Source organism: Gymnoscopelus microlampas (genome assembly GCF_963454915.1).
Source record: "Gymnoscopelus microlampas genome assembly, chromosome: 8".
Lineage (NCBI taxonomy): Eukaryota > Metazoa > Chordata > Actinopteri > Myctophiformes > Myctophidae > Gymnoscopelus > Gymnoscopelus microlampas.
In genome coordinates, this window is record NC_139945.1 from 44899633 (window position 1) to 45031945 (window position 132313).

The 132313-nt window shown below is 41.4% G+C and overlaps 3 protein-coding genes and 1 long non-coding RNA gene across 14 annotated transcripts in view; 3 read left to right on the forward strand and 1 right to left on the reverse strand.

Annotated features, from left to right (window-relative positions):
* The first annotated feature begins 14239 nt into the window (after positions 1–14239).
* Positions 14240–85979, forward strand: stard13b (StAR related lipid transfer domain containing 13b). 6 transcript variants are annotated; one of them, XM_084064871.1, is made up of 18 exons: positions 14240–14471; positions 16280–17467; positions 27669–27812; positions 29365–29514; positions 34087–34117; positions 73251–73322; positions 76041–76122; positions 77778–77841; positions 78594–79969; positions 80155–80325; positions 80458–80617; positions 81638–81836; positions 82026–82239; positions 82761–82875; positions 83433–83654; positions 84237–84454; positions 84729–84905; positions 85013–85979. In XM_084064871.1, exons 2-18 carry the CDS (start codon positions 16400–16402, stop codon positions 85128–85130), a joined length of 4581 nt encoding a protein of 1526 aa, XP_083920997.1. In that variant the 5' UTR covers positions 14240–14471; positions 16280–16399; the 3' UTR covers positions 85131–85979. The 6 variants fall into 6 exon arrangements, with proteins under 6 accessions (XP_083920997.1, XP_083920998.1, XP_083921001.1 ...); XM_084064872.1 differs by lacking the exon at positions 14240–14471 and adding an exon at positions 16111–16172; XM_084064875.1 differs by lacking the exons at positions 14240–14471; positions 16280–17467; positions 27669–27812; positions 29365–29514 and adding an exon at positions 30565–30591.
* An 8376-nt stretch (positions 85980–94355) lies between these two features.
* Positions 94356–96816, reverse strand: LOC311050846. The gene is made up of 3 exons (XR_014601325.1): positions 96552–96816; positions 95215–95441; positions 94356–94993 (listed from the first exon to the last, which is right to left on the reverse strand). It is a non-coding gene; the product is annotated as an uncharacterized lncRNA (long non-coding RNA).
* A 5430-nt stretch (positions 96817–102246) lies between these two features.
* Positions 102247–132313, forward strand: part of LOC311049825 (neurobeachin-like) — a 302517-nt gene continuing 272450 nt past the window's right edge. For all 5 annotated transcript variants that reach the window (XM_084063694.1, XM_084063693.1, XM_084063690.1 and 2 more), the window contains exon 1: positions 102247–102525. In XM_084063694.1, coding sequence (XP_083919820.1) covers positions 102271–102525 — 255 coding nt within the window. In that variant the 5' untranslated portion in view covers positions 102247–102270. The remainder of the gene's footprint in view (positions 102526–132313) is intronic.
* Positions 118875–125204, forward strand: LOC311049827 (uncharacterized protein). Of its 2 annotated transcripts, XM_084063696.1 has the most exons (6): positions 118875–119016; positions 119542–119662; positions 120599–120733; positions 121211–121293; positions 123411–123608; positions 124724–125204. In XM_084063696.1, exons 3-5 carry the CDS (start codon positions 120664–120666, stop codon positions 123591–123593), a joined length of 336 nt encoding a protein of 111 aa, XP_083919822.1. In that variant the 5' UTR covers positions 118875–119016; positions 119542–119662; positions 120599–120663; the 3' UTR covers positions 123594–123608; positions 124724–125204. The 2 variants fall into 2 exon arrangements, with proteins under 2 accessions (XP_083919822.1, XP_083919823.1); XM_084063697.1 differs by lacking the exon at positions 119542–119662.

The following is a 132313-nucleotide window of genomic DNA, read 5'->3' on the forward strand; positions in this document are numbered from 1 at the left end:
AATAGCTTGATCGCTTAATCATCTGCCTTGAAACCATAGGGTAGCCGGTTCGAATCCCACCTCAGGTAGACTTAATTATAATTGCATTGCACACAACATGACTATACCAATGAATACATGTGCAATTGTTAAAGATGACGAGAAATGCATACTTGAAAGTAGTTCTTTTCAATGTATGACGTACTTCATTCGCGCTTTTGTTTTGTTTGGTTGGATTCTCCCTTTTCACTGTCTAAGGCTGTGTATTGGATAGCTCCACCAGTATGTGTGAGTCTCATGTGCCAAAGGTCCCTGGTTCGAATCCCACTTATTACAGTTCACATTTAAATTGCATTGTACAAAACATGACCCTGTTAATTCAGACATGTGCAATGTTTAGACAATAACACGAAATGCTTTTGAGAGTAGTTGTTTTTTATGTATGACATACTTTCTTGTGAAAATAGACGATCTACAATCTCACACCTTTTTAGATAGCAACGCGTTGTGAGCTTGTAGATCGACTATTTTCCACTAGTTTCCATTCCGAAATATATTGAGCAGTTTGAAAAACATTTAAACCAAGGATTTCTGAGCAATTTGCGTGAAAGTGTGTCATGTGTGTAAACTCCCTTTTCACTAGTACAGGTCTGTTGGCCCAATGGCTTAATCATCTGCCTTGAAACCACAGGGTTCCTGGTTCGAATCCCACGTCATGTAGAATTCATTATAATTGCATTGCACACAACATGACTGTATCAATGAATACATGTGCAATTGTTAACCAGTAAACTCCGCCCTTAGATTGTCTGCAATTTTGAGCAGTTTGAAAAACATTTAAATCCACTATTTCTGAGCAATTTGCGTGAAAGTGTGTCATGTGTGTGAACTCCCTTTTCATCAGTTCGGGTCTGTTGGCCCAATGGCTTAATCATCTGCCTTGTTACCAGAGGGTCGCCGGTTCAAATCTCACCTCATGCAGACCTCAACTCAATTGCATTGCACACAACATGACTGTATCAATGAATGACCAATGCCGACAGACGTGAGCAAGCAGATTTTCCATAAGTGAAAACGTTAAGCTTTTTATAAGCCAATGAAAATTGCAGTTTTATGACAATTATTCATCTGCCCCTAAAACATACATGCAGACTCGCATTTGTTTGACACTTTGCAATATTGTAGAAGGTCATTCCAAGTATCACTGAAACCAATCTTACTCCAATTGGTCAAAGGGGGGCGCTATAGCAATTTTTTGAAAATGCAAACTTTAAACAGGCAAAAGTCATGCCTCGTTTGGCCGACAGCCGTTAAACCTGCTTACACATGTGCCTTGACTCATGAGGAACACATGTATCACTTTGACCAGTAAGCTCTGCCCTTAGATTGTCTGCAATTTTGAGCAGTTTGAAAAACATTTAAATCCAGGATTTCTGAGCAATTTGCGTGAAAGTGTGTCATGTGTTTGAACTCCCTTTTCACTAGTTCAGGTGTGTAGGTTCAATAGCTTGATAGCTTAATCATCTGCCTTGAAACCACAGGGTTGCTGGTTCGAATCCCACCTCAGGTAGACTTCATTATAATTGCATTGCACACAACATGACTGTATCAATGAGGAACATATCTATCACTTTGACCAGTAAGCTCCGCCCTTAGATTGTCTGCAATTTTGAGCAGTTTGAAAAACATTTAAATCCAGCATTTCTGAGCAATTTGCGTGAAAGTGTGTTATGTGTGTGAACTCCTTTTTCATCAGTTCGGGTCTGTTGGCCCAATGGCTTAATCATCTGCCTTGATACCACAGGGTCGCTGGTTCAAATCTCACCTCATGCAGACCTCAACTCAATTGCATTGCACACAACATGACTGTATCAATGCATGTGCAATTGTTAAAGATAACGAGAAATGCATACTTGAAAGTAGTTATTTTCAATGTATGACGTAATTCATTTGCCCTTTTGTTTTGTGTTGTTGGATTCTCCTTTCTCACTATCTGATGCTGTCGATTCAATAGCTCCACCAGTAGAGTGTGAGAGTGTCAACAGACACCATCAGGGAGGCCATATCTCTAGCTCAATGAGAAGAGAGGCAGCCTGTGAATCCATAGGTCGCTGGTTCGATCCCTGTCCCCAACAATGCGTTGAGGTGATCATCATTTGGAATTCCCCCTATTCCCATGGATTGGATCCACCCCTCTCACTCATCACCAATCACACCTGCCACATGCACAGTACAATTTTTAGGTACTTTTACTTTACTACTCTACTCTACTGCAATTACAGCAGATGACAGCTTTAGTTACTTGTTACTTTGCAGATGTAATTATTAATACAACACCTACAGTAACCACATACAGCCGATCTACAATGTGACGCGTTATGAGCTTGTATGTATATAATAAGCAACCCATGCTGTATGATAACTTACCACATATGAAATCCAATTCTGTCTATCCAATGGCTCAGTCTGTACTGTGGCCATAGCTGAGTGGTTAGTGAGCCCACCTAGGGAGCCAGAGGCCCTGGTTGCCCCAGGTACGATTCCAGGCCAGGCCAGCAAATGTGTCGATGAAATGAAATTTGTCCCTGAGCAAGACTCTTAACCCCTAATTGCTCACAGGCCCTCATTGGAAACAAGACCGCAAGGACTTTCATGAACGGACCTGGAATTATCCTTATCCTTTACACTGTCTACCCACAAGTCTATAGGTCCCTGGTTCAAACCTCAATTTAACCGGTCCAAATATAATTTACTGAACAAAAATCATGACTTTGTTAATTAATGCATGTTCACTTCTTCTCTCTCGCTCTCTCTCTTACTGCCTCTCTTTCTCACTGCCTCTCTCTCTCTCTCCCTCTCTCTCTCTCTCTCTCTCTCTTTCTTTTCTCTCTCTCTCTCTCTCTCTCTCTCTCTCTCTCTCTCTCTCTCTCTCTCTCTCTCTCTCTCTCCCCTTCTCTCTCTCTCTCCCTCTCCCTCTCCCTCTCCCTCTCTCTCTCTCTCTCTCTCTCTGTCACTGTCTGTCTGTCTGCCAGTCTGCCACTCTGTCACTGTCTGTCTGTCTGCCAGTCTGCCACTCTGTCACTGTCTGTCTGTCTGTCTGTCTGCCAGTCTGCCAGTCTGCCACTCTGTCACTCTGTCACAGTCTGTCTGTCTGCCAGTCTGCCACTCTGTCACTGTCTGTCTGTCTGCCAGTCTGCCACTCTGTCACTGTCTGTCTGTCTGCCAGTCTGCCACTCTGTCACTGTCTGTCTGTCTGCCAGTCTGCCAGTCTGCCACAGTCTGTCTGTCTGCCAGTCTGCCACTCTGTCACTGTCTGTCTGTCTGCCAGTCTGCCACTCTGCCAGTCTGTCACAGTCTGTCTGTTTGTCTGTCTGCCACTCTGTCACAGTCTGCCAGTCTGCCAGTCTGTCACAGTCTGCCAGTCTGCCACTCTGTCACTGTCTGTCTGTCTGCCAGTCTGCCAGTCTGCCACAGTCTGTCTGTCTGCCAGTCTGCCAGTCTGCCACAGTCTGTCACAGTCTGCCAGTCTGCCAGTCTGCCACTCTGTCACAGTCTGCCAGTCTGCCACTCTGTCAAAGTCTGCCAGTCTGCCAGTCTGCCACTCTGTCACAGTCTGCCAGTCTGCCATTATTCTCGAAACCGCTCATTGCTGCTTGCAGCTATATTTTTATATTGGATCTGTACACATTCTATTTCTGCACATACTGTTATTTCTGAATGTAGTGCTCAACGTGTTACATGGTAAATGTGAAAATAAACATCACTGAATACAGTTTTGTGAGAAAAACTATTCTGTATGTTTCTGAATAAAGATGCTTATTTGAGGGTTATAAGGTATTTATTTATTTAGCTATATTTAGTTATGTTTAAGTATTGTGTAAATTACCACTGCAATCAGAATACATAAAAACTTCAAAACAGTAGGCTATTACTAACAAAGAATAACAAGTATAATAAAAACCCTCGGTCAAGGTTTTCATCCTTTACTTTCCACAAGTCACAGTCGCCTGATTGTCAACTGTGCACCAGCGACATTTCTCAGACTGATAAATGTTGTGTCACTTTTTAATTTCAATGACACCCCAGTTTAGTATCCATTATGGACCCCCATAACTCTGAGAGAATACAAATGGAAAGGTCCATTTAAATGGGTAGGATACACCCCTCAACTTAACCACGTGAAATTGTTCTGTCCCCGGAAAATCTAACTGTTGGTGTTTTGTGAACTGATCTTCTGACCATTTCATTGTAGTTCAGAAAGGGAATCAATTAGGCCAGTGGTTCTCAACCTTTTCAGGCCGTGACCCCCCCCAAATAATCATATTTGAACTTGGGACCCCCCACCCTGATAAGCACTTGTAGGAGTTGTGGCATTACATTTTGTTTGACTGTGTTCCACAGATAAACGCCTCATGTTGCGAGGCGTTGTGAGCTTGTAGATCTGCTATTTTCAAATGTATTGCCTCTTATATTATCTGACAATTTGGCCAATGTTTGACCAGTTTTTATGGTGTTTGTTTATACTCTCTTGATGCAGTAATGGTCTTACTTTCTCTTTTTTCTGCTAAAAGGTCTTAAATGTCAATTCACTGTCATCTTGGGACCCCCCAAAATCATCACAGGTTGAGAACCACTGAATTGGGCTATGCCATCGAAACATGGAATACGGTTAGGCCTAATATGAGTGAATCAATGTTGTAGCCAATTCAAATGTATCTAATATTCTTTATTTTGCACTTTAAAAGACGTTTTTGACAAATACGCTGGTGTTGTTTTCTCTGAAGAACTCTTCTTCATTGATTAATTCATTTCTTTGATTCCATGATAAACATTCCCACAAAATGAATGTGGCCTACTGTATAGAGTTTTGGAATAGACCTTTTTAAATGCAGCATCTCTCATTAACATAATATCCTATGGTCTAGTTAGTAGGAGCCTACACTGCCTACCCCTTTTCAGTCAATAGGTATGAATAAATTGTGCGTCCTTCACAATTAAAGTGGCGTACATACTAGACGGAGATGGGAATTGACGTACGTCGGGGGGGAGGAACTGGTACGTTCTTTACGTCAGAGCATTCAGTGCATTCATAGTATCATTCATAGTCGGACGTAAGGATACGTAACGAGCGCCGGCGCTCCTTGCGTTGTCGTTTTTTACTCCCCCTCCGTCACTTATGGCTCCCGTTTTTCCGTCCGTTCGGTCGACATTCACCGTCAGCCCGACGTACGGTCACTACGTTTTGCCTGTAGTACCACTGGGCTACAATGCTAGTTTCATAGCATTGTAACCTGTTGCCAGACTTTGTGAGAGAAATAAGTAACCAGGTCTATGAAAACAAGCCCAAAAGAATCGACTTGGCCACATATGATATGAAAATAGCAGATCTACAATATATATTAGAGAATCACTGGTTTAAATAATAATTGGCCCAAATAAGCAACTACACTTTAGAAACAAGCCCAAATAAAACCGCAACCGTTTGTTTACAAGCAACTATACAGAAAAATAAGCCCAAAGTCGCTTATAATAAGCAGACATGGCAACATTGGGTACGTGCAATCTCTCTCTCCTGAGCGACCATGCATGTGTCCGTAAAGAACGGACGGAATCCCTCACCGCCTGACGCACGTTAAAGACCCATCTAGGGACTTTGAACGGGCCTTTACACGTTCTTATGTGTGATTAGGGCCAAGAGGGCTATTCATCTTCCAGAGGGAAGCAGTGAACGTACGTCAGGTACGTCAGGTTGAGCTCAGAGCGCCTTAGGTAGGTGGGTAGGTATTTCCCTTACTAGCCTGGTCAGACTGAGGTCAAACTTATCATTTTTATATCAGTATTTGTTAATTCATCTAATATAAGTGTCTTATCATACTGGTGGTGCCCACAATCACTATTGCTTGATATGTACTTCATGGTACAACGGGGTATTAATTAGGCATAAGATAATGATGCATTTAGCCTTATCCTTGCTGTTCAAGAACAAAGAAGGGATAGTGGGGCCTCATGAGAATGAAATAAAGCTGTCTGTCCTGGAACACTAAATCCTCTTTTATTTATTTTTCTCTCCCCCCTCCAATTCCTTGCCCCATGATTAGCAAATTTCAAATTTAATTTGACCCAGAGAGGCCACCATGTTATATTTTGTAATTTAAGCAACTGCACAGACGGTTGCTGTGCAACGCATGTATAGCAGTAGGAGTGACCTTTCCAATGCGTTAACATTGGATATTGTTTGAAAAACAAATAGACCACTTCCTTATCTCAGTCGTCTTTGGAAGGTTTCCAGTGCCATTTGTCTACTCTCTCACCATCTCCATTTACTCCTCCCCAGTCCTCTCCAGCCGTTCCAGTCAACACCCCGTCTATTAAGCAGACGGGGTTGGTTGCTGATTGAAAGAGGTGGTCCCAGTTCACTGTTGACGGGACAGTGGCAGAGCTTCATTCTGATGTCACACTTAAATCACATCTATCTAAGAGGCTGAAAGATTTACTACCTCCACAGACTTCAATGTTAAACTGACAAGGGATACTATCAAAGGGTAAGGTGTGTGTGTGTGTGTGTGTGTGTGTGTGTGTGTGTGTGTGTGTGTGTGTGTGTGTGTGTGTGTGTGTGTGTGTGTGCAGTTGTGTTCATTTTATTAGTTTTTATTTACATTTTTACTGCCTTCATAACAGACGGGCCGATCTCAAAATGTTTATTTGCATTACAATACCATTAATTGAACCCATGTGGTCATTGTTTACCTACGGTATTTTTCTATTTGTGATACTGCCTTCCCATCTGCCTCCTCTTCTTTGCATTGCTGGCAGGCAGGTCAAGGTCACAGTCTGGTGTGTGGCCTGTGAGGTTCTCGTGTGTGTGTGTGTGTGTGTGTGTGTGTGTGTGTGTGTGTGTACGATGGGGGGGCAGGTTTGGGAGAGGATAAGAAAACGGCCAAAAGCATGGTCGCAGGTGCAGCAGAGCAATTGTTTAATAACAGAGTGGAGATTAGAGAAAGAAAATCAATTACGGAATTCATTGATCCTAATCCGAATTTCACAGTAGGAGGAGGGCCTCCCTTTTCTAAATGGAAAAAGAGCAAAATGTCATTTAAAAAAAAAGTGTATTTATGTATGCCTTTTATAAAAAGAAATTCTGCAGGGAAAATACCTTTCAATTGATTTATTTTTTAAGTATTTTGCTCATATATATATTTTTTTATTTAGCTTAAGAGTACATTACAAACTAGAATGTTTTAAACCTTTAGAACCTTAAACCTTTCAAACCTCTAGAACCTTTCAAACCTTTCGAACCTTAAACCTTTCAAACCTTTCGAACCTTCGAAACCTTTCAAACCTTAAACCTTTCCAACCTTTCCAACCTTTCAAACCTTTAGAACCTTAAACCTTTAAAACCTTTAACACTACTTTAACACCTTTAACACTTATAAAACTATCAATACTCAATACCATCAACATTCTTAGCGATCCCACAATGTTTCTTCAGGAACAGTACTTTCTAGTTATTATTGTTGTTATTATTGCAAGACATTAGTTGTACGATGAATATGAAAATACCTGATCTACAGGCCTCATAATGGGACACGTTTTTAGCTTGTAAATCTGCTATTTTAGCTATTTAAAACATTATTTTACATTTTGCCAATAATGACACAATCCCCAAAATAGGGACGCCAGGGGTAAGTGGTTAATGTCCTTCAAGAATGTCACTATGTTCGTGGAAATATGACATTATTATGATGACAAATCGTATCAAAATAATTTACCAGTAAGTGGCAATACATAGTTATAAGTAATAAAGGTGCTCAGGTGGGCAAAACAGAACTGGGTACTTTATGCTGATGAGTACCGGCCCAATTAATTTTCTCCTCCAGGCCGAAGGCGTGGCAGAGACCATGTATTTGCCCCTGTTCGTCCGTGTGTGTGCGTGAGTTCGTCCGTCCGTCCGTCTGTGGACAGCTAATCTCCAGAACCTTTGGACCGATCGGTGTGAAACTGTTTTCACATCGGCCTGTTTTAGCGCCACCTGCAGGCCGATTTTGTATTTCTTATTTCAAACAAACGTTTGTGACTGAGGACAGAGCTGCTGTCTCATTTTAGGCTAATATGTAAAAAAAAAGGGGGGAGGGGGGGCACCAAGAGCTTCGGTGCCTGTTGGGCCATAGGCCTACATGTGGCACACTTCTGGTTAAATCAATGGAATCAATTTCATGTTAACAGCAAAACACTGTGTTCAGTATTTAACCAAATGAATAGCCTGTCATCTCTGAGTCATCTTGGCGTGTATTGCTCCACATTCCTGGATGTGAACGTGTTTGTTGTCCGACCTGTGAAGAGGAGTGTGGGGTTATGTTTGACATCACATTCAAACTTACCTGTCAATTACACCACAATCACAACACCCAGAAGCACCCAACGACTGACTCCCTCTCACCCTCCACCTCAAAACTAAAGAGCGGAAGGAATTTTCTGTCTTATTCCAAGTGCTGGCAGAGCGTGTCGCAGCAGGTGAGGATAGGGCTTGTTGTTGGGGTGAATTAATTTGCAGTTGCACTGGATGTAATGTCTCATGGCCCACTAGTGAAGGCGTGCTCTCTTTATCCCTTCGAGGCAGTCTCTGGGTTGCATGAAAAGCCCAGCTGCTCAGCCACACGCCTGTTACCATCTCACTGTAATCACAGGTAAGCAGGGGAGAGGGGCCCTGGAATGACAGGCCAGTAGTATAATTTACTATAATTTTAGTCAATGTTTACATCTCTCCTCCTGTGGAATGGACACATTTCCTCTCTTAGGTGTCACACATTTTTGGGAAGCTATGCCTCGGAAGCTATTACCTAATGTGCTGTGACTTCACGTGAGGCTGCTGGTGTGTGACAAATATTAGGTTTTAGCATTTGCTTTTGTTTTCTTTTTGTTGGTCGGTTGGTTAGTTGGTTGGTCGGTTGGTTGGTTGGTTCAAAGAACATTCTCGTGGCGAAAGTGTCACGAGCCACTGATATACACTTGATAAATAGGAATGAGGAAAAACAATACCTCTTTCAAATATTGCTGAACCCTCAAGACATTTTGACATGAGTTACATTTCTATTTTGACAGCCTGCTTGTTTGTTCCTCAATTTTAGGAACAGGGATCCAATAATTTGTAATATGTTGTATTGCTGTACCAATATAAAAAAGAGAACAGGACCAAGTAATTGTGATAATTGGACCAATAACTTAAGAATGCACGTCTCTAATGGCACTGTATTCCAAATCCAATTTTTGTTCAGGTTATTTATGCACAGCCTTCAAATTTGTTGTTTGAGGTCCTACAAATTTACAATGGGAGGCATACGATAATCCGACATCCCATTTCTCCGACTATGTGGCATCCGCGTGCGGTTAGGGTTCGGGTTTGGTATAGGGTTAGTATTGGAAACGTCGGAGGCATGCGCTGTCGGAGGAATGCGCTGTCGGACTAACGTATTGCACCCCAACCACATAGGCCATTTGACCTAAACTGTACTCATTTAAAGTAATTACACAATATCAAATATAAATAATTACTTGGTAGTTGGTACAGTCTCCAAATAATTAATATGCCACTTCTTTCAATATAGTGCAGAATGCCGTTATCTCCATTAACTACTTAAATGTATCTGTTTAAATTAGTACAGTTTAGGTCAAATGGCCTATGTGGTTGTACTATGACCACCCTTATACTATTAGTACAACCTTTTACCTTTTAAGATATTTCATAGTAAGTTCAATGTGATATCATTGTGTTGATAAAATATGCATGTAACTGAACTTGAACCACTAGTATATGGGACTTTATCCCTATACGTGATATTTCTACAGTGAGTGATTCGTCAGGTTACAGGGTACAGACATAAAAAGACCAGACAAGAGATAATGCAGAACATCTGCCCATGGTCTGTGGAATGTTGGGAATCTGCAGGAGAGTTGAAGAGCATTGGGGATATTGAGTCAGACGGAGGTATTGCTGGAATGTTTACTAACGATCTTTAGGATTTGTATTGTACTTATCTGTGTTCGCTGGTTGGGTAAACACTATTTGTGTTACATAAGTGTAATATTTGGACATAACTATCATTTGCAGAATGTTGTTTTCACACTATGGCCATATAATTCAATCGTACATATTATAGAAAGTATATAGCACTATGTCACAGGCACAGATGAGATTTGAGCATTTTCAATACGATAAGTAATCTCTTATCTCTTCACCAGTGCCCAGATAAGGTTTAAAATTGTCAGTCTTGCCTCGCTCAACAGACTCAACGCTGTGTGAAGCAATAACATGTTTTGCTGCTGACAGGCAAGCCCTCAACCATACAGCCACATGTTTCAGCAACACAGCTGGCTTCTTTCTCTTCCCCTCACTTTAATCTCACTGTGCCATAGACCACAGGCACTTAAAACTTCTCTCCTGTCCTGACAGCTATGCAGATACCACTGATAAGACAAGGAAAAGGAGAGAAAGGAGGTGGGGAAATGACAGTGCAGTCTGGGTTTTTTCCTCATGCACTATATTGACACTGTCGGGGAGAAATCTCTGTATTTCATTTTCTTTCTTTTTATGTTTTTTTCGCCCCCATTTTACTTTTTTTTTTCATATTTCATTCTCGTGCAAAAGTAGCATAAATAGCAAATTGGCAAGCTCACAGCGGATGGCAATGCAAAGCGTAGAATTATGAAACATTTTCACCTATAATGACATGCCCAGAATAGGGACACCGCGTTGAAAGTAGTTTAGTCTGTCTATGTAATATGTAACAAATGAATAGTATTTTAAAGAGCTTGTGAAGTAACAGTTTTGGTCATCGAAGGTTCCACCTGATATTGATGTGATGATATTGTTGATGCAGTTCAAATAAAAGTTCAAAACAATTATAGAATTAGAGAGCCGAAACTTGCTCCAACAAAAGGGTTTGCCTTTCCTATCGTTCAGTAAATCAGCCAGAACCAGTAGGTTTATGTTTGCGATTCTGACTGTAACATGATCAACATTAAATAACTCTGTCTGCTGATGTTCTCCATCCAGGAGTTGGTATGCTTGCCATCTCTGGCAGTTTGCGTTGGCATTCGCTCCAAGTACCCCCAGCCCAGTCTTGACATAGCTGTCATAGCAGGCACTGCTTGCGGGAAGTTGCTCCACATTGCTCAGAAATCACCAGCAGTCCCAGTCTAACTCAAAACAGCTCTATCTCGCTGTTACTATTTAAACAGAAGTTCACTGGCAATTATGATAAGACGTGTTGTTGTTTTTGGCCAATTTCATGAAGACAATGACATACGTTTTGATTGCCATAACTTTTGTAGAACATGCCCCGATGGACTTGGACCTTTCTCTCATAACCCTGGTGGTAGTGAGAGTGTCCTTGTTTGTAGCCCATGTGCGTTACCCCCCTCTCCCCCCCCCCCACACACACACACCTCCCTCTCAATTTCCTGCATACTACACTCTCCCAGACAGTGTCATTAGAACCATGGCTTTGTATTTCATCATGTGTCTGTTCTGTCAACAGAAGTGGCCAGTGTTGCATGTTAATAACATTTCCTTAGCCATATTACCTTATGAGTTATCTGGTTGTTTTCAATAATATTTTTATCAAGTAGTCATGCTTGGCTCATTGGGATGTGACATTTGAAAAGTCTGTATGCTTTGTGTAAACCCTCTTACAGACAACAAGGGCAGCACAAACACAGATATCAAGGTCATCAGGAAGGTCATTCATTTTGAACAAAAGGTTGAGTAAACATTAAAACCATGAAACCTAATGTACACATTCACCTTATCTATTTCAAACAGTGGCATTCTTGCTGTTTATTATAGCTACTGTGTCAAGCACAGAATTATTCTCAAGTTTATATGCTGGGCATTGTTGTAAGAATGGCATTTTATTTTCTACATGTTTTCAGAAAACTTTGTTGACATTGATTTATATGCTCTAGCACTGTTATTATACCAATCTGGTTGCTTTTTGGGTGTATGTAACTGTCTAATAAATTGGCCTTATAAAATAGGTCCCACCATAGGACAACAGCTTGCGAAATTTGTATATATATTTCAAATGGAAGGGTGGTGGATGAAGAAATGTTGTAAAAAGAAGTGTCCTTTACCCACTGTTGACAGATAGATGGCCATGGGCAGATTTCAAAGTACTGTGAATTTAGGGTAACCTTTTGTAAGGGACCAGAGTTGGTCGGCAAGAGAGACACCAGGACAAGTGTGTAGTTTCTTTAAAATGTATTTTTTTTTTAATCTTTTCTTTTTCCCATAAAAACAAGACATTCATTCTGGCCCAAACAAATGCAGACCATACACTGAACTTGACATCAAGACTGAACTAACCAAATGAGACATGAGGGGAACATATATAGTGGGTGATCAGACCACTCTTGACACAAAGGGGAAGACAAAGAATAACATTTAAACAGACTACAAATAGCTACAACATAATCCACTACAGCACTAACTCATATTAAATAAAGAAATTACATACAACTGAAATGCCAATACATTTTCATACGTGTAGTAATACATTCAAACTTATAATAAATCCCTGCCCCTCCCCTTATGCACAGGGGACATGGTGCAGTCCAGTTACTAATCTCAGCTCCTTATAAGCAACTGTGAAGCAGCTAGGCCTTTCCATGGCCAGTAATCTAAACTTCAACACTCCTCAGAACTGATAACTCAACAAAACAAAATAAACTTAAATACCAATTAAATTACTCCTGATAAAACAACTTGACCCAAACAAAATAACTTAATGGATGTACCCTCCAATCAGTAACTTTATCATCAAACTTGCAGTAAACAGTATGTCCTTTAACCGGTTGTGTGTAGTCCTTTATGCATGTAGTATGTAGTTTGCTGAAAATAAATATAAACTAAATTAATAAACCAAAAAGACAAGTGTCCACCATGTTTTACCAACTTTGTGTGTCAGCTGGTGTGGCCATCACACCTGTTCATTTCCACCCTTAGGCTAACCTGTTCATTTCCCCCCCTGGCTAAAGGTCAAACAAAGTCCAAGTGTTTGATTTGTAGCAATGGCTTCCATGGCAGTGAGGAGGGGTGTTTAGGCTTTATGAATGGATGGATGAACAAATGAATGAACGTATCCTTCTGTGGTGTGAACTCGAGGACAATTTACAGAGTGTGAACTTAAAGTGTTCCTTGTGCAACAATACTATCGGAGAACCTGCTACCAAACGTAAACAACAAGACCTCAGCCAATGAGCATGCAACAACTCCGACATGCCCCTCTCATGCATGAGTGTGTTTACTGTTCATTCTCAGCATTCACTTTCACTCCCATCTACTGCAATACCCTTAATGACAGGCATTTGACCCTGCACACATTTTATGTCATGCAGAGCAATGAAAGATCTGCTGTCAACCTGGTTTCTTAGTTAAAGGAGTCTGGGTTTCCTTCTGACAACCACATAGAAATAATGCCACAATATTTGGAGGACAAACCAGATTTAATTTATTTACACAAATAAAGTGTGATAAACAATGAGAATATTGCCCATCCTATACTTTCCCCTATATACTGCCACTTAGGGAGCTTATGTAAAATGTATTCGGTTTTTTTGGTCTATTGCCTGGATAACCTTAGTACTTATCTCTTTATTTAGGCTTTCGTCAGATGTTGTTGAAACATCAAAAGTGAGGTTTGTGCTTTGTCATAACAACTGCTTCAGCAATTCAGGAATGTCATGTCATTTCTTGATTTATAGTGTGGCTGCTGCACTGCATATCAGCAGGACACATTTTACACATTGTCTAACCTGGAAATTAGGACTTTCAAGAAATTATAACTTTCAAAAGTATAGGAAAACTACTTCTATTGTCAGTTAAGCATTAGTTACTCTAATATCTCCAAAATATATGCATTCCTCTTCAATCCTTGCACTGCACAGCATTCAGAATTCTACCCATGATGTATTGAGTTCCAGCTTGTCAGTAGTAAATCATGAAACTGCACAATACAATCGGTGAAATCGGGGTTTTCACACCCAGCTCTTATAAGATCTGGAGATATCATATACACTACCACGTTCTTCTCCTGTGCCAACTTTTCTCTGCCACCCGCCCCCCCCCCCCCCCCTCTCCCTCCTTCTTTTAGCTTTTCTCCTATCTATTCTCTCCTCCCCTTTTCCATCTCCCCACAAGTACACATTCTCCTTGCTCTTACGCATAATCTGAATGGTTTAGTCACTGCTAGTTGAAGCCTCTAGACGTCCCTTGGGTTACTGTGGGATAGTCGTGATGACAAGATTGCTTTGCTGTGGTCTGTGGAATAGCTGATTAACATGCCTATGGGGAGATAAGTGTTGCTCTGCCAGGATCTGTCCAACCCTGTGTGTCTCTCCTACAGAAACCAACCAGTCTCCCACCCTCACTACCACTATTTTTTGCCATAATCTCAGTGACACTGTTTGGATAACACGGACTGGTTTCCACAAGGCAGGTGAGTCTTTGTTCTTTTTCTTTTTCAGTATGACTTAAGCATTCTGATAATAACTTCAGTTACATTGGCTGGTTACATGAAGCATCTTGACTTAAGAGTGAGTTAGATTTCTAACTTATATTCAATATAACCGTAAGAACACAGAGGAGCTCTTGTGCAACTGGCGACAGGTAATTAAGCTTTTTTTTTTATTTAGTTGATAGATCTATAGATATTAATGTGTTAGCATGGTATTACCCAATCAGTGTTGAGTGCGATATACTGTAGGTCATCTGCGTGTCCTTAAGATTAACACTGTAGGTCATCTGCATGTCCTTAAGATTAAAACTTAAAGGTTGATTCAACACTTGCATGGGCCTGATTTCCCCTCTGTGACTTCCTGCCTTAATTGAAATCCACTCTGCATTCATTTGAGAATAATGGAACCTTCTTTTCAAAGTGCTTTTTTATAGAGAGGTTTCTTGGAAGGCACCCTACTTTCCTGTACACTCAATTCACCTTCATCAGGGCTCTCTTGGATGGTGATGGTGTATGGGAGGCATGTATCTGATTTAGAAGGGGTGAGGGCTTAGTAGGGGGCCTATGACAGCATTTTATATACTTAAAGACGTAATGCGTAATCCTGTGTAACTGCTAATGCATATTCATGATTTTTCATCAGTGTGAAAGTTTCACATGTAGTCTTTTCAGCTTTAGATTTTGTCCCTCTCTTTGAGGTTGCTTTAACTGGTCATGTCTTAACAGCAAGAATGTGTGTGTGTGTGTGTGTCTGTCTGTCTGTCTGTCTGTCTGTCTGTCTGTCTGTCTGTCTGTCTGTCTGTCTGTCTGTCTGTCTGTGCGTGTGTGTGAATGAGGCCATAATGTTGCAAGGCTGTAGTATGGCCTGCACTAATTAACTTTCTCATTGAAGTTGCATTTTCAAAGTTCCATAAACTGATTTTACTTGTGTGGTTTTGTTCATTTCACAAGCAGCCTAATATACATACACTTTTAATTATATTCTGTGGTAATATTTTTAATAAATGATAAAGATAAATCCAATTCAGCAGGGCCCTTGGCTTGTAAGTGAGTATTGTGTGAATTGTCCCTAACCCAAAATTTAGGGCAGGTGCAGGACAGACTTTTTTTTTAATCAGAAAAAGGATAATTCTGAGCAACGGAAATACGGAATGTAATAAAGACGACTACTTTGTGAGCTCCTCTGTTGTGTGCAGAATTTATTCCCCCCTTTTTATTGAATTGGTTACTCAACTATTTAAAAATAAAATTCTTTGTAGCTGGCCAAAATGACAACCCTGTGTAGCATAGTAACAGTTCTCCTTGTTGTTCTGTGTACATCTGTCTCAGATGCCTGGGACAGTCCTAGGTGTGTTTTAAAATAAGTACTTAATTAAGGGGTGAGAGGGATGTTAACCAGTGTAGGACAGGGACATCTTCTGCTCTGATGAATGGTAGAGTGGATAGTAAATCACCCACTGGGGAAGAGCAGTCAGATTCCTCTCTGTGGTGATGTCACCACAATCGTGCGTGAAACAGATCCAGACTTGAACAGCCCAGCCTGAGCCAGATGTTTCTGTTTCACAGCAAACTCCACGCCAGATAGCACATTCTCAGATATGCTCTGCACTGGCAGAGGAGCGTAGTGGCTTAGATCAAACTGTTCTTATATTGACAGTAAGATAGTCAGATAGTCAGAAGACGGTATGTTGCCTGATTTAATAATCGCCTAAACTATATAGTATGTATAGGTCATCTGGTGTTTTTTCAATGTTTGTATTAACTGTATTTCATGTCTCTCTTTATTTCAGGTAATATACTGCTTGATTCGACCATCAGCAAACAGGGATTACAATGGCTAATCAATACATCAAGCATAAGTGCCTTTGGATCTATGTTCTGAACTATGACAAAGTGTAATACGGAAAGAAATGGAAACTGTTCCAATGGTGAATTTGGAGGAACATCAGTCGCTGACAATGTCAGGATTGTCGGCTGTGGTCTTCTCAACACCAGATTCTTCCTCAGAATGTTCTGCTCTGACAGAGGACCCCTCCGCTACCAGCTCACAAGAGCACAGAGAGAATGAAAGTCTACCTGAACCCCAAATCTCTGAGCCATTGGGATCAAATAAGGGTATTCCCAAGCAAGAGAAGCATTTTTGCGGTGTCACTGAATTTATGGCTCCCAGGTTTCCTAAGGAGCCTGGCCATGAGCCACTTATCCCTGCGCGAGCCCCTTGGGAGCCTGCCCAGAACCATAATCTGCTGGTCTCATCTCACGAGCAGTGCATCGCACCTCCATCACCAAAGCCAGTAGATGACTCTTATGGTGAAATTCCAGATCCTGTCCCTTTCATAGAAGGACACCTAGATGTAGAGTATCAGAAAGATTTTGCTGGTGGCATATCTGTTGAGGTTGTCAAGAATGTTGACTCTTTTAGCCTGGCAGAAGACTTGAACTCTGCTTATAAAGTAAAGGGCCACCTTAAGATGAATGGTCACATCATTACGCCGTTGTCTCTCAAGGAGGAAAATTGCTCTATCCTCCCTCTTACACCTACTGTGGATGATTCACATATACCGTCTCTCCCTGTGACCGCCAGTGAGACCTCTAATTCGGGCCCAAGGTCCTGGGATCTACCGCGCATTGTAAAGCACAAACCTAGCTCTATCACCTTCTCGGATTATACCTGTCCCATCAGCGCGAACCAGGGCATTGTCATCAATGAGAGCTCTGATGGTGAAGAAGAATCTTCACTAGAGGACGATGGCGATGGTGACGGTGGTGACTGCGATGACGATGATGGCGACGACGATGATGACGTGTTCCCAGAGTTGCCTCAAAGCAGGGAATTCCTTGTCAGTCGCAAACGTAGAAACAATGGCAAAGACAAAATGAGGAGAAGTGCCATGAGTTCTCAAGCAGAGTGGATGGACATCTGTCACACCGACAGTAATGGTGGTTATGAAGCAGAACGAGAGGCCAGCAGTAGAGAGGTATGCTGACTTTCATTTTAAAATGATCAACAGTTCATTTTTCTCTTTACTTATCAATGAAACATTTATCTATATATTTATGTAAAGGTATAATTTTACCTCACTTATGCTTATGGTTTGAGTACAAAAATTCAATTTTATAAACAGAATAATCATTGTTTGCCAGATCTCATGTTGATATTATAGATAATCCATAATTATAATAAGCGTTTAGGAGTAATATTGACTCCAAATAGCCTTTATTAGTAAAACAGGGCCAGAAGGAATGCAAACAACTTCTGCTTTCTCTCTCCACTCCTTCAGCTAGCAGCACTGTTTTGACAGCATACGTTTCGGGGCATGGTCGCACAGAATTTATCCCCCCATTACCTACAGTTCCCCTTTGTTTTAACATGTCAAAGTTGATCTGTGTCCTTTTCTCTCAACCTTTACCCTGGCCTTGTTAATATCCATCTCATGACCTCGTCCTCCCTTTTTTATTAGTCTTTTAAAGTTTCAACTTAACATTCATAAACAAGGTCACAAACGTCCAATATATTCTTTTGGGCATTACGGCCAGAGGGAGCATATCAAATAACACATAACTGTCATGCTTCTCTAAACTGCTGATAACGGCTTACAGTAAAATAGGGTAGTGGGCAGGTGGGGACATCCAGTGTTGTTGGCCTGACAGTTAGTATGACACAGTGTTTTAAATGGGTTGTTTGGGAAAAGCTTTGAAGAATGCAGGGAAGTCAGGAAACACATTTTAGGGAGGCATGCTGGTGTGCCGTGAGACAAGATTTTGTGACACACGCAAAATATTGTTGCAAACTATACAAAAAGTTATGAATTATTTAATTTACTATATCAGTACTTTGTGTACACTTATTTTCCAATACAGAGGCACATTCTATACCCCAATTGCATTTATTTATGTATTTATTTATTTATTTATTACCACTTTCAACCCACCGTCCCTATTTCGGGCATGTATACAGTAGGCAAAAATATATATATATATTTATTTTTTTTAAATTGCGAAAATAGCAGATCTACAATCAACGCATCACTGTGCAATGCGTTGTGACCTTGTAGATCAGCAGTTTTCACTATGAATAAAGTTGTGCCTTGAGATTTTGACTTGCCCATTGGTGTTCCTGGGGCACAAAAAGTTTGAATACCATTGGCAAGCAATTCTTAAAATGTGTGCATGGGAAATTGCTACACTCAAATGTACCTGAGCTATTTCATTAATGAGGAATGTTGAAATGTACAAAAATATTCAAATGCTGTACATAAGGATTTAGTGCAAGGTGCTGAAGAAAGGGCTGATTGTGTGCAGGCACAAGAATGCAGTTCTCCAAAATAGCCATATGAGGGCATCATCTGCACAGTGATCTGATCTGTGACTATTCATACTTGAATCATTTGTTTTAGCAATGATATATATAGCCTACTGTATATGCCTTTGCCTTTTCTAACTTCCCTGCTGTTGTGCCTGTGTTCAGCTCATGTTTTGTATCATAGGCTGTCAGCAGTGTAATTTATGCATTGTATTAGCCAGGTAGTCATTGCCCTTTCGCATGACTGACTGCTACATTCTGTTACCTCCATGGTGATCTGTGGCACTTGGTGGGTGGCGTAGCCAAGGCTCAGAGCCCAGAGCTCAGACACTTAACTCCTCATTTCCATGTCAAAGACACTGTGTTGTGGTTCACAATGTGGCCAATTTGCGCTGATAAAGTTATAGTCAGTTCACATTTTATTGTCCACGGAAGATAACATTAATGCATTTATCTAGAGGATTGACTCATACCAGCCCGGTTGCCATGGCATGGGGGGTTCACACAATTGTTGGAACTGGAACAAGGAAAGCAATGAAGAGATGAATCAAGGGTACTGTCTGGTTTTAGTTTCAAGCCTTCTCTGGAATTTGCCTCATTCTGTGCAGAAGTGCCTTCATTCCAAACCAGCACCTTGTGCGGATGGCAAGAGACGGTGTGAATGTGTTCCAGATTTTTATTGAATGTGTGCCAGAATAGGGCATCAGTTCCACGCCTCTGTGTTGGCCTGAATTTAAGGGCTTAACTAGAAAACTGCACCACTCGCCAGGCTGGGTTGCCTATCCTGGTGGGGCACTCTTACTCAGGGCACGCAAAACTTGGAAGTCAGTGATGGCAAATTGAAATGGAATAGATAATGATCTGTGTGAGTTTTGGACAAAATCTTAACCCCTAACTGCTCCCTGGGCGCTGCCCCCCACATTTCACTATATGATGCAAATATACAATGAAAAAAATACCTTACAGGAGTGCAGACCAAATTATTATAATTATAATTAAATATTATTATTAAAAAGTGTGTTTTTGAAGAAAACACAATGGTGGAAAATCTTGTCAGGTAAATCTTTCAGGTAAATCTTTTTTTTTTTTACTGTAGGAGTTATAGACCAAAACGTGGAGCGGCCTGTTATAGTGCCACCATGAGGCCGATTTGAAAAATGTGCTGCAGAGTTCTTCCTTGGCCTACTGGGAGTGTGCATGCAAGGTTTCACGTAGACTAGCTGCTGACAGCCAGACGGACGGACACACACCGGCTGGACAGGAGCGAAAACATAGGTTCTGGCATTCGGCCGTCTAGCCTGGCAGAGACTATAAGGATTGCACCATGTTAATACCTACCTATAGCATGTTAATACCTATGGCCTCCTATTACCATACGCAAGAGACAAGTTGGTTTTGTCCCCTTTCTGTGACCTCACCCTGATGTAGGCTGTACCACTCCATAGAGCGAATAAAAGAGGAACATAGAAAAGGTAATAGTGACAGCAGCATACAGGAGGATTTTCTTCAGTGTATGGGTTAAATACTAGATGATGGTAGTATTGCCATAATGTAAAGTATACTTGTATTGCAAAAGTTCAGGCAAACATATTTTACTATTAAGTGTTGACAGGGTCACTAGGCTGCATTTCAATATGAGATCATAGATTATAATCAGTAGAGAAATTATGTCTATAATACTTGAGAGTGTTGTACATGGTGGGCTAACTATACACAGTGGGTGCTGCTGGCTAGGTTAAAGAACATAGAACATAGTTTAAGGATAGAACCTGCACTATGGTTTAGACTTCTTTATTTAACAATATAAAGAAGTTTAAACCATAGCTCGGTGTGCCGGTTCTATCCTTAAACTAGAGTTGTACATGTTCTCCCTGGCCCTTCTCTTAGGAGGCCATAAGAACAGCTCATGCAAAATGTCATATTGAGTGCTTTTGGTTAAAGTGCCAACTCTCTAAACACATTGATCCTGTGTCTACCATTCTATGCACAAACTGGTCAGGCACACGCCTGGGAGGCACGGCAGCAAAAGGCAGCTCTTCTCTCTCTCTCTCTCTCTCTCTCTCTCTCTCTCTCTCTCTCTCTCTCTCTCTCTCTCTCTCTGTGACCCCAGGCTATGTGACCCCAGGCCACCTCCCAGGCCCTTAGACGCCCTGAGAGGTCAGGAGGAGGGGGTTGCTGCGATTTAAGTCATTCCTTGGAGATTGAGCAGGGAACATCACTTGTCCTCTTGTGCTGGGGTCCATCAGCTGACCCTGGGTGGTCGATGAAGTCAATGGACTGACTGGTGTCTATTCCCTTAATTCCTTGTAACTTTGAGGGGGGAAACGGATCACTTTCAGCTTTAAAATGCATGTTTTATACTGAAAGACTGATGCTTATTTCACACTCTGTCTGTTGGTGTCGCGCACCAAAAATAGCCAATCTATGTGTTCGTAGATTGGCTATTTTTGTCGGGTGACGCTATCCTACGACAAAGTATAAATCAGTCTTTAAGCCTCAGTGAACATTTACTGGCAAATACGGAGAACACATGTACACAGGGGGAGAAGACGACAGCCTCCACGCGGCCTCCCCTGCAAGTAACAAGAAATGGTGCAAGACCAACTTGTGAAACATATGTCGCCAACCAGTCATTGAGCTGGAAGACGCAGGTCCACGCCAGGACGGGCATACATCCCGACCATCTAGCGCCAAGGTCTTTCAGTGTTCTAACTCATTGTCGAGGGCCTTACCAATGCCAAATTGGAGGTCATACGCCATCTCACCGAGTCTTATACAGTAGCTGCTGTCCTTCTTCAGGAGACCCACTGTCCATCTTACTGGGTGCAGCTTCAGTAGACACTATGGTCTGTCAACCTTTTGTGAGGGCTGACCTCAGCTGGACAGACAGATGGTTCCTTGCCTGGCTCCAGTGTCGAGTGACCACGTCGGCTTTCCTGCTGGCACCCGCCATCTATGCCGGGGGATTTCAACTGGGGATCTCAACTGGGGATACAGCCACACATCTGCAGATGGAGAGTCGCTGAGTGAATGAGCCTCCAACACAGATGCTCTTCTCCTGTACGACCCCAAAGAGCACCCAAGCTTCCACTCTGCCCGATGGAACACCCACACCAAACCGGACCTGGCTTTCACCTTGTGCCGCAATGCCGACCCCACACCAGAGAGACGCATCCTTGACAGGTTCCCCGATCCCGTCACCGACCATCCATCATCCAGGTCCCTTCTCTGGTGCAGCCAGTAGCGGGCAAGCCTATCAGGAGGAGATGGGACTTTAGTTAGGCCAACTGGCAGGCATACACAGAAGAGACAGAAAGAACATCAGTCTCTCTCCTAGACCCAGATTCTCCGGATGTGGACGCTGTGTACACTGCCTACTGCGACGTCCTCTTAGGGGCAGCAAAGAAGACCATTCCACGAGGCTACAATGAGAGCTATATCCCGGGTGGGATGAAGAATTCAGCCACCTGCGTGACCACCAGCAGGCTAACGCCAGGGAAGATTTGGATGTAATGGCAACGGCACTTCTCCAAAATCTGGATGCCACCCGTAAGGCCAGATGGACTGAAGTCGTCTAGTCAGTCGACTTCACCCACTCCAGCCGCAAGGCGTAGCAGACCATCAACCGGCTGACTGGCAGAAAAACAACGCCCCCCACTTATCCAGTGACAGCCGATGCCATCGTGTCCTACAGACCCATATCTCTGCTCTGCGTCCCATTTAAGATCTTGGAGAGGATGAGCCACAGCCGCATTGAGCCAGTGGTGGACCCACAATTTCCAAGGGAACAGGCTGGTTTCTGCCTGGGCAGGTCAACAGTGGACCAGGTAACGCTGATCACGCAATATCCTGGATACCGCTACATCAGTGACCCAGGAGATGGCATCATCGAAGAAGATCTACCACACCGGCTATGGACTCTGCTGAACCGCCTGCCTTGCTTCAAGTCAACTATCAAGAAGTGGGGCTTGGCAGACAGCGCATGCGAGTGTGGCGAGTCTGAGCAGACTGCAGAACACATCATCACCATCTGTCCCCTGTACAGACCACATTCAGAGGCCGGCCTCTTCCAAGTGGGACCAGATGATACACGAAAGAAAGAAGAATGAAATGTACACAGCAAATTCCTGAGTGTTATAACACGCTGAAGTTTGCTGTCAATTGTACACCGTACCTTTGTATATTGCTATTATAATTCGAACCAAACTAAGTCAACCATCGCTTAAGAAATCTAAAACAGTCTCCATTATTCAACTTGGTATATCCTTCACATGCAGACGGTGTATTTGATTGTCATCAATCGATTTACAGATTTACACTTTTCTAGAAGCTTACTGGAGCCCTCCAGACAGGAATCACATTTTGGTAACCCACACATTCCCTGCCAGAGTTTATTCATAAGGTACTCACCCACTGCCAGCGTTTTGAGTTTTATAGCCTTTTGAACCGTTCACAAAAAAATTATATCCATTAAAATCCGCGATCGGATGGTGTTTATAAACAGCAACGACGGACGTACGAGCCCTCATAATGTTTACACTTTTTTTCCTTTTTCTTCTTCTGTGTTATCAGCCGGTAAAAGAGGCTGCAAACGTCATATCCGTTTGGCTGTGACGTGGCTGTGACGTATCCCCACCGGCCATCTTAGATTAGCTTAGCCTCCGATCGGCTATCAGATCGTTTTTAAACACAAAGAGGATAACCGTTCGTCGATCAAAGAAAAGAAAATACAACCGGAGCTTACCATTCGTTTTTTAAACCGTGTGAAAACCATGATCTTTAGCCAAAACCAGGGAAAAACGTTTTTTTCAGGATAAAAAACGAACCGGAAACGGTTGTCGGAAATTTTCTCATAGGATGGGTCGGAAGCATCATGGGAAAAAAAAAATCAAGGATGGTACCAATTTTTTTTTTTTCGTTATTAAACCACATAAAAAGACGATCCCGAGATATCTCGGGATACGCAGGTAACGGGTGGATTTAATGTCCCGAGATATCTCGGGATTGGCAGTATATGTGTTAAGAACATTAAGAACATTCATTTTTTTTGCCGAAGACACCCTTCAATAGAATGATTGTGTTTGGGGAGAGTGAACTTAAATGCGAGGTTGTAGAAATGACTTGCTCCAATGGATTCACTCGGCCCCAGACAATATTTTCAGATTTAATTCCAGGAAATGAATGAATAGCTTTGTTGTGTATGTCTTTGAGTCCAGTAGCTGTGCAGCAAAGCTCTGAATGGGAGCTTCAGTATTTAATTTCTAATTGACATATGTGTGCACATAGGCGCACAACGAACGCCCATGCATACATGTATGTATTGTGTGTACACACGCACGCACGCACGCACGCGCACACACACACACACACACACACACACACACACACACACACACACACTTTCTCTGTCTCTCTCATACTCTGTCACAAACTCAATCGACCAGCAAAAACATAAACATATAAACATATATAAGTAATTTCTTTCGAATCAGCCTAATACCATGAATATGGTATTTTTGGCATCTTCAAGGAGTGGTTCCTCCATGCTTTCACACATGGCTCTCTGTAAAGACCATAGTCAAAGATGGCATTTCAGGTGACAGACCATAAGGCGTTACAGCCTTTGACCATACAGTTACATTCGTCACAGTGTGAAAATGCTCGATACAGACAAAATTAAATCTAATTTAACAAATACCTCGATATTGAAATTGTGACAGTAGCATCCCCCCCCACAAAAAAAATAGCAGGTGTACAAGCTCACAATACAATCTATTTTTGCAAATTTTTGATCATTAAAGGACGACTTCACCCATTTTCAACCTATCTTCATATAATTGGTCCTCACTAATACTCATGATAAAATGGTACCCTTTTTTTTCTACTCGGTCTGTGTCTCATAGGAGGGTTGTGGACAGTCCAGAAACCTGTCTACCAGTGACATCATCGTACATTTTTCCAAGAAGATTTCACTTTTTTTATTTGGATTTTTATTAACGCGAGAACGATGGCTTCTATTATTGCATTGCAACTTTCCAGAAATAGAAAGCCAGCAGTTGCTATTAGCTTGGATTACCCATCAATGATGTCACTGGTAGACAGGATTCTGAACTGTCCACAGCCCTCCTCTGAGACACAGACCAATTATATGAAGATAGGTTGAAAATGCATGGAGTCGTCCTTTAAGTGATAAAAAAAACAGGAAAAAACTAAACTTTCAGGGGTTGACATTAAGGTGATTTGTCACTGGCCCTACCAATGTAACCACTGGCCCTTATTAATTGAAAAATAACAGGCAAGAATTGCCCTCGTAAGGAAAATGAACTAATATGGTGCAATAGTAATGTATTCTAAAATGTCATTCTAAGTTTGAAGATATTCTGATACACAGTATTTCTAGAAGCCTGCATCTATCTCACATTGACATGTAGGACTAGGATATAAGACTGCAGTGAACATGAACACATCTCACAGCAGTGAGCAGTGAACTGCTTGCCCTGCAGGGTGCGCTGTGCTGTGGGTGCAGACCAGACAGCAGACGGCTCTGTCTGTCTGTCTGTCTGTCTGTGCTGTGGTGCAGACCGATGAGACGGCTCTGTCTGTCTGTGCTGCAGGTGTAGACAGCAGACAGCTCTGTCTGTGCTGCAGGTGTAGACAGCAGACAGCTCTGTCTGTGCTGCGGGTGTAGACAGCAGACGGCTCTGTCTTTCAACCACGGGTTCACTAAACAGAAAACACCATGTTGTAGTGGTAATTACCCAGATGATTTAATATAAATCACAATACATCTGTTACCACAGACAATAATTATGTGAAATTATTTATTTATTTATTTTGAAGGCATTCGTTTACTGGCGCAAGTGGGCAAGTGGAAGGTTTGTTCTGCTGGTCCGGAGGGTTTAAATATTATTCATATTATATTTATAATGTCAATCCCTGTATGTCATATATAATGATATTGCGATATCCAAAACACCACACAATATGATATGATCACAATATCGGTATAATATCAATATATTGCTCAGCCCTAAGACACAGTGTCACAGCTTGATTTTTACATGAACCATTTTCTGACTCTGGAGTTGGACAGTGAATCCATAGTGGAATTTAGATTCTTGTTCCTTAGTGCTGCAGTGAAATGAAAGTAGATTGTAATTAAATACTTAATGCCCTACCCCCCAACATTAAACACACACACACACACACACACACACACACACACACACACACACACACACACACACACACACACACACACACAAACAAGCACAATGCTCTTCTTTCTCTGCCAGGCCCTGTTCAGATGGCAAACCAACAATGTTAATTTATGCCACAGTGACTGAGGTGCATCCTGCTGATTTATGAGCTTGAACCTCTGGGTCTTCAGACACAGCCCGTGTCTGTTTGTGGATGGTCTATTTATATGTACTGGGTGTCTGGGGAGTAGTGAAACCTATAGGCAAGGAATTCCATCGTACTCCGCTTGGCACACATGCCTGGACTCCTCTTCATTTGCTCTTTCACCCTGGGCATTGGCTGAAGGGATAGCATTTCCATCTGCGGCAGTGGGGCAGGTTGGCTGTTGGCTCATCTGCAATTTACAAGATACTGTTTTGGGTATTGCAAGTCATTTCTGTTTGAATTTAGGCCAGCTGATGTCTTTCTCTAATTTATAAGTTTGTGGGACTTGAGCAGGTTAGCTGAGCCCTATGGGCGCCCTACCAACCTGTAGGAGTCGCTAGTGCAATGATTGACAGATCTTCCTCTGCCAGTTTCCCACCTGCTAACATGGCAAATTGTGTTCTTTGGAGCGCCTGGCCAAGCCGAGGCACCATGGAGGAATTGAACTCCAGTCTCCCCGTTGGTGGGCAGGAACGTTTGTTACCCCTGCACTCTGACGTCCATGAACATGACTTTTGGCTCAGGCCATCGGAGTGTGTAATGATATTATAATATTGAGATTACTGTAGATTATATGAGACAAAGTAGATCAGAAGTCTGTTGAACTGTTTTAAATCTCAGAATTGTTGCAGTGTGCGGTGCCAATCCACCACGGTCGTGTGTCTTTAAAGGAACCAATTGGTCGTATACTGGAGAGCTGCACTTGCAACTCCTACAGGCTGTGGCGGTGCCTGTCAGCAAGTGGTGTTGAATAGTGAAGAGTAGTAGTATAATATTTATGCCTCTTGTCCAGTTAACAATTTTAAAAGAGTCACTAAGGTTAAATACAAAATAAAAGGACTGAGGTGGTACGTTCCTGGTAGGGTACAATAGCAATGGCAACACAGAACCCCCCTTTTAGAGGGGGAGGAGGTGTTGCAGTGGACCAGACAGAATCCTTCTATTCTGCTGTACATTACACAGACCTGTTATTAGCATGACCATTCCAGCAGCTGCACCTTTAAGCCAAATGTATACTTCATCGCACAGCTGTGTTGTTCGCCAAAAATACCAGACTTTCAAGCTAACATTGACGCAACACATTGTAATGAGGATAGGACAGCCAGTAATAGTGAAAAATGCAATGAATTTTTCAGAGCTTTATTATATCTTTTTTTATTTATTTCAGCAGCGTGTTCATTACAATCCAGTGATGGTTGAAAAGTAGGTAAATATGGTATATATAGGTAAACAAAAATAAATAATGTTAGAAGCAAATAATTTTGGGGCAAAAACAAAAGCGGATATATCCCTCTCGCAAATTAAAATGACCCTGATATCAGATATACCTCCTGAAAAGACAAATGGCCCTTCTGTGAGCTGATGCCACTAGCTTTTTCTTTAACAAAAGTGAAACATAATTATTTAATTCTCTGATTTCAGAGGGATCACAGTGTCTTTCGTTATCTCAGTGCTTCCTTGTTTATCCACAGAGATCTCCCCATGTCAAGTCTCCATGGTCTGAGTCTATGAACCAGCTGATGAGGAAACTGGACCAGCTCAACCTGGATATAGAGGAGGCCCTGAGTGCCAGCTCCTCCCCCTGCAATACTCCCAGCACCATACGCAAGAAACAGGTGAGAAGGTATTTTCAAATCATTTATTTTATCATGGCCATCAGGTGCCTCAATTTTGTCTGGATGCTCCAACGAAGACACTCGACAGCGTTTGTGCGTGGGAAGCCGGCAGGAGATTATGTCCTTGTCGCTGCACTAGTACTCCTACTGATCGGCCTGAATGCCAATTCAGCGTGCAAGGGAACTGGAGAAGACAGCATGAACCTTTGTGTGTTGCATTCTCCCAGATGCCATCAAAGAACAACACTGTGCAACACTGTGCCTCCGTCTCAAACACGGAACAGGAAGTAATCAGATCATGGGAGCCCCTGTGGCGTGTTTGATATGAAGTTGCGCTGACTATGGTATCTATAGCAATAAGCGTCATTGGTTCCTCCAGCAAAGTCTGTGACTGTGAACATGGAAGTTAGACACTTAGGACGTATACATATTGTAATACCAAATTCCGCACACATTCTAATGGAACATTTAATGCAAATCTGCTCATGCTTTTTTAGCTTTCCAATATCAATTTACTTTTCAGTGTAGAAAAGTCCCAATGGATTTGTAGGAGCATTCAATGGGATTTAATGTCCCAGTAGGTTGAACGAGAACTGCATATGCATTCAAACAAGTTGTACTAACTTAACCACTTAAGCCCTGTATACTTTGAATAGTGAAAATAGCCGTTCTACAAGATCTTGCTATGTGCTTTTTCACTTTTTTTATGCGACTTTTTGAACACTTTTCATCGATAAATGACATAATCAAAATAGGGCCAGGTTGAAAGTGGTTAAGCCATGGTTTGGGGTTGGATATGTTTGATCTGTCATGAGTTATAAGCTTAACTGTATGACTTAAAGCTGTTGGATAGGGCTATCTGTCTATGACACTATGGGCTTTGTCCGTCTGTCTTTTACTATGTTACTGACTGGCGTCCATTTTATGATGCAAGTCTCTTAGATGTGATGCTAGAGTCTGCAGTGCTCCACCCGAATCTGGTCAGAATGGCATGGCAGAGACAAACAGCCATTGTGCTTTGAGGTTCCAACTGGGACATGTAACGCTGTTCCTAAAAAAGGCTCCTCTCATGGTGGCATGTATCATGAAATATCCCACTAGAGTTAGCATTTGGGAACAAAAGTGCTCTTTTGGAGTCCTTATGTACCACACAGAGAGGCTGTTGTGTTGAAGGAAGATGTTTGTATGATTTAGTCCATTAGGAATGGTTGAGAGAGTGGTACATGCCTCGCAGGCATCTGCATAACCATCCCAGGCATTCACTATTACTCGCTTTAACTAATGGCAAGGACCCGGGCAAGACAAGACATCTTTACTGGGGTATTTGACAAGGTCATAATCTCTGTCCTCTCAAAAGGACAATCCACACATACGGGCTCCTTTGTCTTGTCTCTGTCAAGCTGAAGTGAGAGTGGAGATTTTGCTTCCCCAGCCGCTGACCTCAGCCTCTTGTTTTCTTTTCCCTTGGCCACCAAAGAGCCCATCCTGTCCTGGTCTCTTCTGGCACAGAGAGACGGATCCAGTGTTGATTATTGTCCTGTTGTTGTTGCAGAGCGATGCTGCTTCAAGGACCGCATTAAACCAATCCCTCAACAGCCAAGCCCTCCGAAGATCAGAAAAGGAAGAATGCCAGATCCACAATAGGTCCCCCACTCCTCGTAGCACATCCGTTGGAATAAGAACAAAAAACAAAAAGACAACGGTAAGCTCTGAGGCTCAAAGCCTTTTCTCCAGTCCTTCTAATTGTTTGCTTGACTTTGAACAATATACGATACGTATGTGGTAGAGAACTTTGCTACATATTTGTAGCCAAGTTGAAGAGCTCTTGCTTCTGTCCGTGAGCTCCCGAGTTCCTTGCAGTATACAATACTGAAAACATCCTTTCTGCAAATGGGATCTGATTTGCGATTTTTGGGTGACTGCCATGACCTGCTCAAACCATGTTTCCTGTACTGCAAAAAGTAATTTAAAGATTATACCCCCCTCCCCTAATTAAAAGTTCCTGTCTGTTGGTGGCTGGGAAACTTTTAGTTTGGAACTTTTCACAAATGAACACAAATAACACCAATGAGTCTGTTACATAACAGCAGTCAGTCATCTTCAGTGATCCCAACATGCTGTATTGACATTTCACATTGTATCTGGTTAGCCAATATGACATGTTTTGCCATGGTGAGCTATGTTTCTCAAATGATTGTCCCTGAAAGGATGCTGAGATGGTAGATTCAAGCAGGACAGGTTACAACCATTCACAGGGAATCAATGCGTCTGAGTTGTCAACATTTTATTTTTTAAATGTGAGTATGGCTAAGATTTATTACCCTAGAAAAACACAATTTAACTACTGACTTATATGTCTAAGTTATCCACCTCCATATGGCATGGATGGCAGAGTGATTTACAGAAGGTAAAGACAAACAAATGAATTTGTAAAAATTTGGTTACTCCCTAACCTGTCCACTGGGATAGATGTCTTTATTTTAGTTTTTCATCTACAGTAAGCTTCAGTGACACAATGCTACAGAATGGGTTGAATCAGAGTAACACCTGGAGGAGCTAAAGCCTATGTTATACTTTGTCAGACAACAGTGTCGCTCGTCGTAAATAGCCGATCTACACACTCACAACTCTTCGACAGTGTAAATTAAGGGCTATAAATTTCTTTTTGCTATGTGCACTTCAGCAACAGATTTCATTGTCCACCTGTCCATTTTGTGGAACCCATACAACCTCTCAAGAATGGCAACAGCATAACTGAAAATCAGACCGAGGAAGACAGGTGGGAATGATCACATAAGCCAGAAACAATTATTTTGGCTGTAGTTTAAGCTTAGGTATGGTGCAGTTACATGTGATAAAAATGTCATACGCGTTTAGTCACAGGCTATGTGTAGGTCATGGTTGAGGTGTCTTGGCAGTCATTGATTAGCTGTGCATTGCTAGCGTGTTTTCATCCAGTTTAGTGAGTACCAGGTTCTTTTACATTGACCCAGCAGGCTAATGATAAGCCTGGGTCTAATGCTCTACAATCCTCAGCTACAAGCTCCATTCCCAACCCCTTTTAAATGTGAAAAATCTAATTTCATACCAGTCACACTGATGACATTTGCAACCCAGTGGAGCTCAGATAACATGTTATGAAAGCAGTTTCAACAAAAATCACCAGCCTTCATTTTAAGGTGAGACTGTACAATGTAAAATTCTCAACGTTAATTTAACGCAGAGGATTTTACAGTGTAGTCGGGCTGTCCTTCCTTCTCCCTGCATCTGCCAACTGCAGGGAGAAGTGAAAAGAATTTGCAGCTCTGATGGATGAACATATACTGTAACAGGACCAATGTGGCTCATTAAACTGGGATTCGCTCTGCCTCGGAAAAGGGTGAGCTGAACCGTGTACCATGGTTTAAGCGTGACCTTGTTAAGCTTCAGAATATAGATAGGTGGAGAGGTCAACCACACTGCACACATTCACTGCACATACACTCCCTCTTTTCCTGTCATGGTTCCCTCACAGACCCCTCTGTATCTTACATAATAACTATTGAGTCAGTATGAAACTCTGGGCAACAGGGTGTGAGAATGCAATGCAGATTAAATCACAGTTGCAGACTGTAAGAATAAACTGACCAAATGTGTGAGCTTGCTGGTTGTCCTATGCTTGGATGCGTAGTTATGAGATGTATTTTGTTCATGTGGATGTGGATATATAGCATTAGATAACCCTCCAGCTATCATTCTACTTACATATAGTCACAGGCTGTGGTTAAATAGACCCTTGGCCTCAAGGCCCACAGGAAGTATCTTGGGCTATCCTTCTAGCTGAACCACAGAAGATGAATAAGTATGGTGGTTCACATTCTGAAAGGAAACCCTGGAGTGCTAAGCCAGGCTGTATAATTTCTTTGTATTGTGTATTTTTCTCCTCTCGTCCTCCCCTTTCTAACAAATGTATGCCAGTTGGGCAAACCTGCCAAGTAAAAAATAAATAAATAAATAATAATAATATTTGAATGAATAGCTCATGAACTGTGTTTTGGGAAGTCTAGAGGGGATATGTTGAGGAATTGTGTTTGCTTGGGGCCGAAATAATTGCATAATATAAGCAATATACTGTATGTGCATTATAGAATCATGCCAAAATCACAAGTAATCCAACAAGATTTGCTGAACTTGTTGAACTTGCAGTTAAATTTATAAGTCTCTTTACGACATGTACAGTATGTTCTCATCAGTTTTATTTTTGCTATTCAATGCAGGTTCAGATTGTGATAAAAGCATATGGTGTGTCTCCCCTTTGCTCTGTTACATTGTCATTGAATAGAGACTATTTGAGTTGAGGGTTCCGAATTTTAAGTGGTGTTGACAGAGACTGATGGAACTGAGGATGCAGTTCTCTGTCACCTGGCCTGACCAGTCGTGTGACTGTGCTGTTGACTCTCAGGGAGAGTGTCATTTGTGCTGGGAGAGCAGCTATCATTCACCAACACAGACCTGCCATTCCACATAAACATCCTTGTTGATGTTAGCAAGGGTAACGCTCCCACTGACAACAGTCCTGAAAGGGACTCTGTGCTCTTCCTGCTTGGAGGCTGTCATTTGTCGTGACCCGCAACCTTTGACATGTGTCCACCATCTGACTGGAATTAGTTTGAACTGGGGCGCTGTATGTATAAAGTGGGGCAGGACTAAAGATATGCTTGGATGGAATACTTTTTTGCTCCGCTGTCGAGGGAGAAAGTGATGTTTTCAACCCTTTTGAAACCTTGTAAAATAGGCTCATCTGTGCTGAATCTCAGCATTTTGTTCTTGGGACTTTCTTTTTGAAAGTAGGTCAGATGCTGTCTTGTTGAAAGTAGCTTATAGGTCATATTTACTGAAGCAACAGTTCCTTCTCAAGAAGCCATCACTATGTGGGATGGTGAATTCAAAGAGCCAATCACCTACTGTACCCCATGTTTGTACATTAAACCCTGTCTTTGAGCCTTGTGACTGTAATGAAATTCTACTAGGCTGTGCCAAATCTCACAGTCAATAAACAGGAATACTTTGGTAACAACATCAGTGACTGCACCTCATAGTTTACAGAGGCCCCACACCTCTGCACAATTGGACAACATGGCTTGGCCTGTGTTTGGTCTTATGTATAACATATATTATAGATATAGAGAGGATGTACTGTGCAAACGAACACCACCTGTTCCTTTCATGCAATCTATTGATATTACAGTCAAGTGGCAGCCATAGGTCAGGCATCGACAATAGACCTCTTTCTGAATTGTTGTGGCCGAAAATAGCTGATCTAAAAGCTTGTTGAGTCTATGGCGCGAGTTGTGAGTTTGCAGATCAGCTATATTAAGTGCACAACAGTACAAAATAAGCATTACAGTAGTGTGAACCTTATGCAATGGCAATACTGTGCAACCCCGATGAAAGATACAATGTACAAATCATTTTGTCAAGTTAAAGTTCAAATTTCAGCCAGCATATTGTCGACCATTTGCCAATTTCCATATTTTTTTTGACAGCTGATTTACAGTAGAGGAGGAACCTGCACAGTAAAACCCATAGTGTTAATTTAACTGTGTACTGAGTGTACAAATGTAATGGGTCCATGTGATTACATGTGTAAACTCTCGGAATTAAAGATTTGACTGTGTAGCTCATTAAGGAAGGAAGGCTGGGAGAAGACTCTGGTTGGGATGAAACGGGGGGCAGGGGCCGATAAGAGATAAGATGTTTATTGTCACTGTATGGAACGAGTGTATCCACTTAAAAACAAATGGCTGCATCAACAAAGAAATACAGATAGATCAACATTAAGCCATAAACTGTTAGTCCTTCATAGTCAAGTCATCATAGTCTGTTCCATAATACATACAATAAGTCTTAAAATATTAAAATAAGGGGAGACCACGGGAAACCATCCACTAGATACGATATTGCATATATATATACCCAATAACAAGACATTTTTAAATGTTGATAGCTTTACAGAAGTCATGATGAAATTAAGACCTCTTTACTGATCACTAACTATTGTACTGCTTTCACATTACCCACAGCTGATGGGTGCTGATAGATAATATTACTTTGCTATGCACTCATTAGGTGATGATGATCTCATTTTATATGGATGAAGAGAGTAATTATTCCTTTTGGAATTCACAATAAGTACTTTAGAGCCAAAATGTCTGTACAAATGGTTTTACATTGTAGAGCTGTACATATTTGTATGCATTACTAATAGCCACTCTCTCTTTTTTTTGTCTTGCAGATGTTCAGCAAGATGACCAATGCAGGAGCAGGTAAGACATTTTATGTGTAAATGGATAGGGTCCATGTTACAAAATGTAGTTTTAGACTGAATGGCTGAAGGTCTAGTTTAACTCATTAACTGCCATGGACGTATTAATTCGTCAAATTCTGCTATGGCTCAGCCTGACAACGACAACGACAGTGCTAGAAATGGCTGCTAAGTTGCTATTATACTTACTTTGTGAATATAAGAAACTCCTGTAAAGTAAAACAACACGTCTTTTATGTTTTCAAAGTATAATTCTCTTTTCAGAGACACCTCTGAGGTTTTGGCCTATAATTATATGATCATGAATATTACAAATATACCAGACTGGACTGGGTTCACTCTGGTGTCTGGGGCAGTGTGTTGTAGTTTCCCAAAACTCAACCTCCAAAGCCCCAGAGTGTTCTAGCCAGCAGGGTGGCATTGCTCAAGCCTTAAACAATGTGAACCAGAATGACGGCCACAGGTGTCCATGGCCTCCCTCCCAACCGATGTCTAGAGAATGTCCAACCACACCGTCTCTTATTTTAAAGGCCCTATTATATATTGGTCACTTGGCGGGGCACAGTTAAAATTAGGAAGCATGCCAAATCATTGTTTCTGTTTTGCTGAGGGGAAATATTTGGCCCGCCGTGATGTGGCCCTTGGGGGCAGCTGCAGGATTTGGGTAGATGCCATTTTAGGCTCAGGTTGCACTCTCACATGACCTCTGTTGTACAAGATGGTACCGCACAAGTGTACAATGTGGTCTGGAAAAATTCCACTGCGCTTTCGTGGTTTAGCCGACTAATGCGCGGCCTCTCAACGTGTACGTGATATGGATCGTGATTGATTGCTGGGCATACCTAATAGTAATTTTTGGAAATCCTAAGTGAGGGTGCGTGTGGCCATGGTTGATAACTTCAACAACTTTGTCAACACGTCTTTCACGTCCTTTTTCAAGGCATTAGTCATTCATTACCCTGTATTTTCCTATGGTGTACCGTCCTCTTTTTAATAGCACACTGTATATATAGCCACATGGCTGGTGACATACCATTTCCTTTTTAGTTGGGTATCTTGGCTAAAATAAACAGGACCAAAAGTGACCGTCAATGTCAACTTCATTTAGACTTCTCACAACCACAATATACTTAGCATGATATAAAGAAAATATAACCATTGAGGATAGTATGGTAGTATCATTAAATGGTGAAAGCTCTGAGACATTCAGGCACATGTACACAGAAGCAGTAATTTATCCATTTGTAACTCAGACAGCAAAGCATACATGTACAGTATGTACATTTGTACGCTTTCAGAGTTAAATGAACACTCGGGATTTTGCAATATACAACATTCCCAGCTTGTATTTTACAGCTGAGCTAAGCAGAGCTCCTTTATGACCCCACTATGAGGGGAGCAGATGGTCTGCAGTATGGACCATAACAACAGTGTTCACTTCATTATGATGACATTGTCCAGTGGGTGAAAGCGTACTCCTTGTATCCAGATCCCAAACACCACAGTGTGTGAGTGAATGAAAGCCATGCTTCTCTGTGCTATAAAAGCGTAGACCCTGATCATTACCTTGATATGGACATGATTAATTCACACTACGCCCGATGCATGCACATGTGTGTGTGCGCGCGCGCGCGCGCACACACACACACACACACACACACACACACACACACACACACACACACACACACACACACACACACACACACACACACACACACACACACACATTTATTTTTTATTAACATCTGCTGTAAAAGGCAGAATGGTCAGTCTGTGGTCATCTCTGGGGTCATTTGTCAGACAGGGTTTGTGTGTGTAATAAAATCCATTCAAATTTGTACGCTTGAAAGATAAAGACACAACATGTGTGTCACTGCTTGAGTACAAATGGGCACATTGGTTTTTGAATGTGAGGAAATCTCATGCAATATTTTTTGTATGAAAGTCAATTCCCCACAGTCTCTCTAACAGTGTTGTGGAAAGTAGCAATGCTTTTCTCTGGTAGATAATATAATGAGAGGAGGCTGGAGTTTTCATCTTTATAACCCCTGCAGCTTTAAGTGACATTTATCAATGAGATAGCAGATGGCGATAATTTACCATTCAATTCTCCACATGGATAAGTAGCCAGGTCCCTGTCAGAGTTATTGTACAGATACAATAATGCTCCATTCATCTGTCTGTTAATGCTTAATGCAATAACATTAACAATGCTTTGTTAATACATGGCTGTAGATGTGCTGCTGTAACATTTGTCAGGCCATTGGGTAGCAGGCAAAATGTTGTGTTTTCCAAGCAATATGCCATCATACAGTGTCCTCAAAGACTAACTTTTAACTTGCTGTGTGCAATACTGTAAAATCCACTGTACTCTGCTAGATATTGATTTCTAAACACCTGTATAGTGGAGCATGATATTACTGAGGCTTGCGTCTAATTCATTATTCGTACAGCCGTTTCGCTCGCTGAAAATAACTGATTTTCAATGTGATTCATGGTGATAATTCAGTGGATAATTTGTTATTTTCAGTGAGCGACATGGTCGTATGACGAGGTATGAATTAGGCCTCAACCAGAACCCTGTCCTAGAAGTGTCAGGCTGCCCGCTCTGGCCCTCAGGATTCAGACAGACAGAGGCCATTTAGAGAGTCTCTGTGAATAAATACGCTAATCTACTTTGACTGTGGAAATCTCCTGTCACTGACTATGGGAGAAAACAAAGAGGTAGCTCTCTGAATCCCTGGAGGAGCTTCTTTTCTCTTATTAAGACCCTCTGTCCCTCACACCTCCATGTGAATGACTCTTGGGGATGCACTCCAGAAACTTGGCTTACTTCCCCGACCAGAAATAATGGAACTTTTTTTCTTCTTTGAAATGTTTTGGTTGAGTTGCCAGCCTTTTTCCCATTCCCTTTTAGTAGTGTAAAATAATTCACATTGTGATAGATTCCTAAAGGCAGCTTGCTGGCCCTACTGACTTTGATTTCAGAACATTCTAATCAAGTCTCCAGATTCTAGTAATTTGCACGCACTATAGATTGTAAGATGAAATAGCCAGTGGAATGCAATAAACTTTTACACTGTAATATCCTGAATGTTGCTAAATTGATAAATTAACACTTTTACTGTGAATTAGATTTTAATTTTGGTACTTTTTTGTGCATTTAAATAACTTCTGAGACTTTCAGTGAACACAGGGAAACATATAATTATATTTGGCAAGTATTTTCCCATGACTCCCATAGATTGGTCAATGTGAGCAGTCATCTTTGTGTGAAACGCAAGGCCCCATGTGTGTATACAGTACTATAAAACACCCGTGCAGTTACGGTGGATATTATATAATGTCTGAGGTTTCTAATGTATTTCAACAATGCTGTCGTGTCTTCCTTCAACCGTCGTGTGTTTCTCCAGTGCTGTTCAGCTGTTCTCCCAGGCCCAGGCCCCTGTCTCACCCAGGGTCACTGCGTCCCAGTGGTTATGGCAAGTGACCCTAGACAGCTGCAGTCTATCTCTGCTCTGTCTGCGTCTCTGGAGGCCTGTCTCAGGCCTGCCACAGGGATACACACACCACAGGGCCTCATTGCATTGAATGAGGGAACAGCCTGTCACCTGCACGATCATAATCAGAACACGTACAACAAAGGAAGTGGGTGGGTGGGTGGGGGGGGTTATATTGGTATCAGATGTTGCTGAATGTCTAGAGCTATGAGAAGGGATATTAAGTCTATTCTCTCTTGGATTCTATCCTCGCTGCTGTTTTCTTCCTGAAATAATTTTGCGTTGTTAGTCAAGGTACAAACTCCATGGGGAGTAAAGTAAAACACACAGTGGACTGATTGCACTGAAAGTCAACAGCAGTCAGGCACTGAGTCTTTGGAAACACACAGTGATCCTTTTATTAACACCACACAGGAATAGAAACTAGTTTGATTTTCAAATGTTTTATAAAATGTTTTCATACAATTTTCAAATGAATACAATACAATAATTAATACAATAATACGACATCCATCAAATTAAAAATAAAATAAATAATCAACGTTCATTAACCTCAGGTGTGATGGATAAAGTATCTAAATGTTTGAGCCGAGGCTCTGCCCTTTCAGACAGAACCTCGGCTTAAAGAAAAATGCCTTAGAGATGGCCTGAGAGGACTGAGCAACTGTAAACTTTTCCTTGGCCATGATGACCAAGCATTTTTTTCTACTCAGTGACTATTCAAAGGCCGGACACTGAAATGTCTCTATTTGAAGCTGGTTTTACGTGGTAGGGGGGGGACACTTTTTCATGTGATAATGCTTATTTTCACTCCCACTCACTTCCATTGGTGAACAGGTGCCAAATCAATGACATCATGAGTTACATTTATAAGTCAGTCGTCATTTGTAGATCCAGCGTAGACTATAAAGGGTGCTGCTGGCATGACTAGTGCATGAAAAATTCCACACGTGGAAAAGATGGAAAATGACTTGTGGTTTCCTGAGTGCAGAGGCCAGCTTGGCTGTTTGACAGAAAGAGAAAAAACGGAGGCCTGGTAGTATTTCGAGACTTTCCTCTGAATATACAGTAATTTGTCAAGGTTGTGAAAACATTCGAGAAAATTATTTGTTTAACTTCTGTGCAAAAAAACTTTCATTGTTTTCTGTGTGATTTCAACATTTTCATTGCAATTATTATAGCTATCTGACATAAATGGCTCATAATTCTAGTTAATAATGCCTCACAGGCCCCCACACTGAATTAGATCATCATAATGTTTAACAGCCCCTGTCAGGTTTTGATTTAATTTATGGCCAGGTATAATTCTTCTAGGTTGATTGTGCAATTTAGTGTGTACTATTGATGCAGCAGTTTGTGCAAAAATCAATGTACTTTCTCTCAATAGGGAAACAGATTTATTATCCTGAGTACCAATTACAACCAAGCTGCCTATTAAAAGAGAAGCAGCCAGTAAATTTAAGAAACAACTTCCTTAGGACAAATTGTGTGTGTGTGTGTGTGTGTGTGTGTGTGTGTGTGTGTGTGTGTGTGTGTGTGTGTGTGTGTGTGTGTGTGTGTGTGTGTGTGTGTGTGTGTGTGTGTGTGTGTGTGTGTGTGTGTGTGTGTGTGTGTGTGTGTGTGTGTGTGTGTGTGTGTGCGCGCACGCGGCATACATACATGTCTTTAGGAATTCAGGTCTGGGTTTTGTAAACTAACTGCGAAGGCGCTGTGAGGTAGCCCTGTCACACAGGCGCTGTGTGTGAGCGTGAACCAGCACAAATACTAACTGGTTGGTCCAGCACTCAGCTGCCAGTAAAGAACACAGGCAGAAACACAAGATTTTGCAAGGAATTACCGAGCCAGTGGGTCACAGTACATCAGGCATTTGCACAAAAATGTAACTAAACAGACACACACAGACACACACACACACACACACACACACACACACACACACACACACACACACACACACACACACACACACACACACACACACACACACACACACACACACACACAATCTGAGTTCAAGCCAAGACTATATCTGTCTAGATATAGTAACCACATTGGCTGTCTTACTGGTCTCCCATCGTTCCCACAAAGACCACAGAGATTCCAGATGTTGCGAGGAGGCGAGCAGTCTGCACTTCCAGAGCCTGTTCTCAGTGCCAGGAGGGTACGGCACGCGGGGCATGGCTCGCACATATCACACTGCACTTTTGCAGTGAAGCAAGGTTGTGTCTAACCATGCTGTTCAAGATTTACACAGCTTTCCATTTCCACCTGTATCCAGATAAAGGGCCCCACAAAAAAAAAGCACACCAATGAAAAGAGGCAGTGTTTCAGGCCACAACAGCTTTCTTGTGGGTTTTAGATCTGATTAAACAATTTGACCCAGTAATCACAGAGCAATAAAAGACTGAGAGAGTGCAGACTTCCTGCTGTCTGGTCCTACACCTAGGGGGTTTGTTTGTGTTTTAGTTTGACTGAGCACAATGACTATACTGTACTTCACGCAGATTTTATCGACACTGATAACCATGAATGGTATAATTTAGTCCACATCTGTTGACAATTGTGTATTTATTTAAGTTTTTGTTCAATTGTGGAATCAGTAAGGTGATCTAGAGAGTAGAGGCTGTTCTAAAATTGGAACCTTCTACCTGTCCAAGCTTCCTCAACTCCTACAGTACCTGTCCACTCGGGTTTAAGTTTAGTATAGTTTGGTACATCTGGCGAAGCAGGTGATCATGGGTAGCATGCAGCAAATACAGCATTAGTGGGTCCCATGGAGAGTGTGTGTGTGTGTGTGTGTGTGTGTGTGTGTGTGTGTGTGTGTGTGTGTGTGTGTGTGTGTGTGTGTGTGTGTGTGTGTGTGTGTGTGTGTGTGTGTGTGCGTGTGCGTGCGTGCGTGCGTGCAAGGGCTTTGATGGATTTTAGTTTTAGGTAAAGCTGCTTCTCATCGGTTATTTGTCTGACTTTTGCCAGTTGTTCTCTTAGGTCAGGGCTTTTCTTAAAATAGATCAATACCATTATTTAGTTTGTGTATAATATAACATGAAACAAGACATGAGTTTCCTATTGGCCTTGTGTTATGCAGGCTTACATTGTTCCCTTAAGTATTGCATACAAAGACTTTGTCAGCCTCTGTCATAAAGGCACTTTATGTGTGTGTTTTAAAGAAACTCACACATCCTCAGTGTTAATTTAACTCTGACAATGAAAAATGAATCCATAAAGGGACAATTGTGTCCATATACGTAGCTGTATGCAAAATGCAACATACATACTAATAACCCCCCCCCCCACACCCCGACCAGAAATGTAATTACATTCACACATACCGCACAGTTGTTGTTTTTTCTGTGTGAAATGGTCTTACATCCCCTGAAAAAAATAATAGAAACATAAACCTGTATGACAACAGAAAACCAATCATCATTGTTAGTGTGTATGTGTAAGAGATAGGGAGAGAGAGAAAGAGAAAGGTACTTGTGATGTGATTAAATCCTTACTGTTCTAATGAGGACCAGGTGGTGAATGCTGTAAAGGTTTTCCCAGGGATTTTTTTTGTGGGGGAATGGAGCCTTAAACCTGACAGCATTACATGCTTTGTCATTCCCCTCTTTTCCAACAATTAAACAATAGTCATGTACGCTTGTCGTGCCAGCTTTACATTCTTCAAGCCTCTTTATACAAAATGTCTTTGAGCCCTTGGAGCAGTCACTTCTACAACACATTTATGATTATCTAAACTAACATTTGAGTTATTTTTTGTCTCACTTATTGTCATGCAGGCAGCCAGGTTATGTAACGTATGCCAATACAACAGGCAAAATGTAGATTGGCCTAACCATAATGGTCTATTATCCAGTGGATGGTTCTTTATTCGAAACTCCACTCTCTGTATGGATCATCTGTTGTCTTTTGAAAAACACAAGAGATGACTGGATCTAATTGATTGTCAGTGGGAGATTAACAGTTCCATGGAGGACATCCTCCGCTGGGAAGGTAACCATGACGTTATAGCTGTCCTCTAAGCAAACAGAATTAGTGGCCAGTTTAAAGGATGGGGACCGGACTCTGTGTATGCAGAGCGCGGCTCCTCCTTCCCCAACCCCATAATCTAAACCCAGATATACACCACATGTGGGACTCCTCTGGAAAATGAACTCGGCTTGGGAATATATGGTCAGGAAATTTATAGCACATGCCTGGGACGAGCCTTCAGGGGCCAGGGGAGAGCTCCCCGAGCCTTGTTTCCATTAGGCTGGGAAGTGTAATCTCCCAGACTATTCAAGGGGCCTGGTGTGGGACCTCCTGGCCAACAATATGACCCAATCACAGACTAGAAATCAGTTTCCTCACATCTGGGATTTTCCCACTGCAGCTATCGGGCAGCATTCCACATCAGTCACCGGACACAAGCAGCATGCTCGCACGCGCACACACACACACACACACACACACACACACACGCACACGCACACGCACACACACACACACGCGTGTGTTATGGAATCTGGCAACTCAGTATACAAATAAATGTGTGTGTGGGTTGTGCATTTGCGTTTGTGTGACAGAGAGAGCGAAAAGGAGAAATAGACAAGAAGAGAGAACAATGAAATAGCTCTGAAAATATGGCAGATTTTCAGGGAAGGAAGAAATGTAGTGTTTTCTAACATTGTCTGGCCAAAACAAACAAGTGAGTGAGTCAGTGAAGGCAAACATTCTCAAGCTGATTGACATTTCCTCTTCTTGTATCTGCTATTACTTCCACTATTACAAACTCAGCCACAGGTCAATTCATTGTCTAGGCACAATAATCTTTTACAAGATAACAACAATCGGTTTCTTTTCTTAAAGGATCAACACAACCTCTAGTGGCCGCTGGCGGAGCTTTTAGACTGTTAATCTTGTTTTGGGAAGAACAAAAAAAGATGACAGTGGTACACTAAAATCTTCAGTGTTGATTTAACCACTTACTTGATCCCTATATATACTTAGTTGACCGGGGCCCCCCGGGACTCTATACTAGATACTGTAGTATTTTCCTCAACAGCAAAACTCTTTGCCGAATATAGCACACATCGCAGCGCAACTCTTTCATGTTCTTAAAAATAGATACATTAACACTGAGGATTTTACTGTGTAAGCTTGCTTGCCTCTTTGGTGATTCATGCTGAAAGAGGTCCAAACCGGTCGTCTCGCTCCATACATCACTTTTACTCTCTTTTTGGTTGACAGGTATGGCATTTGTCCAGTCTAACCCTGGATTCCACACCCTGTCAGTCACTTAAGAGCTGGAGATGGACACCTTGTTTACAGCACTGTCATCCAAATACACTCATTCATTATCCTTCTTTCACCCGGACACTTTACATCAGATAATTGATTTGATTTTGTAGATGATGAATGGACAAAAGCTTTAGTGAAACACTTTCTGTCAAAAAGAAACGGAAGGACATGTTTATTTTTCTGTTGTAAGCTCAACTCCTCTAAGAAAGGAGACACTGTGTACTTGTGAACTTATGGAATGACTGAATTCTTATTCAATTGTAATGTCTTCTTCTTTCGTGTATCATCCTCAAATGTCCAACTCAGTAACGAGTAGCCACGCCCTTGTCTCTGGTCCCAGTTGGAAGAGGCCAGCCTCCGAAGGTGGTCGATATAGGGGGCAGGTGTTAATAATGTGTTCGGCAGACTGCTCAGGCTCGCCACACTCGCATGCTGCACTGTCTGTCAAGCCCCACTTCTTCATAGCTGATTTGAAGCAGCCGACTCCAGTGCGTAGGCGGTTCAGTAGGGTCCATTGCCGGCGTGGTAGGTCCGCTCCTTCAACACCACCTCCCGGGTCCCAGATGTAACTGTGGATATGGGAGGGCCCAGCAGACTCCCACTCCTGCCTCCAGGATGCTGCCATCCATGCATTTGTGGACAAGTCCTCCGGGATGGAGCGGAGCATCTCTTGTGCCGCCTTGTTGTAAGGGTGGCGGGACTTGAGTCTGTTTGGAGGCTTTATTTCCACAGTAGTGTTGTGCAGGATGTGCCAGTCATGTATTTGGGCTTTCCTTGCTAGCTTAATGGTTGCAGCCTCTCGTCGGAGGCCGGCCGGAGCAATTCCTGCAAGGACTGGCAGATAGGACACAGGAGTGGGCTTCAGGCAGCCTGTTATGATTCGGAGGGAGGTGTTGATTATGGTGTCTACCTTTTTGACATGTGGACTCCTACACCAGGCTGGGGCACAGTATTCAGCTACCGAGAAGACCAGGGCTTGGGTGGAAATTCTTAGCGTATTGACGGAAGCTCCCCAGGTCGTACCAGCGAGACGTCGGATGAGAGAGACCCTTGATGTTACCTTGGCCCTCACGTCTTCCAGATGTTGATTGAAGGACAGCGTTCTATCCAGACGTACCCCGAGGTATTTTGGGGCTTGTTGGCACTCTAGGCGCTTGTTGTCGACAAACACGTTAATTTCCCTTTTGGCTTCCCTGTTGTTGAGGTGGTATGCCGCCGACACCGTCTTGCCTGTGCTGAGCTGTAGGCGCCATCTGCGGAGGTAGGCAACCAAGATGCCCATGTCCTGGTTGAGACCATCTTCCATCGCCTTCCAGGTTGGTCGTCGTTGCATAATGGCCAGGTCATCTGCATACCCATACTTCGCCGATGTTGTCTCCGGTAGGTCGTAGATGTATATGTTAAACAGCATCGGGGAAAGGACAGAGCCCTGAGGGACGCCATTTCTCAACCTTCTGAGCCTGCTTCGCTGACCATCGCTGGTCCGTAGGATGAAGCTGCGGTTTGACAGCATCTCCATAATGAAGTTCACCATATGGCGATCTGGAATTGTCCTCAGAAGCTTTAGGTGGAGTCCACGGTGCCAGACGGTGTCATACGCGGCTGTCAGGTCCAGTAGCACAACCCCAGCTTTATCGTTGGCCTGGAAGCTGTCTTCAATGTCCTGCGTGAGCAGAGTCACCTGGTCCACTGTCGACCTGCCCCGGCGGAAACCAGCCTGTTCCCTCGGGAGTTGTGGGTCCACCACTGGCTCAATGCGGCTGTGGATCATTCTCTCCAGGATTTTAAATGGGACGCAGAGCAGCGAGATGGGTCTGTAGGCCTTGGGGTCTTCTGCAGGTTTGTTAGGCTTCAGCAGGGCTATGACAGACGCACGACGCCAGGTCTTAGGGAGCTTGGACCTCCGGAAGCAAGACGAGAAGAACGCACAGAGCCAGGCAGATGTAGTTGCACTCTGGTGGATCACAAACTCTGGGTGGATGTTATCGTGTCCTGGTGACTTGCCTTGCTTCAGTTTGCTAATGGCCTCTCTGAGCTCAGCTGTTATGAAGTCTCCTGAAAGGTTCGCATTGGCACTAGCCGCCCTGGAAAGGGAAGAAACCTCTCGTGTTGTCAGGCGGGCAAAGTTCTTGTCTGCTCCAGGGAACTGGCCGTTCTTGAGGAGCTGAGACGCGATGGCATCTGCCGTCACCGGACATGTGGGGGGAGTTGTTTTTCTACCGGTCAGCTGGTTGATGGTCTGCCACGCTTTGCGGCTGGAGTGGGTGAAATCGACTGACTCGACGGTTTCAGTCCATCTAGCCTTACGGGTGGCGTCCAGCTTCTGTAGAAGTGCAGATGCCGTCGCATCCACCTCTTCCCTCGAGCTAGCCTGCTGATGATCGAGCAGGAGGTGGCAGCATTCTTCATCCCATCCTGGGATATAGCTCTCGTTGAAGCCTCGTGGGATGGTTTTCTTTGCTGCCCTCAGTAGGACATTGCAGTAGGCAGTGTACGCACCATCCACATCAGGAGAATCGGGGTCCAGGAGACCGACTGTTCTTTTTTCGGTCTCTGCTGTGAATGACCGCCAGTTGGCCTTCCTAAAATTCCATCTCCTGACCGGTTTTCCCGCTACAGGCTGCACCAGTGAAGGGACCTGGATGATGGATGGTCGGTGGTGGGATCTGGGGAACCGGTCAATAACGCGCCTCTCTGGTGTGGGGTCAGTACTGCGACACATAGCGAAGGCCAAGTCGGGGTTGGTGTGGGTGTTCCATCTGGAAGAATGGAAGCTTGGGTGTTCTTTAGGGTCGTACAGGAGCAGGGCATCTGCGTTGGAGGCCCATTCACTCAGCGCCTCCCCATCTGCAGATGTGTGGCTGTATCCCCAGTCAGTATGCTGGCAGTTGAAGTCCCCGGCGTAGATGGCGGGTGCCAGGACCAGCGGGAGTGCCGACGCGGTCAACGGTGTTGGTGGAGGCTTGTAAACGTTGACCACGGATGTTTCCTGGATTTTGGTAACCAGCCACTCGACACTGGAGTCAGCCGAGGACCGGCCACCATCCGTCCAGCTGATGTCAGCCCTCACAAAGGTTGCCAGACCATGCCGTCTACTGTAGATGGACCCAGCGAGATGGAACCCGGGCAGCCTGAGCTTTTCCTCATCCATGCAGTGGGTCTCCTGAAGAAGGACAGCGGCTATTTTATTGGACTCGGCCAGTTGGTGTACGACCTCCAATTTGGCGGTGGTAAGGCCCTCTATATTGAGTTGGAGCACTGAAAGACCTTGGTGCTCGACAGTCGGGATGGACGCCCGTCCTGGCGTGGACCTGCATCTCCCCGGCTTCTTACGCCTCGGTCTTCCAGTTGGGTGATTGGTTGGCGACATTCGTTTCACAAGCTGGTCTTGCACCATTTCTTGCTACTTGCAGGGGAGGCCGCGTGGAGGCTGTCGTCTTCTCCCCCAATTGTAATGTATTTTGGCTTGTCTAAGGTATACTTGGTGTTGTGTGTGTGTGTGTGTGTGTGTGTGTGTGTGTGTGTGTGTGTGTGTGTGTGTGTGTGTGTGTGTGTGTGTGTGTGTGTGTGTGTGTGTGTGTGTGTGTGTGTGTGTGTGTGTGTGAATGCATCCAAATATGCAGTTTTCTGTCCTGTAAGCATAGACACTAGACAAGTGGGGCTGAAAATAGCATGGCAGTCACCGTCACCGGTGAGAGGTCACACACTCAAAGACAAAAAGCAACACAGGCATGACAGTATGAGATCTGCCTATGTCCTCTTTAACATTTTTTAAGTGACTTTTTGAGTACTTGTAACGCATCTTAAGTGACTTTTTGAGTACTTGTAACACATCCCTAAATAAGCTTCTACGGTATATTGTGTGGCGTAAAAGTTGTTTCACCTGACCAATATATCTTTCTAATGTGCCCAATTGAGGCAGTTTACTGGCTCTTATAATGTGCAGGGTAACTTCTGACACTGCCATCATTTCAATTGAAGCTGTGACATAATTGTTTCCATCCACACACAATGACCATTGGTAGCCGCACATTTTACGACAGTATGTGACCTTGCAATATAAATCAGCCATCCACAACTCTGTGGCTTAGGGGCAATGTTGAAATGAAGTAATGCTCACCAAGCCATATGGAGGTTGGAAAACAAAAGTCAGAGATTAACTTTATATCCACTAATCCAGTGAATTCCCAGCCATTTAATATGGCTGATTTGATATCATACCCTTTCAAATGAAAGGGTTTGCAGTTATCCTAAAATGGTTATGGAATTATTATCCTACTACTTGTTGTTGTTTTTTTCCTCTTCCAAAGATGTGCACATGGACTACAGTAGTTGATATTTTCATTTAGGCTAATGTTTTATCTCTTTTATCAAATCACACAAAAGCAAATGAGGCTTAACATGGAGAAGTCAGATTAGTTAATATTTGGTGTGGGTGTGTGTGTGTGTGTGTGTGTGTGTGTGTGTGTGTGTGTGTGTGTGTGTGTGTGTGTGTGTGTGTGTGTGTGTGTGTGTGTGTGTGTGTGTGTGTGTGTGTGTGTGTGTGTGTGTGTGTGTGTGTGTGTGTGTGTGGAGCATGAGAGTGATAGTGGAGCATGAGAAGATTTGTAATAGTGAAAGTCGAGGGGACAGCGAGTTACAGGGGGGAGGTGGGGGTGACTGAGTGGTCTTTAGCCTTGCCTTGCCTTGCCTACTGTGTGGATGAGCCTGGAGCCACACATACACACATCTGGTCTGAACTGAGAAGATCTAACTTGGTTCAGCTGCTTATATATCACTGCTTTGGAGACAGGACGGATTTCCTAACGGGACATGTACTCGATTATTTTTCAAAATGTTGAGGACCACCACGGCCGGGGTAACTCCGTTTGAGGACCACCAGCCAGAGCCACAGTAGCAGTAGACTAGTCTGTATCAAGAAAGAAAGGTGCGCTTTTCGGGGACATAACGGATTGTGGGAGAAGAGGATTGTGTTATTATGACCGAGTCAAGGACTTTATAATGACATCTAAACGACAGTCATTGAAGCTCAGGCGATCTTTCAGTGAGCAGTTAAGGAACTCAACGTCCAAAGCCTGGGATTTACTATGGAGGAACATCAGGGAGCGGCGGCTCGCAGGTCAGTAGTAGGCTAGGTAGTCTAATTCACTGGTTCACAAACACAAACGTTTTAGTTGGCGACACAAAATAGAAATTTGATGTCTCCGGGGACCCAAGCTAGTGAAAATAGCAGATCTATTCTACAAGCTCACCGCTATGTGTTGTGAGCTTGTAGATTGGCTATTTGTGGAATTTATTGTAATCTGTTTTGTTTAATTTCATGAAATTCTTTTGAAACATTTTAGATTTGTTTTTATGTATGAAACTGAATATGAATATTTTTCAAAAATCGGTCCGTGACCCACAAATGCGTTATTTCTTGTCCAATGTTTTTATCTGACTAAAATTACAAATGCACCAATCTAAACTCAGGTAAAAAAAAAAAAAAAAAAAAAGTTTATTCAATCTAAATAGAATTAAATTAAGCTAGAAACGCCCAAAATAAACATTTTAAATTTAAATAAACATGGTTGGTAGGCAGGCTAGGCTTCCTTTAAGGATTCTGCGGTATTAATAGTCTACCGTACACACTGGAGAATTGTACCTATGAAATGTACCCAAGGCTATTGTTGCCACGGGGTGGCGCTGATGCTTCGCTCTTACTTGCAATGCACAAAAGTAGGATACCCTACCGTGCCTACATTTGTAACTTGCATTCAGTGGTGGAAAAAGTTCTAAATTATTTTACTTAAGTAAAAGTATCAATACAATACCATCATGTAGAAATATTCTGTTACAAGTAAAAGTCCGGAAAGTACAAAAGTATTGGTGTCAAGTAAAGTACCAAAAGTAGAAAGTAGTCATTATGCAGAATGTCCCACTTCACAAGTTTTCAAATGTATAAAATCTATAAAAAAACGTTTGAAAATAGCAGATGCAATGCATTGTGAGCTTGTAGATCAGCTATTCTCAAATGGCCGAAATGTATATAGGGTTGAAGTGGTATGTTTTGTAATAATAATCAAAATCTAAGTAACTAGTAACTAAAATGTTCAAATGTAGAGAAATAAAAAGTAGCCTACAATATTTGCCTCTGAGATGTAGTGGAGTAGAAGTAAAAGTATTGTAAATTGAAAATACTCAAGTGAATTACAAATACCTCAAAATTGTACCTAAGTACAGTACTTGAGTAAATGTACTTAGTTACTTTACACCACTGTAAATTAGGCCTATGTTTATTTAGTGTGTCATCATGTGTCAGCGGGTGGGACTAGGGTGCCAAACGCGTCCACGTGTTTAAAATGGGCTTCAGCAGGTGACAGATGATTGTGATTAATTGTGTTGAAAGTTGGAGGGGGAAAAAAAGATAGAAGCCCTTTATTAAGAAGTTCTGAGTGGGACAGAAACAAGTGCTTGCCGATGTATTGACTCGATTGGTTTATTTAATTACAATATTGATAGTTTTGACACTTCTCTTGATGAACCTGCTGGCTGCAGCCTATCAACCTAATAACTACGACACAGTATAGGCACCTATCCTTAATTAGCCTATACATGTAATTGGGCTGTCATTGCCGAAAGCATGGCCCTATGTTAAACTACTTTCTTGTGCAACTTAAAAAGTCGTTAAAACATACAGCATATTTTTTTTTTTTAAGAAAAAGAAATGTAATTGTAAGGCACTGTTTCTGTATGTTTGGTCATAACGCAGTTATAGGGGGTTGTCCTCTTTGTGTGTGTGTGTGTGTGTGTGTGTGTGTGTGTGTGTGTGTGTGTGTGTGTGTGTGTGTGTGTGTTTGTTTGTATGTGCGCACACACACACTTTTTCAAAGTCTGCCACTAGGTGCAGCAAAACCACACATGAGCTATTGCTCTAATAATTAGAGCAATTACAGTCTAATTGGATAACCTTCAGTGATCAGATGATAGCCTACCTTTGCTTTGTTCTCACTAAACCACAACTTTATTGAGCCTGTAGACAATAGAAAACTATTACTGTTTTCCAGATTCAGATGTGATATACAAAAAAACATTGGATTCAATATTTCCATTAGTGCAGTGCTCTCTTTTTTATTTTGTGCATGAGATTTAAGACAGGCACAACCTCCATTGCAGCAGCCCACAAACGCATTTAACTGCTGTAGCCTACAGGAGCAGCTAACTCCTGCATGTGATGTGTCATGAATCTGGCAGCCTCAACAATCTTACACAGTAACATCCTGTGTTAATTTGATACATTTGGGCCCATTTGTACACTCTCAGAGTTAAATTAACTGTGTCTGGCCTTTGACTGCTGTTTATATGCTCCCTAAAATAATGAGAGATGGTGTTCCTGGCTTACTGGTTGACATGTGGACAGACTGTCCTGTGTGCTACTTAAAAAATGTGTCTCAATGAATGGTTGTTGTTGCCTCATTATGTTTTGTGGCATATAATAATGAGAACATTGCTCAGCTGTGGATCTTGGACTGCTGTGCAGTGCCATTCTCAATGTTAATTTAACTCTCAGATTATAAAATGGGACCCAAATAAGCACTTTTAAATTATCACAGTCTTACTGTGTAACAGCAGTGCATTTATGGCATGCAGTGAACTCTAGTGTATAAATGATCATGCAGAACAAAGCATTTTTGATAAATAGATCTTTGATAGATCTGTCTGTCTATCTAGTTATCCATCTAGCTAGCTATCTAATAGGCTATGCGTAAAAAATACATATCCTCTGTGTCATCTGTGTTGAAGTGTGAAGGATCAGCATAATATAATTTGTGGTTTTTGATACTACATTAATAGAGCTGTGTGTGCTATTATAATAATAATATGTGAGAGGGCGTTCTTTACTGTGATTATGGGTGGAATGATGGTGGTGATGTGGCTAAGGATGAGGTTCAGGGTGGCCTGGTGGTTAGAAAGACCATCCTGCTGGTTACATACTGAATTTGTACCCAGTGGTGGAAAGTAACTAAGTACATGTACTCAAGTACTGTGCTTAAGTACGATTTTGAGGTACTTTACTGGATCTTTTCAAATTTTCAGTACTTCTTCTCCACTACATCTCAAGAGACAAATACTGTACTTTTACTTTTACTATATTATTACAAAACCTACATTAACCACTTCAGCCCTATATTTTGGCTATTTGAAAATAGCCGATCTACAAGCTCTGCTGTTTTCAAAAGATTTGTATACACATTGATCTTGTGAAATGAAACATTCTGGGTAATGAGTACTTTTGGTTAAGTATATTCTGACTTTCTATATATATATATATATTCTGAATTTCAGATTTTGTATTTCAGATGTCATTTTCAAAAACAAAACTAAAAACATTATCATAATCCTGTACAGCTTCCGACATAGGCCTACATGTGTTCGAGTGAAAGCCCAACCCTTGTACATAGCTGCTTAAGGGAGGAAGGAGGCCTTATTACTGAAGATGTGTCTAAGGTTTGAATACCAAATGATGCATGTGCACAACAAGAGCATTGCTATGCAGCCACATTTAAGTTGTGAATCACAGTGGCAGCAGTCCCTGAAGTGGAATGCCTGCTGCTGTTACACTTCTATCATCCCCTGACACTTTGTTGACATTTGTGCTCTATGAGAAAGAAAATACATAAATCATCATAAATCGTTTTGACTTAATTCAGTTAATGTGTGATTAACTGCAGTCCATCACCAGAATTAAACACAGCCGGTCAGGCTGTTTGGATCACGGGGTGGAATTCATCGTCATATTGGGACTATTCTTAAGCCTTCTTCTTCCCAAACCACAAACATAGCCACGTCAGAGCCAAGCTTCCCTGGGCAGATTACACGTGTCTGCTTCTGAAAACATACCACATCAAACTGGTACCTAAACATTACGCAGCTGCCTCTGATCTCTCTATGTGCAGCCCTGGGCCCAAAACTGACGCACAAAAAAGAATCCCTTGTGACTACACCTGTCTGGATTCTGAAATGATGGCTGAGTGCTGAATGACAACTGGACTTCTCTTACACAATGACTGCCATTTCAATGGAATTTAATTGGTTGTTCCACAGTGACATCAAGAGCATTACTGTATATAGAACAATAATACGTTTGTCATTTGTATCTGGACAAGACTTTCCCTGTGTGTGTGTGTGTGTGTGTGTGTGTGTGTGTGTGTGTGTGTGTGTGTGTGTGTGTGTGTGTGTGTGTGTGTGTGTGTGTGTGTGTGTGTGTGTGTGTGTGTGTGTGTGTGTGTGTGTGTGTGCGTGCGCGCGCGCGTGCGTGCGTGCGTGCGCAGAGAAGTATATATCAATATTGCAATTAAAAAAACAAAATCATAAAATCCCCTTTTTCTGCCACACTCAGACATGTGTGCGTGTGTGCATGCGTGCATGCTTGCATACTTTTGCATGATGTGAGACAAGACCTCCTATGACCGCCAATGCTGTCTAGTAATTCAGCCCTGAAACGTAGACAGGGCGTGTTAGAACAAGTTTGATAAGGACTGCAGCCACAGCGGCTGACACATGACACTCCTTCCAAGGACATAGAACAACAGCTATTTCTTCATGGCATGCAGCTCCAGTTAACCACCCAGCACTGCCAATACGTCTAGGTCTCATACACAACAATCTGGGAACCCATTCGGTAAAAAGGAAAACAATATTTTTTTGCCTCCTTTGTTTTTTCCTCTGGGGGCACCACCTCCTTTTTTTGTGTAGAAACAGGAACTTGGTTTGGCTCCTCCCCTTTCTTTGCCCACTTCATCCCTGGTGCTTCTGTTTATTCCGACTAACAACAACACTACATGTTTAGGGCAGTGGTGCTGACAGATTCTGCTAGTCTTGAGATTACATACACAGTAACATCTGCAGTGTTCATTTAAAATACTTTTCAGTTTTATCCCATCAGGAATAAGAACTCATACAGGATAAACAAGTTAAATTGAAAGTGTTAAAACAAAAAATGAGCGGTCAGGTGATGAATGATATTTTTGCCATATTTTATTTGATCCAATCAGGAGAGAGAACCCCACGCTCTCCCTCTTGATTGGATGAAATTGGTACCCGACCTGAAAATGTACTTTCTGTTAACTAAAGAGCTGGAGAGATGGGGAGAGCCCTGTTACTGAACAAACACTCTAAAGCAATGATAACTATCAGAATATAAAGCTTTAACATTTTAGCAAAAAACTTCTCACCCACACACACACACACACACACACACACACACACACACACACACACACACACACACACACACACACACACACACACACACACACACACACACACACACACACACACACACACACCACTATTAACACTTTACTATGTGCTGTAGTTCTTTCACAATATTGTGCTAGACATTTGAGTGAGGGTACTGATAGAAAACATCTCTACCTCGTTCATTATGTTGTTGCAGAGTGGCTTGGTTGATTTCATAAGATGAGATGTATATACTATACTCAGTCATTTTCTTCTCATCTAGACAGGGAGTTCGGGGGTAGTAAGTAAATGGGTTCAGAGAGGTTACTATGGGAACACCTGTCAGTCAAACAAACTGCACACATTTATTTTAGGATCTGGTACCTGAAGTAATTGCTACTCCTGCAATGTGTTTGTGTGTATGTACACAGTGAAATCCACAGTGTTAATTTGAATCAGAGAGAGTGTCAAACTGGGAGTGTGTGTATATGAAAGATTAACAGTTGGGTCAACACATGAAATCATCTACTCAATGTCACACCACCACCCAATACCTGAGCAAACAGCACTGACTCTTTTAAAATAGCTCCTGGTGGAGGTGTGTGGAACACCGTTACGCCCCAGACAGCTTATATGAAAACGTGTGGGGGGCTCTGAAGTGTGCTGCTGAATTGTGATCTTTGTGTGCTTAAAAGCTAGGGTGTGTTTTTTGCCAGTCACGATGTGGGACCAGACACAGGGGTTGCGTTGTGACTCTGTTCATAATATGTATGGCCCCTGTGCTTTCATTGCCAAAGCAGTCTGCATGGCTGTCGAGAGCGGCTCGCTTTGATTGGCAGTGGGTGGGGTCTGTTTGCACGGATATGGACTCTATATTTCAGGTGTGAGGGGCGTTGTTTTCCATACTGTAAATCCATTGATACAACTTGTATTTTAAGGAGCTTAACTTTATTTCTTATAGCATCAAATGAACATACGGTATAATTGCTTTAAAGCTATTCTATGTTTTGACAGAGAAATTACATTCTCGCAAGTTTTTAGCGGTGCCAACCACTCTACATTTGACTTTGTCCGTTTGAGCGTCCGTCCGTATGTTATGTCCGTATGAGCACGGGATGAGCACGGCAAAGAAGCAACACATACAAACACACGCACACACACACACACGGACTTGGAGATTGCCTATGCCATCTCTCCTCTCATTGGCCACACGTGCCACTGGTTATCAAAGAGGGGTCCAGGGACCCCCAGCGTATGTTATGTCCGTCCGTCCGTATGAGCACGGGATGAGCACGGGATTTTAAAGGAGACACACCATGAATTTCACTTTTTTTAATTTTTTTTGTATTTTTTTGGCTCCCCAGTGTCTCTTGTACCCCAAAAAATATTTTCTTTTAACATTCAGTCATTCATTCTCATTTCAGAGATTTTCAGAATGGGCGTGTCTGAACAGGCCATCTCAGAATGGCAAGTTTGCTTACCTCACCAAACTTTCTGCCCATGTATTTTGACAGACAGAATTGCTCAGTACCGCAGTACAGCACCCCCCTAGCCAACTGGACGTTTTGGTATTGCAGCTGAAAGTGCTTTATAAGCCTGAGAGAATTGACTTGGGATGAGTATATCTGAGTGTTGATTTAGGCTCAAACCTTTTGAAAATGGTTTGAGGGACATACACCATATGATATTAAATATCAATTTTTTTTTTTAAATTCATGGTGTGTCTCCTTTAAACAGCTATAACTCCAGTTTGCAGCATGCCACCAAGTCCAAATTTGGTATGTGGACGTAGACCACCAATAGGGACGAGCATGAATTGCTGAAGCCCCACCCCCTCTGTCTTCCCATTGGCTGGCCTTTAAACAGCCATAACTCAAGTTCGCAGCATGCTACGGAGTACAAATTTTGTACATGGACTAAAACCACCAATAGGGACGAACTGTAATTACTTAAGCCCCGCCCCCTCTGTCTGCCCTTTGGCTGGGCTTTAAACAGCCATTAGTCCAGTTTGCAGCATGCTACCAAGTACAAATTTGGTAAGTGGACTCAGACCACCAATAGGGACGAACTGAAATGAGTTAAGCCCTGCCCCAAAGGCACCGCTTCCTTCACACAGGGTGTGATTTTTTGTACTATAAAAAGGTATGGATTGTAGTTTTCCGTCACCATGACTGATTCAGTCATTTGTGTGTATACCATAGAGTCCAACATGTCTTTATCTTGATTAACTCTTGGCTTTCGCTGAAGGAGGATTTATACGTAGTTGCTCACCACCATAACATTAACAGTAATAGAAGATATTAAAGTTCCTAATGATTTAGGAAACAGAGTGAGGGGGGGGGGACTTGACCTAACAAAACTTTTACTGTCATGGGATTTTTATTTAGCTTACATGAGCTTTAGTATCGTGTATTACACTAATAGAGCACCGAAATGTTTTAACTTCCATTCAGTCAGTCTTGAGTCCATTTCAACTGAACAAAAATGTCAGGTTTTGATTGTAGGGATCTAGATTCTTCATTATATAAGGTGTTTTTCTCACACTTTGTGGAGACTTGCTGAGAGTTAAGAGGCTTTGGCTTGCTGGAAGCTGGGGGTTGCGTGAGGGGGTTGGGGAACAGAAATTAGCATTCTAACACCAAGAAAACAACCTCTCCCACCCTCAGTGCTTTTCACGGCAAAGCACAGACTCACTCTGGTAAAGTGAAACTGGCACGTGCGTGAACGGCAACAGCAGGCGAGTTGTTCTTGTGCTGGGTGGGTCTAAAGGCCACTATTTTCCTAAGCCTTCCACTACCTCTCCCCTTACTCAGTTCATAGGCATTCCGCTGGTATTTATATTTCCCTCCAGACCAGGGGAAAGCTGACAAGCGCCCACACAGACGTTGGATTCAGTTCAGCATGGTGGGCAGGACTCCAAGTGCTTCCTGACCATTGGCTGCTCTGTGGTCACATGACTTGGAGAAGGTAGAGTGAAGTGTTGGCACTCCTCCCCCTAAGCTCTACTCCCTCTGCTCTCTCTCTGCTCATTTTTAGGCTGTTGCGCCTGTATGTGAAGTCTTCTGTTAGTAGGAGAGAGTAGTAGTGGAGCGGTCTGGGACCAGTTCTGGAAGATCATACCAGCCATGTTTAGGGAACTCCCAAGGTCCCCAAGCAGCGAGTGCCTTGGGAGTATGACCCCAGAGACTCAGGACATCTACCTGAGAATGGACCATCACAGGAGACGCTCTGGATACAGATTGGGAAGGATCATTGCGAGGCAGCAACTGTTGAAGAAGATTGCTGGAGGTATGAAAGGAGTTTGGATAGAAGTGCAAGATGTAAAGGCAGAAATATGTATATCCTATACATACTTACCTAGTAGCCTACATTTTCTTTGGCCAGCCAGTCATAGTGTCACTTAACACATTTAAAGTCTATGCTCTCTTAAGCTGTTGGCCTATCATTTTAATGTAACTTGTTGCTAAGCTGCAGTCAGATTGTAGAATGTAAACCTAAAGCACATTTTTAGGTTTACATTTGATTTTTTATTGTAGATGGTTTGGAGGTGATCAAATACCAGGTGACCCTCACACACAAAGTTGTATTGTGCTACTGACATCATGGGTTTGGGGACAGCTGATGACTTTTGTCACAACAACTCTCTCTTGTTTTTCCTGTCACTAACCCCCACTGTCAACAAAAGATGGAATTCCATACAAATAATGTGTTGGAAAGGAAACACTGGGTGATCCAATGTTTCTTAGTCCCAGTCTAATCCCTGAAGTGCAATAACAAGGAACACCATACTTGACCTTCAGTTGTCATGGCTTCCTTTTTTTTGCTACTCAATGCACTGTAGGTGATAAGCATCGCATTGCAGTAATCAGGCATGTAACTAGAAAAAAAAGATGATGTAGAAGACAATATCTTAATGTCTGATGACATTTTCCTGTCCTGGGGGGGGGGTCATTGGAGGACAATTGTTGTATATATCTAGACAAAACAGTGTTGTGCCACCATGGGACCTGCCGCTCCCCTCAGCTTTGTTCAATGTTGTCTTACGACTCGCTTGACATAAAATCTACCTGGTGTTTTTAGGCCAGGTCTGTGAGGATGGGGGGTGGGGCACACATAACAACACTAGCTACCACGCCCCTCCTTCCTGCAGGTGAGTGGCCTCGAGCTGGATCAAAGTGTGGCCACATTTCATAACAAAACGTTCCATTAGCAGAAGCCTCCGCCACCACTAATCGATCCAGAACATAGTTTTTCTCCCAGTCACAGTCCTTACGCGGTGACACATCAGTTCCATAATGCACCCTACTCTGGGGGAAATAACCTGTATCATCACAGAGGATTAAAGCAACACATCAAGCGTGTCTTTTGTTCGTTCTAGAAATGAAAGACCCACAGGACTGAATGATGTGCTGTGGAGCAAATGTTGATGGTCTGATGTCTCCAGGCGTGTGGAGTCATGTACCGTTACTGGGCATGTGTTTTCAGATTATAGCTGTCTGGCTTGTCAGCAAACCAACAATTTTTGTCATCTGTGATGTTCATCTTTGAAATGTGTTCTATGCAAGCTTCAGTTTTGTTTTACTCCCTTATTTGTATCATTTTTTTTAGCCCCTACTGCCAGAATAGATGCAGCTTGCGAAAGAAAATAATTTATGTTGATTTTGCAATCTGTCTACCACGATTTCAAAGCTGCCCAGTAGAACAGAGATCTTTATACCCCTACAGCTGGTACTGTAACTCCTCCCTGGAGTGTGTGTGTGTGTGTGTGTGTGTGTGTGTGTGTGTGTGTGTGTGTGTGTGTGTGTGTTGGAGTGCGTGTTAGTGCATGTGAGTGTATGTGTATTCAGGGTGTGTTTTCAGTGTGCTTGATAGCATCAGCAAGGCCAAAGGCTGATCAAACTCACACTGATTGGATCATGGGTTGTCTCACACTGTGTCATTGTAAACAAAGCAACACGACTCAATCAACTGATACAGAGGATTAAACAGCTAAAACAGCTATAACTGTATGTTCCAGAGAGTGTGTACTGTGTATCTGTATCTTAAAGTAGATTGAATTTAACCAGGAAATGTGTGTGTGTGTGTGTGTGTGTGTGTGTGTGTGTGTGTGTGTGTGTGTGTGTGTGTGTGTGTGTGTGTGTGTGTGTGTGTGTGTGTGTGTGTGTGTGTGTGTGTCAAAGGGTCCTCCTGCCCTTTAGGTCCGTAGTGTAACAATGTATAGGAAAAGTAGAACCTGTATATGATACAATATGTTAAATAAATCCTATCAATCCTCTTCTAGCGTTGAGGTAGGACGGCAGTGTGGCGGGTCAGGAGAGTGATCTCCTTGCTTTGCAACGGCTTCTGCATTCCAGCTGGTCAGCCCTGTTGACATAGCAGACTGAAAGTGAGTGGGGGCCGCAGTGACTGGCAGAGTTACTCACATATATTGTTTCACCCTGAATTCCAGGGAGGCTTGTGGGGGTCTTAGTCATGTTTCCGATTTGATGGCATTTGAGTACCACCAGAACTACGTATGTGTGTGGGTCCTCATTCAGTGACTCAGTACACTCATGACCTGCTGTCATTGTGCCTGGAATCCATCACTGCTCTGTATTCCTTAAAATAATATATTGTCGTTCTTGGCCAGAAACCATTTAATCATATTTATATTTTATGTTTTTTTAAATGGATGCCCTATTTTCTAATTTGTTGTATGTATGACAATGTCGCGTAAAAGTAGCAAAGCCAATCTACAAGCTCACGTGTCGCATTGCGACACATTGTGAGCTTGTAGATCTGCTATTTGGGATATATTTTTTAAATGCTCGAAAATGGTCTCCTATAATGGCATGCCCAGGCTTAAAGCGGTTAAGTCAGTCCGTGGGTTTTATAAATATTAACCAAAGAAAAGTAAGAGCTTGTGACTAAATAATAACTACATTGCTCCAATGCAACACAGGTACTTTTCTTTTCCATTTCTTGAAAAGCAGTGGTTTTGGACATACAAGACAGCAACGATTGCCCGACATTATATGAGCACCTTTTAGAGTTGCTACTTAGTTTAAGAGAGGGTTTTGTTTTGTCTTTCTTTCTAAGTGTAATGGAACTAAAGGACTTTTGACTGTGCTGCGGTAGTACATTTGTGCCAGCCAAGGGAAGGGGCCTGGTTTTATTGTAGAGGAATGTGTCTCTTTCCTGTCAATATTCCAGGGGTTTTGGAGCTGCATTCTCTAGTCTACCTCATCGCTCTGGAGTGGCTACTGTGCTTCTGCATTGTTCCCATTTTCCTCCTGTGCAAAGTCTCACACCATCTGGAGGCCAGATTCTCAGGATTTCTGCACCCATTAGCACTACTGATGCATCACTAAAAAGCAGTATTCAGCTCAGCCTATATATGTTTAATTCAGCCTTACATATAGAGCTCTATCACTTACCCCTTACAATTACTCCAGTTTTTCCATGCCTACACACACACACACACACACACACACACACACACACACACACACACACACACACACACACACACACACACACACACACACACACACACACACACACACACACACACACACACTACCTCCTCTGTGCGGAGTCAATGAGGTATTCATCCCGTTACTGAGAGGTAACTGCTAGATTCTTGATTTGCTTTTAACTTTCTTCATATTTTGTTCTATTTAGAGCAAATAGTGTCTGTTATAAGCTGTTTTCAGTGTCTCTGTGATGCTTTGTACAATGATCAAATGAATACTGGGAAGTGTGTGTGTGTGTGTGTGTGTGTGTGTGTGTGTGTGTGTGTGTGTGTGTGTGTGTGTGTGTGTGTGTGTGTGTGTGTGTGTGTGTGTGTGTGTGTGTGTGTGTGTGTGTGTGTGTGTGTGTGTGTGTGTGTGTGTGTGTGTGTGTGTGTGGGGAGGGGGGAGGTTTAGGGTGATTGTACATGCAGAGATAGCCAGCTGTCCTGTAGGCATGTAGGGTATGACAAATCCCTTGGGGAAGAAAACATTCCTGCCTAGGATTACTTCTGCAACACACCGTTTTTTTTAATTGAATACTTTATTAACAGTTTTCAAAAAGTACAGAGGTACAGTTATACAATAATGCTAAAAGGATAACACAAAAAGCAGAGAGGGCTTGTTTCTATTGTGGTCCTATGTATTCAATTCATGAAGACACATAAAGACATACAATACTATACAAGAAATCATCAATACTAAGAGCAGTAAAAGTATGTTTACACAGAAAAACAATGGGGGGGGGGGTAATTTCTTTTGGCAAGCTAGAAGTAAACACTTGTATAGTGGGAGGACCGGGGCACTTGAAGTTTTTAAGATGACAAGCTCTACCCTCTTACCTCTTCTCTTCCTCTCCCTACTGGATAGCTCATTCTCAAAATCCTCCTCCATAAAGGGGCTTGAAGTGAGGTGGTCTTTTGTGATGTTGTAACAGTAAAAAGGTGTGTGTGATCTAGTTTAGATTCTGCCCTCCTCCCCTCAACACTACTCATTCAAAAGCTCTGAATTATTCATCAGGGGGCTCTCACAACCTGTAGCACTTCAGATAATCTGCATGTGAAACTAATTTAAACTGGCCTCGATTCAAATTGAGGTTTGATAAGTGGTAAGAGTAGTCTTATACAATGTCCACTCAGTACGCAGGCATGTAGGGTGGCTTATATTCATGAACCTAGCTAGCTAGCATACACCTGATTATTATGCAAATGCAGTTTGTTACCTTTATATAACTTTATAATGAAGGATTTTTATAATAAAAGTATTTTGGGGGGCGTAATGCTCTGCAACAAAATTGTAACGTTGCACCTCAAAATGGATCAACCTGTTTCTGCCTGGGAATTTAAATTAGAGTGGCCCTCATATTTGGTAATCTATGTATAAAAATGATAATGTAGTGAGAGCATACCAAGCAGATAAATACAAACTAAAGGCCCATGCTAGTCTATGGCACCAGACCCCTATGTTCTATTTTGAAAACCACAGTATTGTACAGCACAGAAACTATCACATATTTTGACACTACTTGCTCTGTGGGGGGACACTGATGACAACAAAATAAAAAGGATTACAGGTTACAAGAAGCTGTTTTATCATCAATTTTATGTTGAAATTCGTTGTCCAGTAGATATATCTACATATCTCAAACTAATTATTATTATTATTATCTTAATAAGGTGCTATATACCGTAGTACCTTTGTCAAATGGCGATATATATAGAACCATTATTGGTTTCTAACTAAGCCGCAGAAACAGTGGAGAACCTATAAAGAACCATACAGCAACTTAATGGTAGGGTAAGTTATATTTTTTGGTCAAATCAAAAAGGTTTTTGTTAAAAGGTTAAAGCTCTATATTCTGATAGTAATCGCTATACATAAAGTGTTTGTTCAGAAAGAAAGAGAAAAAATAAATTTTCAGGTGGGTTTCACATTTTCAGGAGAGAGTACCCATTTATCAACTTAAATTCTGTAGTGTTCGAATTAAAAATTTGTATCCAGACCGGAAAATACATTTTCTGTTTTCTAAACAGTTGGAGAGACAGAGAGACCCCTGTTACAGAACAAACACTCTATAGCAATTATTACTATCAGAATAAAGACCTTTTTAACACTTAATTAACACTTAATTTAACAAACAAAACAGAAATTAAAAACAATAACTTACCCTACCGTTAACAGGTCGTTTTTACAGCCCCGAGGCTATATACTGTAGCATCTCAATCACCCCAAAGAGCCACTGAAGAACCAATATGTTTGTGTGTGAATGGACAAATAAGTGGGAAGAATTCATTAAATATAATTTCACAATGCAAATATAATTTCACATTTATGCTATAATTCTCAAAGTGCAGCTTCTGTAAAATGTTTGGAAAACACACTAAGGTGTACTTCATAATTACATCTTTGAGTTTCATTTTTAATCCCTGTGACAGCTTGTATCAGTAGTATGAAGGGGGTCACACCACATTGTAAGAGTCTGTATGTGCGAGAGAGCACCATATATTTAATTTAATGTCCGCAGCAGAAAAACAAACAAAATACGAGTCAAGACCGGCCCACAAACCAACTGGCCCAACAGTAATATTCCCAAACTTTGCGATGGCCAGTCCGCGCCTGCCTCTCTTCCACCTTGCTTGTGTTATAAGTATTTTAAAAGCGTGGACAGGGCAGCAATGAGAACATTGTGCTGGATATGTGCAGAATATACTTATTAATAAGTATTACTTATACTGATTACTGAATGACTATATCGTAGAAAAGTGAACCTACATTTAAATTGAAGTTAGATCTGCATCTGTTGCTCAGCTGGTTGAAATGTACTCTGCAGTACCTTTACAAATTGAACACTACACTACATTTTACCCAACCATGACTACATAATTTAGGAACAGAATGACCTAGTCCAACTTTCTGTAAGTCAATCACTTTCATTTAGCTGCTGTTGTAGATACTGTCTTCCAGATATACAGTACCTCTCTCTACCTAGAGGTGGCAGGATGTGCCCACGTTTTCAAGTATATTTGGCTATTACACGTGTGCTGTGATTCCTACACAGGCTAAGTGAGTTGACAGTTGCCACATGTGTGAGGATAATCATTGACAATAGGAAACAGTGAAATACCTTGGCTCCAGTGAAACAGGAACACAGTCACACATTAACAGAGCCAGGCAGGAAAACTTTCCCTGTTCAAAGGCCAATTGCATTCCACACAAATGCCAATTAACAGAAAAACCTTATTAAGCCATTTCCAATGAAAAGGAACAATACATAACGGCACCTTTGATGCAAATAATGTCCTATTACTGTTATAAGGACTTTGTGGAGAACAGTCTGAATGAGGTTGCGTCTCTAAATCTATTGTATTTTGACCACTCTTTCTTTCAAAATGAAGTTTCCTGTTGGGTGCACTTCTTAAGATAGTATTTGTTGTGTCTCTACTGGTAGTCTGTCAAGTAGGCTATATTTACTGTGCCACAACACACTCGTTTTTGTGCTTCGCTGCCCTCCTCTGGTACAAAATGTATACAACATTGCATTTGGAGAATAATTGTGACAGAAAGGCAGAAGTGTGCTTTCAGACCACAGGCATTCAGCATGCTGTCTGTTCATGTTAAAGTCCTTTCAAATAGGTTCTGACTGTCAGCAGACCTGATCTGCTACGTGCCACTAGCCATGCATGAAATATCAGTCCTGCATTTCATATCGGCGTAGAAGTTCTTTGCACATGCGTGCTCTCACAACTTAGATTCTCTGATAAAGCACAACAATTGATTTGTACATTCCGAGAGTGTTCTAGATAAGCAGCCAGTCGGCTACATACCTCATTGCATAAGATAGCATGCCATGTGCTGCCGTGTGTCATATACTGTGATATGCATATCAGCTGTGCATTCCAGGGCTACTGAATGTTGGACCCATTTACTTGGACCCAGATCCATGTGTGTCTCTAGATCACTGTTTCCCAAACACTGGGTCGGGACCCATTTGTGGGTCGCGGACACATTTTTATGATTCACGAGTAAATATCCCTTTATCTTTTGTTTCCTACATTTAGTTTTAATTTTTAAAAAACAAAATCCCCCAAAATGCAACATATTTCATGAACTAATTCAGTAATTCTTCAAATGCATGTCATGAATAAATGTGAAAATAGACGATAGCATGACCATATCTCTCTTCCGAAGAGAGACCTGTGTTGTTTTTCACTTGGAAAAAGTTATTTTCAGAGAGCAACATCATTGTACGACAAAATATAAATTATGCTTGTGGCCATTCCCAGTGAAGGAGGGGAAACCCTTGTAGTCTCCATTGGGAATCTGTCCAAATGAGAGGTGGACCCACTCTATCCCTGTAAGATACATCTGCAGACATGTTTCCTCAGTATCGTCCTAGTTCTCCTATTTGTCTAGAACTTGATTTTTAACAGCAATGGCTGTAAATGAAATTTTAACTGCTCTGAGCTAAGTGCGTGAAACATTTGGTTTTGTGTGGGACTTAAGGAACATATTATGTAAATGACCTGGCATCCAGTCAATTATTTTCAATGTTTTCGTAGAGATTTTAGGTCAGCTGGCTGGGTGTTTGTCAGTGATGCATAGCCCTCCCCTTCCAGTTGTGTTATACAGCGCTCTTGGAAAACCAAATTACAGTGCTTATGTATACTATCAAAGGGAAGGAAGAATTACAGCACAGAGCACACAAGCTTATATTATGACTGTGGAAAGCATGGCATGGCATGTAGCTTACTGCAGCTATATCATGCTTCAAGAGATACCCATATACTTAAACTGACTTTGAATCAGGACTACTCACACTCACGTGTAGAACAACCCATAAGCTCCAAAGTCGTATGATACAGTAATGTAGTTGCTTGTACAAATTATATAATAATGACACGGAACTACAATTACCTCAAGTGTGCTAGGACCAACCTTTATTATCCTCTCTTTAGTATTGTGAATGTTCTTTAATTATTCCTTTTTGTTTATTATTGTTGATGCAACAAAGTCTGAGGAACCAGGAATTTATTTTCTTTGTTTACTATTATGCACTTGTACACAAGATGTAACAGTAAAAATCTTGAATCTTAAATCTTAAGAATGCAGCAGTACAATAGTTGGTTTGAGGAAAGTAGAGGAGGAGTTGAAGAGACAACTGAAGAGGCCCAGATGAGCCTCGCTGAGAGGGAGGGAAGCATGAGACGAAAGGGAGGAGAAAAAGAGAGAGAGAGATAAGGGGAAAGAAATAATGATAGAGCGAACCAGAGAGTTGGTTGACAGAGAAAGGAGCTGACTGAGGAGCAGTAAGGCAGGCCCTTGCTGGAGTCTTGCATCTGGACACAGGGCAGCACAAATGCCCACAGGTACAATATCTCTCCTAATCTCTCCCAGCAGGCTCTTGTTCTTTATATACGCTGGCTCAGCAGATTTGTCACGCTATTATTGCCTTTGAAAATAGCTGGGACTAACTTTAATAAAACGTGCCTTTTATTATGAAGACTAAAAGCAACAAGAGATAAAACGGAGCTATATGGTTGATGTTATCATTGTTTCAGAGAAAAGAAAACTATGGGATATAGTCATGCTTTGCTAGTCCCTGATGGGTGTCATTATTTTCTAACCTTCATCAGTCATGGTATGGTTTTGTTTAATTTACTACAGACAGAACTAATAACCTTATCTCAACAACTAACACAGTGATTACCCCCACAAGAAAAGAATAAAATCACATTTTGCTTGCAGAATCAATACAGTGGTGGACGGAGGTATGCCTTGATGAAATGAACAAGGAAATCTCCAAAGCCAAAGTTGATATTTTTCTCACCAAAGAAAGCAAATCCTTCACAAAGGCCTGCAAAATGGTTGTCAAAACACTTTAGCATGTGTGGGAAAATGGCTGGAGTCCAATGTCTGGAAGTGTTTATCTTGTTCACAGTGGTTTGCAAGCCATCACTCGCATGTATTTGAGAGAGCTCTGCTGATTAATTTATGTTCTGCTCAGAGTTGCTGCCAGTGTGACATAGAGGCTGAAGGTTTCCGGGGATCGACGAGGTGTTTTTGCTCCCTAGGGACGGAGGGTCAGAGGTTCCCTTTCCTGGTGCAGGCTGTTGGAAGTTGTGTGCTGAACTGCCATGTGGTGTGGTTGGGGGGGAAAGAGACGAGCACACCTGCCTCTGAGTAAATGCACCCCTTACTTCAGTGGATGTTCAGAACTTCAAACTTTGGAGAGCAGCTAAGGGAAGCAGTGGCTCAGGAGCTAGAGAATCAAAAAGTTCCCAATTCGATCCTGGCATTGTGACAAAGTATCCTTGAGCAAGACACTGACTGCTCCCCTGGCGCTGTTCAAAGCTGCCGACTGCTCCTAATAGTAAGGATTGGTTAAATGCAGAGGACAAATTCCAGGTATTTGAAAAGGCACTTGGCCAGTGAGACCTTTCCCCACCAGCTGGTTTGAACTTGAAAGTCCTGGCATGTTCACAGGTCACAGCCTAGCATTCCTTATTATTGTCCAATCAAACTACTAAATCTACAACTTCTTTTCACATTTTAGCTGTTCTGAAACATTCTTTCAATTCAATGTCAATGTTATAGTGCCAAATCACAACAAGTTGTCTCAAGACACTTAACCCGACATTGTCCCACCCTTTCTGTAGTATTGCGCTTTATTTTCTCTCTCTGGTTCCTTCCCTTCTGTTCTGACAGAAACACATTTACAACATGTCTCTGAAAGTGCACAGTATGTGAGTGAATGTCAAGGAATCTCAATGTCATCGGCAGCATGCATGCATAATATCATAATGTATTAAGAGGAGGCACTGCCCAGTGCCCAGGAAGAGACCTGTGCTGATAGCAGAGAGCGAGAGAGTGAGAGTTTGAGTGTCTGCCTGAAGATGAAAGGGTCTCCCTTCTCTCTGGGTGTCCCTCAGAGGTGAAGGAGAGTGTTACCACAGCTGTGCTGCTCTCATTTGAGTTCAATACAGGACCTCTAGAGGGGGAAAAAACAGCCCCAGATGACTTTTGACCCAGCAAGCTTTAGCAGTGGTCAACAGCAGCCTCTACCTCACATGCTCCTGTTATTTACTCCCAGAATCAATAAGCTCTTGCTGTGTGCGTCTACTTTGACATGAAAGGTGGACCTCAGTCTTTCACTCAAAGTGGGTAGTTGCGGTAGGGGGTCGCTCAAACAAATTCCAGTCCCCTTTAAACACATCCCTTTTAATTCTCTGAAATAGAGAGATAGTTATGCAAATTCACTGTGTAATAGTATTTGTAAACTATATTGTAGGTGACTGAATGAACTATTACGTGGGCTAAAATGTGAACCTTTGAAATCAGCAATACAATTCTGTATTATTGTTGCATTGTTTATTGAATGAGAACTTGAATATCGTTAAAGCCCTGATATATGCCAGCACAAATGCTAGTGGCTCCTTGGCACTGGTCACACTGGAGCTGGCACAAAATCTTTACTAGAGTCACAGTCCTCAGAGAAGCCAGGAATTCTATGGTCTACATCCACTTGTTACTGGAGATCTCTGGCCTGCTGAAGGATTCTCTCCACAGGTCACCACAAAACCACAGGGCTAAAGTAGACTCAGGATTTGCTAAGTCATTTGTATTTGAGGAAACTTTACTTTGGTAGCTTAGCAACTCAGCATAAGGCCGACTAATTTTAAACCAGCATCCTATGTCGTCTGCGGGCTAGTGACCAGTCCCCTGGGTTCTCCACAGGATCAAATGAGAGGGTTGGAAATCTGCGTGTGACTCAGCCCACAGAATGCCTGTAATTATTGCCCGTGCCAGGACAGCTAGCTCATGTGTCAAACACTCAAACATGAATGAAGTGATATTCATTCACTGTGTTACTCACCTTTACACACAAATAATACCTCATTATGTTTGAGGCTGCTTGTAGAGATCAGCGCTGTTCTTTGACAAGGCCTCATGTCTGTTATGATGTGATGATGATATGGGCAAATTCATGCTTTGTGTATGTGTGCATTGAAAATCAGCTATTTTAGTTGAATGGCACGGCTGTGCGGCAAAGTAGGCTATACATTTGGCTAAGAAGGCTGTGGATTGAAATCGAGGACAAGGGCAGCAGTGGTACTGGCTGTTAGGTCAGATGATTGTGGCATATTGTGCTGAGGATGCATGCAGACGCCCACTGGGGTTCTGACGGCCGCGGGGGGCTGTGTTAATTAAAACCTACTGTGGAAAAGAGGGAAGCATTATTCCCACGATATTGGATGAATGACCTGGGGCACCACAATATTAATCCATCTTTTCTGAGCGCTGCCCTGTATTTTCAAGAGGACCATAACAACTTCATACAGAGCAAGTCAATCTCAAGGGGGGCTTTCGCGGTTTACACACAATGTGGCTTCTTTTCTTTGAGCCATCGTTTAATGATCACTTCTGTTCTCACTTCCTGTTTGCATTTCTACGCGCAATTGAGATCTGTTAGACGGAGGGAAATGCTGGGCTATTTTGGGCATGAGACATCAGATGTTGTGGTTTTGGGCAGACTAGAGCAGAGGGGGCACTGTGTTTCCCCTGGCAGTCTGTCTAGCCTTGCTTTTACAGTAAGGGTGACTGCTCACCGTGAGTGGGTGTCTGTATGTAATCAGTAACACGAAGAGGAAGAAAGGGGGCCTAATTTCCCTGCCTCCCCGCCTCTTGTCACTCACAACACCTTCCTCAGGGCAGTCAGCCAGCCAGCCGACCACTGGAAACGATTTCCCAAAACCACCTCTGTCTCTCTCTCTCTCTCTCTCTCTCTCTCTCTCTCTCTCTCTCTCTGTCCAGGTGTTTTTGATACAGACAATTTCCAGTGTACAGTAATGGTCTGGAGTCTGGTGGGGGCAGTCTTTTTCATTGATGTATTGTATTCAACTAGCTCTTGTCTTGGCTGATTCATTCAACATTTTCTGAAACAGAGGTGTGTGTGTGTGTGTGTGTGTGTGTGTGTGTGTGTGTGTGTGTGTGTGTGTGTGTGTGTGTGTGTGTGTGTGTGTGTGTGTGTGTGTGTGTGTGTGTGTGTGTGTGTGTGTGTGTGTGTGTGTGTGTGTGTGTGTGTGTGTGTGTGTGTGTGTGTGTGTGTGTGTTTGCGTGCGTGTCTGTATGGGGGTCAGGCAGATTTTTAAGAGTATGATTGATACCTTTTTTAAATGGAAATCAGTATAGGATACACCCTTTGCTTTAGAGTGCTTTTATCAATAGATTAAGTGTAAGCATTGTTTAGTGATTTGCTAATGTAACTGAAGTGGATTATTTGCATCGTTTTGTCTACTGTACCTTTTCTGGGCCCCAGTAAATTAGAAGAGGTATGCTTAACCAGGGGAAATGGCACAAGGGTCAAACGTAAAGGCAGGTAATTAGAAAAAGGTTACATTTGAAATTTTGCCACGCCAAAGCTTACAATTTTAAATGCCTGTCTTTATATCCATACATTGGGACTAAAGGAAATCTCCTAATTTATCACACACACTGTTCTTGTAAATATTTTACTGATGTCTTTTGTGTTTAGTGTGATTTGTAAGCTGATTGATTTTTTATGTTTTTTTTTTCTCAAGATCAATTACTGCAATGGGTAATTACAACATCTTGCTGTAAAGCAGATTTCCGATATATACCATTGATTATTTGAACAACGATTTGTTTCATAAAAGTAAATCCATTTTTAGATATTTATGAGATAGCTCTTCTTACAATAGTCAGTTCTTAGAATGATTTTTCCATCTATCTGTTAAGTAGCTGGCCCACACTGTACATGCTGTGTCTGACGACAAAGTTCAGACAGTGCCTTTTATTCATTCATTCATTCTGCCATTTCCGTCAGACAAAGGAGTTGAGACCGAGACAGAGGCAGAGGAGATAGTTCTGGTGATGTTAACACTGAGCCTTGTAAGCCTGACTGGCTCAGCATGAATCATCGCCGCTGATTGCTGACAGTTTATGTCACGGTTTTCCCCCCACTATAGCAGCTGACGTCTTTCCATTCCGTCAGTTAGCTGGAACAACATCTGGGATTCTGTGAAATGAATATTTTCTTTGACCTTAAATAAAACATTTTTCCTGGTTAAAATTGTTAAAAAATAATAGTATTAGAAAACACGTTAAAAAGAATTCTGTCTCATACATGAATGTGCCATGTTGCGCATAGACGCGCTGCTTGCTCTTTGGCTACAGCTCAGGTCTTCTGTGCCAAAAATGTGCTGAGTGCGTTAGACAAGAATTGTGGTGGGCAGATCTGGGTAGGAGGTACACTACAGGCACAAGGAGCTGAAGAAGGGGGCTGAATCAGAACACTGGGGAGCCAGCAGTAGCAAGGGGGTGGGAGAAGGACAGATTTAGTGTTGGGACAGGCATATGGTTGTTGGGGGTAGATGGAAAGGGAGAGGAGAAAGAATGAGAAACAGCGAGCCTTGGATCTGAGTTAAAACTGCCTTTTTCAGAGAAAGCAGGAATGTGGCTCAGCGTGGGAATGAAGATGCTTTGACATGTTGAGATACTTTGTTAAAGTCTTGACGGACAAGGACATATGAACCCATAACATTCTATGATGAAAGTATCCCGTAAGTAAATTATTATAACTTATGTTGCTGAAAGTAATTTGTGTTGTTACTTGCTTGAAAGATTTTGAAAATTTACAATTAAAAAAATTATGCATTACTTAAAAAAAATAAGTGGTAGGGAAGATATTGTCCATATGTCGGTTAGTGTTTCTGACAGAAGGATGGAGCTTTGGATACCACAACAAATGTAATAAAATCCTGAAAAGTTTGAGCCCACTCATATTATTGGCTCTAATCCAATAAGTACTTTGTGAGGGACTGACTGGAATGTGAAGGAGGCCTTCAAACCTGACATGTTTTTTTGGCAATGCTTGTATCAGCTCAGAACTATCCAAGCATGCTGTATGCTGCTCTTCTTTGTGCATGCTGTTACATAGGCTACCATACCTCTGCCGTGTGTTGAATTGCACAATGAATTGTTGTTGACAGCCATAAAGTTGCATAAGTCGTATTGTAAAGGAAGGTGAGTCCCCTCAGGGACACTTTGGTACATATGCATTCGTGGTACACTGCTGTTGGTCATGCAGGGCCATTGTCACGGCACTACTTGGTATCATGTATTTTGTGACACTGCAATTTTAGACTACACAATTTGTAGGCAGCAGGCTCTTTAGTAGTAAACTCAAGTTCACACACCTTGGCATGTTGCCAACACCAGCCACAAGAGATTTCCTTAGAGAATGGATGAGGGGACAGAACGTCTCCGTTATGGAATGTCAAACACTGAGGAATTCCCATCTCAGATTTCTTGTTTCCAGTTGTTACACCTGTGGCTGTGGGACAGAGAGAGGACCTGAGGCTGCGTTTTCTATATGTGGTGCAGTGGAATAATACCGGCCTGATATAATCCAGGTGGGAGGGGAGCCCAGTTGAACAGGAAGCCTTTGCCACCTGGTGACGTTAGGTGGGAACAGAGCATTGTTAAGCTGTGTTTTCACTACAGTTTTCCAGGATAAACTTTTTTTTTCCAGGATTTTTTTTGCATAACTTGCTGGAATGGCAATGGGAAAGACCGTTTTCACATGCCCTCTTTGGCAGCAAAAGTTCTCGTATTGCCTGATAAGCGACCGTTTTCATTTGTTTGTTAGTGGGAGTACACATGTTGACTCAACTGCTAATCTCCATGCAGGTTAAGGGGGTAAACAGCAGATTTTTGCCATCCAAGGACACACACGCACTCACACGCACTCACTCACTCTCTCTGTCTCTCTCTCTCTCTCTCTCTCTCTCTCTCTCTCACACACACACACACACACACACACACACACACACACACACACACACACACACACACACACACACACACACACACACACACACACACACACACACACACACACACACACACACACACACACACACAGAGGGAACTGCTAATATTTATTCAGTTGTTGGTCAGTTTGCAGACCAAAGTAACGTTTCATTGAATTTCAGGGATATAGACATATAGCGGTATTAGCGGCACAGGTGAGTCCTGGATTAGGGACTTGGGAACAATGGTAGTATTTTGAATGCAAGCATAGATTAACTATACTTAACTATACTGTATTGTTTGATGAACGTCTATTGTTCAATTGTTGTTATGGCAAACTGTACGCACGCAGGGAGTGAAACATACACCGAAAGACCTATTAAAAGGGTCTTTATTATTTATTTGTTTTGTAAACTGCACTGTTACATGATAAAGGGGTGGAGCGAAAGTTATACCTTTTGTGTGGCTCTTGTCGGGATAGGATATGTACTGTATACCACAGTCATGAGTCAGTCATTCTCATTCTCTATGATTTGGTGACCAAATCTTTGGTATAAATATTAGATTAAGTGGCAGGAGGACATTTACCAACTGTAGAGTAATGTTTATCAGTGGGAGGAGTGCTTGTAACTGGTAAGAATAATGTTTATGATAGAATTTGTTTCTTCATTATTAGATATATGCAGGTTTAGAGATTTACTAACATGCTATGGATTTATCAGTGAAAGTGAAAGAGTTGGGGTATTAAAGTGAATATAAGTTAATTTCATTGAGCTTCCTGTATATAACTATTTTCTTTCGTTATGTAAAGCCGTTTAACTGCTGCTTTAGTTCTGTGTTGTCACTTTTGTCTTGTTGAGGCAGTAAAATGACACCCAACAACTCTATTAGCATTAATGGCACAGTGCCAATGTCCTGTTTCCTCTCCCCTGTCATCAGGGGATCTGGAGACTGGAGATGTCATGTTCTAGAGGTCAGAAAGGCCAAAATGTGAACCCAACTGCTTGGGGTCAGTTCTTCAGGAGAAAGCCAGTAGGGCAGCTGCTAGCTGGTTCATAGACCACTCGGCACCTCAAAGAGTTATCAGGGCTCTGATCATTTAACCACTTTCAACCAGGCCTCCCTATTTTGGGCATGTCATTATAAGCAACATTTTCAAAAATAGAGAAAATAGCTGCTCTACAAGCTTACAACGCATTGCATCGCAACTCTTCTATTTGTACAAAGAGTTATCGGTCTTTTCAACTGCATGGAAGAAATATCCAATCTATAGGGTATGCTGTGGGTTCATGTGATGACTGAATGTGGTTTGAGACTTTTTTTTTTTTTAACATAAAGGTCTTTCTCATACACAGCAAAAAATCTAAACACCTGGGGGGCGGTCACTGCAGTAGTATGATCCGTTTTTATTCATCCCAGCTTTTACAGGTTTTGTTCTCAGGTTATATCGTTTCATTTGCAGATGAGCTTACCAGACCACAGATGGTTATGTAAGATCTCATGTCCCTTCGTCATGGGAGTAGGGGGGTATTCAGTCTGGTCGGAACCTCCGACCAGACTGACTAACCCTCAGGGATATAGCTAGGGTTGACCTCACACATCCAGAATAGAGGGTTCTATAGTCTCAGAGGCATCCTGCACCCCCGCCCCTAGTCTGCTGTATTCCTGATATGCCAAATGCATCAGGAGATGTCCTTCTGGGATAGTTGCTGTGGAGGTGTTGTCAAACTTGAAATTAATTGAACGTGGTTTCTTTTGATTTTGTTTACAGGCTACTCATCATCATACTTTTTTTACGTTTCAGAAATCGAGGCGAAGGAAGCGTGCGACTGGTTGCGGGCAGCAGGATTCCCCCAGTATGCTCAGCTCTTTGAAGGTAACAAAATCCCTCCACACATGCATTCATCATGCTACTGGGAAACATTTGTTTAGTTTTATGATATATAGAGGTTAATGAAGGAACACAAAAATAAAACTGCTCCTCGGTGCACAGATCCCCACCAGGATCATTGCCTACCCAGGGCGGCCAAAATTTGAAAGGCATTCATAGCCAATTGGAGTGGAATCTGCAACATCTGACTGATGCATCTTGAGCACATGACTCCAGAGATAATGTGTGGTAGAAAAAAAGTGTGTTTTGAAGAAAACACGAAATGGTGTGTTAGGATGACCGGCTTAGCGGTTGGAATTAGTACAGAGGCATGGTATAGAGTTCAACCAGACGGTGTATTTATTCACCAACATAGATAACTTTCAATCATTGTTACGGCATGGCGGTGTCCAGCTTTCCACCCCTCACCTCTCTCTGACAACTGGCAGCATTTTATACCCAGCTGCAGCTAATCAGCCTGGACTGCTCCATTCAAAGGGGTGTATTGTAAATCTAAACATAATAAATACATGAATACCTATACAGTTAACCCACATACACATATATTACAAAACTCTTAAGAACTTCAACAATCATGATTCTTTTTCCTTTTTCACACAATACAACAACATAAATATCATCAATAGCTAAAGCACATCACAACCCCCCTCTGACCTCCTGACTATGGTCCAGCCCAATCTACTGAACCACACCAGGTACTGTTAAGCATTCAATTAAACTCAACAATAAAACCTCACACTAAATACATATTGCACTCTCCATATTGCACTACGGTAAACTGCAAATCCATAAAAGTGCAAATGTGCTGTGCAAATATCATTCAATAAATAAGGGTTGTATCAAACGAAAATCTTGTCTGGCATAAATGGACGTGGCTATATGTGGTCATGATCCAAGGAATTCAGGTGGGAAAATATTTCGATTGTACCACCTACATACGGTTCAAGAGTTATATTATAGGCCAAAACATGAAGCGGCCTGTTGCCAGCATGAGGCTGATTTGAAATATTTGGGGGAAAGATTCTTCCTAGGCCTATTGGGAGCGTGTGTGTTAAGTTTCACACAGATTGGTCCAACAGTGCCGGAGATTAGCTGTTCACAGACGGACGGACAGACAGACAGACAGACTCACAAGAGCGAAAACAATAATCCCTTGCCTTCGGTCGTTCCAGCCTCCTGGCGGGGATAATAAATGCATTGTTACTCGTTATGTCTTTTGTGAAATTAGGCCTTTTAAGTTGATGACTGAATAACAGAATCGTTCTTGCACTGTAGGATGCAGGGCCGTGTTTAAGCACAGGCAATGTAGGCACATGCCTATGTCTTGTCGGGGGGGGGGGGGGGGGGGGGGGGGGGGGGAATGCACCCAAAAAATGTTTTAAAAAATAAAAAAAGTTTTTTCATTTTTTTTATTTTTTATTAAATAACATAAGCCTAACCTAACCCTAACCCTAACCCTAAAACCGAAATAAAGTAACAAAGAAACCCCCAAAAACGGCCACAATCCGCGAAATAACCGCAAAGTTGCGGTTATTTCGGGGATTATTTCGCGGAACCGCAAAGCTGCGCGCGCGTGCATGTGCGCTGGGGGGGGCCCGAAAACTGTCCGTTGCCTAGGGCGCATTTTGACATTAACACGGCCCTGGTAGGATGTGCATATTCACACACAATTACACAATGGCCCTGAGGCTGCCTAGGGGCTACGCCAGTGTCCCTCTCACAAGAGAGGCAGGATAGCAAGTCCGACTGCTGTTGCTTTTACATCTGATCTTTTCCACCACATAAATATGTCCAGAGTACAAAAAGAAAGAGGCCATGGGGGAGACACTTGGCTTTGTTATAGCTTCTGGGAAAACGTTTGGTAAAAATAGTAACATTTTCTGTGAAAATAGCCAATCTACAGGCTCACACCATGTCTCTTTGCGACGCATTGTGAGCTTGGAGATCTCCTACTTTCAGTGAAGTGATTTTGGAGGGAAAAACTTAGGGAACCAAGTATATATTCCAAGGGGACCCCTGTCAACGAATATAGGGTTAAAGTGGTTAAACTAGCTTTACTCTTTTAAACACTTGCCTCTTAGCCACACATTATGATGTGTATGGGGTGCTGTGAAGTTGTTGTTTATAGGGATTGTATCTATCTGGTATCAGTCACTGTGCAGGTGTACAGTATAAGAGGTGATGATTCTGAGTTTCTGATCATGTAATCACACCCATCATCAATGATGAAATACTCGGTACAAAATAATCAGCATTTCAAGCCTATTTTGAATGTCTACTCCACTAAACAAGAACAGGCTTGGTCAGAGCCTGCGTTTCCACTTAAATGGCTGTGCTATGCTTTTCATAAAAAGTTTACGACACCACATGAATGCAGTGGAATGTTAGATTCAGAGGGCCTGGATTTTAGTCTCTTATGTTATGTAAGAGGGGAGCCATACCCAGAAGAAGATGTAATGCCTGCACAAGTCTGAGCGCTGTTATTTGGGCGAAGCCTGTCTCTTCCTATTAATATCATCGGATCCAAAACAAGCTTCATGCTTTAACGCCCTGGGATGCCTTTCTGGAAAGAATGTGGTTATTTGTTTTTTTCTGTGCCTCTTCTTATTTGGGGTATAGTATTAACACTTAATCACACAGTCTTGATGTTGAGACCACATTTTTCATTATGCTACTTCTAATCTGTATATTTATCCCTTCAAGATTCCCAGTTCCCCATTGACATCTCTCCGGTGAAAAGAGATCATGACTTCTTGGACAAAGATCTTGTGGAACCTCTCTGCAGGTATTAAAATAATGGCTGTTCTAACTCAAGCAAAGTTGGTGTACAGTAGAGTTTATGTCCATAAATAAATACTTTTGCGAAAAAGTATCATGCAATGTGACATGCAAAAATAACTGAATAAAGTGCATTTGCAGTTATCAAGTGAGACATCGCAAGACACTTTGTTGCAGAAGCATAAATCAGACTTGAGATTAAAGTGACTAAGACTAAGTCTGAGAAAGCAGCTTTGAGTTAAGACAATGGCAAAAGTTGAGTTCTTCAACTTCAAGGAAGTGAGATATATGTGTGGGAGTTAATGAGTGTTATTATAATGTGTTATATTACCTACAGCTATTTTTGAGTTAAAGACTTCCCATGATGTAATTGCCATGACATACAGGGTTTTTCCCCCAATGTCGGCTATAAAGAAATAGTCAACCACTAGCAGTTCAGCGTTGCTGTTACTTCACTTTAGGGCAGCCGAGTCCATGGGCGCTCTCAAACAGAGACCAAAACAGCATTGCAGTTACCACAGTCACTATGGAGACCGTCCCAAGAGGAAAGCAGGCGGGGGCCTCAATATACTTTTACCCTAAACAACACCAAAGCAACTCATCTAAATTCCAAACTAGCCAGCAGATGAATAAAAGACAACAGTAATTAATTCCTGCCCCCATGTGATTTTGTCCAGGACTTCATCGCACCTTTAGCATTATGTTAAATATAGCTTCATAAACAGAGTCACTGGCTCACACTGTGGTTGATAATATTGATACACTTAATGTATAATTATTTGAATCCTCACTAATCAGCCCCTGATATAACCATCCTATTCAAATCTCTTTTAAGCCTGTGGAGTGAAGGGGCCTCCAGTTTTGACACTCTTGTGTCAACAGGGCCCTGTAGTTACAAGTAAAAAAGAAAAGGGAAATTGTAGTTTGTATGTTCTTATCACCAACAAGACAGCAGGATAGCTCAAATATGTCAATGAACTAGATTAATCTCAGAACGTTTATTTTTGTTAGTAAATCAATATAACTCATGAATCACTGCTGGAGATGTACAGGCAAAGGATTATTGTACCACAAAGAATGCATCTGTAACCATCGCCCGGGTATTGTCGTCTATTACCATGTTATTTTTGGTTCGCCCACATTGTTTTGAGATACCTTTCTTTATTCATCCCATTTTGCCCACAAACCTCTAATCTGTAGACACATGCTCCCAGGCTTGGTCTTTCTTGTTCATAGGAAATATTATGAAGCGCCATGGTCGTTATGAGAGCTTTTGGATCACTTAAATTAAGGAAATCATAAACAAAACAGTTTAGAACGGTTTAGTTTAAAACCATTGTGGCTGGAAATTGGATCTCTGACTGTTGTCGTCTGTAGATGTTCAGAGCAATAGGCATTGCTAGAAAGATTTGGCCCAGAATATCAGACTGGAAAAGAAGTGCTGCCTATTAGCGGGTCACAACCCATCTACTGCTGTAGCCAATGGGCAAAAGCTCTTGGACTATCAGTTCAGTACACCCATTAATACAGAAGCTGATCCAATTAAGGACATCTGTTGTGCGCTGTAATAGGTCTCACTGTGGTGTCTGCTTTATGAGAACATTGTGTCTTCTTGTTTGTTCAGATATACGCATCTTCATGTTGGGATCATTTCTTTTTCAGACGGCTTAACACCTTGAACAAGTGTGCTTCTATGAAACTTGATGTGAACCTCCCCAAGAAGAAAGTAAGTTGAGTTACTAAATTTACTGTATTTAAAAAAAAATATTCAAAATGAATTGATTCATAAGGTTTTTATGGGTTTCCTTCGACAACATAGCTTGGTACATTACATTGTAACATTTTCCCTCACATTTTTTTTTACAAAGTGTCAGTTTCCTGCTGCAACAATAAAAATATATAATCTGGCTTCATCCTCCTAACCTAGATTCTATGTTATTTGACACAAAGCCATTGTCCATGTTTATTGAATAGGGCTATTTTATTTACCTTACGCTACCTTGGAATGTAACCTACTAACCTATGTTAATTCTATTTATGGGACAGTTGAATAAGGTTGGTATCTGGTGTTATATCACACTGACTGTATAATAGCATTAAATCTGAGAAGACATATCCTCAGGCTTTGTTGCTTAAGATCCCATGTTCCGTTCTGGCACAGACTGTGATATAACACACCTCACCTCACCTTTGCAAGTCAGCTGTTCCTTTGAATTTCCTACCAGGTACAATGGAAATAGAAAATAAATAACTGAAAGAGTATTGTGTTTGCAAGGATAATGAAAAGTTAGATTTTAACAGAACCTTTCTGCATCTACTGTAATTCACTCAATGTAAAGTCCTAAGAATGGTTCTGGGTCAGCTGTGATAGTTCTAGTTCTATAGTAGGACTAATTATTGTATATTGCATGATAGATTGATGATGAAAGTTTATGAAACATACTCATTTTCCTTCTTGATTTCTCTGTATTTTGCCAGAGTGAAGACTCAGATGAAGAAGACCTATTCGCCATCAGTGACAAATGGACCTTTGAGTGGAGTAGCCGACGCTGGTCCAGGCTGCAGGACATTGACTGTCTTCTGGTACACCACGGAGAGGGTCAGTCTTCTAGGGACGGCGTAGCCCTGAGGACCACCACCAGCAGTGAGAGTGTTCTGACGGACCTGAGCGAGCCGGAGGTCTCCTCACTGCACAGTGAGAGCAGTGGGGGCAGTGGCCACAGGTGCCTTAGCACAGAGGATTCCGACTGCTCCAACCGCACCTGCTCTGACTCCGCAGCAATGCCGGACTCGACCTCTCTCACCCTGTCCCATATGCCCAAAGACATCTCCCACTATGGCTCTCTGCCTGGTAAGCATAGCAGGATGGGACGCACGCGCGCCAAAGACTTCCTGAAGCGCATGGAGACCCTGCGATCTCGAGGAACACTAGGAAGAGGTCATAAGAACCTGGTCATAAGTGCACCAGTGTTGCAGCAGGAGGCTCAGGCTCTGAAGACGCTCCACTGTGTGGAGATAATGAATGGAGATGGTGGGGCCCTAGATCCACTGTCCTGTAGGGCTCTGCCCTCTCAGTCCAGCAGCGAGGGCAGCAGCCATTCCAGTGGCAGCACTGTCAGTACACCCAGCCTGAAGGAGCGCAAGCCTCACCGGGCTGACCACAAACGCAGCGGCATGTACCTAGAAGACATAGATATCTTCTCGGTCCAGGTAAAGAGAGTAGCTGAGCAAAACCGCAAGAATGAATTCTGCTCCTATGAGGACCTGGTGGTCCATATCCCAAAAGACCACAAGCCAGGAACCTTCCCCAAAGCACTGTCCATAGAAAGCCTGTCTCCCACACACGGAGCCTCCATTAACTGGCACACAGGCAGCTTGCACCTAGACTCCCCAATACTCTCATGCACTAAAGAAATCAGGCCCGTCAGTGCCGTCACACAGTGCTGCCCCAGGGGCAGCCGCATAAGTGTCTATGACAATGTTCCTGGCTCTCATCTATACGCCAGTACTGGAGACCTGATGGACCTGGAAAAGGAAGACCTTTTTCCTCATCTGGATGATATTTTACTACATGTCAATGGACTACAGCAGATAGTGGACCGCTGGTCTAAGAATGTGTTGCCTGGTGGAGAGGTTCTGGTGCCAGGAAACAGGCAGGGAGAGGATATGGTGGGTCAGGGTCTCCAGTCTTCCAGTCAGATCACACTGGACTTTGAGGGGAACTCTGTGCTAGTGGGCCATTCCACCTCCAATGATGGGGACAGGGATAAAGTATCACTTGTTGAGACAGACTGCGCAAGACTCAGGGAAAGGAGAGACTCAGGAGTCGGGGCTTCGCTCACCAGGCCCAATCGGTAAGTATCATAGATTAAAAATAAAGTACCGCTCATTTAAATAATTGCTGCTTTTTGTTTTACAAAAGGTGAAAGAGGAGCTTTCATTTTTTGTTCAATAGTGCTAAGTAAAAAAATATATATTGTTTTTGATTTCTGATAGAACTAACTTTCTACTATTTTTCAAATGCTTTTCCTGCCTTTAGGTTACGATGGCCCAGCTTCCAGATATCAAACCGCCTTAGTCACTCAGTAGCTTCCTTGCAAATCACCAACCAATCAGCAGGCCAGCTGAGTTTATTGCAGAGGTTTTCTTTGCTTCGCCTTACTGCCATCATGGAGAAGTACTCCATGTCCAACAAGCATGGCTGGACCTGGTCAGTCTCACAGAATCTCCTAAGGGACATTGTGTTATCAACCATTGGTAGCTCAACAGTTCCAGAGCATGTTTTTCCTTTTCTTTTAAAGTTCTCTAGTCATGAAATTGTTTGTGTTGATGTCCCTCTCAGGTCTGTGCCAAGGTTTATGAAGAGATTGAAAGTACCAGACTATAAGGACAAGAATGTGTTCGGTGTGCCCCTCATAGTGCATGTTCAGCGCTCTGGACAGCCTCTGCCCCTCAGTCTGCAGCAGGCCCTGCGGTACCTGAGGAGCCAGTGTCTTGACCAGGTCAGTCACAGTAAAGCTTGAAATACACAGATAAAGCCAATTAATCGCCAACTGAAAACAGAGAGAGCGGTCTGAGTGTTGGGGGTAGTGCTTGGTGTTTAGCGTCTGTTTGTTGTGTGCATATTTTCAGCTGTATAGTTATAGTTATTATAGCTATAGTCAGACCTGACAGAAGAGGTCGGGGGCCCAGTTCAAAACATTTATTGGCAGATGCTTGGGCGGTGCAGGGGTAAAGTACCTGTTCACCACGGGGTGTCTTGTGGATCGAATCTGGTTTGGCCAAGCATCTCGTCTGTATGTAGACAGTTGGCCCGCGTTTGGGGGAGAGAAGCTGGAAGGGGAGGAGTATGAATGAGAGGAGTAGGATGGAGTGGTTACATCCTGCCAGTGGGAGCTACTCACTAGCAAGTGAGCTAGTAGTGTATGATAGCAGAGGCAGGACAGAAGTGAGTTGGGAGGACTTAATAGGCATAGTGACTAAACTTTTTTTTAAATAATTGGTTTCTGTAAATAAATAAATTGGCGCTTGGCCATAGCCCGTAGTAACATAATTTCAAGACAATCAGGCATTTTCCACACAGAATTAATTTGGTTGAGAAAAAGACCAAACGGCGCTGTGAGAGCACTCTGTCGGGAGACTTGAAATGACTGCCAACCCTCACCACTGTGACCCCCACTGTTGTCAGCTTGGTCTAATTTGGCTTTTAGTCGTACATAATGTCGAATAAAGTAGAACTGATCACATGTTTCCAACTTTTTTTCATGCACATGCATGAATGGTCATTGTTCTCCTCAAAGTAGTGACAAGTTACATTTAGCTGATATGTATTGCATATAATGTAACAAAATTATTCACCATCTTTTCAGATACTCTAAGGTACATATGGCTACAGTGAATTGAGGATATTACTGATTTAGTTTTCTAATAATCTAATACTCCACAACAGCCTTTATGGTAAAGATAAATAACATTACACATTTCTGTCTGTAAGGTATCCTAACAATTTGGTTTCTTTCCAGGTGGGTCTTTTTCGGAAGTCAGGGGTGAAGTCTCGTATCCAAGCTCTGAGGCAGATGAATGAGATTTCTCCAGACCATGTCAACTATGAGGACCAATCTGCCTATGATGTGGCAGATATGGTGAAGCAGTTCTTCAGAGATCTGCCTGAGCCTCTTCTCACCAGCAAGCTAGGGGAGACCTTCCTCCACATATATCAATGTAAGGACTCCAGCTGCATTTAAAGCTGACTGAGCTCATGTCTGGTGCTAATGTTCTGAAATGGGGGGCGGGGGGGGGCTTTTGTGACAGAACATTAACTTGTGATGTTGTGATTACAAATCCGTCTTGTGACCTTTTTCATTGTTCAGTAGAGGAAAGTGCTGAAAATCTGTTCTCTCATACACACAGATGTTCCTAAGGACCAAAGGTTGCAAGCTGTCCAGGCAGCGATCATGCTCATGTCAGACGAGAACAGAGAGGTGTTACAGACACTGCTCTGTTTCCTGAGTGATGTCACTTCCTCCGTAGAGGAGAACCAGATGACACCCATGAACATTGCTGTGTGTCTGGCTCCTTCCCTCTTTCATCTCAACATACTCAAGAAAGACAATCTCTCACCCAGGTAAACCATCAGAAGTTGTCCTATATATGGTCATACATGCAGTATGCTGATAGTTAATCAGACCTGAACAGTCAGAACTAGTTCAACATCTGGCTTTTTAGGGCAGTGATATTGCTTAACACGGCGTGCCTCAAATAACGAATGAGCAACGCACACAGGCTTCTATTAAAAAACCCTAAAGGTTATCTCCTCCTGTGCTGGTGCTCAATAAAGGTAGAAATAAAACAGGTTAACAGGATTTGTTGGGCCCTCAGGGGTGCAGTAGATCACCATTTCTGGGTCGCTTTTTAAAGGATATGGATTTCCGTGGCACTGTTTTTAAGACTCTGTATTTTACGAGACCATGCTGTGTACAAACAAAAACAGTCCTCTAATTCACCACATTCAAACGGTTGTTTAGCAGATCAAAGGGGTTGCCTGGAGAGTGTGAAAATGGGAGAGGAGGTTTATGAACTGTGTACAGTAGGCACCTCAACTTGCGGACCCTGCTAATAACAGTCTTCTCGCCCCATAATCCACAGGGCCATGCAGAAGAAGTATGCCACAGGCAGGCCCGACCAGAAGGACTTGAATGAAAACCTTGCAGCAACACAAGGCCTCGCTCACATGATCATTGAGTGTAACCGTCTCTTTGAGGTAAAACACATTCAGATCATGTCATGCTACATTAGATAATAATAATAACAATTCATAAATGTATTTACTGTATATAGTATATATTGTCACTGTTGGCCACCTGTTGTATCTCTATATTCAATAAATGAATGCCATATTTTATACTTTGCTATGTTTTATACTACTAAGCAAAAGTAGCAATCTGCTATTTTAGCTATTTTTGAAGAAAAGAAATCCACAAAAAAAAAATGTCAAAGAAAAATAGAATAATTGAATTTTCTTCTATAATGACATGCCCAAAATAGGGACGCCAGGTTGAAAGTTGTTAAGTCTGTTTGTGGGATTTATAAGTATTGAATCATTGAAAAGTATCAACAAGAGCTCGTGACCAAATAGTAACTACATTGAATCCATTGGAACACAGGTTCTTTTTGCCATTCACTGAAAAGTAAAGGTTTTGCACATAAAAGGTTTCCACCCGACAGCGCCGATATTACATAAAATATATTATCCACAGACCTCCTGGTGCATAGTATACCTTTGCCTGAGTCTAACCTTACGTCCCACACATTCATTAGATCCCTCATGAGATGGTCACTCAGTCACGAAACTCGTACGTGGAGGCGGACTTGCACGCTCCAACAACTGACGAGCTGTGCAAGCAGCTGGAAGGGGATGATGGAACCTACCAAACGCATATGGAAGGGAGACTTCAGAATCTCCTCAAAGAATCTCGGGAGAAGTCCAAGTACTGGGTGTCCTGCACCAGCACCGACAACACAGAACTCTACTATAAGAAGGTGAGTCATTCTTAACAGTTAATGGAACTCTAGTATTAACCCTATATGTTCACATGCACCTACAATAGCAGCTATGGCATACATGTGTACAAACAGTATGTCAAAACCGGTCCTAAAACAGCACACCTTTCAGCGATCCTGTACTAGCCACAGATTGTTATGGTTTGCATGCTTATAGAATCAGCTTTATTGTCACATCACAGGTTACTTTACAGAAGTAAAAAAGTGGGTGAAATTAGTTTTTGTGCAAGTTCTATCGTTTTGTTATTTCCATAGAAAAAAGAAAGGGAAGAAGAGGGGGGGGGCAAGGGGGAGGAGAGATCAATCAAATAAAACTAACAAATGATCTACATATTTACATATAGTACCTGAGATAAGATATAAAGGTGCGGGAGCATAGCAGCAGATGTATACTGTACATAATATACTATGGCCGTTAGTTAAGGTGCGAGAAAAACACACAAAAAAAGACAAAGGTCAGCACGTTGTACATGGGATTAGGGTGCAAAATGTCAGCGTGTCGACCGCATAATCCACATAAGGTAAATTGACACTGGTATAATCCGCTTATGTCTCACTCAGGTGGGAGGTGGGAACCCTTTGAGGCGCTGGAAAGTGTCTGTGGAGGTGGAGGCTCCTCCATCGGTGGTACTGAACCGTGTGCTACGGGAGCGCCATCTGTGGGACGTGGACCTGCTGCAGTGGAAAGTGTGTGAGACGTTAGACAAGCAAACAGAGGTGTTCCAGTATGTCCTGAACCGCATGCCCCCTCATCCCAGCAGGGACTTTCTAGTACTCAGGTGAGTGGTGTGATAAAGAAAAGAGTCAAGTAAAACGTTTCTGTTCTGTTATATTAAAATATATATATATATCCAACCAACCATTGTTATACTTTGTCGTACGACAGTGTGGCGCGAAAATAGCTGATCTATCTATAAGATCACAAAGAGCTTGTAGGCTATTTTAAAATGATTAAATGCTCAAAAATAGGGACACCAGGTTGAAGGTGGTTAAGTGACAAATGCATTCTGTCTGTGAAGACATGAAAATATTTCTTCCCTGTCTTTATTCAAGGTCATGGAGGACAGACTTGCCCAAAGGTGCGTGTTCCTTGGTGTCTGTATCCATAGAGCATGAGGACTGTCCTCCAATTGGAGGGATACGAGCTATAGTTCTGGAATCCAGCTACCTGTTAGAACCCTGTGGCTCAGGAAAGTCCAGACTGACTCACATCTGCCGAGTTGACTTGAAGTAAGTATGAATGGAAAAGTACACATGAATATACATTGTTGGGCTGCCTTGATAATAAATAACTGATGGTGCTGACGTTTGCTAAGTATATTCCTCTAATGTTTCAGGGGAAGAACTCCAGAATGGTACAACAAAGCCTTTGGTCACCTCTGTGCTGCTGATGCTGCACGAATCCGCAACTCCTTCCAGCCTCTCATTACAGAAGGCCCAGAGACCAAGATCTGACACTGTAGCCAGCCATGTTTGCTCAGCCATGAGAATGGACTGAGCCCACCTAAGCCTAATTTATACGTTGCCTGTGTTGCACTGAAAATCTGTTATTTTTGGCGAGCAACGCGGCAGTACGACAAAGTATGAATTAGCCATTAGTTGGAGCTAATAGCCAGGCACAGTCCAGTGATGAGGCCTAAGCACTAAAGCACAGTTTTATGCCAGAGCACAGATGTTTTAAAAAGTATTTTGAGACCCTCTGTACTTGCACAATGACAGAAGAGGACATCTTATACTGTAGGTGTAGGACATAATTACCCAATGGGAAAGAGAATCATCCTGCCAATGTCCTTAGCATTAGAATTTTGTTTTGATGTTGCTATATATTTTAATTGTAATATTGTCTAATTGATATTGTCATGAATAATGTTATTGTTGCTATAATCTACAATGTCTAGGACATTAATGCTCTTAAACGCTTCTGGGAAGCATTTATATTTTATTCATTTAAAGATTCTAAGCTATGTTATGACCACGTAAATGTCTGTATATATGTGTATAAATACATACTGTACATGTAAATGAGATGTATATATTGTATATATTTGAAAACGTAATAGTACATACATGGTTTCCTATATATTTTAATCTAGTGTCAGCATTCTTGTAATACATATGGTACAAAATTGTAAACTGGTTTTACTTTGCTTCAGTATTGCTGTTGTGGAATGGGTGTAATTATATTATACTTTGACCTTTAATGATTGTGGAAAAAAGGACATAAGGTTTGACTTGTTCATACCTGCTTTAGGGTACTGGAATGTGCAATCAAGTTCCAGAGATATCTTTTTTTAATAAAGACTATCAAAAATATAAATAGGTGTTTATTCTTGTTTAAATATTTAGGAACGGCTGATATGAGTTACATGAAAATACATGCTCTAGGAGTCCATTAACGCAAAGCTTTTTTTTTTTACATTTTTACCCAGGGGTCATCGCCATGCTGGCTTATAGTGGACATTTTCGTCAAAATGATTTTTTTGCCATGGACATACAACATGAGTACACAAACACATTAAGAGATATTCCTAATCTTGAAAATAAAACGTTTGAGAACCACTGTCCTATAGTGGACTCCTAATGTGCCATGCACAGTGTCATGGTAAATCAGTGTCCTACATATTCTGAAGAAAACCTGGAGACAGACATTCAGCATTTGGGTCTTATGATCAAAATAAGAACATTATAATGTTACGTAAAAACAAAATCTAGAATTTGCCACGGAATAGGCCAAGTCTTGCCATGGACAAATGTACGGACATATTGATGACCCCTGTTTTTACCAATTTGCTTAAACATAAACACTCCTCATACTAAATATACAATGTTCACTACAAAATTCTCCCTGGGCTGATAGAGACCTCTACTAGTCAAATGGAAAATTGTGTGTCACAGCTCACAGTCAGTTTGTGGTCACAGTAGACTGGTAAAGTTACATTTCAACCACCACATGCACACAAATGATTAATTATTCAATAGGCTAATTGTGGGACATGGAGAAAAACAATAGGCTAGGATCATAATCAATAATCTGTTTAGTCTATTATACCATTTTGGATGATGAATAGGCTAATTGGCTAAAACTTTTTCCCCCCCATTATGAGTTGCAGCAAATTAGGATGGATTCAGCAGGAATCCGTGTACGTAGCGTTCAGTTGATTTTCAAAATAAAATCCCAAAATCAAAAATCGGAAATTGTCCGTTCAGTTTATATCCGTTCTTAAGTCCCAAAATCGACAATAAGAAATTGGCTTCATCTCATGAATGGAAAACGGAAATTGACCCGTTTTTTAACTTTATTTTTTTGTTAAACACAATTTTTGCCAAGATATCAAGTATTACTTTATAAGCCCGTATCTTGCGTTCAGTCTATTATTCAATGTGAAATCCAGAATCAAAAATCGAAAATTGGCTTGATTTTCAATTCTAGCCTTTCATCTACATGAATGGAAAACGGAAAATTACCTGTTTTTTAATTATCGATCATTCATATGCATTATTATACAAAGTTACGGATAGGGAGGGGGCGGAGCCGAGTCTCCACCCCCTCGCTACGCGCCATCTTGGTGAGGTCGTAACGTCACGCTTTGATATCGCCGCAAAGCAATCTTCCAATCACTCTGCTGCTCCGTCCAGCTCCATTCATATTATCTCGGTGTTCAGACCCACGCTCACTGGTAAGTTGATGAAATTACTTTATTTATTTTTTGCAACACTGGCCAGGCAAGGCAGAGGGACGACAGCTGCAGCGTTATAAAGAGAAACAATAGTTTTATTTTATGTAAATCGGCTTTAGTGCTTATCTTAAGAAATATAGCCCATAGAGGAGAATAGTAGACCAGGGGTCTTCAATGTTTTCCAGGCCAAGGACCTCTTAAGAGATGAAGCAGGGACCCCCTCACTGCATATTGTATAAAATTGTGTTGCACGTTAAACATCTTCATATATTTCATAGACAGCTTCATAGACTTGTTTGACAGCACTAATGTGTTGGATTCATGTTAAGTTGTGCATTGTGAGCTTGTAGATCTGCTATTTTCTGCTAATGTTCCCCTCAGAATAGGGATGCTAGGGTTGAAGTGGTTAATGTAACGCAAAGATTTGGGCCCCTCTGTAGTAACACTGAGGATCCCCTAGGGATCCCGGACCCCCTCTTGAAGACCCCTGGTCATGGCCTGTTCCCCAACTGCAACTGCTTCTCAATAGTCTAAGACTATTGAGAATGTTTTTTGTAACCAGTGATGGTTACAAAAATACTCGTTTTCAGTTTGCTTTGTTTTGTTACATATACCTAGTCTAGCAGCCAGGATGATTATGCTCAACCTGTAATGTACATTTTTGTGAGTAGTGAGAACATTTAATCAAATATGAAGACAGAGAAGTTTGGTTCATGTGTGCACTACTGCAGTTCTTACTATTGACAGTAATGTGTTTAGTATGATAATTGTAAAGAAAATAAAGCTGTATTATGTTATTAGTGAGGTAGAGGCGCTTCATTGTGACCAGCACTCAACAATACACACCTGAAAGGCAGATATTTGTGAGGGGCTTGTATATGTGAGCTTACAGTAGGTTTGCATTATTATTTGATTTTCTGTACAATGATACTGTGTTTATTTTACATTATCGAACCTTTCTTTGTTTTCCAGTACGATCGAGGACTCAAACTCTGGCTGCCTGCCTCTCCAAGACCCCATCTACTGCTGAGAGGAAGGAGTTTGTGCTGGAGTTTTACTAAGACTGGTTGAGGCAGATATTCCCCTTGAGAAAGCTCCCACACTGGCTGCAAAGCAGGGAGGATCCCTTCCAGCTCTGTCCCACTTCCGCTCAGACTACCTGCTAGAGCTGTTACCTCAGTATGTGGAGGATATCAAGAGTGCGGTGGAGTGAAAGGCCATCTATGTTTTATTAGATGAGACAACAGATGCCTGTGGTCGCTGTGTCCTCGGAATTCTTCTGCAACCCGTTGGCGAGCCATCTCTGACATCAGATATTGTGTTCCTTGAGAGAGTCAACTTCAACACTGTGTCACAGGCAGTCATCTCTTGCCTCAACAGCTACAACATCAACCTCAGTGACGTGTGGGCTTTTGTCACAGACTCAGCAAGCTACATGAAGAAAGATTTCAACATCGTTCTTCATGGCCTGTTCCCCAACTCCAGACACATCACATGTCTGGCACATCTCCTCAACAGGAGACATCCAACCCTTCTGCTGCCACTATCCATGGTCAACTTGACAACCTCTACACGTTTGAATACGGCTGCAGTGCAGGGGCTGAAGACTGGCATCCTGGGACCAAAGAGCAGCTGGGGGAGCTGGATGAGAATGAGCATGATGCCTACTCTCAGCTCTTCCAGAAGACCATGGCTAACTGCTCTGCAAAGCTGCAGGCTGTGATGGAGAGACACCCCAGCATGGATCTCTTCAAAGCCCTCCCAGTGTTTTACCAAGCAATTGGCTGGTCTAAGAAAGAACATTCAGGACTATGTCCAGGTGGCCCCTGCCCTTACCCTTGTGTCAGCTGAGGAATGACATTGTTACGTCCACATGGACTAGAGTGATGCTGAGTATGTCAGTCCTGTGGAGTGGTGGGCTGCCAGGGAGGACAGAATGCCCACTCTTGCCCCACTAGCATCATTGTACCTCCATCACCCCGCTACCTCAGTGGATGTTGAGTCTTTTCTCACATTACACTATGCTGCTTACACAGTACCGACGGAGCCTGACTGAACACAACATTACAATGATGCTTATTGCCAAATTCAACTGTCGGCAGAATAACCCCCACTGACTGACTGAAAGCCAGAGGCTGGCTATCTGGCTGGCTGGCTGACTGACTGCCTGACTGAAAGCCACAGACTGACTGACTGACTGACTCAGAATGCCTGGCTGAAAGCCTCAGGCTGACTGACTGACTGACTGACTGACTGACTGACTGACTGACTGACTGACTGACTGACTCACGCTTTAATGGTTGTTAAATGTTGCCTTGTCTTGTATAGAATGTTAAAGTTGTTCTTTTCAAATGCATAGACTTGCAGAAAAAAACAATCATCTGTTTTTAAATGATTATTTAATGTTCCGGAAGTGCTTTGTATCCTCTCTTGAACAAGCACTATATCTGTTGTATGTATTTGTTCCAAATTTATTTATTGAACAAATTAATTAATGTATGTTTAACGATTATGTAAAATGTTCTTTTTTCCCCTCCTTTTAATTAAAAAAAAGAAAATCCAGCATCCATATTCTGGGGATAACATTAGCCAAAAATAGCAGATCTACAAGCTCACAACGTGTCACAATGCGGCGCGATGTGAGCTTGTAGATCGGCTATTTTTATGAGAGAGAATTCGTGTAAAGGAAAGTACAGTTGCAACTCAGGTCTATTTGTCTTAGAATAGAGAGTGTAAGTAGTTAAAGTAAACTGTTCCTTTCCAATGTACAGACTTGCATACATACAGAAAAAACAAACATCTGTGGTTTAATTATAAATTCTTTTTATTTAAATTGTTCTAAAAAAATATCAGTTCTCGCATTTGCACTATACTTATTTATGTATTTATTACATTATTTAGAGAATGAATTTATGTATGTTCATGTTGGACCCATTGGTAAATTATTGTTTTCTTAGATTAATGTTTAATCTACCTGTTCCCAATGCATTTCAGTGGCAAATTTACATTTTATTGCACATTTGTTATTTGAATTGAATATGTACTAAAGAATGTTCATGAAGGAGTGAATTAGTATTGAATAAAAAATGACAAAATCAAAGGTTTGACTAATGGATCTTACTTTGTGGTACTTTAAGATTTATTTAGCATGTTTAGGGTTGTTATTCTTGCTCCAAACACATTGATTATAGTACTGGATAACTGTCTAAAACCTTAAAAAGTCACCCCGCAGAATCCCACAGATTTTCCTCCTGAATCACCACTGAAAAACAGAAAAAAAACTGCAGATTCCGTTTGGGTTTACTGATCAGATCTTCAGGAGTCAGCAGGTGGCGTGTCCACAGCGAACAGTGGCTGAGAGAATGCGATAATGGTGTCATTTTTCAGTACAGTGTAATATATATATGTATAGTTATACATTGAGTACTGTTACGGCCCTATGTGGCCTCATATTGTGTTTTTAACCCTCTGAGTGTTTTCAGTGCCCTACTTGGTAATGGAGGGTGGAGTAGAGATTGGAGGAGTGGCGTGGTGTCTGGAGACACACCTGGGCCTCATTCCTCATCATCATCATAACCTTTATTTCAGCTCGGAGTACAGTTGAGGGGCAGGCCCTCATTTTCAATGTAGCCGAGAAACAGAACACAGTAATCAACAACAGGAATAGACATTCACATACAGCAACATAAGATGCATGAATCAGAATACAGAAATCACTCAAAAAAAACTAAAATACTCAAAGAACTAGAACAGATCTACCAAAATTAAATTAAATAAAGCAGTTACAATCCTGAACAAAATTGTTGGAAGTCATTTCCCTGAAATGACCTAAAGATGGAAGTGATTTGATTTTCAAGGGCCTCTGGAGCTCATTCCAGGCAGATGGAGCACTGACAGAAAATGCTGTCTTGCCTAACTCTGTCTGTGCAAAAAGAACCTTGAGTGTCAGGAGATCAGTTGAGCGGGTCTGGTATGTAATAGGGTTCTGATCCAACATAGAACAAATATAAGGGGGCAGCATTCCTGAGATGGCTTTAGAAATAAATACATACTGTACCAGTGCTTATCACGCCTCTCAGATAGAGAGGATAAGCCTGCGTTCCCATAGAGTGTACAATGATGGGTACCATAGCTGTCACCAGTGACCCATCTTAGGGCAGAATGGTACACAGTGTCGAGGCGTGGCCCTTTCTATTGTAGCACCACTTGAAGAGGTTATGACTATATTACTAAGGTTGGTGGTTTTAGCCCTAGTGAACAGCATGAATTTAGTTTTGCTTGCATTTAAAACCAGTCTAAGCTCAACCAGGGCAACCTGAAGAGCATTAAAAGCAAGCTGCAGCTTCCTCAATCAGCCCAGACAGCATAAAAGCCTGGGAGAAGCTCCTCATCAGCCTTTTTACCATCCGTCACCTCCATGTGCTGAACCCTTTCTGTTAGTTAGCTGGTGTTTGCTACTGTAGGTCTATAGGCTGTGTGCCATACCTTTTTCCTGCTTAGTGCGTAAGTAGGTAACTTTATTTACTTAGTGTTTAAAGTATAGACTATTCTTAGATAGGAAACGTAATCATATTCCAAACCTTTTTCCTGAGTATAATAGAGAAGGGAAGCTTGTAGGGATGTGCCGCCATTTATTTTGTTCCCCCTTTTGACCCTGTTTTGTTTAGTTAGGGAGCCTATACTGTAACTTTGTTTTGGTGGAGTTTAGGTTGTTTTCTTTTCAGGTAGGGTTGGGGTATTTTGGCTTTGGCCACCCTGAAGTTTGTTGCTTTCCCTGATCTGCTTAATTATCCATTGTAAACTTAAGGTTGATCCTAATATTAATGTACACTTTTTCGTTTCCTGTGTATGTGTTACTCCTTAGCCTCTAGACACCTTATAAGGTCGTAACAAGTACACAGTAGCTAGGCACACATCTGTTTCTGGATCGCTGGAAGAGGAATCGGGTATAGGAAGGGTACAGGATATTCACACCAACTGGGTTTAAATGGTTGAGAATGCGATAATCATGATTTATGTGTCATGCCATGAGTATTACAGTATAATAGTACATGATGTATTCTAAATTATATAACGAACAAATAAAGGGTTGGAATTAAAGAGCTAAGATACAGTATTATGAACAGTATAAACTGGTAGAAATGTGTTAATATGTATTGTAGGCCTATACTGTTTGGACTAGTATGGATGGTGCCATAGTGAAATATAAATGCCAAGACATACAGTCGGCTAGGACGCCTGAAGGTACAATATTAATAATGTACACATTCTAGACAGCAATATCTATAGTGTTAATGTCTTTGTTTGTACAACATATACCCAGTGGTGGAAAAAGTACTCAAATGTTTTACTTAAGTAAAAGTATCAATACTGCAATGTAGAAATACTCTCTTACAAGTAAAGGTCCGCAATTCAAAAGTATAAAAGTATTGGCATCAAAATGTACTTAAAATACCAAAAGTAAAAGTACTGGAATGTCCCATTTCAAGTTTTCAAATGTATAAACATCTTTTGAAAATAGCAGATCTACAAGCTCACAATGCGTCACATCGGAAGCATTGTAAGCTTGTAGATCGGCTATTTTCAAATGGCCAAAATGTATATAGGGCTGAAGTGGTTAATGTATGTTCAGTAATAATAATCAAAATCTACAAAGTACTAGTAACTAAAGTTTTCAAATAATTGTAGTGGAGTAAAAGTACACTATTTACCTCTGAGATGTAGTGGAGTAGAAGTAAAAGTATTGGAAATTGGAAATACTCAAGTAAAGTACAAATACCTCAAAAGTGCACTTAATTACAGTACTTGAGTACATGTACTTAGTTACTTTCCATCAATTCAAGTCTCCATGGGGTGACTAATCCATAGAAAAGGTCATTTTGGGGGTGAAATATCCCAAACACACAAAGTGAATGTTACAGATTAACAGCTGTAGGTATATGTACACACTGTATACCTCCGACTGTACAATACATAACATTTACAGTACACCAGTTTAGTGTTCATACTGTTCTGTATATGTCACATTCATACCTACGCTTACAGTTCATTCTATTTATATATTATACCAGGGGTCTTCAAGGTGTTTCAGACGAAGGACCCCATAGCTGAGAGATGATCAGAGATCCCCACTACATATTGTATACAATTGTGTGGCAGATTCAAACTTTTCATAGATTTCATAGTTAGCTTCATAGGTTTGACAGCACTATATTGGATCCATGTTCATTTGTATTTTCAGACATTTAATCACTTAAACCATAAACTTGACCTTTCACTTGGTCTGCCCCCCCCCCCCATCTACACCAAACCTCATTGCCTATAAATAGCAGATCTACAAGCTTGTAGATCGGCTATTTTCCCTAAAGTTCCCTCCAGAATACACAAAGATTAGGCGGCCCCCTGTAACTCTGAGGATCCCTAGGGGTCCCTGACCCCCTGTTGAAGAGCCCTGTATTATACATACACTAATTGTTCTCAACGTGGGGTTCAGGGACCCCCCAGGGGTCCTTAATATATACGTAGCATCAACATCTGTTTTAAGCACCTCCGTTAGGCCTCTAACATTTGAAATATAACCAAACTCCATGCTCCTCGTCTGAGTCGTCTCAATGTGATGTGTTGTGAGCTTGTAGATCGGCTATTTTCAGAAGAATTTGAATGTTTTTGAAACATTTTACAACACAAACATAGTATGGGGGTCCCTGGGACAAAATATTTTCAGATGGGGCTAATACATATTAATTTGGGGGTCCTTGACATGGAAAAGTATGAGAACCATTGCATTGATTATAGTGATAACACATGATTCTCTTGTTCTCAGCCACTTTCTCAGTAAGAAGAATCTCCTGCAGTTTCTTCCTCCTTGGACATGACACACTCACTGTAACTCAGCTGTAGATGCGAAACTGCATTTTGTTGTCTCAGTAGTGCTTGTACTCTGTGCAGTGACAATAAAGTTGAAACTAAATCTAATCTAAACATCACTCATAAAAACAACTGCTTAATTTAAGCCAAGTAGGACATTTATCAATAGTAGGCTACAGATTACAGAATATGCAAGGCAAATAATGGCATTCAATAAAACATTTTATTCACAATTTAAGTGCAAGCTCTTGAAGTCATCTCTTTTAAGAGCTTGAATCCTCTTCACGAGGCTACTACTGCACAAAGATTAGTACATTTTTCGTTTTGGTGAAGCACATTAAAATAGTAGATATGTAGAGATATACAGTATGTATGTATAGAGAGTTCACAATATAGTAGTATAATATAGCATATAGTAAAGTATAATATTAGTTTAGATTAATATAGCTGTTTTTCCCCCTTTTGTAAAGGCTAGTGTGACTAATCATGCCGTGACAGATCCTACACTATCTGCAATGTTGAATCCTCTGCCAACCAGTACAGTACACAGTCTCCAGGAAAATCTGATGGACGCTGATCAAACTGCTGGGCTTTTGAGCAGTAGGCACGGCTCTGTTGGTGGCCAGCGTCATGCTGCCTTGCCTGGAGTGACTCTTCTTGTAGCGAGGGTCCTGCTGCTACACGCTGTGTTGGGAGCTGCCTGGAGTGCAGATGGTCTTAATTAGACTCCTTGGAGGTGTTTCAGGTTATTACTTGCAGATGGGTCAAAAACACCTGAGAATAAAATAAACAGGGAATATTACTGTGATAGTACAGACCGGTAGGATATCATTTAACTTTTAGATCATTTTCTTCTGCTTAAATAAGAGAACACTGCATGCTTCAATCAAATAATACATAAAGCATTGTCATTATCTAGTTAAAATGCTGTGGTTTCACTGACCCTGGTTCTAATGAATTAGAACAATATGCTCAATTTAAAATACACAACTCACGTTACCACGCTTTGACTCAGTCGCTGAAGTGGGCCACAAGCACCTAGAGTAAGGTTCTACTGTGTCTTTCCTCTGGACTCTTGCAGCGCAGCACCTACACGGGACCAGACCTCACACAGTCCAGACTTGCAGTCACAGTGTGCGTCAAGCACCGCCCCAGTGTGCTGTGCTCTGGGGCCATGATCCAGGGAGAGGTTGGCTTCTCCCTCGGTTGCTGAGTGCAGCACCTGAGAATAGAGTAAACAGTGATATTACTGTGATAGAACAGACCGCTAGGGTATTATTGTCTTCAGCTTACATAGGACAACACTGCATGCGTGCAACAAAAAAATCAAATAATATCTAAAGCAGAGGTCTTCAACAGGGGGTCCGGGACCCCTAGGGGGTCCTCAGAGTTACTACAGGGGGTCCGCCAAATCTTTGTGTGATTTTTACATAAACCACTTCAACCAAGTATCCCTATTCTGAGAGGAACTTTAGCCAAAGGCGTTGTGCGTTTGTAGATCTGCTATCTTCGGCAAAGTGGTTTAGTATAGCGGGGAAAAAGAGCAGGCTAAGTACAGAGTGAAAGGTCAGGTATAAGTGTTGTTTAAGTGCATGATTAAATGTTTGGAAATACACATTAACATGAATCCAACATGATAGTGCTGTGGAACAAGTCTATGAAGCTGCCTATGAAATCTATGAAAAAAGAAATATTCTATACAATATGGGTCCCTGCTTTATCTCGCTCTCAGCCAAGGGGTCCTTGGCCTGAAAACGTTGAAGACCCCTGATCGTAATTGTAATTATATCTAGTTAGAATGCTGTGGTGTTACCGACCCTGGTTGTGGTACATTCTGACCCAGTCTTGTAAGACCCTGCTTGTAAGACCAGCCACTGACTGTATGAAAAGTGCTGGGTAACCAGGCTAGTACTTTTTACTTGTGTTTTTCCCCCTATGAAACTCTCAAAGAACAAAGCTTGACTATCTGCATGCCAGCCACAATGGACAGACTCGACTTTCATGAATTATTTTGGGTCATTAATAAGGCCCATATTTGGGCTTTGTTTACGTCTGACTTCTTTTGGGCACACAGTAGCTTAGTCCAGCGTTAGAGTTCTCTCTAAGTTAGAGAGAACTCACTAACGCCAGGGCTAAAAAAGCTTAGCCTTGGATCAAGACTATATATTAGTTGTATTTGATCAAGTCTGACTCAGATAAAATAAATCTACGATAGTCTTGATCCAAGGCTAACAGTAGCCACGCTAACACACAGACTTGCACAGCACTTCTACAGTTCACCAACATTACCTGTCAAACGATAAAACAAAATAATAAAAACAAACTTACTTACCCTTGCACAAATAAGATTGAGCCTCAAGGCTGTTGTAGGCCATCAACTGGTCCATAGTGTAGTAGGCACTGCGTGTAAACACTAAATAATAATCATACAATATCCGGATAATGTATGGCCCGGCGGATAAAGATCCTTATTGACACTAAACTCACTCCTAACAAGCTTATACGGATCGATACCGATAAATGTAATCTTCTCCTCGTATTGTTTCCTCTTAATCTGCGTAAAATGTTCTAGCAGTGACTAGCTAAAGTAGCTGCTATGTGTTTGTTTACAGTGTTACACTTAGCCGGAACTAACACGGTGCTGCTGGACCGAACCGGACCTCACCAAGATGGCGCGTAGGGAGGGGGTGGAGTCTCGGCTCCGCCCCCTCCCTATCCGTAACTTTGTATAATAATGCATATGAATGATCGATAATTAAAAAACAGGTAATTTTCCGTTTTCCATTCATGTAGATGAAAGGCTAAAATTGAAAATCAAGCCAATTTTCGATTTTTTATTTTTGATTTCACATTGAATAATAGACTGAACGCAAGATACGGGCTTGTAAAGTAATACTTGATATCTTGGCAAAAATTGTGTTTAACAAAAAAATTAAATTAAAAAACGGGTCAATTTCCGTTTTCCATTCATGAGATGAAGCCAATTTCTTATTTTCGATTTTGGGACTTAAGAACGGATATAAACTGAACGGACAATTTCCGATTTTCGATTTTGGGATTTGAGAACGGATATCAAATGAACGCTACGTACACGGATTAGCAGGCCCAGCTTTCACATAAAAACTACTTCCTTGGGTCAAACTGATCAGAGTATTTTGCCTGACTGAATAAGATGGTCGTTCATTTAGCTCTACCTGAGTGTGTAGTAGGCTATAGATCACAATCACATACTGTTTACATGCAGAACAGCAGAAAGTGGACAAGCACAACATGCATGCTGATTGATCAATATACTGTTGTCCACTAGATGGCACCTTCTTACCAGCTCATTCATTTCACTCTAGCGCATCGCCTTCGCCTCCACAACAACTAAATGCAATGCAATATACATTTTGTGTGCTGTTTTGTGGGGATGATCTATCAGTGGTGTAAAGTAACTAAGTACATTTAATACTCAAGTGCTGTAGGCCTACTTAAGTACAATGTTGTGGTATTTTTTACTTTACTGGAGTATTTCCAATTTTCAATACTTTTACTCCACTAGAGGCAAATAGGCCTACTTTACTTTTACTCCACTACAATTATTTGAAAACTTTAGTTACTAGTTACTTTGCAGATTTTGATTATTATTACAAAACATACATTACCCACTTTAGCGCTATATACATTTCGGCCATTTGAAAATAGCCAATCTACAACCTCACAATGCCTGTATATCTGCTATTTTCAAAATATGTTTTATACATAATGATAACTTGTGAAACGGGACATTCTGCATAATGAGTACTTTTACTTTTGGTATTTTAAGTATATTTTGATGCCAATACTTTTGTACTTTTACTCAAGTAAAATTTCGATTACCGGACTTGTACTTAGTATTTCTACATTGCAGCATTGATACTTTGACTTAAGTAAGAAATGTGAGTACTTTTTTCACCACTGGGATTTATAGGCCTACAGTGTATCTGTTCTATGGCATAATGGCTGAAGTGGCTTTAATTTCCCTGAATTTGCCATTCCTTTCATGGTCTGTTTATGGCTGCAGCCAAACAATTAGGTTTACTTTGAAGGCCAAACAAACTACCAAAATGCAAACTCAAATGTAGAAGCACTATGCTTCACTGCTGTTTTTAACAAAACGTAGGCTACTTTTATGGTGGCTTCTATGTTTTGTTTTGTGTTTTTCCCCCCAGAAGGGACAACATGGTTTGATGGATATCACCCAAGGCTTTGTTTGCAGGTCCCATGTGTGTTTGGACCTTCTGTTTCCATGTGTCTTAAAATCATGAATGGTAAAGATGGTAAAGAAAAGAAACCCCATAGAAAAATATGTTCAAGACATTATGGACACAGCAGGTTTAAAGCAGATAATCTACAAGATAGGCTACACAGGTTACAGAACAATGGGATGACTGTACAAGTTGAGAAACATTTTAGATTTCAACAACACTAATAAACGTAAAATAATATGTATTTTCATTAGATAGGAGAGCAAACTTGATTGTCAGATTGTTCTGCATATTGTATTATCACAAATTAAACAAAGTGGTATAATGGCATGGAAATTAGGTTATAGCCTATGTCAAGGTATTTGAAGCCTGACATCATTTCACCTCCCTTAGAGCCATGCTGACACAGATCAGTTTAATGAGGCTGGGAAATGCAAGCTCAGCTTCTGACTGTCAGCCAGTACAATCACGAACAGGATTGCCAAGCCATCAGTGTCAATCTGCTTTTTAAAATATCCGTTGTGAAATCAGGGCTCTTCAGTTCAAACATGGTGAATGGTAAATGGTGCATTTATATAGTGCTTTTTACGCCCCCCCCTCCCTCCCAATTTGGTCCTTCCTTCTGTCAATTTCCCTGGTTCTATAGTCCAGTGTTGCTGCTGAAGAGAGAGAGAGAGAAAGAAAGAAAGAAAGAGAGAGAGAGCTGCAATCATGAATCAATCAAAATACACTTGTAGCCTAAGCCTACTTTAGTCCATTCCCCATTGTTGCTGCTGAAGAGAGAGAGAGAGAGAGAGAGAGAGAGAGAGAGAGAGAGAGAGAGAGAGAGAGAGAGAGAGAGAGAGAGAGAGAGAGAGAGAGAGATGCTTCACTAACTGGCCTGCAGAAAGGTAACTTTGTTCAAATCTGTCAAATATGTATACTGTACACGATTCACAATGATAATTAATGGTAGATGACCTCCCAGAGAGTCATTATATTGAAAACCTCATTACAAAGGCATTAGGCTACTCCTCACAAGCTTTGGCAAAACAAAAAAACTGTACTTACTATTGAACAATTAATGTAATTTAAAAGGGAACAGAACCATTGCAAACAATTATCAAATGTCATATTTGTGCAAACAGATGAATCCGTGTGTAAACAACATTGGCCTACCTGACAACCTGCAAAAGTCTACTCAGACTGGCACAATGTCCAGCAGTAGGGGTAGTATGTGTGATGGAGAGAGATGGTGAAAGACTAGCCTTAGATCAAAATGTATTTTATCGATTTTGACATTTGTGTCTAAATCGATAAAATATTGATCTAAGGCTAGTGAAAGACATGGATATGGTATAGACCTACAGTATATGCAGTGGTGGAAAAAGTACTCAAATTGTTTACTTAAGTAAAAGTATCAATACTATTGATACAGAAAGTTAAAAGTCCTGTAATCAAAATTTACTTGAGTAAAAGTACAAAAGTATTGGCATTTAATACTTAAAGTACCAAAAGAAAAGTATAGATATGCAGAATGTCCCGTCTAAAATGTGTAAAAGACTTTTGAAAATAGCAGATCTACAAGCTCACAATGCATCCCATTGCAAGGTGTTGTGAGCTTGTAGATCAGCTATTTTCAAATATCCAAAGTTTAATCAAAATCTACAAAGTAACCGAAGTTTTCAAATAACAGTAGTGAAGTAGGAATATTTGCCTCTGAGCTGTAGTGGAGAAGAAGTACAAGTACAGAAAAATGGAAACGCTCCCCTGTTTTTGATTGATTGAATGTAAATTCAAATGTGTACTTAAATTAGGTACAGTATTTGAGTTCATACTTCGTTACTTTCCACCACCACTGAGTATGTGTAATGTAATGTGTATTTGCTCATGCATGTTTTATGTAAATTGATAGCCTGTATCAACATTGTCACTTATGGTTTGTGTTTTCCCTTGATGTTTTATTTATTTATTAACAAGGTGTTGGCACCTCTCATTACAAGTGGGCCTAGTATAGGCCTATGTTACATAATGTATTCTACCTTATGCGGCCAAGCCGGCCATAATATAAACATACATAGCCTACTATATAAGCTAGCTATTTACCAGTAAGACTCCCTAATCGGGAGATAAGCGACCGTAGGTCACATACGGCATTTTATGTGTGCTGCAGTGGCAGGGGGTCCTCCACTGGGGGCTTTTGCATCCGTTCTGGAGCACCAGGAGTGGGTGGTCCCCGGGAATGCCCCGTGAGCAGCCCCGTTGGGGTGGTCATTTGGTAATTTGTCCACATGTGCTCATTTTTTACACTTGGGGGTCCCCGAGGCAGCTGGGGGTCCCTGGAGCTCCGGGGGTCCTTGGAGGGTGTAGTTTGGCAGGTAAGGAGTGTGTGTGCAAAATGTGGCATGGATCGGGGCAATGGGTGCGGAGATATATGAGCAGGGCAAAAGTGTGACGTGTGTGACGGAGTGACGGAGTGACGGACGGACACCTGGAGCAGCTTTCTGTAGTAAGTGCGACCTATGGTCGCAATAAGTGCAGGTAGAAATGAACCTAGGACCCTTCTTTTCTCATTGCAGCCTGGCTATCCTATTTCTTCTAGACTAGTCCATGAGGAATGATTACAAAAGGAACAAAGGAACAAACCTTATTACTCCTTTTGTAATCTAAAAACTTTATTAAAATGATTACAAAGGAAACAAAAGTCGACAGCCTGGCCAGCAGGGACCATGGGAGATGTTCTGTTCTGCGCTGTTGTCCATTGTACATGTCCATTTAATGTCACCTTTTGGCACAAAGCAGTAAGGAGCATAATTGTCCTACCTTTTCAAGCAGTAGGGGTGGTGAGCAGTGGTGGAAAGTATCATGGCCTATACTCAAGTACTGTACTTAAGTACAATTTTGAGGTATTTTTTTTACTTTCTTCAGTATTTTCAATATTTTTTTTTACTTCTAACCCACTACATCTCAGAGGAAAATATTATATGTAAACTATTATGTAACTAGTTACTTGTTACTTTGTAGATTTTGATTATTATTACAATAACCACTTCAGCCCTATTTATATTTTGACCATTTGAAATAGCAGATCTACATCGTCATAATGGGTGGCCATGCGAAAAATGGTGAGCTTGTAGATCTGCTATCATTCAAATGATTGTTTATACATTTTGAACTTGTGAAATGGGACATTCTGCACAATGAGTAGGCCACCTTTACTTTTGGTTTTACTAATTTTAATACCGAAACTTTTGCACTTTTACTCAAGTAAATTCTGAATTCCGGACTTTTACTATTCGAGTATTTCTACATTGCAGTATTGAGACTTTTACTTAAGTAAATAATGTGAGTATACTTTTTCCACCACTGATTTCAAACACTCAGGGGTGGTGAGTGGACCCGCAGCAGCCGGCAGGGGGCGACAGCATGACCGTGACAGCAGCAGAGAGCAGAGCAGAGAGACGGAGGCGCGCATCCTTGATGAGAGCTGTTAAACACAGCTTGGTGCACAGCTTCTGTCTCTCTGTCCGTGGATATATTATGGATATATATGACACCTAATTAGAGCCTCGTTAAAGTGTTGACGGATTTACTTCAGTACGACTGGGCTTGTGCGACTGACAGAGGATGTCACTGTGACATGTTTTTCCTTCTTCTTTTAAGTCAGGAGGTTCCTGAATGTTCTTCTCTCGTCTTACTTTAAGCGGTCTCAGTGGAACGTAGGTAGGTCACATTATACAGCGTTACATTGGTGTCACAAGTGGGATCGCTGGACCGTATACCCGGGCTTCTACTGGCTTCCAGTCTGGGTTCGAAATGTCAAGCGATAAACAACCGGCGACAATGCCGGGGGGCTCGATCATGTCGCTTTCGGACCGACAGCCAGCCCCAGGTCATGGGCTGCTGCTGCAGGGGGCGACAGGAGGCTCCACTGAGAACATGATGTCTGCCTCTGGCTCCGTGGTCCTACCGGCCGGGATGATCAACCCGTCATCGGTTCCGATCCGGAATATCAGGATGAAATTCGCCGTTCTCATCGGACTGATCCAGGTCGGAGATGTTAGCAACCGGGATATTGTCGAGACGGTGTTGAATCTGGTAAGACAACATTATTTCTTCACACTGCTCGTACATAGGGGCATCGTTGCTTTGATGCGAGTGGTCACTTGGATGTTGTATTGCAGTCATCATTATTACTTACAGCAGTGGTTCTCAACCTGGGGACCCCCAGTGGGGGGGATCCCCCTCAGGCCCACATGATTGTGGGACTGATTTGAAGGGGTCCCTAGATGACAGTCAAGTGACAATTTAAGGACTTTTCAGACCCTTTTAATACCCCAAAACTACTATAAATACTGGTCAAACATTGGCCAAATTGTCAAATATTATAAGAAAAAGGCAAAATTGTGAAAACAGACAATATTTATCTGTGGAACCGAAAATGTAATGCCTCAACTCCTACATTTCAAGTGCTTATCAGGCTGGGGGGGTCGTGGGGGGGTCCCCAGTTCAAATATGGTCATTTTGGGGTGTCATGGCCTGAAAAGGGTTGATAACCACTGACTTACAGCATGTCTTGTTGTGGTTAACAATGCTTCCAATTTGAAGCAATTCACTCTGAGATAACGGATTCTTACATTCTCACCATTCAGACCCATATGTGGAGACCAAAGAAATGTGTGGCACATACTATTGAGGGGAGTGGGATGCTGACAAAATGTTGAAGTTTTCACTCTTTGCAAAGTTACAACTTGACAACATGTGTAGGCACAGGTTACAACCTCTGGATGTTCAGCTGCACATATGCCTCAACTAATGTGTTTGGTTCCACTTCATGAAGATCCCATTCCCTGCAGATGTTGTCAGTGCAGATGAAGATGATGATGAGGCATAACAGGCTGCTGGTGTTTCTGTGTGATGTGCTATAGCCTTTTGGTGTCATCTTCATCATTTGTTGAAGGGGCCTTCTTTCCAAATGGCACTATATATTATAGTTAAATTAACACTAAGTATTTTACTGTGATGCTGGTGAGTGTGGAAATCAGGCCAAGAAAGGCTTGGCCGCCGATGGCCTAGTGGTTAAGGCGCATACCACTTAGGCTCTGATGCAGTCGGACACCGAGTCGCGGGTTCGATTCCCGAGCCCGACGGCCTTTGCTGCGTGTCACTCCCCTGTTTCCTCACTGTGCTATCCAAATGAAGGTAAATAAGCCCCAAAGATATCTAAAAGAAAGACCTAAGCCTTGGTCTTGGCCTGTTAACACTCGACAGCATCACTTACCCTATCATCACAGCATCACTTACCCGATCATCACAGACTCTCTTGAGACTCGCGATGATCAGTTTAGAGGGGTGTGTTTGATTAGCTCTGGTCCAGAGTGACAGAGCTAGTGTTTCCGCTCATTAAAGAGGACCTATGTCACTGGTCACGTCCACCTCTTACTGACCTCACCTTGGTTTCAACTCCCATTGCAGGTAGCTAACGTCTAGAGTCTGGACTGCATGGCTTGCTGGATATAGTGACCCCCATCAAACTGTCATACTGTATGTTTGATCTCTGCCATATGTCATGTTTATATTTCCTTGAGCAAGACACTCAGCTCTACCTTCTCATGCTTTGCACTTAAATATCTATTTCTGGGATTATAGTGGCAGTATAGAAATTATGGTGACAAAAAAGCAGGCTTCTTCTGTCCAAGTTCTGTTTAATAATGAGGCGAGCCAGGGATACAAATAATGTGTTGGTTGAATGTTGATAGGGCTTTGAACCTATGCAGCCACTATCAAGATGTCCTGTGTGCCTGTAGAGTGCTTTCCACATTTCCATATGTTTTACCCATCTACAGTAGCAGCGCAGCAGCAGCAGCATTATTGTGCACTGCACTGTTCGACTTCTTGTAAGCACACTAGAGATTAATTATGACCTGTTCCACCACAACAGAAAGCCTGTTTATGGAGCAGGGAATTTTTAGCCCTTGGCATGTACAGACAAGAAAGAACGTAGTTCTGCAGTGGCCTTACTCTTTAACACCTTTAGCACCCTGACATTTACTGCACCATTTTCACTGGAACTGAGTGTAAGGAGTAGAGCACTACTACAGCTGCGGATCTCTTTTCAACATGGATTTTTCTAGACCAGTGTCCCTTATTTATTTATTTTTGCACCAGGGCCCAAAGTTGACCTTTCTTCTCCACATTTTTTTCCCCACTTTGATCTAGCAGCATGCCAGCACTGGAGGAAAGGTCTGGCTGTTGCTACACTACTAAGTTAGGTCTTTCAGTAGTTCACACTATAGGCCAGTGTTTAAAATTAAAGGGAATGATAACCAATGTCTGTTTGCTGTTCGCCTATTGTGGGATGGTGATGATGACATTTGTTGGGAAGAAACAAGCAATTCTTCTCCAGAATAGAAGCAGAATTTCCTACTCTGTGAAACTATGATGAGTCAGACCAATGAAGTCAACTAAGACACCACACATTTCACTTATGTGCATACGTATTACGTACCTACAAAAACATAATTCTGATTCTGACATACACACAGATCTATCATAGTGTATTGTAATTATCATAGTTGTAATACATTATAATTATAATATATCCCTATATTATAAATAATTATAAAACATTATAGTGTAATTATAAGTCACTATAAGTGGTCATTATGTGCTTTAAGTAAAGTAATTACATTCCTGAAGGGGTGGTGTTCTTTTATAAATTGAATGCTTTTTATTTTACTTTTATTAAAGCACCGAATGACCACTTATAGTGACTTATAATCCTTACTATTTGGTTACAGTTATTACAATGCATTATAAAATCATTATAATGTATTACAAGTATGAGAATTATAATACATGATCCTGGCCAAAAGAAAAAGTCAGTGAGTGACCAGTAATCAAGTACTTGGATGTGCGCTGGCCTATTGTAGGATTTGCTCATGTGAAAACATTAGATGTGTCAAGCAATGACAGATGAACCTGATAAATAATAACAATAAAAGATATACATTGTGTAAACTATAAAGTTATATATTAATGACAATGATCTAGGTAGCTATATCTAAAGTAGCTTTGAACGTAGCTTTGAACCTGGCACGAACGTCACGCTAAGCCCGGCACAAACATCACCAAAACCCAGCACAAAGTAACGTCTCACGAAGCCCTGCCCATCACCAGCGGTGTCGTGGTGATTTTTTTTACTGGCAGGACGGTATTTTAATGACGTCACACGCCGCACGCACGGCACGCGCACACCGCACGCATTTCATTTTACCTTAAATTAGGAAACATGTTTGTATAGGAAATGTTTTTTAGCTTAGTTTTTTAAACTAATACAAATTCAAGAAATGCCATGAATTATAGAGTTGAAACTAAGTTTGCTTTGAACGAGTATCTTTCTCTTCTTTGACGGTGGCTGAGGCATTGCTGCGTGCAGATAGGATACTGGCAGCAGCTCTACTGAAGCCAACATGCTGTGTACCGGCTCTAATAGATGCGAGGTGTGAGGAATCTGAGGAAACATTTTCACACTCACTTGTAAACCCTTTATGCAAAGTAGCCATTTGGGTACTTGGCTCGTGAATCTCCGGGGGGGGGGGGGGGCACGTTCTGCACGCGCATGCACTATACCGTGCCGTACCTTGCGCGTGAAAAAAATACTGGCCACACGCCGTCCTACCCCGTGTGGCCTCCACGACACCACTGCCTATCCCTAAGGTCTGACAGACCTACCAGAGAAGCCTCGAACCGATGCCTCCACCTCAGCTCAGACCTCAGGATTCAGAAAGTACTGTGCCTCCTGTCCTCCCCAGGAACCCCAGGATCCATAAGCCCCTCCCAATTGCCGTTTGGCACGTTCATCAAGGAGTCATCTGAAGTTCACATCCCGAATCTGGGACCATTTGGTCTATCGCTCCCGGACAGATATTTGGTGGCTTATAGTATCCAAATAAAGGCAGAAAAGAGAAAAGCCCCAAAAAGAAAGACCATTTTTCTTGGCCTGTTAACACTCGACAGCATCACTTAACCGATCATCACAGATCATCATACTGTAGTATGAGGATTATGATACTTGACCTTATGAGTCATTATAAGAGGCTTTATAATGTGTTATGATTCCATTGAGTACTTGTGAATGATTGCTTATACCTGTAATTATACAGTGTTATAAGCAGATTACATTGCATTTATACTTGACCTTATAAGTCATTATAGAATGCTTTATAATGTGTCCTGGTTATTGTTATAATTATAGGATGATAAAAACGTGTAAATACTCATAATGCTTTATAACTTATAAAGCATTATGAGTATTTACACGTTTTTATCATCCTATAATTCTACAAAGCTCTGTGGCTCTGTGTGTGCGTCTGTGTGTCTGACTGTGCGTGCCCCACAAACTCTTCTGCCCGGTTCTCCTCAGTGGCTGGAACAATTGATCTGCATTTGCACACAGCCATTGACCATTACCATGTGCACGGAACACCGAAGCCCGTTTTTTCGCTTTCCCCAAATGTGCGCTGTTTATTAGCGTTTTTGTGTTCACTGGCTCCCGGGTTGCCAAATCATGTGCGTCAAACAAGAGCCGGTGTTGCCACATCCGTGAAACAAGCGTGGGTGCTCCTATCCCCCGAAGCATAATAGACATGGGATGCATAGCAAGTGTCACCCTTTAAAAAACAATATATATATATCTGCTGCTACTTGCGCAAGACACTGAGGTACCATACCTTTATTTTTATTTTATAATTTATATATTGAGTACACACCTTATGTATATTCGATATGTTTGTTTTATTATTTTAGATTTTTCTTATGATTATCTATTTTGTCACTGCAATTCATGGAGCTTATAAAGAACATCATTTCATCCAGTCATTTACACCTCTAAACTTGTGATGTGACAATGAACTTGAAGTTGGAGTCTCACCAAAGCATTACTGTCACACTACCCATCTAGTGTGAGGAAGAGGACCTTGGGAACATACTTTTTTCCCCTGCAATAATATCATATTATATTTTTAATCTGTAAATAATGTGAGTCATTTGTCAACCAATTTTAGTAATGGACACTGAGCAAAATAAAATGGCTTATAAACACCATTGTTCATCAGTCAATTACTGACACCTTAATTAAACACCAGTCATGTAGGAAGCTATTTAAGCCCTATTTGCACAGGACAGCTATAATCTGATACGTCAAACACGGCAAGCACGGAATATTAGGTGTGATGTGAAGAATATTTATTGAAATGTGGATAGTCAGTTGGCAGGGTATGACATTCATGGAGGTGCTCAGATAGTCTCATAATTACATTATCTATTTGTCTTGACATTAACTATTTACATATACCCCTTTATATAGTATGTCCAAATGTATTTGACAATAAATATCCCCTCAAAAACTGAAGGGGACACAATTACTATTTAAGTACAAAGTACACTTATTGTCTCCGCCAGGCCGAAGGCATGGTGGAGAGTATGTTTTCGTTTGATTTCCTTTGGTTCCACCAAGCTAACATTGGTCAAGCTTCACGTGACACGTGACAATATGTTGAAAGGGTGTGCTTTGATTGGCTAGCGAGACGCATGACGAAATACATACCTATAAATAGGTGAGTCACTTTGAAACATTGCATTGCATGTTTCAAAGTGACATCAGTGCCATCAGCCAAGCTAACACTTAGTCAGGAGATATTAGCAGAAAAAGTTCCAATCTTGGAATAAATTCCTTACCAAAAATCCTCACCAATGTGGGTCTGCTGGCGGAGACTTGTGCTCCGAGGAGCACATTTTCTATTTATTATTACTCTCCGTAGGAGAGTTTTGTTTTCACTTTCTAAATATGACACACCGATTGGTCAAGCCTCACGTGACACGTGACAATACGGTGAAATACTGTATAAATACATGGCGTCACTTTGACGGTGGCTTTGCCACCGTCAAAGTGAGGTAAGACAGGAACCATCACGAAATGGCTGCATGGCTGATACATAATTGGCAGATAGGACAGATAGGACACTTATATATAGACAGGAGGGATATGACACTTACACAGACGGATAGGACACTTACAGTACACAGACAGGACGGATAGGACACTTATACAGACAGGACGGATAGGACACTTATACAGACAGGACGGATAGGACACTTATACAGACAGGACGGATAGAACACTTACACAGACAGGACGGATAGGACACTTACATAGACAGGAGGGATATGACACTTACACAGACAGGACGGATAGGACACTTACAGTATACAGACAGGACGGATAGGACACTTACAGTATACAGACAGGACGGATAGGACACTTATACAGACAGGAGGGATAGGACACTTACACAGACAGGAGGGATAGGACACTTACATAGGACACTTATACAGACAAGACGGATAGGACACTTATACAGACGGATAGGACACTTATACAGACAGGACGGATCGGACACTTATACAGACAGGATGGATAGGACAGTTAGAACATAAGAATTAGAACATTCCCAACATTCCCAACACAAGTCTGGTAAGAGTGAGGTAAGACAGGAACAATCACGAAATGGTTGAGAAATGGCGGATACTGTAACAATTGGATAGGACACTTACACAGACAGGACGGATAGGACACTTACACAGACAGGACGGATAGGACACTTACATAGACAGGACGGATAGGACACTTATACAGACAGGAGGGATAGGACACTTATACAGACAGGACGGATAGGACACTTATACAGATAGAACATTCCCAACATTCCCAACAGCGGAGAGTTGTGCTCCGAGGAGCACTTTTTCTAGTTATTATTAGGCCGATGCCCGTTGGTAACGCATTCCCCTTGGGTTATGCAATACCCATTGGACCTGTTGTCAGAGTACCCGATGTACCTGTTGTCAGAGTACTTAGTGCAGTATATCCATAATTGTAGTACTTGGAGGTCAGTACTATGATGTGATATTGATGACATCAGGGATCTCTATATATCGGCATAAAAGGGACACAGACAGACTGATGACATCAGGGATCTTCATATATGGGGATTTGTGGATTTATCACTCCCTCAGGTCCTCGGTGGCACGCGCCAAGTTTGAAGTTAATCGGTTGGACGGTGCAGAGATGCACAGAGATTTTGTGCATTTATAGAAGGATGATGATGATGATTATCACCATGTGCAGCAGATACTGCTCTATTATTTTGTATTTTTGACCATGCAATATATTTCACTAATATGGAAAGCATCGTTTTTGTTGTCGTAGTATCCTCTCCAGCTCTGTATCAAATCACCTGCAGTTTGTGGTTTGTTTCCTCAGAAGACTCACTCAAGCCTGATTTATACTTAGGTGTATGCCGGTGCTGTGCACCAAAAATAGCAGATCGACAAGCTTGTAGATCTGCTATTTTTGGTGAGCGATTTATTGCTTGTTTGTGACTGCTTAGTAATTAGTAATGACAAAAGCACCATACTGAGAAACAACTGACGAGAAAGTTATATTTACTGCCTTGTCGCAAACATGCCAAGTTGCCAAATCAATTATTTTCATTAGCATTAATGGCATAAAACAACCTATTATGATTAGCTTAACACACATCAGACTTTGATCAGTGATTTCAACTAGACAAAAAAGGTTTTCTGTTTTTATTCTACTAGAGTCTCGGGGCGCCCCTCGACCCCATCGGCTGCGCGGGGCTTTGTGTTTGTTGGTCCCTCCGTGTCCCTCTCTCTGTGTCCGTGTCGCTGCAGCACAGAGTGGGCAGTAGAGATGGGCTTTATGTCTCTTTTAAGGGAGGCGGATCGTGGGGTTCCGTTCCTTTCAAAGAGGCGTTGTGAAGACTGGCTCATTTATGGCTCAGGTGTATATTATAGATACGTAAAAATAGAGATATATATGTATGTATTCATATGTCATAATAGTATGTACTGTATGTTTGTATTGTAGATATCATTTATATGTGACTGTAAGTATGTGTTATTATGTACTATAATACAGCATATGACATTATAAGATAGATAGATGTTATAAGGTAGAATATTATGATATATAACATTTTATTGCAATAATTATTTTAATATGTAATTTATATATATATATATATATATATAATATATATATATATATATATATATAATGATATATAACATATTATGTAGAAGATATATAAACGCGGCCATAACCTCTAGTAATATACATAATAATACATATGATTATTGTATATGATGGTATGATATATAACATTGTATTGCAATAAGTATTGTGTGACATCGTGGCAAATGGTGACGTTGCCCTCCCCCCCCCCCCCCCCCCAACAGGGTTTGCAGAGGCGAAGAGAGAAGGCCTGCTGTATATCAAACAAGTCTAACCTAAATGTAGTGTAATGAAGGGGGGGGAGTCATGTAGTGAGGCCTCAATGTACTGCAGAAGCAGAGAGCATGTAGGTCGAGTGACCATCTGTTTGTATTGAGAGAGAGAGAGAGAGAGGGGCAGGCAACTCGACAGTAATATATTGCGACGCATTGTGAGCTTGTAGATCTGCTATTTTCAAATGGCTGAAAAGTATATAGGGCTGAAGTGGTGAATATATGTTTTGAAATAATCATCTAAATCTACAAAGTAGATATTGTAGCCCTATTATACCTCTCTCTGTCTCTCTCTGTCTCTCTCTCTCTGTGTGTGTGGAGGGAGCATGGTCGAGTGACCATCAGTTTGTATTGAGAGAGAGAGCGTAGACAATGTTGCCTTGTCCATTAATTGTAAGCGACTTTGAGCAAGGAGGAATGGAGGAAAATTCAAAGACCGGATTGCTTATTTCTCGCGCGCAACCTGGCAATGTTGATTCTCCGCGGCGTAGACTCTACCGTTGTTGATAATGTTGTCTTTGGGATGTACATGGCACGTGAATGACGGACATATTACCGTGAGTGTGGTGTGATAGAGACATGACCAAAGTGAAAGCAACGGTGCAGGTTTAAAGGGACATTTTGCCGATTTTGCATCAAACCCCTATTTTTATTTTTAAGGTCTAGGACCCATAAACATGATCCTGGTGTGTTTTTTGTGTTTTATCTGTATTTTTAGATTTGTATCCATCCATATCCTCATAGACTATGAGTCATTTGACTCATAGTCTCTTTATCTCACCTTATTTCCTGACTACATGACTGCAGGTGAATCAGCAGCAGTCAGTCAGTGGCAGTGCCCCAAAGCATTATGGTCATTGTAGTAATGCAGGTGAATCAGCAGCAGTCAGTCAGCGGCAGTGCCCCAAAGCATTATGGTCATTGTAGTAATGCAGCAGTCCAGTCAAAGCCCAGTCAAACACACAGACTTCTATATTTTTCTGGCCATAGGGTGCAAATTTCAAATGTTGCTACTGTTATCTACTACAAATATTATTAACATTGAGTGACTGTAAGTTCTTCCAGGGGTGAAATGCTCCTTTTAAGGGAAGTGGTCGCGTGTGTTGTTGTTGTTGTTGTGGGGAGATTTCAATGGCGGCTGCGTCGTGTTGGCTCGTGGTGTTTCGGTTTCGGTCTCGCTTGGCGGTGGTCGGTGCTGACGCTAGGGAACAACATGTTGTACCCGTAATGTTGTCAGTTTGTGCTGGCCGCAATTAATTATGCTACGAGGAGGCAAATGTGTGGTGAGCAATGAAAAGTAGCCTACGCCACCCGTAAATTAATCGCTCCCGTTGTGGCTTGTGTTGTTAGCAGGGATTAAAGTTCTCAGTCCTGGGGACTGATTTCAGTCTTGAGGATTCCATGTGCCATGTTTAAAAATCAAAAATCACATATTGGGACATGGTCTGAAAATAATTTTCAGTCTTGGGATTCTTTTTTGCTTTAACCCCTGTGTTAGTGACATGTGATATGTTGTTGTTGTGTTTAGTGCGAAACAATGAGACGGGAAAATGATGACGGGACTTATCTCTAATGTAATATAGGATAGTAAACACTGCACAACTACTGTATGGAGCACTTCTAACTAAGTATCAAAAAAGTGGTTAAAAAAACAATCGTATGACAAACGATTGTTTTAAGGCAAAGTAAGTGCTAAATAATAAGATGGTTTAATGACGACCATACTCTCTTTATCAAGGCCAATTAAAAGGTGTGTGCGTGTTATTAATATTTCATGTTAAGGCAGCCAACAGCTGAAAGCTGTAATTAAGATAATGTGTTATAAATCAGATTTCCTTCCCAGTAGATGTCATTTCACAGGAATTAAATCAGATTTCCTTCCCAGTAGATGTCATTTCACAGGAATTAAATGGTATAACAAGATTGAGCATGAGTGATACCAGTTCACTTAGTGATGTTATCCAAAAAATGTATAATACCTCTTATAATAAGTATAAATCACTTATCAAGTGATTACAGGCATCATCATTTATTTTCTGTTTTAGTTTAGTATTATAGCAACCGGAAGAGTTCAAAACCATGCGCCACACTTGGCACAGTTCCACATGACCGTGACAACAAAGTGACAAAGGACTGTATGATAGATGTGATAGATCCTTGCCAGCCAGCATACAATAACAATTTTGAGGTTTTTATAGTTTACTGTTTATGAGAAAGGGAGAGAGTACTGACCCTGCTGCTGAAAAGACAGGACAAGATATATCATCTGCGCTGATGCATTTCATATGCAAGTATTCAATCTCAGTATGAGTAATGCTCAGAATCATAAAAAAATGTTCAGCTTGACTAAATTATTCCAAGTCTTGCCAGACCATCCTATCGGAAATTCTATCCCTACAATTGTGCTACCTCTCCTTTTGATGTTTTTTGGCCAGAGAAAGAAAGTTTAGATCGGTTGGATTGGATTGGTTTTGAGTATTTGTGACAATGTTCTTATATTTCAAGTCGTTTCAAGTTAGCCTGGCTCCAGAGCATAGACTCCACCCACTCACTGAATAGACTGCTTCTACTGGCATTGTGTTTTGAACCTGCAGCAGTGTTGCCAAGTCTGCTTATTATTATAAGTGACGTTGGGCTTGCTTTTCTGTAAAGTCACTTATAAATATTGGTAGCTGCATTTTTTCATATTTGAATAGGTAAGTACTAGGGATATTTTGCATAACCACAGACTGGTTTTTGAGGTCTTTTTCCACATGTGTACACTACGTTTCTCTTATTACATCGATGGGACACATGTCATTGTTGTGGAATGTCTTTTTTGTCTTGATCAAGACAGTTTGTTAAAATAACGCAGCACGCTGCGACTCGTGAGCAACCTGAGCCCATCAACTCGGATGCTAAATCAAATGCAGGATAGGAGTAAAATGAGGAGTAAAATTAACCAGTTGCTCTTAGAGGTTCCCATAACCGGGCTGAGGAGTAGGGGTGACCGCGCCTTTGCTGCTGCTGCTCCAAGGCTCTGGAACAGCTTGCCCTTCTATATTAGAAGTGCGAATTCTATTGAGGCTTTTAAATCCCTTCTTAAAACACACTTTTACTCCTTAGCTTTTAATCTCATTTAAGTTCATGTCTTGATCTCTTGTTGTATGTGATTTGTGACTTTGTTGTTGTTACACTTGCATACTTTCTTGTTTGATGTTTTTTGTCTCACCATGCACAGCACTTTGGTCAGTTTCGATTGTTGTAAATGTGCTTTATAAATAAAGTTTGATTTGATGATTTGAGGCATTTTGACAGATCCGTGTTGATCACATGGCTATAGAGATACTGTGTACCGATTTGCGTGTTTTTTGGACAAAATCTGTAGGAGTAATAGCAAAAAATGTGTTTTGCAAAAGTCGGCCTCATGTTGGCGCTATGACAGGCTGATCTGAAAAATGTGGGGCAGAGGTTCTACTGTGGCATCCAGGGAGTGTGTGTGCGCAGTTTCACAGCGACAGGGCCAACGGTGGCGGACATTAGCTGGTCGCAGACAGAAGGACGGACACACACGGACGGACGGACGGACGGACGGACGGACGGACGGACGGACGGACGGACGGACGGACGGGCAGGGGGCAAAACATACTCTCTCGCCATGCCTTTCGGCCTGGCGCAGACAACAATGAGGGGATTAAGATAAAAGAATAATAGAAGTCCGCACACTGTAACACACTTTGCAAAAAGCGCCCGGTCAAGGCTTTATTGTAGATTAACGTTTCGACACAAGGTCTTCTTCAGAATGAGGCACAGGACAAACACAACACTCATTATAAGTGGTAATACCTCAGACCAGCCACCAATCAGTGCGGGGCTGAAATGATCACACAGGTGCAATCAATGTGCTGTTGACTTACACAAATTTTAAAAACAGCCTATTCACCTGTGTGTTTTCCACTTCCTGTCGATTTGATCCGATGAAACTGGTCAGATGACCAATGATATCCAATGAAATCGACAGGAAGTGGAAAACACACAGCCTAGGAAATAGGTGAATTAGGTGAACTATTTATATAGATATACAACATCGAGAATACAAAATTGCAGAATACAAAAAAAAACAACAATGAGGGGTCCTAGAGAGATGAACTTGAAGCCTGACAAACTTGTTCTAGGTGGGAGAGGGCGAGGAGGCCCAACATTATTCCTTTTGCCCCCCATATGCCTCATCCTTTTGAGCTGTGATGTGAATGTGAATTTAATAAAAAGTTAACAATTTTCGAGGTCATTTATTGAGTTCGATATGATAAGGATGTTTAATAACCTTTTTCATCATAAAAGTTCAGTGCCCCCGAAATACAAAAAAATCTATTAAAGGGGGAAAAAAAGAAAGGGAAAAAAAGTGCTCCAGGGAGCATGAATGTGCTCCGCTAGTTTCACGGCATGTTTTTGCTAATTAGATTTTGGGAGATTGTGCACAAGTGGAAATTGTGGCCTAATGGTGGCGCTAGAGGAAAGTTCACAGGGTCACCAAAATCATTAGGGTTCATCCGCATGAAGGTAGACAGCAAATTCCAGCAAGACAGATGGTAGTCTTTGTGCTTTGGCCCAAAGTCTTAAATCCACCAACCAAACCAACTGAATGACATTCACATCCATAGAGACATCCATAGAGTCCCACGGCTCGTGGGGGTAAAAAAAAAAGAGTAGGCCAATCATTTTTTCCCCCACAGATTGTATTCAATTTAAATTCAGTTAGGACCGACATTATTCTAAGATGCAGCAAATACCTGGACGATTAGGCCTTGTTTTTAAGATATCATTTTTTTCTGTACTGCTGTTATCTTTGCTCATGCTGGAGAGAGGGGCAGTCCTATGTATTAAACTACACAATAAAAACAAATGCCCCCCACCCCTTCCATGGCAAGATGTTAGATTTTGTCAGTGAAGCATGAATGCTTAATATTATTTATTATTAGTTTTCAACAAATGACAAATAAATCTTGAACTTAAAATAGCATAGCTAAAATAACACTCGGCCTGGTTCTGGTGACTACATTATGCTAAATAATACTTTGTTCTGATGAGGCTATTCCTTGTGTTAAACTAGGCCCTGGAGCAAGTGGCTAATGTAAAAATATTCACTGTAAAATTGAGTGTTAATTTAACTCAGAGTGTACAAATGAACAAATGGATTTCAGTTTCAGATTTACTAAAGGATAAATTAGCACTCAGGATTTTACTGTGTACAGTACAGTATACTGCATGCCTTTGGCTTTTCATTCAAACCCTCACCCCTAAGCCCTCAGATCAAATGAACACTCAACTTATATTTTAGGACTGTACTGTATAGCTTTTAACGCTTCATTCATAACATTGACATTCAAATTATAAATCAACATTCAAATGCTGAACTGGTCATGTTTAAAGCGGCATTTGTTGGCCGTGAGCAGTACTTAATAAGTACTTTCAGTTTCAACCAATTTCCCATGCTATGTGTGTGACATTAGTTTATGTTATTTGAGTAGCTCCTCACAAACATTCAACTTAAATGCAAGGTTCAATGATTGGGTTGACCTTGCATGAGCACTCGATCACAAGCAGACGTCATGGCTGCCATTGCCTGGGAGGGGACTTTTTGCCCCATGTTAAACCTCAAGCATTACTTCATCTCAGGGTGATGTATATCCTGCATGTCTGTAGGATTGGCAGACTCTAAAACCAAAAACGTCCCTAAACCTCTAATATTAACTTAATCATTTGTTGGGGGTGGTACACTGTCTGGGGATGGATACAGATTGATTGATTTCTTCATCCTGAAAGAAATTCCAAGAGTGCTGGTTGGCGACCGTATGTCACCCCGATGGGATGTGAGATACGAGCAAAATGGCAGCCATGTTTGTATGGCCTATAGAGTAGAAGTCCTGACGTCACTCGCTCATCCCCAGGTTCGTAAAGTAATTTCTCTGTGGAGAATAACATTGGGACATCATAGAATCATCTCATATAAGAATTGTGGTCCAAAAATAAACAAACTGTCTCGGCGATATTGTCAGGGAGGAGGCTCTGTATCGTTTATGATAGTCAGTCACTTATATTTGATACAGTCTGTTTCTGGTGAAGATTTAACTAATTCGGCGGAAGTAACATTAGCGTTTTCTCACCGTCAGTTGATGCTTCATATCCATAAGAGTAAAACCGCCGGGGTCATTTGTTTATTTTTGGAACACAGTTCTTATTTGACGCGATATTAAATACGCCTATGGGATTCAGAATGGGGGTGGAAAACCGCGAACCAGGTAGACAAACCAAGGATGTGTAAATTACGTCAGACTTCGGTGCTCTATTAAAAGATATCTTTGGTGATCAAGTTCAACATGTTCCATTGAAATTGACCCATGACACCCCCCTAAAAGTTTTACACACTTTCCCCTGCTGAAAAAACCAGCACAAACCAGCTTATGATGGTTGCTGGTTTTAGCTGGTCTTAGCTGGTATTAGCTGGTCTTGGCTGGTCTAAAGCTGGTTTAGATGGCATACCAGGCTGGACAAGCTGGTCAGGCTGGTCAGGCTGGTTTGCCAGTGTAGTTGGTTAGCTGGTCACTAAGCTGGATTCTGCTGGTCTTTGCTGGTCAGCCAGCTGGCTGGCTGGACTGACCAGCAAAGCCAAGCTGGTAGCTGGTCTTTGCTGGTCAAATGGGTGGACTGACCAGCAAAGACCAGCTTACCAGCTAGACTTAGCTGGTCAGATGGCTGGAATCTGGACAGACCAGCAAAGACCAGCAAAGACCAGCTTAGCAGCTGGTCAAGTTTGGTTAGATCAGTGGTTCTCAACATGTGGATCGGGACTCCCAGGGGGGTCCCCACGTGATTTGGGGGTGGTCCCCAGATGACAGTGAAGTGACAATTTAAGGACCTTTAAGACCTTTTTAGTACATAAAAAACCCCCACCATTACTGCATCAAAAGTAATCAACAAACTATACTATAATTTTTGTTTTTAAATATCAGATCTACAAGCTCACAACACCTTCCTTGCGAGGCGTTGTGAGCTTGAAGATCTGCTATTTTAACAATAGAGTCAAACTAAACGTAAATGCATCAACTCCTACATTCCAAGTGCTTATCAGGGTGGGGGGTCCCCAGCTCAAATATGATTATATAAAAATCTAAAATATATAATATAATATAATATAATATTATATATAATATACAAAATATAAAAAATCCATCAATTAATAAAAAAATAGCAGATCTACAAGCGTTGTGAGCTTGCAGATCTGCTATTTTAACTAGTTTGGATCCCGGGGAGACATCATACCTGCCATTTTTCTTCTGTTAAAATTGCCCCCCCCCCCAGTATATATTATTGTATTGTATTGTATGGTATTGTAATGTATTGTATTTTATTGTATTGTATTTTTTTTTATTTCACTTTACATTTCTTATGCTTTTCTTGTGATGTGACATAAATAATAGATTTAATAATAATAATAATAATAATAATAATAATAATAATAATAATAATAATAATAATAATAATAATAATGGTAATAATAATAATATATTATTATTATCATGACATTCATCCAAACTTATTTACTTAATTTCGCAATTGGCAAATAATATGCTAGTTTGATTCTGAATAACACTTTTTTTTGCTATGGTTACCAAAACAGATCTACAGATCTACATCTTGTCGCAATTCGACGCGTTGTGAGCTTTGTGATCTGTTTTTACAGAGAAGTGGGCCCTTTATGCAATGACGCTTCTCCCTTTATGGGGCCTGAGCAGTGTTGCCATATCTGCTTATTATAAGTGACTTTGGGCTTGTTTTTCTGTTGCTTGTAAATATTAGTGAAATATTTCACTTATTCTTTTTGAAAATAGCAGATCTACAAGCTCACAATGTGTTGCAAATGCGACGCACTGTGAGCTTGTAGATAAAGCTCTATAAACCTGTGTATAGGTTTAAAGTGCAAATGTCGCTTCTTTTGGGCTTAATTGTTTTCATAGACCTGGCTGCTTATTTTTCTCACAAAATCTGGCAACAATGCCTCAGCTGGCTCGCGACCCTTGAACTCTATGCTCGCGACCGCTCGCGACGCGCGGGGAGAATGAATGCTGTCTCGAGTCACTTCAATAGAAAGTTAGATAAATTACGTTGCTTTGGATTCATCAAAAATAATTATAAACCGGCTTCAGAGAAGATAAAAGAAAGAAGAAGAAGCGGCGGACATTTTAGGTGAGTGTTGACACACAGAAATACTATTTATGTAGGCTTTTTAGCCTACTATTACTGACTGTATTTATAAGTGCGTAGGCTGCTGTGTTCGAAGCCAATCACAAGTCATGACCCAACATTGTTTAGTTATTTAATGTGTCTTGATAAAGGGATTATGACAATAATTACAAGAAATGACAGTGGGAACATACAATATAATGTTTAATATAGGCCACTATCTGTACTGCTTGGCTGTGTGCTGCTCAAAACTAAATTCAGAATCTGACGTGTGTGTGTGTGTGTGTGTGTGTGTGTGTGTGTGTGTGCGGCTTTCAGTGATGAAGCTACAGAGTGTTTTAATATCCTGTGAACTCTGAACTGAACATTAATGATTCGCTTGTCTGTCTGTCTGTCTGTCTGTCTGTCTGTCTGTGTGTGTGTGTGTGTGTGTGTGTGTGTGTGTGTGTGTGTGTGTGTGTGTGTGTGTGTGTGTGTGTGTGTGTGTGTGTGTGTGTGTGTTATTATTACACATTTCTTTGGCTGCAGTGGCCAAGACGAATGGTTTGCAGGCAGCCCTACTAAAACAGAAAAAGGAACCCAAGAAGAGAGAACCATTATGTGTTATGCCCCCCCCCCCCTCCCACAAAGAAAAGAACACAGTTTGAAGGTAAAGTGATATTGTTTTGTGTAATATTAAAGTAATCAGTAACAGGGGTCTCCCAGACCCAGACTCTCCACCTCTTTAGTAAGCCGAAAATGCATTTCCAGGAATACCAAATTTAACCAATCAGAACTCTGGATACAGGATAAATAAGTGCAATTGGAAGTGATGACACAAAGAAGTGGGCATATAACATTGGAACAGGAACACTAACATTGAAGCTAATGAATAGGTACTCTCTCCTGAAATTGGCAACCCATCTGAAACTGAATTGTCTACTTATTAAAGAGATCGAGAGACCCCTGCTTATTAAGACTGGGAACGCATCTGTGTCATTTTGTTTTATTTCTTTGGCCATTCAAAGACAGCAGATCCACAAGCTCATAGCGCGGCACTCGGTGGCACGCTATGAGCTTGTAGATTGCTATTTTTGAAAATCTTTGAATATATATTTTTTAAAGCGAACATTTGTACCTCAAATCTTTTTATTTTTATTAAAACTTTTAGGATTTAGAGAACATTTTTAGAATCGGCCTCAGGTCTTAATGGGTTAAAGCTGCACTATGTAACTTTCCTCTTCTCCCCCGGATTTGAACCCGGTTTCCTGAGCTTTTACCATTGAGCTAATAGAGCCTGCCTGCTTGCTCAGGTGATACATTGAATCTTGACCATCAGATCAAAATTCATGTCAGATCCTGTGTCTAGGTGAGACATGACCTTTGACACTAAATGTCTCAATAGAAGAGCAGGGAGACGAAATACAACCACCCCAATTGTATAAGTTATATAGTATTATTTGTATTAACATACTCTAACATACAGATTGTATAAGTTATTGTATTAATATACTATACGATACAGATTGCATAAAATTACATTTTATTCCACTTTAACTTTATAACAAAAAATATCTTGTTTTATCCAAAATATATCTTGCACTAGCTTTAGACTCTGACTCGTCTGAATATGGTGGAGATGCTGTTGTACCCCAAGCTATCCACGACGAAATGTCAAGTACAGTCGTACCCAGGCGAAGGCCAAAGAGTTGGAGCTGGACCTACAGCATCTTAAAACTAAGTAAGCAATGACTAATTTTAACGAAACAGTTGCATGAGTTTGCTCTTCTCTTTTTGTATATATCTATATGTTGGTTAATTGTTCTCATGTTCTTTTTTACTTAGATCTTGACCACAAATGTTAAAAAAAACATTATATAGAAAGCATGTTATATGGAGTGGACAGATGCTAGGTTCATTATTAAACTGTTATCCTACTAACGCATACATCAATTCAGTTTTTATTTTTTTATTTTTCCGTACCCTGTTCATGCTTTAAGATGCAACAAATTAGAGATTGCAAAACAGAAACTGGAGGAAGGGCCTCAATATAGCTCTGCAGCAAAGCCTGACATTCCTGCTGCAGATAAGCAAACCAGTGACAGCATAGGTGTGTTTAGACAGTCATACTGTTCTACGGAAAATGGTGACAATGTGTACAATATAAGTACTGTGATACTGCCAAAAGGAGCTTAAATGTGATTTTCTACATTTTCAGTTGCAACTTCCTCTATTTCCTCTTCCCCCGAGTCAGACGATTTGGCATTGACACCTGGGATGTTTGACACCAACGGTGACAAGGTATTGAAGAAACATACTGTGTAGGACAGTGGTTCATAAAAGTGGGGTCCCCAGGGGGTTCCACAGTGTCCCCAGCTAAATAAGAAACAGTTAAGCACAAAAGCACTATTTCAAAAATAGGCAACGGGTCATGATGCATCGTGAGCTTGTAGATCAGCTATGTTTTGCTATTTCTGAACTATTTTTGAACAGTTTTGCCTATAGATACACACAGAGCTAGACGGGAATGCCCAGGAACGCCCATTCGATTTTGGCTCGGGGGAAAACACAACGATCTGCCTCATAGAGTTACATCATACACGATCGTTTGGATCACTTTCAGAGCTATTTTATGGACTATAGAAACATTGTCAGCCAAGAAAAAATCCATCAGAAGGACAGCTGGAACACAATCGTCCACTCGCCCTCGGCAAAGTTGACTTATTTTTAAGATATATGTGACTAAAAAGACCAAACATTGACAAACTATGAGCTCACAGCGTGTCGGAACGCGACGCGTTGTAACTGTGAGCTAGATTGGCAATGTTTGGTTTATGTTCCCCCCAGAATACATAAACTGGGGTTCATGTGGTTTATCACTGATCAGATTATCCTTATATGTTATTGCATTAGTCAAGTTTCAGCACAAGCACCACTGAGACTGGAGATGTTTCCCTCTTTACATCTCCGTCTGAATACTAAAACACTCGCCCCAAAACACAGTCGCCCCGGGGCAAACCCGCCGGTATTCACCTGGTATTCCTAAACGTAACCTCAGTAAATCTATGCCTAAACTGTTAAACATAACCTTATTCCTATACGGAACCTCAGTAAAACTATGTCTAACCCTGAACTTATTTCAAACCGTAATACAGATACAAGAATACAAGAACCGCTGGTCGGTGAAAATGGGGGCGAGCGTGTTTTGGGGCGAGTTTTCTGGTTACCACCCGTCTCCCTCCGTGTTGCCAAACATGTTTACATATGCACAGTGTTGAATCGCCTGGTAGAGACACTATTACAAGATAAGATCAATTAAACTTACCATAATATCAAAACCCAACAACCATTAAGTCATCAATAATGTTTATAGTAAATTTGAAGTACAGTTTAGAGACTGTTTTGTGAACGGCACGTACCGACACCATTATCATTTGGTGACATGCGTCATTTAATATCATGCAGGATTTACACACTGCTTTAGCTCCGTGTTCATTGCCAGATTAACAATTGTGTTTTCTGTAGGTTTTTAAACGAGGATAGGTTAGGGTTTGGCTTGTTTTGTGTGTAAATCGCTGCATGTTGCGTTCCAAACTGTAATGGCGTCGATGTCTCCTGTACTAGGAATTCACTAAAACGTGTTCTATAAACTTCATTGATGAATGAATGGCTTTTGCTTTTTGATATTATGATAAGTTTAATTGATCATATCTATAGAAAATGTAATAGTGTCTCTTACCAGGCGATTAAATCAGATAACCTCGGGCCATTGTGTTGTGTTGGATCCTCTGTCCAGTCAGGACAACATTCCAATCGGACTCTTGTTTAATTTGCTAATGTAACGTTCCTTGTCGAGTGGCAACAAGGTTCTGTGCCTGTGATCTGGCAAGCCATGACGCCTGCTTTTTAAATTGGTATACTTTTACAGCATGTGAGTTTGAAAACCCCACATCCCTCTGTCTATACCAGCTGGGGGAAATTTGTGTTTTCCCCTGAGCGCGACTCTGCCTCCGTAGGTACGGCCCACTGATGACACTACGCCGTGTGGATGTATGGCATGCACAAAATAGGGATGCCAGGCGCAAAGGGTTATTTCACTACTGTTTTACCAGCTAGTATGTAATCCAATGACATTGTACTGTATAATAATTACTTTAACTCTCCCCACCTACAGTATAGACAGTTGTAGAATTCTGTACTAAATCTAATCCAACAATTAACATCTTCTCTATTGGAGGTCCATGGCACCAACTCTTTTCCAAATGGGGTCCACATTTGGGGGTCCTTGACATGAAAATGTAATTTCTTTACAGTAAACTGTTTGAAGTGTGCCTGCTTTTGTCCAAAATGAAAGTCTGGGAAATGTCATGGTAAAATGTGTTTTAATTTCTAAAACATGTCTTGTTTTCTTGTTTCAGGTCCATATTGGCTCTGGTGTGTGGCTCCAAAAGGAGATCTGGAAGATGGTGGCAGCAAACACCAAGGACTCCCTGTTCATGAAGGAGCTTGCTGTTGCCATTTGGGGGACAAGAACCCTGAAGACCATGAGCCTTACAGACAAAGAATGCCCCACTAGCAAGTGCGAGGCCAAACCCCCCTGACCCCAGGACTCAGAGGTATGTTTACTGAGCGGTGGGGGGGGGCTGTTTTGGCTCTGTGCATGACTGTAGTTCTCTTTAAGTTTTCCAGAAGGTGGAATTCCTGTTAGTGTTACTGTTCATACCTTCATTTGGTTGTCTCAGTGGCATCAATTTCAACCAGAAACCTGCCAAGCCAATCAACTGAAGCTATGAAAAACTGAGCGGGAAATGGGAATGTCACCTTCGAGAAAAGAGAACTACAGTCATGCACAGAAGCCTATTATTAGTTTATTATGCAAGTGTTATTAGTTTACTATGCAAGCCTTATTAAGCTTATTAATCAATCATAAAGGAAAATACTCTATTGTAATAAAATAATCCATTTTAGGGCTGAAAGAATTGCAGATCTACAAGCTTGGAACTTGTTGGACGCGTTGTGAGCTTGTAGATCAAAAAAATAATCAATAGAATAATCGTGTAGAATAATTGGTAGTGGCAGCCCTACATGCATGTGTGGCAGGGGTAGCTTTTTTCCCCAATTGTTGTTGTCCATTGTAGCCATCTGGCTTATTGCCTGCCCACTGCCCACCCACCTTTTCCATTCAAATGCATTTTTCCATAACTGAAAAAGGGGGTTAAAAAAACACTTCACCCCATTTTCAACTCATCTTCATATAATTGGTCCTCACTAATACACATTTTAAGATGGCACCATCTATGTCTACTCACTCTGTGTTTCATTGATGGGTCGTGGACAGTTTAGAAACCTGCCTACCTTTGACATCATCGGTAGGCAGGTTTGGTCATTTTGATCAACATTTTTAACTTTTTTATTTGTTAATTATTAATGCAAGAACAATGGCTTCTACTTTCTATTAGCTTGGAATTTCCATTGGTGATGTCACTGGTAGGCAGGTTTCTGAACTGTCCACATTCCACCAATGAGTGGCAGAACGAGTAGACAGAAATGGTGCCATTGTATAATGAACATTAGCGAGGACCAGTTATATGAAGATAAGGTTGAAAATGGGTGAAGTTTAAGTTACTTTAAGTTATTCTCAAAACATCACAATTCATACAACTCACCCCATGCATGTCTAAGCTAATTATATTTGTTTTATTGGTGGGGGTTCTTGTTTGTTTTCTTTCAGACTGTTTCCATTGGTGGCTGGAGGGACAGAACATTAATGGGGAAGATCTCACAAAGAGGAAGAAGGCCATGGGGATATGATACATTTCAGAAAAAAATCCAGGACATCAATAGAAAGGACAAGAAATTGTGTGTCTGTGTATGGGGGGTGATATGGGGGTGTGCATAATAGCGCCACCAGCAAGCCGATTTTTGCAAAAACATTTTTGACTACAACTTTTGCAGATGTTTTCCAAACATCACACAAATCGGTATACAGTATCTCCATAGTCATGTGATCAAGACAGATCTGTCCGATTTTTCATATTTTCTCACTATTTTCCAGTCATTTGAATTTGTGTGTGTGTGTGTGTGTGTGTGTGTGTGTGTGTGTGTGTGTGTGTGTGTGTGTTCCTCAGGTTGAAGTTTATGAATGTATTTGTTTATTTACATATTTGTTATTTGAATGTTTTTTAGTTTTTTAATAAGTGTTTAATAAATTATTGTTATGTATGAAATTGATACATGATTATTTATTCCTTTGTGGATTTTGCTCACTTTTATATAGGCTATTTTAGGCTACTGTTTTTTTAATATACCACGTGCTGTGGGAACCTGGCTGAAATTCACCGTGATCATGCATCCTCTCCAGCAAAGTTGTTCACTGCATACCAGAATACACCTGAATAAAATAAAAAACAGATAGCAGCTTAAACCAGCTTAAACCAGCTGCCTACCAGCTAAACCAGCTAAAACCATCATGAATACCAGCTCCCAGCTTAAACCAGCCTTGACCAGCAAAATCATCATAAATACCAGCTACCAGCTTAGACCAGCTACCAGCTTAAACCAGCTACCAGCTTAAACCAGCTACCAGCTTAAACCAGCAAAACCTACCATCTTAAGCTGGTCAACCACCAAGACCAGCTAAAAGGTGGCGAAAACACACCTGAAGCTGGTGAAAACACAGCTTAAACTGGCGAAAACACACCTTAGGCTGGTCAACCACCAAGACCAGCTAAAACCAGCTGGTCCAGCTTAGGCTGGTCTAGGCTGGTTTTTTCAGCAGGGTCAGCACTGATCCAACCATTCAGAGCTCATTGACATTCAGCTGACATGATTAACAATGCATTCTCACTTAGCCTTTGACTTCACATCATCTCACCCAAATTTCCGATATGAATCACAATCTCAGGAAGTGATGTTAAAATGCATAAAAGTTGATTTTTTTTTGGACAAGCCATCTGCTTTTCCATAAGCCTTACACGGTTTGTGCAAGATATTGCTGATGATGATGTGTGACAGAAAAGTGCTTGGGAAATCACCATACCAATCATAAATAAACATGCTTCTTTATCTGTGAGTAACAGTTCATTGTAGACCATGCAGACGATGGCTCCAGGGAAGACTTTTAATCTCCGGCTATGAAAAGGTTTCCTTTGCTCTTCATAGAAGCCATCTAAAATTCATGTTGCCCCACTTTCAAAGCATAGGTCTATGCCAAGCAGGCAATTTTAAAATAGATGATTTTTTTGTTGCAGCAGTAGCAGGTGAGGTGCTGTGGTGTTGGTGACTAGATATTTAATTAGTTTTCTTCTCTTTTCTTCTCTTTCTTCACATTTACAGAACCACACATCACTTAATGAATGTATTGAGAAACAACAACAAAAAGAAAATACCCTACAACAATATAACAATAAAGAAGCATGAAATAATTTATAGCTATACATGAAAATCAATTAGATTAAAAATAATAAATAGATACAGTAGCTCTAACCTTTTAATTTACCACAGAAGATTTCCCAAGAAGATCAATGCTAACTGTTTTACTGTACAACATACTGTACCACATGCTGGGATAATCAATATCTGTGGAAATGCATTATAGATGACATAAGTGCAGTGGGACTGCTGTGGCCAAGTTGATTTTAGTTATGGTTGGGATTCTTCACTCTAAACATCCCTCTGTTTCCATCTATTTGCCACATACACCCTGGGACAAATCCTCAGGCCATATTACCTCAAATTATGCACAGTTTTAGCTGAAGTCACACTACAGTTATATTATTCTTTGTTTCTAGCATGGTGTAATAAATAGACGGGATTAATTGTACATTATGGTTTTACTCTGGAGTCGGGAAATTAGTTTACCCACCTCGTCCACTTGACCAAAGACACTTTAAAGGGTATCAACCTTTTTATAGGGCATAATATCATTAGAATAATTCATACTTTAATAATTTATTTACATTTTGAGATGGGTTAAAGGCTTAGTATTTAGTCCTAAGTAACCTTGCAATAATAGATTGAGGAATGTTGTGACATATAGTCACTAGTTAAATTAGTGTTTATTATGCACTATAGACGGTCCCAGACTGTGCTTCACGCATACAGATTAAAATGTTTATTATCTTCTATCTTTCAGGAACATAGATTAATCAGCTATAAGCTGTAAGGTAATGTTACCTTACATACAGTTTACATATTGTAACCCATTTTGAAGTAAGTAAATGAACAGATGCCTCACAGTGGCGGTTGTACACTTCAGTAATTATATACTTGCCCTCTATGAACTCCCAAGTACTGCTTACAACTGCAAGTCAAGTTCACAGCAGGGCCATGTGCTAAAATTGTGCATCCCTCAGTGAAGCTCATTCAGTATTAAGCCAGCCAATTTTCCCGTACAGCAGCTTCCCCTGATCTGCTCGCTGATAATCTGCTTGTGAGCTAAATTGAAATTCATATTTTGTGTACTTAAGACATTTGTTTCCTTTTTAAAGTAATCTTCTCAAACTGTTGATAGAGGCATTAGGGAAATGCTGAAATGTATTTTTGTTGTCCTCAACTGGACGACATTGCCAGCCTGTAGTTTATGATATTTATTTATTTACTGCAGAGAAGGATTCCCCTCACTTGCATGTCTGTGCTTTAAGATTCAAGTTCTTTAAATCAGTGATGTCTTTGGTTTGCTTTGGATGTACTTTTCACAGTCTCATTGGAAACCAATGGTTAATGGTCAAGGGAATATTAAAGAGATGGACTTGCCAGTGCAACGGCCAGGGATCTATTTTCTCTCCACAAATGTCAAGTCTTGGCCCAAGTCAGACTTTAGTCTGCAGAAATGTTTGTTATTTGACAACTGACTACATCAATATCAGAGCTTATACTTGGCCATAGCTCTGCCCAGTGAATGCTTACCAGTGGTAAATCTTAGTTGTGGCTCCTTGCCTTTATACAAGTATTTGGAGACTGACTGACTGACTGTCTTTGAGGAGAGGACAGTTTTACTATATCATGGAATCAATAGATTCAGTCTTTGTGGCTCTGTGCTGTAGGCTAGAGCATATTCTGTGTGTAAGAATTAAAGACATGGATGGTGAGGGGGAGTGCAGTAGAGCAGGAGGGAACAGAGGGGCAGTTGGGCTTAGATTGAACTGCTCAGCACATACAAATATGGTTATCAGTCTCCTTTTCAAGGGGAAACAAATAAATAAACATTTTTATTTAGTTTGATCTCAAACTTTATTTAACCAGCCAGGCCAGTTAAATCTCTTTCTTGATAATGGTCGTTTGGACCATGCAGTCAGGTTACACAATACTGACATCTTAACCTTGTTAGTGTTAGAGTCGGCAGAATCTGTCCCGTATTTCAGCTTTAAAGGTCCCATATATCTATGTATATGTCTACCCAATTTCGGTCTGGCAATTTGTGGAGTTTTGGATATAGCTTAGTAAGCTTACTGTGTTGATCTTCCACTGAAGCTTAGATATAGCATTCCAATGCTTAATCCTACTGTATTTGTGATCGTCTGGTAGAAGGTGATGCATGAATCACATATTCTCCAGTGTCCTAAAGATTGTTTCCTTCCACAATTTAAGGGTAAAAAGTGCAATAAAAGCCAGTAATAGGTAACTAAATAGGTGAAAGCTCTTTAAGTACAGTACATCTCATACACATTGCTAAGCCCATGCCCTGTGCCCAACAGCAATAACTTTTTCAATTGGTTGGCTTAGCATGGTTTAAGACAAACAATGTCATTGTTAATCAGACCTGTTGGATGAGCAGTTGAAGCAGTGCTCTGAATACCCAGGCAGCCAGGCTTACTCCCCGATGGAGCTAGAACTGGCAGTCAACCAAATCCCATCCTGGGTGTTAATGCATTGCCTCTCCCCATAGGAACAGGGCCTACACACATGCTCATTTCTATGGAGATAAGCTGCATCTTCCCGTCAGCCAAACATGCAAAGTAATATTGCTCACTGTGGCAGGATGACAGCCTGTTACATGTTGTTGACATGAGACGTGAGTGAATGCAATGCAGCGATTTGGTATGCAGTGATGTAAAATCATTAATCATATCACAGATGATCTTAAATACCACTAAAGCCCCATATGTTACTTGTTAGATTCCCCTCTGGTACTAACTTGGGCTCCCTCTGGTACTAACTTGGGCTCTGCTGAATCACCCGGTCAATTTAAGGTCTGAGGTTATCCAGCCAAATGCTGGGCTTTGTTGACCACATACCCACAAAGACAATGAGAAAACTGCATATGCATATTCAACACTTTAATTGAATGTAAATTAGATTAACATCACTGTCAATGAGGACCTTCCCTGGCGAACAGAACTATTGTCCTGCTATGATTTACCAACAATGAGAGGAGCGAGTTGGCTGAAAACACAACCGGCCTCACCATGTGTTTTGGTTTCTTGCGCCTGGATAAACTCCAGTGTCTCCTCAGCCGTGAATTGTACCAAACCATCTACAGCTACCGTGCTTGGCAGCCGAGTTCCTTGTGACATGTTTAGTTCCCTAAACTGTGAAGTTGCTCGTGGTGTCAGTTTAGTGCACAGTGGTAATTAGATTGCGTTCATTCATGAGCTGCTGTATTATTCCCAGGTCTGATATGCAAACAAGCCTTACAACCCTGTCAATTATTTTATTATGCAGGGAAATTAAAGGCTGGGTATGTGATGAAAATGTTTATTTAAGGACAGGTGAACCTTGTGTGCCCCCCCTGATTGTGATTAAGATATTTAGTGTCATACTGCATGTGCAAGTGATTTGAATGGCAAGGCTTTTCATATACATTTGAGATTGACACCGGTGATGGAAAAGCTGAATCAGAGATTTTTTTATTATTAGCTTTTTTGTCATGTTATAAACCCTGACTGTCAGTCTGTCACATGAAGCTACATGTAGCCAATTTTAAATGACATTTCATTTTTATAGCGTGCAGTGATGTCTCTTTTTTTTAAATGAGGTCATGCCATGGTTTGTCATTTACTGAAGTCAGCTAAGTGTTACGCTGAGTAAGGTTCCATTTCCCTCTGTCCTTTTATCATGTAGAGTCAGTGAATGGAAGAATAGATTCCGGTCCTCTAATGTGCCTACTGCCTAGTGTGCATTGTGCAATAAAGTACACCATCTGTAATAAGTAATGTGTGAACACTAATTTCCTGGATTGATGATTTTTATTTATGCATCCCCTTATCTGACTCCATGAAGTGATTCAAAATATTCAAGAGATTATCCTACCCTTTAACCTATTACGGAAGATGACAAATTCTGCAACTTGGGGTCGCACCTTTCTTCTAATAAATACAGTGAAACCTTTTTCATTCTTTATTTTTTTCTTCCATTTTTAACTCTTCATATGGTTTCAGCTCAGCGGTTTTCATCTTGACATCCATAATGTTGCCATATTGGCACAGTTTTGAGTCACTGCTCTTGTTTCAACTCTTAAACTGTGAACTCAGTTACGTTTTTCTATAGGTCACCATTTTTGGTGCTACTTTCATCCGCGTTCTTTAGTTTGATCATTTATCATTTATTGTACCTTGGATTAGCAGGCTACAGACACAAATACATTTTGACGATTGAAACAGCAGCCAATGTTGTCAAATGTTTGGATATGTCACACTTTGTAAACAACAGACATTAGTGTCTCTGTGAAATCTGATCTCTCCTCGTTGTTAGAGTCGGTCGGCCTTCTATAGTCATTGTTTTTTCATACTTTTCAGTTTTTTGCGTTTGATGTGTATAACTATAGTAGTCACAACGATTCTCTTTAGGAATGACTACATTCGAGTATCGGGGATAAAACCAGAGGGGTGATGTTGAGATGGTTTGGACATGTGCAGAGGAGGGATGAGGGGTACTTTGGGAGAAGGATGTTTAAGATGGAGCTGCCAGGCAAGAGGAGAAAAAGAAGGCCAAAGAGGACGTTTATGGATGTGGTGAGAGAGGACATGCGGGTGGCTGGAGTGACCGAGAAAGACAGAGAGTCAGAGACCAGACGACGCAGATGGATCCAGATGACCCGCGGTGGCGACCTCGATGGGAATTAGCCGAAAGAAGAACTGTTAAAATGTTCATTCATTTTATATTGTTTATTACTAAAGCAATTCTACAGTAGATGGATTTAGCGCTCGCTGTTTGGCAATTTCAGTCACCATCAGGAGAAGAAATTCCACCCGGATGGTTCGTCTGGTGAACCTGTTGGTTTAAAATTTTGTGGACACCTGATTCACATTTGTTTTAAATTTAAACAGCAGCCGCTGGAGTCACAGATTTGAATCGGTCATAAATGTTTGTTTAACATACATGCAGTACAGTGCTGTATGATCTCCAAAAACAAGGTAGCGGTCTGGTCAGCCATCTGATGGTGAACCAGCCACCTGATGGTGGCTGGTTCAGCAGTTCGATCATAAAAATGTCAGCTTGTAGTGACAGCATGCTTAAGTATTTATGTATAATTACTCAAGAATAAGATGCAAAGCATACAAAGGACTAACTTTACTGAGCGCACCTTTCTGGTTTACTCTTGATTCTCTTTGGTCTGGGCGTTGTGTTGCCTGCAGTGTGTTGTCATTGGATGACTCAGCCCTGGGAGTTCTGTGTTTATTCCGCTCTTTCCTGCTTTGTTCTCTGCTGTGAAGACTTAAATGTTAATCTTATATTTATTGCCCCAATACGGCTAGGATGCTTCTGTATCCTGCTGAAGCATGAAGGACTCTGTGAGCTGATCTAAGAGAAGTAATGAGGGGCTTACTGAGAGTTAGGCTTTTTGATGAAATTAATAGTAAGATATCAGCTTTTTGATGAAATTAATAGTAAGATATCAGAATAATGAAAACAAGGCACCATACATTTTTATGGATCATTATCCTCTGAGCAACATGTAACAGAACTCTTTAGAATGAGTCACTCAGCCATATTCTTTTGCTGTGTCTGCGTTAATTTCCATTTCATTCAGTGCACTAAGTTAAACTTTGATGGACTCTTGCCAGGAAGCTGTTCCAGGTTTGCCATACATTTAATGGAACATCATGCACAGTGTCTTATCCAAGTGCCATTTAATGTCATTTTGCTTCCAGTCCACAAATGCTGATCATACATTTTTATGTAAGGCTAATGGCAACTTCACACATCAATTCACATTAATTGAAGGCATTCAGTTGGACATCTCCTTTGTTTTTTTTCTTTCCTATTGCATATTGTTTTCAGTCGCGAGAAAGGGTCACTCCACAATGTCCAATGAGTGGAGAGTGTTGGGGGGGGCTGAGTAAATGAAAATATTTCCATCATTAAATAACATTATTATTAT

Bases quoted from the DNA above. Each gene is read 5' to 3' on its own strand.
- stard13b (XM_084064871.1), top strand. From the start codon at position 16,400: ATGGAAACTGTTCCAATGGTGAATTTGGAGGAACATCAGTCGCTGACA. The intron at 80,618-81,637 runs GTCAGTCACAGT...GTTTCTTTCCAG, and splicing joins GGAGCCAGTGTCTTGACCAG to GTGGGTCTTTTTCGGAAGTC. The intron at 82,876-83,432 runs GTAAAACACATT...CACATTCATTAG, and splicing joins AGTGTAACCGTCTCTTTGAG to ATCCCTCATGAGATGGTCAC.
- LOC311049827 (XM_084063696.1), top strand. From the start codon at position 120,664: ATGTCAAGTACAGTCGTACCCAGGCGAAGGCCAAAGAGTTGGAGCTGG. The intron at 120,734-121,210 runs GTAAGCAATGAC...CTACATTTTCAG, and splicing joins CTACAGCATCTTAAAACTAA to TTGCAACTTCCTCTATTTCC. The intron at 121,294-123,410 runs GTATTGAAGAAA...TTCTTGTTTCAG, and splicing joins TTGACACCAACGGTGACAAG to GTCCATATTGGCTCTGGTGT.